This window comes from Acinonyx jubatus, chromosome C2, assembly GCF_027475565.1.
Source record: "Acinonyx jubatus isolate Ajub_Pintada_27869175 chromosome C2, VMU_Ajub_asm_v1.0, whole genome shotgun sequence".
Taxonomy (NCBI): Eukaryota; Metazoa; Chordata; class Mammalia; order Carnivora; family Felidae; genus Acinonyx; species Acinonyx jubatus.
This window is the reverse complement of record NC_069384.1, coordinates 94343846-94488024: the sequence shown is the minus strand read 5'-3', so window position 1 is coordinate 94488024 and position 144179 is coordinate 94343846. Positions and strand designations below refer to the sequence as shown.

The window sequence follows — 144179 nt, the reverse complement described above, 5'->3', positions numbered from 1 at the left end:
GCCTTGTGCTTTTATGACAATTCCTAATTTTACAATACATAATCTAGGTTCACAAATTTGCCCAAAGTCATTAGCTAAAAAAAAAAAAAGAAGAAGAAGGGCTGAAACTCATACTTGGATTGTTGCATTGTCTCATACCAAAACCCATCCTTTTTCGGCTATAATACTCTATATCAGGTAGGGTATCAATCAGGATTTCTTTCTGAGGCTTTTCTTTGGAAGGAATAGTGTATCCATTAGGACTGTATTCAATTGCTTGTAACTATTCAATTGCTTGTAACAAAACCTGACCGAGAGTGCGTAAAACAGGTAAGGGAATTATTCTTCTCATGTCTTAAGTGCTGCTCCTCCTTTTTCTGGTGTGTTGCTCTGTGGCCACAAAACGGCTGCACCCCCTCCAACTTCACAACCACCTCACAGCCGGAGGGAAACAGGAGGAATGCTGTGACAACTGCGCAACGGCCTTAAACAGTAAACTCCTCAGGCCTCGCTAGGAGACTTCCTCCTACATCTCATTGGCCAGAGTTGAGCCACGTGACTGCTCCGCAAGGCCCTCTGGGAAGATGAGCACTTTTCGCTCCACTTACTGCCTCCCTGACCGAACTCTGCGTGCTCTTAGGAAAGTAGGAGAAATGGGTATTAAGAAGGCAGTGAGCAATGACTGCCCCATGAAGAATATCGGACAGAACAAGGATGTTGGGGGAGGAACAGCGACCTCAGAAGTGCTGCTGGATCTAGTGGATTCCAGGGGCTCTGGGCAACTCTGTTGACGAGTTTTCGTGCAAGAGAGGCAAGGAAATGTTCTGAGCAGCCTTGGGCTCAGCTTCAATTCTGTTATTACGGAAGGAGAGAATAGATATTGGGGAGGAACCAAGGGCTCTGCCTCAGTCCCGCCACAGGCCCCTGAGCCAGGGTTCCCCTTGGGAAGGGATCTGATGTGCACAGTCGTGTGCTCCGGAATCATTTCTAGACAGGAGGGGTCTGGGGCAGTTAACTCAGGCTTTGGGGGATGGAGGGAGAGCAGTAGGCACTCGAGGATACTTGGGGATGCTGGGAGCGTCTGAAGACAAATTCGGTCTCCTGGATTGGCTGGAAAGTGCCAATAAGAGTGCGGCTAGCCCCTCAAAGTCACCTCTTCCCAGCCCTGTCACTAGCAAGTCTTCATTTTCCTCTTGGATGAATAATAACCCTACCTTGTAGGGTTGGTGCGAGCTTAGTTTGACGTGATGCTTGTCCACCTCCTGTTTTATATACACTCCATAGACGGCGGCTGTTATTTTTGAGAGGAACATAATCTGGCCCCCTCACGCTCGCTGCTCGACCTCAGCTCACATCCTCTCCTTCTCAGCTATGCTGAGTCACATGCCTTTTCTCTATCAGAACGTGCACACCCTGCCCAGCTTTCTGCTTCTGGCTTTGCTCACGGTGACATCTCGGCTGAAACACTTCACATCCTGGAGAATCCTATGGTCCTTTACTACACCAGCTCACCTCCAGGAATTCTCTGGGGAAGTCCTCAGTTCCAGTAGCTTCGCACACTTAAACTTCTGCCAAGGCTCGGTTCTTATTGCACCCTCTGGCGGGCGTTTACTAGATTCCTCGTAGAGCCAGTCCAGGCTTTCTGAGGGGTTAAAAAAAAAGGCCCAGGCCACTCCCCTTGTTCAAGGTTCTGCATGAAAAGGAGGAGGAAATTGTGCCACATTTTAAATGTTTAGACGACTGGGAACTTGTAGGTGTTCAACAAATACTTGTTGAATAAATACAATATTTTAGCACCGTTGATAAAAAAAAAGACAATGCAATGTAATTGTGCTATTTGCAAATGTGCTATTTGCAGTTTATATAAAACTGTGAATTCATAGTGCACTGCAGGCTTTGCTTAGTGGCATGCATATTTCAGGTTCTGTCACCGTGCGTGTACCTTCATTTGGAGACAACTGCCAATGGCCCTGCCCACCCTACTGGGGACGTAGATTCTCTTTGGGTTGGGGCTGGGGCTGGGGCTGGGGCTTCAACGCCTGGTACACGGCAGGGGGTGTCACTAAGCGGCGAGTGGCTGCAGCTCTCCCCTTTCTCTACCCCTCTCCCAAGGATCCGGGGTGGCGGCTTCCATCTTTTGTCGCCGCCCCACCGGCAGGGGGCGCCCCATCCGGCCAGCCTCCCGGCGGGGTCGCGACGGGGCGTGCATGTTCAAAGTCGGGCCCCCGCGGACGCCCGCGCTTCCTGGCGCCAGGCGGCTAGCCGGCCGCAGCTGGGGCTTCGGGGCCGGACTCGCAGCCCCCGCCCTCCTCCTTTGAGCGCTCGGGGCGGAGCCGGGCGGGCGCGCGGGGCTCCCGCCCCTCTCTCGGCGGTCACCTGGGGCCGGGCGCAGCAGGTGTCTGGTCTGGCACCCAGCGCCGGGAACGCGGAGCGCACGCCGGAAACCGCTGCACTTCGGGTGAGTGCGGGGGCCGGCGCCCGGCGGTTCGCACCTGCTTGCTCGCCCCGGGGTCCAGAATGGTCAGCGGCGCCCGCGTTTTCTCCGGCGCGCGTTGTGCGCGTCGAGGAAGGAGACGAATTTCTCTTACAGGGATTCAGAAGCTGGGGTTTACTACTTAAGAGATCCTGGAGTGGGGCGGAGGGCCCTTGGCGGAAAGCTGCAGACGCCCGAGCCTGACCGCTTCGGATTGGGGGTTACCGCGTAGCCTTCGCGCCGGCGGTCTGTAGTGGGTTTCTGGTCCGGGGTCCGTGGCTTGAGTTGGCCAGACATTCGCACCCTGTTTCCAGTGGAGATAGCTTTTCAACATACACAGGTGATGTAGAAATGGTCTATGTAATTTTCCTCCCCTGGCACCCAGGGGTGGATGTAATCAGTCACGTACACAGACGCACGTGTGTTCGTTGGGGCGGACTCCGCGTCCCCTCTCTTGGCCCTTCGGCGTTGGGGACCGTGCCCCCGCTCGCGCCGGCACAGAGATTAAGCCCCAAGATTTTTCAGGGCTGTTTGTTCTACGAGACCGTGGTACCCTGGTTCGTTCCTCTATCCTGGCTGGCTCAGAATTCCTTCTAGATAACCTGGGGCTGCTTTCCGGAACTCGTCAGCTGAAGCTCCTTTTTCTCACCTGGGCAGGTGGCCCTGGGAGGCGGCAGCTGGGTCCAACCCCGGAATTCCGGAGGCGACCGCCGGGACCTAGCCCGCGGAGGAAGGTCCTGCGAGGAAACCGGCTCGCTCCGCCCCACCTTTTGCAAAAGACTCGGGTAAGGCTGGGATATGCTCTAACCTCATAAATAAACCCACACGGATCAGAATTGCAAAGGACGCGTGCTTGAGTGGCCCTGAGGATTGCTAATCGCTTCAGGTCAAATCGTTTCGCTTGTACTTCTCAGATTTTTTTTTTTTCTAAACGTATTTAATTACAAAAATGACTGCTTAATAAACGTGTCTGACGTTTTTTAAGCAAGCCTTTAAGGCCGGAGTCTCTTTGTGGTATCCCCAGAGTTGAATCATTGGGAATTTGCCACTAGGGATCAGCGCGGCTGCCGTGACAATCACGGGGAAGGGGGAACCTGCGGTTTAAACACTGTTGAAGAGACGTGACACAGCAGTGCAGTCCGTCTGCGAACGTTGGTTGGATCCTGATTCGAAGGGGAGAAGTTCATGAAACATTGAGCCAATAAAAGAAATGTGTACTGGTCAGTTGATCGTACAAGTAAATATTAGTTTTGTTTAGTTATTTTTGGTAATGGTGTTAGGATTGTGGTTGTTAAAAAAAAAAAACCCTTAAAAATACATACTGAAGTTGAAATATAGATGGAGGGTTTGCTTCAAAATAAACCACTTTGGGGCAACACTGCTAGTGGAAAAGTGAGGGGGGAGCTCCAAAGGAGATTAGCTGTGAGTTGTTAATAGTTGAAGCGGGATGAAGGGTGGGGTATGGAATTCCTTACACTATTGTCTCTACTTTCCTATGTTTGGCATTTTCCTTTAAAAGTAACCACCACCATTGCCAGCGGAGCTTTTGTTTGTTTGTTTGTTTTCCTGACGGTAGTTTGGAAGGCACCACCAGTGAGTGTTTCTAGAAGAGATTCAAGGCCTTCCACAGACCCTCACTCTTTGTAAATCGGGTGTAAAACCTGCCTCTTCAGACGCAGACTCTTTCTCCCTCGTGGGGTGCTGCTTTATTTTGCTCAGAAGGCATAGGGTGTTTGCTGAGTGCGACAGAGCTGAGGGGATCAAGTTGATGCAGGTGGATGCTGGGTCAGCCCTTTTGATACAAAGGGTATTAGCAAGCCTAGGGGTTGAGTTGTGTCCAGACAGACAGGTTGTGTAAAATGTGGTAGCAGTTTTTCTGAGCTGCCCAAATCCTTTCCCCAAGTTATGCACATCAAGAAACAGCTCAGAGTAGTAAACACAGTACTTATCCATTTAAGATTCGTGTATACTTTTGGAAGCATGGTATATACGTCAGTAAAGAGTGTACATTATAAAAACAAATCACTAGGTAAGTGGAGGTCTACTTATTGCCTGAAAGAGATCTTAACCTATTTGTATTGCCATTTTCACCTTGTTTGCCCCAGGCATTATGACTTGAAAGTGTTTAGCAAAGAAGCGACCCCTAAAACATTCTGTGGTGTTCTTTTTCCTTTACCAGAACCTTGCTTTGAAGAAGGGGCTGGGTGGGAGGAGTCATATCTGTATATTCATCCAACTTGCTCATTTTTTTTCCTCTAGATTTATTATACAATTCCTGCTCATTCTGTCATGCTTGATTGGTGATTTGGAAACATGGCGATTGCATGAGGGAGCTTTTAAAGTTTGGGGTGGGGAGAGGCATACTCCTGAAAGGTAAAAATCCTTAGTAGCTTCAGCGGAACTGATTTTAATGCCTCTTTGTTTTTAAGAGAAAACCTGTCCGTAATAGTTGAAAGTTGAAGTGTTGGTGCTCCTGGGTGGCTTAGTCGGTTGGGCATCTGATTTCTGCTCAGGTCATGATCCCACAGTTCGTGGGTTCGAGCCCCCCATTGGGTTCTATGCTGACAGCTCAGAGCCTGGACCCTGCTTCGGATTCTGTGTCTCCCTGTCTCTCTGTCCCTTTCCCCTTCACGCTCTGTCTCTCTCTCAGAAGTAAATAAACATTAAAAAAAAAAGTTGAAATGTTAGATCAGGCCCCTCAGCCTAGACCTTGCTGGTGTAGTCCCATTCGTGTAAAAGAAGTTGTAAAGATGCTTTAAGTCAGTCAGTTGAGGAAATGCCAAAGCATGTCCCACTTTTGTCAAAGGGTGTGGAAAATAAGGGAATTGACAAAAATCCCCGTGCGTTTGGAAAATGTCATAGTGATGGTACTTCAATGAATGTGTTTGGCCTGCGGCTCAGTTTTCTTTGTGTGAGGAAAAGAAACATTGCAGCTGTTAAGTGACTTGACTTTCTTCCTCGGTTGTCTAAAACAAGGCGTGGAGAGAGAAAGCAGACTTGCTGGGCCCTTAAGTGACCAGGCAGTGACCTAATGTTTCCTCACCTCTGTGTAAGGATGGTGGGATTGGACCCTGGGGAGTTGATTGCTAATAGCTGTTTTAAAGATTGCTAATCGCTGTTTAATGATTGCTAATCGCTGTGACTCCATCTTCTCCCCACATCACCTTACGGAAGGGGATAAACACATTTAGGAAAGCAGATTGCTGCTTTGTTGGCCTCGAAATGAGAGGAAAGGGTGTTGGCAATCAAGCCAATCATACTTTTCTAAGTTGTAAGCACCCTGCTTTTATCTGCACCACTTCATCCCATCCTGTGAGGTAGAGCCCCAGTGCTGGGTGATTATTCTAGTTTCTAACAGATGAAAACCATGACATCTGAAGAAGCTAAGATTAGGCTAAATCGTTTCTTTAGAGTTACGGGGGAAGGAAATTTGACATTTATGAAGAGTTCATGGTAGTCTTCACACACACGTTTTTAATTCTCACAAATCTCCCATCAGCCCATTTTGCAGATGGCATGGTAGCTAAGTAAGGTTAATGGTGGACTTGGAGTCTTGCAGCTAATAAAAGCAGAGCCAGGATTCAAACTCAAATCTGTTGGGTCTTCGCATGGATTCTCCAGCCCCTCTGCTGTCCATACTGCTTTTTGCAGACAGCTAAGCTACACACCCAAGAGTTGGTTAGTCAGTCTAGGCGAACTGTCTTTTGACTACATTCAACTGCCTTGGTTACAGACGGGGCCAGGAGAAAGTCAAAACAAAACACAACAAAAAATAACAACCAAAAAAACCACTGAATCAGTGTTGAAAATTGGGAGATTTCACATGTGCTGCCCCCAGGAATTCCCAAAGGCAGTCCTAGAGCAGAGTCGTGCCCCCCTGTTCCCCTGGCCTCCGCTACTCCCTGAAGTGTCCTCAGCTTTGAGACGGGGCTCCGTCACACTCACAATGTTGTTTCTACAGTGAGCAGTCTTTTTATGCATCTGTCCAAAAGGGGATAACAAAAATAGGTTGAGAAGCTCTTGTCCCAAGAAAAATGGGATAAGCGCATATTCACCTGAGGGAATGAAGAGTCTTGTTTCCTCTGCAGTGTTTCTATGTCAGAAAGATACAGGCTGTGTCATCATTTCCCCCACACCCTGCCTGCTGTGCTTATTACACAGAACTCGAGAGTTTCCTACCCCTGCTATACAACCCAGATGGAGTGATGTGTGGGCAAGACACAGAGGAAAGGGGTGCCCCCAATACCCAAACCACTAACTCTCTGTGAGTGGGAATATGGGTCTTGTGCACCAGGGTGTTCCGTGGTGAGGACGCCAGCAAGCCCTCCCTCTTTAAGCAGCCTGACACTGGGACCCATGTGGATCCTCCAGCTTGTGCGTTGGCTCTCCATAGCCGCTCTGAGGGTTCCCAGGACTTGCAGGGGCGCTCCCCACTCTCCCATCACTGCCCACCGGTCTGCAGCCAGTGACAGGTCCGCTCCTACCCACTGCTTAGGCATAGCCCCATCTGAAGCCTCTGCAGGAATGAGGAAGTGAGGTGCCCACAGCCCAGCCTTTGAGAGATTCCTGTGAGGCAAGTTGAAGGATGGCCTGATTTCCTCATCTTGAAACTTTCAGTTAAGGGTCATGGAACAGATGTTCTCACCTCTGTCCATATCTGGAGTTTTATTACAGTTGAAGCTTCCTTTCTGATCTTTGTTTCCTTCCCCTGAATTCTGAATGTTCATAGATCTGGGGTGTGGGCAGGGGGCGGGTAGAAAAGAGAAAAATACCCTAAATGAAACCCTGTTGGAGTGGTTTTGAGGAAATGTCAGGTGATGTTTTGAGGCCTTTGTTACTAGAACTGTCAATGTAGGCATGTACTTACCCTAGCATGATAAGAAAGAAGAATGGAGGGCTGCAAGTAGAATGTCTTGTTTAGTTGAAAGTAAGTTGAGAGACTGAGCTGTGTGGGAAATGCTAGAACAGCTGGTTGATTGGATCTTTTCCGGAGAACTCGGATCCAGGTTTGTGGGTGCCTGCTCCCTCAGATAGGTGATACCTAAGGCCCTTGCCAACTGACAGATGGCATGGGAAAGTGGGTTGATTGCTTATTGGCCAGACCAAACAGAGGTGAGGCCGTGCGATCCTGAGTGTGGACTATCACGAGATCACTGTATTATTTCCGGTTCTTCTGCTACCTAGCTATGTGTCCTTGACCTACTTTTTTCAAACCACTCTGAGCCCCAGTGTTGTCCTGTGTAAAATAATAATACCCATCTTGTAGGGCTGTGTGTATTCCACGGCCCATCAGATGTTATGGAATAAGGATTCACCATGGGTCAGCTCTTAGTGTTGTTGGTAGAGCTTGCCTCCTTCAATTTTGCTTTTATTTGTAGGACTTTCCCCCATAGTTTTAGAAGGCAGGCTATAGGGTAGAGATGGTTCCCAGCTCTGATCTCCCTGTTTTCAGAGTGAGCCGAGAGCTGCCCCTCTGAGCAGCCTCATGGCCTTAGAGAAATGTTCTACAGGACAAACCCTAACAGGGTGTTTGGTGTAGCCACAGCTTTGCAATTGATGAAGAGAGCTAGGCCTGAGCCCATGGCTGTGAACCCTGAGCTTTGGCTCTGTTGTTGGGGGATTAAAATCTGCACAGACTCTGGAAAAGAGACGGACTCTCCTGGCATTCCGTGTGGGTGCAGACCTGTCCTGTTGTGGAAGAACAGGCTGATGTCAGCGTGGAATAGGGAGACGCAGGAGTCCCAGCCCCACCTCTGCCACTGCTTTGTGGGGGGGCTCGTGGCAGACAGAGCACTCTGCGGCCAGTGCCTCGCTGTCAGCTGGGGATGTGCGTTCCTCGCAGGAGTGTTGTGAGAGGCTAACAAAAATTTTGTGAAATCCTGACACAGGTACAGTGACATACTGTGTCCCACTTGCCCCATGTTAGCAGTGAGATCATAGAGCAGGTAGACCAGCAGGTTTACCTTTTAACCTGGAGAAGTAATAAAGAGGCTATTAATTTTTACATAGCATTTTGTAGTTTTAAAAAAAGAGCTAATTTGATCATCGACCAGTGATGCAGGTTTATGTATTTGTATTTGTTTCTGTTGCCTTTTGTTGCCTATCAGGAGAGGGACACAAGTGAAGTGAGGTTCAGGCCAGAAACGAACCCAGAAATGGGAACAAGGCAAAGGGCTATTCATTTTGCTTTATTAGAGAAGGTAAACGTGAGTTTGTATTCCTTATGCCCTTAAGGAATCCTGAGGAGCCTGATATCCTGGGGAGGGAAAGGGAGAGATTGATAATTGGGGTGTTCCTGAGAAGCAGAAAACATCCATTCTGTACAGGGAGGCTGAATGGAGGGGTGGCCAGCACCCCCCAATCAGCCAAGACAGAGGTTGCTCCTGTTGACAGCTTCTGCCCAGACCTGTTCGTGGAAGTGCTAGCTGGGGGTCGGGGAGAAAGGTAGTGGGCGGTTGGTCTCCTTCCTCCTGCCCCTTGTCCAGACTTGTCGGCTCTGCACTCCAGCCTGCGCTCGTTAACCCATTGCCTTTCTCCTTATTTCTCTTATTCCACTCCCAGCCTGGTGGTCCAGTGAGCCCTCTTACGGCCTCGCGCTCCCACCCCATCCCCAACTAATAGGCTCCCAAGCCTGCTCCCTGTGATGAGGTTTTTGGGGTGACCGTGGGGTTCGTGGGGTCCAGAGCGATGACCAAGAAAGAATTCTTGAAGACATCTTTGCAAAAAGGTGATTTTATTGAAGCACCGGAACAGGACCAGAGGGCAGGAAGAGCTGCCCTGGGGCCATGAGGAGAGACTGGTTACATACTACCGTGTTGGGGGAGACAAAGTTCTGGGGAAGTTTCCAGTGAGATTTTCATATGCTAAAGAAGACTCCCAGGATACTGGAGGCCTTGGCTAGTGTCAAGCTAAGGTTATTTTTCCCTCTACAAAGCATTAGCATTAAGACAGTAGGGACTTCCTGGAGGAACTTGTTACTCTGCTAGCCTCAGGTATTTGTCAATGGGCTGCAGGTTATAAGGAAATTTAGTTCGATCTGCCATTTCCTTATGCCTTTGTTTCCCACATCACCATGGAGGGGTGATGGAGACTTGGGTCCTGCGGGACTATGATCTCTATCAGTTAACCATTTGTTTTCCACCTTCCCTTTGTTCTTGGGCCACCAGGAGTGCCCGAGGAATACCACACATACTCCACCTGGTTGGGGGGAGGGGGGGCAGTGTTTGTGGCCTGTTAGCTTGCCTTATGCTCCCTCATCACCTGTAACCAGCCCTTGAATGGGTTTCTCTCTGCTGCCACCTCCATTTTCCATTGGTACCCTTGCATCCATGATCGTAATCACATGCAAGCTCCTTCCTGTCAATTTGCTTTTATTCTGGAAAGGAGAAAGGAAAAAAAATCCTCTATTACCCCACTATTCAAGGACCCAAAGACATGAACGTTTTGGTGTATTTCTTGCCAGTTTTGTTGCATTTTACTATTTACTTTTTAAAAAAATAATTTTAACATTTTATAAACATTTAATTCATTTTATGTTAGCATTTAAACAAAGTTCTCATACTGTGATTAAAATTTATCATTCCATTTTTCATGTGTTTATAAATATTATAAATATTATTTGTAATAATTGCGTGCTATTTCAGGCTTTTTTTTTTTTAAGCCATCCTCTTAATATTAGAGAACTAGGTGGTTGCTTATTTTTTGGTATTGTAAATCATTCCAAGTTGCATTACATAAACCTGTGATTCTGTGATATAATAAGAAATAAATATATTTGGCCTTCATCCAAGGTTCTGGTACCAAGCTCCTGGTGAGGGGAGTGTCTTTTGTTATTCAGAATAAGTACCTTTCCATTACACTCAAATTTATGCTAATGAGGCAACTCTAAGGGCTGGTTGCCAGGGGAGCCAACCATGTGATTAGAGGGGTGGGACTTTCAGCACCGTCCCCACCCCCTTCCCCTCAGCACCACCCCCCCCCAGGGGGCTGGAGATCATCTTAATAACTAATGGCCAGCTATTTAATCAGTCATGCCTATGTAATGGAGGTTGTTGATCCATCAAGATGCTGGGAGGATGATGTGCCCAGAGTGGGCACAGAAGCTCTGCACCCTTTCCCTGTACCTTGCTCTGTGTATCTCTTCCAATTGGCTGTTCCTGAATTGTATCCCTTATAATAAACCAGTAATAGTAAAGTGTTGGTCTCAGTTCCAAGAGCTGTTAACAAGCCCGAGGAGGGGGATGTAGGCACCCCCAATTTTTAACTTGGTAGACGTGTAGGTGACAGCCTGGCCTTGTGGCTGGCTGGCATCTGAAGTGGGAAGCAGCCTTCTTGTGGGGCTGAGCCCTCACCCTGTGTGGCCTCCGCTAACTCTGGGTGGTGTCAGATCTGTTTGGTGTGGAAAACCTCACAAGTTTGGTGGTAAGATGTGTTATGTGTGGGGACAGTGCTTTTTACCTTCTGATTCCATTTCACATTATTTGGAATGGACTCCTGTAAGAATAATTACCGAGTCCCAGGTTTTGAATAGTGAGTTTTCTTTCTGATTACAAAAGCAATGAATTTTCATTGCGAAGGATCCAGTGAGTGTAGGGGGTGTAAAAAGTAAATGCGCCCATCCCGTGACCAACCAGAAAGTCACTGTTGGTATAGCTTCTCTGTCCTGCAGGATGTGTGCATCCACAGCTTTGCTTGTCCACGTGTGGCCCATGGACAGCAGCCTGGACATCGCCTGGCAACTTGTTAGGAATGCAGAATCTCTGGCCCATGCCAGACATTGAATCAGGATCCATTTTTTAACAAGACCCACATTCAAGTTTGAGAAGTGTTGGTTTACAAGGCCGTGATCCTACCAATCACAGGGTTCTGGCATTGATTAACTCTGATCTGTGTATATACACACGTTTTTCCTATTCACCCAGTATTGAGATGGTACTCTCTACCACTGGTTTTCAGCCTCCCAACCCCTCTGCCCTAAGACCATCTGAGGACAAGAGCTCACTCCCCTCAGTAACACGGATTCCAGGATCAGCAGAATCTCTGGGAAGCAGGGGGAATACCACGATGCTCCCGTGAGAAGCCCTGATATATACAGCTTTTAGCTTGCTTCTATCATTGAACATCATATTGTCAGCATTTTCTAATACTCTTTCCTGCAAAGCTTGTCTTTCATGTCTGCAGATAGTGTGACTATCATAATTCATCTGACTACTTCCCTGCTTTAGGCATTTAAGTTTTTTTGATTCTTTTGAGGGAGGAGAGTGTTCTGTAGGCTATTATAAGTATGCTCTAGTGAGCTGCTCGTACAGTACTTCCTTCCTTCAACTCTGATTATTTCCTTATGATAAATCCCTGGAGTGGAGATAACTGGGTCAAAAGCCACGAACATTTTAAACACTCTTTAAAAAATCTACCAGGAGTGTAGGAAGTACCCCGACACCGAACCGTTCTGCGCAGTGGTTAGTGTGGTCTGTAGACAGACTCTCTGGGGAGCAGAGGTCATGGCTCATTCAGCATCACCCCTCCAGGCCTGGCTTAGACCAGACTCTAGGTTATGACTCTAAGGGGGGTTGGGAGAGTGGAAGGGAAGTTACTGGAAGGGTGGTGGCTTCCTGTGGTGGTGGCCTTCCCTTCCTCCTAGCCTGAGGCTTGAGTTGTAAGAGATGCCACAGCTGTGGCATCCAGAGATGCCTGGATCTGGCCACAGCTCCAGGTCCATCTTACAGTGGTGAGGGGCAGGGTGGGGGGGTGGGCTGTGTGTTTATGTGTGTGTGTGTGTACATACATACGTACCTGTAGTTGAGGCCTGACTCTGTTGGACTTGACTGGCCCTTGACTTGGTTTTGCTTCCTAAGTCTCAGACTATTAGGCTGTCTAACACTTTTTCTTCCCATGACTAGACCAAGAGACTCACATTAAGCAAACATTCTGAGAGGTACACTAGGATTCTGACATAAAGAAAAAGTGAAATATCAGCATTGTAATTGAGTTGCAATTTGGACTTGGATGCCTGGAAAATATTTTTGGCCCTCCATAAATATTTTTGAAGTGAATGAATGAATGAATGTACAAAGAATAAATGAGTCTGATTCTGTTTCCATAACATGCAGAAGTTGAATATATATGTGTGTATTATATGACATAATTAAAGCATTTAAAAATGAGTATTGAATCATTAGCCACTCATTTTTATTAACTATTTGACATGTTATGATTTCCAAATAGACACACATATAACCATACCTTCTGGAAATAAGTGTGATTGATTGATTCAGAGTTTGTCTAATAGTAAAGTTTTTATAGAGTTTTGGGAGGAATTTTTAATCATTTAAAAGTTTATTGAGGTACATACAGTAAAATTCACAGATCTTAAGTGTTGTGTTTTGATCAGTGTATGCACCCACATAAACATCCCAGTCAAGATCCAGAACATTTTCATGCTCCAGAAAGTTCTCTCATGCCCCTTTGCAGTCAATCTCCCTACCCTAGAGGCAACTGCTGTCCTGATTTCTAGTGCCATACATGAGCATTGCCTGTTCTTTTTTCTTTTTTTAAGTTTTTTAAAATTTATTTTTGAGAAAGAGACAGTGTGAGTGGGAGAGGGGCAAAGTGAGAGACACAGAATCTGAAGCAGGCTCTTGGCTCTGAGCTGTTAGCACAGAGCCTGATGTGGGGCTAGAACTTGTGAACCATGAGATGGTGACCTGAGCTAAAGTTGGACGCTTAACCGACTAAGCCACCCAGGCGCCCCAACTTTGCCTGTTCTTGAACTTCGCATTTATGAAACATAATTTACATTATATATAAATATAATATTTGTAAATGGAATAGTACATTAGAACAAAACTGCCTTTTGTCAACAGGTTTTTGAGATTCATGCATATCTTGTGTTTCAGTAATTTGTTTTTTATTAATAACTAATACTCTTTTTTTCAATATACCACAATTTTTCCATTCTCCTTGGAAGAGCGTTTGGGTTGCTTCCAGTTTGAGGCCATTATGATGAATAAAGCTGCTATGAACAATCTTGTACAAATTTTTAAAACAAACTGTTTTAGGGGGGTATAATTTACATGCCATAACATCCATCCATCATAAGTGTACAGTTCTATTATCCTTATAGACTTTTACACCCATTACCTCATTCTAATTTTAGAACATTTCTGTCACTCCCAAGGTTTCTTCATGCCAGTTTACAGTCAGTCCTCTCCTCTAAGCCAGGACAGCCATTACTCTTTCTGTCTCTCGCCTTTTTTGGATATTTCCTAAAAATAGAATCCTAGAATATGTAGTTTTTTTGTGGCTTCTTCCACTTAGCATTGTAGTCTTGAGGTTCGTCCATGTTGCCACATCTGTTAATAGCTTGTCCCTTTGCATTGTTGATAGTATTCAGTTTCATAGATATACCATATTTTGTTTATCCATTTACCAGTTGTTGGACATCTTAATTGTTTCCAGTTTGGGCCATTATAAATCATGTACAGGTGTTTGTGTGGACTTATGTTATTTTTCTTGGGTAGATTCTTAGGAGTGTAATTACTGGATCATATGGTAAGTTTAACCTCTTAAGAAACTGCCAAACTTTTCCCAGAAGTGGCTGTTACAATGTTAGAGTCTCACCATCAATGTATGAGGGTTTTGATTTCTCTACATTCTCACCAACACTCAGTATTGTTAGTGGTTTTGACTATAGCCATTCTAATGGATGTGTGGTGATAATATCATTGCAGTTTTTTTTTTTAATGTTTATTTATCTTAGAGACAGAGCATGAGTAGAGGAGGTACGGAGAGAGAGGGAGACACAGAATCTGAAGCAGGCTCCAGGCTCTGAGTTGTCAGCATAGAGCCTGACATGGGGCTTGAACTCATGGACTGTGAGATCAGGACCTGAGCTGAAGTCAGATGCTTAACTGAATGAACCACCCAGGCAACCCTCTCATTGCAGTTTTTAATGTACGTTTCCCTAATGACTAATGATGTTGAGCACCTTTCCATGTGCTTGTTAGTCACTCATGTTATCTTCTTTGGTGAAATGTTTAGTTAAATCTTTTGCTCATTTTCGGGCACGTGGGTGGCTCAGTTGGTTAAGTGACTCTTGGTTTCAGCTCAGGTCATGATCCCAGGGTCATGGGGTCAGCCCCATGTCAGGCTCATTGCTGAGTGTGGAGCCTGCTTAAGATTCTCTTTCTCTCTTTCTCTCTCTCTCTGCCCCTCTCCCCTGCTCTCACACTCTCTTAAAAAAATCTTCTGCTCATTTTTAAAATTGGGTTGTCACTGTTATCTTAGTTTCAAAAAACTTTAAATATTTAAAATATTTAATAAAAATTCAGTTTAAAGTCTTAAAAAGTCTTTTATCAGATATATGATTTGCAAATGTTTTCTCTGAATCCATGACTAAGCTTTTTATTTTCTTAATGGTGCCTTTTAAATAAAAAAACTTAAATTTTGATGAAGTCTGTTACCTGTTTTTTTTTTCTTTTATGGTTTGTGCTTTTAATTAGGTATCTAAGAAATATTAACTAACCTCTTACAAGCCTTTTTTTTTTTAGTAGACTTAATCTTTTACAGCAATTTTAGATTTATAGCAAACTTGAGCAGAAGGTACAATTGCCAAAGATTCCCAGTATACCCCCATATACCCATATACCTCCACACATGCATAGCCTCCCTGGTTATCAGCATTCCTGTATCAGAGTGGTACATTTGTTGCCATTGTTGAACCTACATTGACACATCTATAATTGCCCCCAATCCACAGTTTACATTACAGTTCACTCTTGGTGGTATATATTCTGCGAGTGTTGACAAACCCATAAAGACATGTATTTACAGTTATAGTATTATACAGACTGATAGTAAAAATGCTCCGTGTTCTACCTGTTCCTTGCTCCCTCCTCTCTGTCTCCTGGCAACCACTGATCTCCATAGTTATGCCTGTTCCAGAATATCATGCACTTGGAATCATATAGTATGTAGCCTTTTTAGACCGACTTCTTTCACTTAACAATATGCAGTTTTTCTCCATGTCTTTTCATGACTTGATAGTTTTGCTTTGTTTTTTAAGCCCTGAATAATAAAGGTTTATCCAAGGACATTTTGGTTGCTTCCAAATTTTGGCAATTTGAGCAGTCTTTTGTGTGGACATAAGTTTTCTTAAAAAAATTTTTTTTAATGTTTTATTTATTTTTGAGAGAGAGAGCGAGAGCGAGCCTGTGTGTCCATGAGTGGGGGAAGGGCAGAGAGAGAGAGGGAGACATGGAATCTGAAGCAGGCTCCAGGCTCCAGGCTCCAAGCTGTCATCACAGAATCCAACGCAGGACCTAAAGTAACAAACAGTGAGATCATGACCTGTTGATTAACACATATTTTGTATGTTATATGTATTATATACTGCATTCGTGCAGTAAAATAAGCTAGAGAAAAGAAAATGTTAAGAAAATCATGAAAGAAAATACATTTACAGTACTGTACTCTATTGATAAACATAAGTTCCTGTTGCATACAAGATGAATCATCTGTGTGTCAGTACCTCCATCAGTATTGTCTTATATGGTAAAAACACTCTAGCTATTGTACGTATTACTAACACTAGATGTCAAAAATGAAAGGTAATGTGAAAAAGAAATTGTGTTTATTTACAGGTATAACGACTCATGCATTGATAACACAAAGAAGCAACAATATGATTGCTTTATGGTAGCTAGCCTATACACTAATGAATGAAGCGTTATAAAATTTTTTTGGCATACAGTATTATAGTCCTATTTGTATGACAGTGTTGAAAACATTGTTACATTTTTTTTTAAACCGCTTACCTGTAATGATAGGCTGATACATAATTTCTCCAATCAGGAGAGAAAGGGGCATATTGTATGGTAGAGTTATTCTTTGAAAACAAAGTTTAGAACAATAAGAAAAATAACACATTATTAATTTTATATTATCACTCAGCTTATGCCTCTGTAGAAGAGGCTGTCTACAGCCTCGCCTTTCATACAAGTCTTGTACGCGATGTTTTACGTGATGAATACTTGGGTGGTGATGACGAGGATATAAAAATGTGTGATACAGTTCTTGCCATATAGTTATTAGATTTTTCACACGAAGACACTTTTTTCCCAAATACATACAACATAAGCTTATTAACTGGATGTCATGATGATTATTTACTGTTCATTAAGTGGAAGTAGACCATGATAAAGGTCTTCATCCTATCATTGTCACATTGAGTAGGACGAGGAGCAAGAGGAAGGATTGGTCTTTCCTGTCTCGGGTGGCGGAGGTGGAAGAAATGGAAGGGGAATCGGGAGACGCAGGCACACTTGGTGTAGCTTTATGGAAGTACATCGTATTTTCTGTCTGATATTTTTTGCTTTTTCATTTCTCTATAGATGTTTCTATATGGTACCAATCCTCCTACCACCAATTTGCTTTAGCTTCAGTTCTCGTATCATAGAAGAGTCCACATCATAAAAGTAGATAGCAGTCTTGAATAATCAGAACACTTCTGCCAGATTGTCTACTGTCCATTTATTTTCTGGCACTGCTTCTTTTTCTTCCTCGTTGACATTGGTTCGGAAGCACTCCAGTCATTATCTTGAAACTCTTTAGCCCCACCTTTTTTTTTTTTTTGCCATATCTGTAGTTTCTGTCTTTGGCTTTGTTGTAAATCCTGTGCAGACATGCTCAAACTGCATCTGGATGAAGTTTTCTCCAGCAGGAATTTGTTTCAGGCTTGATGGCATTTTCATGGGTTTTTCTTTAACAATGATGGCATTTTCAATAGTGTAATCCTTCCAGACTTTCATGACGTTCTCTCCATCAGAGTTCTCTTCCATAGAGTACCATGTGTAATGAGCTCTAAAGGTCCTTATGATCCCCTGATCTAGAGGCCGAATTAGACACGTTGTGTTTGGGGGCAAATAAGGGACACTTTGATCCCTTGGTGTTGAACTCCTAGGGTTGTAAGTGACCGTGGGCACTGGCCAATATCAAAGGAACTTTAAAAGGGAATCCTTTATTGGCAAGGTACTTCCTGACTTCAGGGACAAAACATTAATGGAACTGATCCAGAAAAAGGGCTTTTGTTGCCCAGGCCTTCTTATTGCACAACCAAAAGACTGGCAGCCGGTGTTCATCTTTTCCCTCCAAGGCTTAGGGGTTAACAGCTTCATAGATATGGGCAGTCTTTATCATCTACCTGACTGCATCTACACAAAAAGTAGCGCTAGCCCATTGCTTCCCGCCTTAAATCCTGGTTCCCACTTCTCTTCCTTGCTAGTAAATGTCCTTTGTAGCATGTTTTTTTTTTTTTTTTTTTTTTTTTTTTTCCAGAATAAGACACTTTTGTCTTCATTAAAAGCTTGTTCAGGGGCTGCCTTGGGTGGCTCAGTCAGTTAAGTGGTCCACTCTTCATTTCAGCTCAGGTCATGATCTCATGGTTGGTGAGTTTGAGCCCCACATCTGGCTCCACGCTGACATCCTGGAACCTGCTTGGGATTTTCCCTCTCTCTGCCCCTCCCAGGCTTGCACTGTCTCTGTCTCTCTCAAAGTAAATAAATAAACTTAAAAAAAAAAAAAAAACTTGTTTAGGCAGATGTCCTTTCTCCCCAACATTTTTCTTTATGGTGTCGGGGAACTCATCTGCTAGCCATTGATTGGTCTGCAGAGGCTACTTCTCCTTTTATCTTGACATTTTTTTAAAGCCAAACCTCTTTCTAAAATTATCAGACCATCCTTTGCTGGCATTAAACTCTCCAACTTGAGATCCCTTTACCTTCCTTTTGCTTTCAGTTGTCATATATTTTTTTTCTTGAATCTTTTTAGAGTCTGTACGTAAGCCTTTTTTATAGCAATGCTCTACCCACATGAAAGCTGCATTTTCAATACAAGATAAAAAGGCATTTTGCAAACAGTGTAAGATTTTGAACCTGCTGATGTGACTTCACAAACTTCCCTCCCCTCCCTTCCCCTCCCCACCTTCCCTTCCCCTTCCCTTCCCTCCCCTCTCCCTCCCCCTTCCCTCCCCCTTCCCCTTCCCTCCCCCTTCCCCTTCCCTCCCCTCCCCCTTCCCTCCCCTTCCCCCTCCCCTCTCCCCTCTCCCTTCTCTCCCTCCCCTCTCCCCTCCTGCCTTCCCTCCCCTCCCCTCTCCTCCCCTCTCCCTTCCCTCCCCTCCCCTCCCCACCCCACCTTCCCCTCCCCTCCCCTCCCCTCCCCTCTCCCTTCCCTCCCTCTCCCCTCCCCACCCCATTTTCCCCTCCCCTCCCCCTTCCCCTTCCCTCCCCCCTTCCCTCCCCTTTCCCCTCCCCCCTTCCCCTTCCCTCCCCACCTTTCCCTCCCCTTCCTCCTTCCCCTCCCCTCCCTCTTCCCTCCCCTCTCCTCCCCTCCCCTCCCCTCTCCTTTCCTCCCGTCTCCTTTCCTCCTGAATTCAGCCATCTTGACACGGGGCAGCCGCAGCTGCAGACCTCAGTCTCCAGTATGTATCAAGCAAGCCAGCTCATTCTTGCAATATCGTGACTTCTCTCTGCTTCTTGGGAGCACTCCCAGCATCGCCGGTGCGCTTCGTACGCGTCCCGTGGTGTTATTGAAGATTTACGGTATTGCGCTAAACACGAAAAATACGTGAGAACTGTGAGAAATCACTTTTTACTGCGACGTGCATTTCATTTCACTGGAGAGGCACGCTGCTCACGCGGAGATGGTCAGCGTCACGGGGCGTCTTAAGGGGATACTTGCAATCCTTGAGCCAACCGCAGGCGGGATGGCTGTGAGGTGATGACATCGTGCAGTACGTACTACAGGTGGTTTTACGCAGTTCCGATTCCATGCCGCATCTTTGTGCTTGTTTACGTTTCTCTCGACAGCAAATGGTGCCATGTTAAGTGGCGGTTAAGTTGAACTTGTTACAACAAATTTGTGGATGTTTTATGGTAGCAAATGATAAAACTGACGAGTATGATACATTTTCATATATTTTATGCATTTATGACATACCTGACTTTCTCTTGATTTTTTCCGATATTTCTAGCCTACACAGTTTGTGTCTGAGTTTTTTCAAATCGTTGCAGACCTCCAAAAAATTTTCTTGTATGTTTATTGAAAAAAAACCCTGCATGTAAGTGGGCCTGCGCAGTTTTAAACCCTTATTGTTCAAGGTCCACTGTATATAAACACGATCTACCATGCGGCGCCTGGGTGGCTCCGTCGGTTAAGCGTCCAGCTTCGGCTCAGGTCATGATCTTGCGGTCCGTGAGTTTCAGCCCTGCCTTGGGCTCTGTTCTGGCAGCTTGGAGCCTGGAGCCTGCTTGGGATTCGGGCTCGCTCTCTCTCTGCCCTTCCCCCCACTCACACTCTGTCTCTATGTCTCCTTCAAAAAAAGAAAAAAATTAAGAAAACAATATTTAAACATGATCCAGAAATAGTTTTACTTTCCCTTTCTAATCTCTGTTCGTTCCCCCCGCCCTTGCCTCACTGAACTGACCAGAACATCCTAAAATGTTGGATAGAAATGATCAGAGAAGATATTCTTGCCTTTTTCCCAATTTTCAGGGGAAAGTGGTCAGTCTTTCACAATTAAGTATGATGATAGATCATCATTTCTCAAGTTCTTGAGGAAATTTCCAACAATTCTTACTTTGCTGAGAGGTTTTTGTCATGAATGGGTGTTGAATTTTGTCAGAAGCTTTTTGGGCACCTCTCAAGATTATCCTATGATTTGTTTTCCTTTATTCTGTTAATGTGAATATTGTCTCTTATATAGGGCACCTTTTCCTCAAATTAATGAAAAAGTATTAGGGAAAAAACTATTACTCAATTTTAACACATGAACATTTTGGCATCATTCATGGAATATATGTTCAGGAGCATGATTTAGACACTTTGAATCACATAATCTCCATAAAATACTTTATAAACTAAAAAGCACCATGTATGTTTAGGTAGAATTATTTTACTTAAGGGATCTGCCTGCTCCCCAAAACTTGTCTTAATCTCCGAAACTTCTACCATTAGTGTTATGCTTTTAAAAAAAAATCAGTCTGAGGAGATGTGTATGTTGTATTTTCTGAATCCCAAGGGAATGGAAACAAAGCAGGCAAGTGTTTATGGTAGTAGAATAAGCTGGCGCAGAACTCAGGTGCTGTTGTGGTTGGCCAGGCTATCCCAGGTTGTGTGAGGTCGAGAAAAGGCTGTCCCTTGGGCAACTGGCTTGGTTCGTATTTTCAGCAATGACAAATGGAGCCATGGTTTTAGAAGCCGTGGACGATGGAACTTAAGGAGTGTCATCTTCTCTGGTTGTTGAGTCATCCCAGGAGCTGCGTTCAGTAGCTTGGGACTTCCGAGTAAGGTCTCAGGAACTACAGAGCATATATTTCTGATTAGTATTTCCCAGGTCATTAAGAGCAAAACTAAAGTTGATGACAGTCACTGAGAAGTAGGAAGCCGTCTCTAGTTCCTTAGTCCTGTGATGACTTAACCACTTTTATGAGCATGTTTGCTCAGCAGTTATCTCATCTGTATTTGGACATTTCTGGTGGTGGTGTAAACACTAGTTCCCAAATGAACATATCCTTCTTTCGAACAACTCCCGTTCTTAGGACGCTTTCCCTGTTGCTATTATGAGTCCCTGTCCTATATTTAATTTCTTTAGGTATATTGATATCTTAAAGTTTGGTACCAAAAAATGAATAACTAATACAAGGTATAGAAGTCCTTTTTCCATAATTCTGAGATTTATACTTGTATTAATTCTCTGTTCCCACCAAAATGATGAAGAGCTGAATATATGTGTAGAATCTTCAGTAAATAAGACACAGTCACATTGTGAGGAAAAGATACATTAAAATATACATCACCAGAATGTTAATTTACTATATTTAAGCAAATGTAGGACATTGGGTAAAAATTAATGTGGAAAACTGAATCATATCAGTATAACCTAATTTTTTTAAGAATGTTGGAAGGATCTGGAGGAAGCAGGGCACATATGTTTTGACTTTCTCATACTGTTGATTTAATTATGAAAAATGTAATCATGAGCAACCCAGGGAAATGTAGTTTAGGTCAGATGATACCACGATTAGATGGTGGGAAGGTCATACAGAAACATTATTAAGGATATGGTGCTGGTGTGGATAGCTTTGATCAGTTATAACCGTTTACAGGTCAGGTTGCGACCAAGTTCTGTTTAATTAGTTTTAATCCATAACTAGTGATGTACTGTGTACATATTTGTAGGCCAGAAATACTGGAAACAAGTAAAGATAACCTGGATAAATTGGGTACTTACAAATTGGACAGAGCGAAATGAAGGCTAATGAATTTTATAAGTAGGAAGTTCACATTGGTAAATAATTGCCTTTGTGCCTATTCCTGGCAGAAAAAAGCCCCTGGGCCATGGTGAATCACAAGGTAGTGGAGCCATCAATAATTATAATACAAGTACATGCAGAATACCACATTTCATAAGTCAGTGCTCTGGTTAAGAATATTTATATGAGGCTAAGAGCAGGCACAAGATACAGTGAAGGCTTATAGTGAATAAAAAATTTGAAATAGAAGTAGGAACATATGCAGCAAGAGGGGAAAGATATGAAAAAGAACCAATTAGAAATAGTTTGTATTGGGGCAGCTGGGTGACCCAGTTGGTTAAACGTCTGACTCTTGATTTCGGCTCAGGTCATGATCTCACGGTTTTTGAGTTTGAGCCCCATGTCAGGCTGTGCACTGACAGTGTGGAGCCTTCTTGGGATTCTCTCTCTGTCTCTTCCCCTCTCTCCGTCTCTTTCTCTCTTTCCCTCTCCTTTTCTCTCCCTCCCTCCCTCTGTCTCTCCTCTCTCCCTCCTTCTCTCTCCCTTCCTCTCTCCCTCTCTCTGTACCCCTCTACCACTCACACTGTCTCTCCCAAAATAAATGAACTTAAAATTAAAAAAAAAAAAGAAGTATTTTATATTAAGTAGGATGGGCTAAAATGCTGTAAAAATAAACCAAAATTTAATGGCTCAAATCTAGTACAAGTTTCTTTCTTTCATGTCACAGTCCTGGGTGGGTATTTCAGGTCATTGGGTGGCTCTGTGCACTCAGGGACCCAGCTGATGGTAGTTGTGCTGCCTTCACCATGTGTTCTTCAGAGTTGCTCTGGTTGTCCAGGAAGGGGGAATGAGCTCAGCCCAGGAGTGGTGAATATCACACATGCTCACATTCCTTTGGCTAGATATCAGTTACATGTCCGTACCGAACGGCAAGGGAGTTTCCTGGATAAATATAGGTGCTTCAGAAAAGGAAGGGGACATATATTTTGAGAGTTGCTAACAGTGTCTGCCATACCTCTGAGAAACAACAGCTAAATTGACAGCAGGTTTCTCATCAACAGTAGAATTTAGAACATAGGAGACCATTATTTCAACTTAGAATTCAGTACTAGTTAAGCCATCATTCAAGAATGAGGGTCAGAAAGGGGAAAGATGGCAGAATTAAAGACTCCTGAGCTCACCGCGTCCCACAAACACACTGAGGCAATAATTACATCTACGCAAGTAACTCTGAAAACAACATGAAGATTGGCAGAACAGATCTGCTAGTTGTAGACAGAAGGCCGTATGGAAAAGGGTTAGATGGGTGGAATTGCAGTCTGCAGCCAAACTCCCTGGCCTGACTAACTGTAAACGGGAGGGACATCATAAGCATGGAAGACTGAGGGAATCCGACCCCACACTGGGCACCTTGTCCCTGGGGGCCCTCACTGAGAAGACAAGTCCCTTTAACATGGCTTTGAAAATTAGCCTTGGCTTAACTCTGGAAGAGCCAGTGGGTGACAGGAAACCAAGCCCTTGCTCTTAAAGAGCCAGCATGCTAAATAGCTTGCCCAGAGACCCAGCACAGAAGCGCAGTTTGAAAAGCACCTGGGGTGTGCATGAAGCAGATTCATTGACTAATTTTATAACATGGGCTGTGGGGGCAGAAATCTGCAGGAGATTTCTCCTGGAACAAAAGTGCTGGTGGGCACCATTTTTTCTTGCCTTCCCTTAGCCTAGATAGCTAGACACTTGTAGGAGCCACTCCCCACCCCCCCCCACCCCCCCGCCCCCAAGATCTGGGCTGCTTTCTTTTCTTTTCTTTTCTTTTCTTTTCTTTTCTTTTCAATATACAATTTATTGTCAAATTAGCTAACATACAGTGTATACAGTATGCTCTTGGTTTGGGGGGTATATTCCCGTGATTCATCACTTACATACAACACCCACTGCTCATCCCAACAAGTGCCCTCCTCAATGCCCATCACCCATTTTCCCCTCCCCCTCTCCCCCATAACCCTTAGTTCTCTGTATTTAAGAGTCTCTTATGGTTTGCCTCCCTCTCCGTTTGAAACTATTTTCCCCCTTCCCTTCCTCCATGGTCTTCTGTTAACTTTCTCAAGTTCCACATATGAGTGACAATATATGATATCTGTCCTTCTCTGACTTATTTCTTTTAGTGTAATGCCTTCCAGTTCCATCCACATTGTTGCAAATGGCATGATTTCATTCTTTCTCTTGCCAAGTAGTGTTCTATTGTATATATAAACCACATCTTTTTAAAAAACTTTTTAAATGTTTTATTTATTTTTGAGAGAGAGACAGGGTGAGTGGGGGAGGGGCAGAGAGAGAGAAACATAGAATCAGAAGCAGGCTCCAGGCTCTGAGCTATCAGCACAGAGCCCGATGCGGGGCTTGAACTCACGGACCGGCAAGATCATGACCTGAGCTGAAGTTGGACACTTAACCAACTGAGCCACCCAGGTGCCCAAAAAAAACATTTGGGCTCTTTCTATAATTTGGCTATTATTGAAAGCACTGCTATAAACATTGGGGTACATGTGCCCCTATGCATCAGCACTCCTGTATCCTTTGGATAAATTCCTAGTAGTGCTATTGCTGGGTTGTAGGGTAGTTCTATTCTTAATTTTTTGAAGAACCCCACACTGTTTTCCAGAGCAGTGCAGGAGCCACTTCCAACACTTTCCATCTGTCTTGCTGGCACTGTGTGCTCTGGCCCAGAGATCCCCCCACAGACCAACCCCACCCAACCCACGCACCTTTGCAGGCAGCACTGCAAAGTGACTCATACCCTAGGGAGACAGAGGAAATAACTCCACATACTTGCATACCCTCAGTTCCTGCAGCCAAGTCTCTTAGGTAGCTGAGCAGGGAGCAAACTCTGCCTTTCATCGTGCCTGCAGCTCTGGCAGAGGTTAATTACAGATACCTGGGCTGAGTGTGGGCTCTAGCCATCAGTGAGCCTACCATAGCTGCAGTTGGTCCTTTCAACAGCATGGGGAGTAAACTGTGCCCAGTGCACTCATAGCAGGTGAAGCAGGTCATTGCAGCCAGCTGGGCTGAAGGCTAGCCCCATCCACCAGCATGCCCACAGCAATCGTGGTACAGTCAGAACGGGAAGGTTGATGCAGCCCACAAAGGGGATACCCCTGGAGAACTGGTATGGTGATTAGCGGGGATCATGCTATGGGGAACCACAGGACCTTTCTACACAAGGCCATTCCTTTCAAGACTAGGAACTGACCTAGCTCACACACAGAGTTAGATAGTAGTCAGAGAGTTAGGCAAAATGAGAGTTAGACAAAGAGTTAGACAAAGAGTAGACAGAGAGTTACACAAAACATATTCCTCTGTCCCAAATGAAAGACAAGACTAAATCATAGAAAAAAAGCTAAATGAAATGGAGGTAAACAATATGCCTGATAAAGAGTTCAAAGTAATGGTCATGAAGATATTCACTGGACTTGGGAAAAGAATGGATGAATGAACTCAGAACTTCAACAGAAAGATAGAAAATATAAACAAGAACCAGTCAGAGTGGAAGAATGCAATAACTGAAATGAAAAATACACATGAAGGAATCCATAGCAGATTAGAAAATATAAAAGAAAGGGTTAGCAATCTGAAAGAAAGGGTAACGGAAAGCAGCCAAGCTGAACAGCCAAAAGAAAAAAATAAAAAATGAGAAAATATTAAGAGAACTTTGTGACATCATACTGCATAATAACATTCACATTATAGGGATCCCAGAAAACAAAAGGGGGCAGAAGATCATTTGAAGAAATATTAGTTGAAAATCTCTCTAATCTGGGGAAGGAAACAGACATCCAGATTCAAGAAGCACAGAAATACCCTAATAAGATGAACCCAAGGAGGGCCACACCAAAACACACAATAATAAAAATGGCAAAAATTAATGGTAAAGAGCATCTTAAAAACAGGAAAGGGGTGCCTGGGTGGCTCAGTCAGTTAAGCATCTGACTCTTGATTTCGGCTCAGGTCATGATCCCAGGATCATGGAATCAAGCCCCGTATCAGGCTTCAAACTGAGTGTGGAGCCTGCTTAAGATTCTCTCCCTGTCTCCCTCTCCCCTTCTCGTGAGTACATTCTCTTCTCTCTCAAGAGGAAAAAAAAACAAAAACAAAAAAACCCAAAGAGCAAATGGTTATACATAGGGAAGTCCCATAAGACTATCAGCTCAGTTTTCAGCAGATACTTTTCAGGCTAGAAGGGAGGCATGATGTACTCAAAGTACTGAAAGGAAAAAACTACAACCAAGAATACTCTCCACTAAGATTATCATTCAGAATTGAAGGACAGATAATTTCCTAGATAAACAAAAGATAAAGAGTTTATCACCAGTAAACCAGCCTTATAAGACCTGTTAAAGGAATTTTTAAGTGAAAGGAAAAGGCTGTAAATAGAGGAAAATTATGAAAGGAAAAAATTCACAGGTGAAAGCAGACCTATAGTAAAGGTAGATTTACCACCAACAAAGCCAGGTATGGAGATTAAAACACTATAGTAGTAAAATCAATTCTATCTAAAATAAATTAGTCAACGGGTACACAAAATAAAAAGATGTAAAATATGGCAACATATACGTACAATGTGGAGGAGGGAGTAGAAGTTTAGTGCTTTTAGAATGTGTTTGAATTTAAGTGGCCATTAATTTAATATAGACTTTTATACACATAGAATGTTATATATGAACCCAATGGCAACCACAGATCAAGAACCTATAATAGATACATAAAAAAAAAAAAAATGGAATCCAAGCATAACACTAAAGAAAGCTATCAATCCACAAGAGAAGAGAGCAAGAGAAGAAAGGAACAGAGAAGAACTAGAAAAATAACCAGAAAACAATGAACAAGATGAAATAAGTATATACCTGTCAATAATTACTTTAAGTTTAAATACACTAAATGTTCCCATCAAAAAACATAAGGTAACTGAACAGATAAACATCTATATGCTGCCTGCAGGAGACTCACGTAAGACCTAAAGACACACACAGACTGACAGTGGAGAGATGGAAGAAGATACTCTCCATGGAAGAAAAAACTGAGGTAGCAACTTAAATCAGAGAAAATGGACTTTAAAATAAAGACTGTTAGAGACGAGGGCATTACATAATCATAAAGGTATCAATCCAAGAGGATATAATGATTGTAAATATCTATGCACTCAACATAGGAGCACCTAAATACATGAAACAAATATTAATATAAAGAAAGAAATTGAGAGTAATAAGATAATAGTAGGGGACTTTAACACCCCACTTACATCAATGAAAAGATCATTCAGACAAAATCAACAAGGAAACAATGGCTTTGAATGATACATACAGACCAGATGGAATTAACAGATCTATAAAGAACATTTTGTTGGGGCACCTGGGTGGCTCAGTCAGTTAAGCATCTGACCTCGGCTCAGGTCATGATCTCACGGTTCATGGGTTCAAGCCCCACATTGGGCTCTGCTGACAGCTCAGAGCCTGGACCCTCCTTCGGATTCTGTGTCTCCCTCTCTCTCTGTCCCTCCCCCACTCACGCTCTGTCTCCCTCTGTCTCAAAAATAAATAACATTAAAAAAAGAACATTTTGTCCAAACCAAATACACATTCAAGTGCACATGGAACATTCTCCAGCATAGATTACATGTTTTAGATCACAAAACAAGTCTCAATAAGTTTAAGAAGATGGAAATCAGGGATGCCTGGCTGGCTCAGTTGGTAGAGCATGCAACTCTTGATCTCAAAGTCAAGAGTTTGAGCCCCACATTGGGGATAGAGGCAAAAAAAGATAATAAAATACACTTAATAAGATTGAAATCATATCAAATATCTTTTCTGACCACAATGGTATGAACCTAGAAATCAATTATAAGAAAAAAACTAGAAAAACACACACAAAAAACTAAAACATGATACTGAACAACCAATAGGGTCAACAAAGAAATCAAAGAAGTTAAAAAATAAATGGAGACAACTGGAAATGAAACATAATGGTCCAAAATGTTTAGGACACAACAAAACCAGTTCCTAAAAGGGAAGTTTATACCAATACAGGCTTATCTCAAGAAACAAGAAAAATCTCAAATAACCAATCTAACCTTGTACCTAAAGGAACTAGAGAAAAAAGAACAAATAACACCACAAAGTTAGTAGAAGAAAGAAAATAAAATTAGAATGAAAACAATGAACTAGAGACTAAAAAAAAAAAGAAACAAATAAAATATTGGTGAAACCAAGAACTGGTTGTTTGACAAAGATATACAAAGTTGATAGACCTTTAACCAGATTCACCAAGAAAAAAAAGTAGAGAACTTAAATAAAATCAGATATGAGAAGAAGAAATAAAACCAACACCACAGAAATGCAAGTGGTTATAAGAGAATGCTGTGAAAAATTATATGCCAACAAATTGGGCAACCTAGAAGAAATGGATAAATCCCTGGAAACAGACACTCTTCCAAAACTGAATCAAGAAATAGAAAATTTGAGCAGACTGATTACTAGTAACAAAAGTGAATTGGTTACAGGGGCACCTGGGTGGCTTAGTCAGTTGAGTGTCCCAACTCTTAATTTTGTCTCAGGCCATGATCTCACAGTTTGTGGGTTCGAGCACTGCATCAGGCTCTGCACTAATGGCGCAGAGCCTGCTTGGGATTCTCTGGCGCTCTCTCTCTCTCTCTCTGCCCCTCACCACCTCCCCCACCCCTTTCAAAATAAAATAAACATTTAAAAAAAATGAATTGGTCATCAAAAAAACTCCCAAGAAACAAAAGTCCAGGATCAGGTAGCTTCACAGTTGAATTCCACCAAACACTTAAAGAAGAGTTAATACAACTATTCATCTTAAACTATTCCAAAAAATAAAAGAGGGAGAAAAATTTCCACATTTCATTCTACGAGGTCAGCATTAGCCTGATACCAAAACTAGTCAAAGACCCTACAAACAAAACAAAACTATAGGCCAATATCCCTGATAGACATAGATGTAAAACTCAATGAAATAATAGCAAAGATAATTGTAATACATTAAAAAGATCACTCACCACAATGAAGTGGGATTTGTTCCAGGTGTGAGGGTGTTTCAATATTTGCAAGTCAATCATTGTAATGCATCACATTAACAAGAATAAGAATTGAAAAAAACATATTTCAATAGATGCAGACAAAGCATTTGACAAAGTACAACATTCATTGGTGATAAAAACCCTCAACAAAATAGGTGTAGAGAGAACATACCTCAACATCATAAAGACCATATATGAAAAATTCACAGCTAACATCATACTTAATGGGGGAAAACTGGGGGCTTTTCCTGTAAGAGCAGGAATGAGACAAGGATGTCTACTCTCACCATCTTTTTTCAACATAGAACTTGAAGTCCTAGCCACAGCAGTCAGACAAGAAAAAGAAATTAAAGGCATCCAAATTGGTGAGGAAGAAGTAAAACAGTCATTATTTGCAGATGACATGATACTCTGTATTAGAAGCCCTAAAGATGCCACCAAAAACTATTAAACGAAATCAGTAACGTTGAAGGATACAAAATTAATATACAGAAATGTTTTGTATTTCTATATACTAATAATGAAGTTGTAGAAATAAATTAAGAAAATCACATTTGCAGCTGCACCAAAAAGAGTAAAATACCTAGGAGTAAATTTAACCAAGGAGACGAAAGACCTATACTCTGAAAAGTATAAGACATTGACAAGAGAAATTAAAGACAGCACCTGAACAGACATTTTTCCAAAGAAAACATACAGAGGGCCAACAGACACATAAAAAGATGCTCAGTATCCCTTATGATCAGGGAAATGCAACTCAAAACCACAGATATCACCTTCCAGCAATCAGGATGGCTAAAAGCAAACCCATGGGAAACAACAAATATTGGTGAGGATGTGGAGAAAGGGGAGCCCATGTGTGCTGTTGGTGCAAGTGCAAACTAGTGCAGCCACTGTGGAAGACCATACAGAAGTTTTCTGAAAAAAAGTAAAATTAGAAATGTCATCTGATCCAGTAGTTCCAATACTGGGTATTTACCCAAAGAAAATGAAAACTAATTCAAAATGTATGAACCCTTATGTTTATTGCAGCATTATTTACAATAGCCAAGATATGGAAGCAACTTAGTGTCCAAAGATAGAGGAATGAGTAAAGAAGGTATATGTATACATACATATACACACACAATGAAAATATTACTCAGCCGTAGAGATCTTTCCATTTGTGACAACATGGATGGACCTAGAGGGTATTTGAAATAAGTCAGACAAAGAAAGACACATACCATGTGATTTCACTTCTATGTGGAATCTAAAACACAAAACAAAAAACAGACCCTTAAATACAGAGAACAAACTGGTTGTTGCCAGATGGGAGATGGGTGGTGCAATGGGCAAAATTGGTAAAGAGGATTAAGAGAACAAACTTCCAGTTACAAAGTAATGTGTATATTTAATAATAGAGTGACAGTGTCCTATAGTAACAAATGATGAGTTATTGTGGTGAGAAAAAAAAAAGAATGGACGTCAGCAGTCACTATGGAGAATTTGGTGATAGCTAACAAAAATATATGAACATTTCCCCTTTGACCTAACAGTTGCACTTCTAGTAATTTTTCCAGAGGAAATACCTCCACAGGTCATTTTTGTAGAAGATGCTTAGGAACTATAAACCAGAAATAGGTTGTAAGTGGGTGGTGGGCATGGTTGAAGGAGGATAAGGATGGAAATAGGACTTTTCTGAGTATCCCTTTGTACGTAGTTTTGACTTTGAGCCATGTAAATATTTTACATATTCAATTACATAAAATTAAGTGTAATGAAAACAAAGCAAATCTTGTAATTGAATATACAAAGAGCAACTGATAATCAAAAACAAATTGATTATATAAACACAAAGTTTAAAAAAAAATTGGGGGTGCCTGGGTGGCTCAATCTGTTAAATGTCTGACTCTTGATTTTGGCGCAGGTCATGATGTCCTGGTTCATGAAATTGAGCCCACATTGGGCTTTGAGCTGACAGTGAGGAGTCTGCCGGGGATTCTGTCTCCCTCTCTCTGACTTTCCTCTGCCGCGCACACGCTCTGTCTCTTTCACTCGCACTTTCTCTCAAAATATATAAATTAAAAAAAAAAAACAACAACAGGAAGTCAGGTAACTTTCAACACAGTTCTCTGACTACACCATAATGGGATATGGTCTAGAGACAAAAAGTGGGAAAGAAATGTTGCCCTTTATTTCTGTTGGCAGTGGTGTCAGTGTAGTAAATCAGAAACTCAAAAGTTCGTGAGTTTGAGCCCCGGGTTGGGCTCTGTGTTGACAGCTCAGAGCCTGGAGCCTGCTTCAGATTCTGTGTCTCCCTCTTCTCTCTGCCCCATCCCCACTCATGCTCTGTCTCTGTCTTAAAAATAAATAAAACATTTAAAAATTAAAAGAAAAAGATTTACAGTTAGAGCCGTATCCAGTGTTAACATTTATAGAACTGTGCGAAAACCACCCACAGCTAACCAATGTCATATGTATGATTACAGTTGCATATCCTTTCCTGAACAACTTTTTTGTTTTCCTTTCATCTTTTTTTCTTCTGTATTTCTTAATATTTATCACTAATTCAATCATAAACTCTTCCCTATTCTGTAAATCTCTTCAAGTACATTCAAAAGTATTTGGAATTTTCATTTTCTCCTAGAAATTGCTCCCATAGCCATATGCTCTACTCTGATTTAGATGGTGTGTTCTATAACTGGTGTATAAATACACCTTTCTCCCCAGCTAAGGATCCTTCTTCGAATGCATTCTCTGTTTCCTGAATTGTATATCTTTCTCTTTTTTAGTTTAGTCTCTTGTTTTGAAGGGGTATGCCTTCTCTTGGCTTCCTAAGAACTTCAAGTGATGCAAACATTTTGAGACCTCACGTACCTAAAAATGGCTTTGCTTTATGTCTATACTTAATTGACCATTAAGCTTGGTATAGAATTCTACGTTGGAAATTAACGATTTCATTAAAGACTTAAAAGCTTTTTAAGCTAGTACTTAAACCATGTGTATAGTTGAAAGTTTTACCAATTTGTAAATAACTTAGTTTTTCCTTATTTAGTATATTTAATTTTTTGAATACGTAATACATTCATGTGGTTAGGAAAACTTTTGTAGTAGGGAAAACGTATATATTGGGAGTCTCCATCTCATCCATGACCCCATCTGCCAAGTTCCTAACCTACACGAACCTCTGTAACTGTTTCTAACTTCTGACATAGTTTCGTTACACATCCATGGAATATATATGTATATGTAAATGTTTTTATTTATTTTTGAGAGAGAGAGAGAGAGACAGAGCGTGAGTAGGGGAAAGGCAGAGAGAGAGGGAGACACAGAATCTGAAGCAGGCTCCAAGCTCTGAGCTGTCAGCACAGAGCCCTGTGCAGGACTCATCCTGAACTGCAGGATATTACCTAAGCTGAAGTTGGATGCTTAACTGAATGAGCCACCCAGGTGCCCCATGGAATATATTTTTTCCTGTATATCCTTTTTCTCTCCCCTTTTACACAAATGATGATATGTTTTATATACTGTTCTGTGTCTTGCTTTTTCCTTAATAGTGTGTGTATCTTGGAGACTTGCCCATATCAGTGTGTGGAGAGTTTCCTCATTTTTGAAAGACGGCTGCATAGTATTGGATTGGTTAGGTGTATAGTTTATTTAACGGTTTTCTTATTGATAGACATTTAGATTGTTTCCATTCCTTTCTTCTTATGAACAGTACTTCTGTGCATAAATCTTATACACTAATTTTTCATTCACACAAGTAAATTTATAAGATGAGTCCTTTAGGAGTGGAATTTTTGGGTCGAAGAACGTTGGTGTGTTTTGTAATTTTGATGTATAAAGCCAAATTCTACCTACCAGTTACATTCCAACAGCCTCCCAGATACTCTGTTGATGAATTGGAGGCAAAACAGTATAGTTTTTAAGAGGCAAACAGCATAGTTTAAATTGTTGTTTTTCTTTTTTGTAAGTAACACTGACCATCTTTTCATATGTTTAACAGCCCATTTTATTTGTGTGTGTGAATTGTCTCTTCAGAGCAGATCCCTGCTAGTTTTACAATTTCACTACTGGCCTTAGATTTCTTTTTTGATTTCCAAGAGTTCTTTATATAGGGAGATTAATATTTTACAATGTTTGGGTTTTTTCCCCCAGTTTGTTCTCTGCTTTAGGTTTTGCCTGTGGTTTTTAGGCCCAGAAGGTTTTTGGGTTTTGGGTTTTTTTTTATTTTTGGATGAACTTATCCCTTAGAGTTAAAGGTATCTCTGGCTTCCAGTGTTGCTGAGGGGCCCGATTCCATTATCATTCTTTTGTTTTACATTTCTTTTTTTAAAAAAAGGGGCACCTGGGTGGCTCAGTCAGTTAAGTGGCTGACTTCGGCTCAGGTCATGATTTCATGGTTCACAAGTTCGAGCCCCACATCGGGCTCTGTGCTGACAGCTCGGAGCCTGGAGCCTGCTTCGGATTCTGTGCCTCCTCTCTCTCTACCCCTCCCCCGCTCATGCTCATGCTCTGTCTCTGTCTCTCTCTCTCAAAAATAAATAAAAACATTTTAAAAAAATAATAAAAAAATAAAAAATAAAATAAATAAAGTACAGATACAGAAAGCCATACACAAAAATGTAGAGCTTACGGAATTATACAGCAAACTCCCTTGTAACCAGCGGTCAGAACGAGGCCTCTGCCCTGTACAGCCCTTCTTTGTGACCTCTCCCATTCCTGGCCCCCTTCCCCCAAAGTAACAGCTCCTAGAACAGTCACTTTCTTGCATCTCTAAAAGATCATGTTATCACCCCAAGTGTATCCCTGGAGAATTTGATTTAGTCTTATTTACTCTTTTTAAAAAATTGTTTGAGTTTTTTTGGTTTTTTTTGTTTTTTTTTTGAGAGACAAAGGGAGACAGGGCGTGAGCAAGGGAGGGGCAGAGAGAGAAGGAGACACAGAAGGCTCCAGGCTCTGCTGTCAGCACAGAGCCCGACATAGGGCTCAAACTCACAGACCTTGAGATCATGCATGACCTGAGCCGAAGTCAAAAATTATTTGAGACCTTAAGTCTCTTTTTTACTCTATAGACTTCTTCTCCATTCCTTGTTTCCTTTGTTCTTATACTGAAGAACTGAACCATTTGAGCTTCAGAGTTTTCCAGTGTGATTTTGCTGATTACACACTCACAGTACAGCTGCCCTCAGTGTTTCCTTCCTTTTTTAAAAACAGCTTTATTGAAGGGCAGTTGACATACAATAAACGGCACATACTTAATGTGTACAATGTGATGCCTTTTGCCATATGTCTGTACCCATGAAAAGATCACCAGCATCAGGATATTAAACACAACTATCACTCCCAAAAGTTCTCTGCGTCCCTTTGTAATTTTTTCCTCCTGCCTCTCCCTGTCTCCTCTGCAACTAATGATCTGCTTTCTCTTAGTATAGACAAGTTTGTATTTTCTAAGATTTTCTACATGGAATCAGGCAGTGTGTACTTTTTTTTTCCTTTGGCCTGGCCTCTTTCATTCATCTTAATTATTTTGAGATTCATCTGTGTTGTTGCAAGTTTGATACTTTATCATCATCATCATCATCATCATCATTATTATTATTATTATTATTGCTGAGTAATATTCCACTGTGTGAGTACACCGCTTTTTATCCATTCAGTTGTTGATGTTTGTGTTGCTTTTGTGTCCTCTGTATTTTTTGCAAATTGGCAGCTGATCTAGAGATTTTATCAGACTCCGTTTCAGTCTGTAGGAGGTACAGAATGTCTAGTTTTCTCCTGTTGTGACGATGATGGCAATAAGTGCTTAATGCTCACACCTGTTAACTCATGGGTGGGAGGTTGGGAAGAGCTGGTGGCAAAATGATGGAATTCTAAGTCTCCAGTTTTTCATTTTGCAAGTTGAAACCCCCTTTAAGGGATACTTCTCATCTACTACTTGGTTCCCCAGTGGTACATCTCACATGGGGCAGAGTAAATGTCTTATTCTTTCCCTAAATTTACCTGTTTTCAAGAGATCCATTCCATCTCTCATTTCTTTATGTGAAACCTGTTTTTTTGTTTTGTTTTGTTTTTCTGTTGGAAAGCTAGTAATTGCTTTGTGGCCACTGTTTTGAAATTTCCAATGATGTGTCTCAGTGTGGGTCTGTTTTCTCCCAGCAAGGTGGGCACTGATGGACTCTCATTCTAGAAAATGTTAGTCTTTTCTTTGATTTCTTACCCTCCAGTTCATTTTCTTTCTGTGACCCCATTATTGAGATTTTGCACCTACTGGATTGGTTCTCTAATTTTCTTGGCCTTTATCTTCTTCTAAGTTTTGGGGGAATTTCCTGAATTTTCTAGCTCTTGTTCAGCTTATCATTTCTGCCATGATTATGTTTTTTATTTTTTTATTATTTACTTTTTAAAACATTTAAATCCAAATCAACAGTGTAATAATAATTTCAGGGATAGAAGTTAGTGATTCATCACTTATATATAACACCCAGTGGTCATCCCAACAAATTTCCTCCTTAATGCCCGTCACCCATTTAGCCCATTCCCCCACCCACAACCCCTCCAGCAAACCTCAGTTTGTTCTCTGTATTTAAGAGTCTCTTATGGTTTTTGTCTCTCTCTCTGTTCTTATATTATTTTTGCTTCCCTTCCCTTAGGGTCATCTGTTTTGTATCTTAAATTCCACATCTAAGTGAAATCATATGGTATTTGTCTTTCTCTGACTGACTTATTTCGCTTAGCATATAATATGCTCTCATTCCATCCATGTTGTTGCAAATGGCAAGATTTCATTATTTTTGATCGCTGAGTAATAATCCATTGTGTATATACCACATCTTTATCCATTCATCTGTCGATGGACACTTGGGCTCTTTCCACACTTTGGCTATCGTCAGTGCTGCTGCTATAAACATTGGGATGCATGTGCCCCTTCGAATCAGCACTCCTGTACCCTTTGGATAAATACCTAGTGGTGCAATTGCAGGGTCATAGGGTAGTTCTGTTTTTAATTTTTTTGAGGAACTTCCATACTGTTTCCCACAGTGGCTGTACCAGTTTACATTCCCACCAGCAGTGCAAAAGGGTTCCTCTGTCCCCACATCCTCGCCAACATCTGTTGTTGCCTGAGTTGTTCATGTGAGCCATTCTGACAGGTGTGAGGTGTTATCTCATTGTGGTTTTGATTTGTATTTCCCTGATGATGAGTGATGTTGAGCATTTTCTCATGTGTCTATTAGCCAGTCTTCTTTGGATGTCTTCTTTGGAAAAGCGTCTTCATGTCTTTTGCCCGTTTCTTCACTGGATTATTTGGGTTTTTTTGGGTGTTGAGTTTGATAAATTCTTTATTGACTTTGGATACTAACCCTTTATCTAATGTGTCCTTTGCACATATCTTCTCCCGTTCCATCCGTTGCCTTTTAGTTTTGCTAATTGTTTCCTTTGCTGTGCAGAAGCTTTTTATCTTGATGAGGTCCTAATAGTTCCTTTTGCTTTTGTTTCCCTTGCCTCTGTAGACGTGTCAAGTAAGAAGTTCCTGCAGCTGAGGTCAAAGAGCTTGTTGCCTGTTTTCTTGTCTAGTATTTTGATGGCTTCCTGTCTTACGTTTAGATCTTTCATCCATTTTAAGTTTATTTTTGTGTATGGTGTAAGAAAGTGGTCCACATTCATTCTGCATGTCGCTGTCCAGTTTCCCCAGCACCATTTGCTGAAGAGACTGGTTTTTCTTCCATTGGATATTCTTTCCTGCTTTGTCGAAGATTAGTTGACCATACATTTGTGGGTCCATTTCTGGGTTCTCTATTCTGATCATATTGATCTATGTGTCCTTGTGCCAGCACCGTACCGTCTTGATGATTACAGCTTTGTTATACATCTTGAAGTCCAGGATTGTGATGCCTCCTGTTTTGGTTTTCTTTTTCAGGATTGCTTTGGCTCTTTGGGGTCTTTTCTGCTTCCATACAAATTTTAGGATTGTTTGTTCTAGTTCTATGAAGAATGCTGGTGTTACTTTGATAAGGATTTTATTGAATATGTAGATTGCTTTGGGTAGTATTGACATTTTAACTATATTTGTTCTTCCAGCCCATCAGCATGGAATGTTTTTCCATTTTTTGGTGTGTCTTCTTCAATTTCTTTCATAAGCTTTCTATAGTTTTCAGTGTATAGATTTTCCCCCTCTTTGGTTAGGTTTATTCCTAAGCATTTTACGGGTTTTGGTGCAATTGTAAATGGGATCAATTCCTTGATTTCTCTTTCTGCTGCTTCATTATTGGTGAATGGAAATGCAACCGATTTCTGTACATTCATTTTTATATCCCGTGATTCTGCTGAATTTGTGTATCAGTTCTAGCAGTTTTTTGGTGTAGTCTTTTGGATTTTCCACAGAGTATTCTGTCATCTGTGAAGAGGGCAAGTTCAACTTTCTCCGTGCCAGTTTGGATGCCTTTTATTTCTTTGTGTTGTCTGATTGCTGAGGCTAGGACTTTCAACACTATATTGAAGAACAGTGGTGAGAGTAGACATCCTTGTCATGTTCCTGATCTTAGGGAGAATGCTCTCAGTTTCTCCCTGTTGAGGATGATATTAGTGGTGGGTCTTTCATATATGACCTTTATGATCATGAGGTATGATCCTTATATCTCTGCTTTCTTGAGGGTTTTTATCAGGAAAGGATGCTGTATTTTGTTAAATGCTTTCTTTGCATCCATTGAGAGCATCATGCGGTTCTTATCCTTTCTTTCATTGATGTGGTGTATCACATTGATTAGCAGATGTTGAACCAGCCCTGCATCCCAGGTATAAATACCACTTAATCATGGTGAATAATTCTTTTAATGTATTGGTGGATCTGGTTTGCTAGTAAGTTGAGAATTTTTGCATCCAAGTTCGTCAGAGAAATTGGTCTGTAGTTCTCTTTTTTAGTCAGGTCTTTGTCTAGTTTTGAAATCAAGTAATGCTGGCCTCATAGAATAAGTTTGGAAGTTTTCCTTCCATTTCTATTTTTTAGAACAGTTTCAAAATAATATATCTTAACTCTTCTGTAAATGTTTGGTAGAATTCCCCTGGAAAGCCATTCTGGACTCTGGTTTGTTGGGAGATTTTTGATTACTGATTCAATGTCTTTACTGGTTATGGGTCTGTTCAGATTTTCTATTTCTTCCTGTTTCAGTTTTGGTAGTGTATATGTTTCTAGGAATTTGTCCTTTTCTTCCAGATTGCCCAATTTGTTGGCATATAATTGCTTGTAATATTATCTTCTGTGGTGTTGGTTGAGATCTCTCCTCTTTTGTGATTTTATATATTTGGGTCCTTTCCTTTTCCTTTTGAACAGTCTGGCTAGTGGTTTATCAATTTTGTTAATTTTTTCAAAGAACCAGCTCCTGGTTTCATTGATCTGATTTTTTTTGGTTTTTGGTTTTTGTTTTTACTTTGATATCATTGATTTCTGCTCTAATCTTTCTTATTTCCCTTCTTCTGCTGGTTTTGGGCTTTATTTGCTGTTCTTTTTCCAGCTCTTTTAAGTGTAAGGTTAGGTTGTGTATTTGAGACTTTTCTTTAGGAAGGCCTGGATTACTATATACTTCCCTCTTAAGATCACCTTTGCTGCATCCCAGAAGTTTTGGGCTGTCGTGTTTTCATTTCCACTGGCTTCCATGTACTTTTTAGTTTCCTCTTTGATTTCTTGGCTAACCCATTCATTCTTTGGGAGGATGTTCTTTAATCTACAAGTATCATGGTCTTTCCGGATTTTTTCTTGTGGTTGATTTCAAGTTTCATAACACTGTGGTCTGAAAATACACAAGATATAGTCTTTTTTTTTTATTTGTTGGGGGCTGATTTGTGACCTAGTATGTGATCTGTTCTGGAGAATGTTCCTGTGCACTAGAGAAGAATGTGTATTCTGCTGCTTCAGGATGAAATATTCTGAATATATCTGTTTAGTCCATTTGTTCCATTGTGTCATCCAGAGCCATTATTTCCTTGTTGATTTTCTGCTCAGATGATCTATCCTTTCCTGTAAATAGGGTGTTGAAGCCCCCTACTGTTATGGTATTATCAATGGGTTTCTTTATGTTTGTGATTAATTGATATATGTATTTGGGTGCCTCCATGTTGTGGGCATAAATATTTATAATTGTTAGATCTTCTTGGTGGATAGAGCTCATAATTCTTATATAATGTCTTTCTTCGTCTCTTGTTACAGTCTTTATTTTAAATCTAGTTTGTCTGATATAAGTATGGCACTCCAGCTTTCTTTTGATGACCATTAGCATGATAGATGGTTCTCTATCCCCTTACTTTCAATCTGAAGGTGTCTTTAGGTCTAAAATGGGTCTCTTGTATGGGAATGCAAGCTGGTGCATCCACTCTAGAAAACAGTATGGAGGTTCCTCAAAAGAACTAAAAGTAGAACTACCCTATGACCCATCAATTACACTACTAGGAATTTATCCACAGGATACAGGTGTGCTATTTTGAAGAGACACATGCACCCCATGTCTATAGCAGCACTATCAACAGTAGCCAAAGTATGGAAACAGCCCAAATGTCCATCGATGGATGAATGGATAAAGAAGATGTGGTATGTATGTGTGTGTGTCATACAGTGGAGTATGACTCGGCAATCAAAAAGAATGAAATCTTGCCATTTGCAACTACATGGATGGAACTGGAGGGTATTATGTTAAGTGAAATTAGTCAGAGAAAGATGAAAATCATATGACTTCACTCATATGAGGACTTTAAGAGAAAACAGATGAAGAGAAGGGAAGGGAAACAAAAATAATATAAAAACAGGGAGGGGGACAAAACAGAAGAGACTCATAAATATGGAGAACAAACTGAGGGTTACTGCAGGGTTTGTGGGAGGGGGTGGATGGGCTACATGGGTAAGGTGCACAGAAGAATCTACTCCTGAAATCATTGTTGCACTATATGCTAACTAATTTGGATATAAATTTTAAAAAATAATAAATAAAATTTAAAAAATAAATAAAATGAGTGTCTTGTACACATATAGATGAGTCCTGTTTTCTTATCCATTCTGATACCATATGTCTTTTGTTTGGAGCATTTAGTCTATTGACATTTAGAGTGAGTACTGAAAGATACGAACTTAGTGCCATTGTGTTTCCTGTTACTGTTTCTGGTGATGTCTCTGATTCTTTCTAGTCTTTGTTACTTTTGGTCTTGTTTTGTTTTGTCTTTTCTCCACTCAAAGGGTCCACCTTAAAATTTCTTGCAGGGCTGGTTTAGTGATCACAAACTCCTTTAGTTTTTGTTTGGGAAACTCTTCATCTCTCCTACTTTGAATGACAGCCTTGCTGGATAAAGAATTCTTGGCTGCATATTTTTCTGATTCAGCACATTGAATATATCCTGCTACTCCTTTCTATCCTGCCAACTTTCCATGGATAGGTCTGCTGCAGACCTGATCTGTCTTCCCTTACAGTTTAAGGACTTTTTTCCCTTGCTCCTTTCATAATTCTTTTCTTGTCTATTTTGTGAATTTGACTATGACGTGCCTTGGTGATAGTCGGTTTTTATTGACTGTAATGGAAGTTCTCTGTGCTTCTTGGATTTTGATATCTGTGTCCTTACCCAGATTAGGAAAGTTTTCCACTGTAATTTACTCAAACAAACTTTCTCCCCCTTGTTCTCTCTCTTTATCTTTTGGGACTCCTATAATTCAGATGTTATTCCTTAATAAGTCACTGAATTCTCTAAATCTTATATCATGATCTTTTGCCTTTGTTTCCCTCTTTTTCTCTGCTTCATTATCTAAATTGATGATTTGCTGCTCTACTTAGTCCATCCTTGCGGTCGTGGCATTCATTGAGATTGCATCTCAGTGACAACATTTTTAATTTCGTCCTGACTAGATTTTATTTCTTTTATCTCCTCAGAAAGGAATTCTATGCTTTTTTCAACCCCAGCTAGTATTCTTGATATCATGATTCTCCACATTCTAGTTCAGACATCTTGCTTATATCTGTGTTGATTAAGCCCCTGGCTGTCATTTCTTCCTGTTCTTTCTTTTGGGGTGAATTCCTTCATTTTGTCATTTTGGAGGAAGAAAAAAATTAATAAAATAAAATTAAAATTAAAAACAAAAATAAAGGAAGCTAGATCCTCGGTGTGTTTTGGTCTGCTTGTCAAAATCTTTTTTTTTTTTTTAGTGTTTGTTTATTTTTAAGAGAGAGGGAGAGACAGAGAATGAGCAGGGGAGGGACAGAGAGAGAGGGAGACACAGAATCCAAAGCAGGCTCCGGGCTGTGAGCTGTCAGCACAGAGCCTGATGCAGGGCTTGAACTCACAAACCACGAGATCATGACCTGAGCTGAAATCTGACACCCAACCAACTGAGCCACCCAGGTGCCCCTTCTTGTTGAAGAATCTTAATAGAACAGAGAAAAAAGGGAAAGAAAAAAAAAGAAAAATTTAAAAACTAAATTATAAAATAGAATAAAGGAAAATGAAATAGAACAAGAAATTTTAAAAATAATAAAAAAGGAAGTAAATAATAAAAAGATAAACATTCCTTTCTGTATCCAAGAATGAGGAAAGGAAAACAAAATTTAAGCAAAAAACAGAAGCTAAGAAAATGAGTAAATGAACCATCAAACAAAATGAAACCCTAATGAAATTACATCCAGTTTCCCCTAGAACTGAAACTATGCCTTCTCTAGTCCTATAGTTTGTACCCTAAGCAGGTGGAGTGACTTGTGCTGTTCTTCTAGGGGATGTGCTTGGAAGGCACAATTGGACAGGGCTTGGTGTAACGGCTCCATTCTCCACTAGGTGGTGCTGCTTGGCTTACTGGGGTGGATCAGTGTGGTGTGCATGTGTGCATGTGTGCATGCACATGCCTGGGAGAGGTGGAAATGGCTTCCCCCAGCTCCCTAGTCTCTGGCCTACCCGTGATCAAGCACCCCTCTTTTGTCTCAGGCCTCCATCCCTGCCTCTACCCTGTCCATTTCTAAGCCATCCACCCGCCAGGTGGCACCTCCCTCCAGAGTTTTATCTCACTTGGGATTGTATTTCAAAACCCCACACTTCAGAGACCCCTGTGGCTTGGACCCACGCCAACTTTCTGGGAGAGGGTCTCACTGAGCAATGGCTGGATGCCAGCTTTCCCCAGAAAACGTTCGTGTGATCGCATAGCAGCAGAGTTTCAGGGATTACAGCAATCCAAAATCACAGCTAGCTCCAGGTTTTATCACACTCTGGGATCTTTGTGGGGAGGCTTTATGGCCTCCACCAAATGCACTCCAAGTAGGGGAACCACTTCTCCCTGTGTGGTACATGTACCCCTCAGACCTTGCTGCCTGCTCCTGGAGATTCGCCCTACCTCCTCACCAGAGCGCTGCCAGGCACTGAGCTCCAAAACTTCAGACTCAGCGCTCCACTGTTTATAGAATTCTGGTGGAATTGAAACCCTCTCCTTTCTCCCCATCAGTGGTTTTGGGGAACAGATTTCTTGTTCAGTCCCCTGTGAGTGTTTTCACTCTTTCTCTCTAGCTGCTTTTGAGGGAGTGCTTTTCTTTTTTCTTTTTTAACTTTTTAATTTATTTTTGAGAGAGACAGATACAGAGTACAAGGGAGGGGGTGGGGAGAGAGGAAGACACAGAATCTGAAGCAGATTCCAGGCTCTGAGTGTCAGCACAGAGACAGATGTGGGGTTCAAGCTCACAAACCGCAAGCTCTTGACCTGAGACGCAGTCAAACGCCCAACTGACCGAGCCCCCCAGGCACCCCTTGGGGGAGTGCTTTTCTTGCACAGTCCCGATGCAACGCACTCCCTCCTTTTCCCTTTCACTGTCTTCTCCACAAAAACAGCTCCCTACCCTCAGAGGCTTTTCTCTCCCCCGGTTGACCTCTCTGCATCCTGTACCTGTCATGTTCTGTAGCTCACGTTATGCAGATTGTTGTGTTAATCCTCAGATAAATTTCGTAGGTATTCAAAATGCTTTGGTGCTGATCTGGCTGTGTTTCAGGGATGAGAAAAGCTGAGGATATCCATGCTGCTCTGCCATCTTAACTCCTCTCTGCCTTGATCATATTTTTATTTTCCAAAAGCACTTTTTTGTTTTCTTGTTGTTTTAAAAGCCTGTCTTTTTGTTTTAATGGACGCAGTATTTTCTCCCTGAAAACAATGAGTTTCTAAATAAAGTTTTCTTCTAACATTGATTGTGTCTGTTTCCTCCAAGTTGTCTTTTTTTCTCCTTGTGGGTTGACTTCTCATTAATAGAGATTTTCCTTGAATGTCTGGGGATCTTTGGATGTCTAGTCATATTTATTGATAGGGCATTATCTAGGATGTTTCCCTAGGGAAGATTCAAGGTCAGTATCGTTAGATATTTTTTGTGATAGTAGTATTCCTAAAATCCAAGTGGGGAATAGAAGGCTAGAGAGGTCTCAACTTTTTTTTTTTGTTTTTAATTTTTTTTAATGTTTTTACTTATTTTTGAGACAGAGACAGAGCATGAGCGGGGAAGGGGCAGAGAGGGAGACACAGAATCTGAAGCAGGCTCCAGGCTCTGAGCTGTCAGCACAGGGCCCGACGCGGGGCTTGAACTCACGGACTGCGAGATCGTGACCTGAGCTGAAGTCAGACGCTTAACCGACTGAGCCACCCAGGCGCCCCTGCTTTTTTTTTTTGATGTTTATTTATTAAAAAAATTTTTAATGTTTTATTATTTATTTTTGAGAAACAGAGCATGAAAAGGGAGGGGCAGAGACACACACACACACACACACACACACACACACAGAATCTGAAGCAGCTCCAGGCTCCAAGCTGTCAGCACACAGCCCAATGTGGGGCTTGAACTCACGAACCGCGAGATCATGACCTGAGCTGAAGTCAGACACTCAACTGACTGAGCCACCCAGGTGCCCCATGTTTGTTGATTTTTGAGAGACAGAGACAGACCACCAGTGGGGAAGGAGCAGAGAGAGAGGGAGACACAGAATCTGAAGCAGTCTCCAAGCTCTGAGCTGTCAGCACAGAGCCTAATGCGGGGCTTGAACTCAAGAACAATGAGATCATGACCTGAGCCGAAGTCTGCGCTTAACCAGCTGAGCCACCCAGGCACCCCGAGGTCTCAAACTTTTAATGTGTGTATTTTTCCTTGATCTCTTGTGTTTTTAACATGGTATCCCTCTATTCTCAACTCCTTCCAGACTCCAGAGACCATGGAGACAGTCATCTGTTGCACTGAGTCCGTGAAGGGATCTGGGATCCAATTGTTTCTTTCATTTGTAAATAGTCCTCTAGTTTTTAACCCCGTCTTTACATCCCTTTGCAAAGTTACCTGAGCCAACAGTTCCTGAGTCTTTTGAGGGGCCCTGAGGTGTCAGTTAGGTTGCCACTGTGCCTGCACCACTGCTAGCTGTCCTCAGTCTGTTTTCAGTATCTGTGGTTCATTTGAGGATTTTATTAAAAATGCAGCTTAGGGCGCCTGGGTGGTTCAGTCGATTGAGCATCCGACTTCAGCTCAGGTCATGATCTCATGGTTCATGAGTTCGAGCCGGCGGGGGGGCTCTGTGCTGGCAGCTCGGAGCCCAGAGCCTGCTTTGGATTTTGTGTCTCCCTCTCTCTGCCCCTGCCCCACTCACACTCTTTCTCTGTCTCTCAAAAATAATGAATAAATGTTAAAAAAAATAATAAAAATAAAATAAAGATTCAGCTTGATTCAGCAGGTCCAAGTTGGAGCCTGAGATTTTGTATTTATAACAAGGTCCTAGGTGATGCTTATTACACCTCTCCTCCTCAGACCTTACTTTGTATGTCGCAAGATGCTAAGTCATTTACCATTCAGCCGTTCATTTTCCAGTGTCTGGGCTTCCCCCCCACGCCACCCCCATGTCTACTATCAAATACCTTTGTCCTTGGAGGTTTTGGTCTTTTAAAAAAATTCATGAAAGGGGTACTTGGGTGGCTCAGTTAGTTAAGTGTCCAACTTCGGCTGAGGTCATGACCTCATGGTTCATGAGTTTGAGCCCCACATTGGGCTCTGTGCTGATGGCTCAAAGCCTGGAACGTGCTTCTGAGTCTGTGTCTCCCTCTCTCTCCTCCCCTCCCCTGCTCGTGCTCTGTCTCTCAAAAATGAATGAACGTGAAAAAAATATTTTTTTAATTCATGAAACATTTCAAAGATACATACAAGTAAATAATCATTAATTTGTGGTCAATCCTGCCCCATCTACACTCCCATCAGCCCTCACTCCAGCCAAACACATAGTGTTATGTTTAGCAAATTACAGAGAACATATTTCATCTGTAAATATTTTAGGATATATTTTTATTCAAAAATTAAAAGAACATTTAACGTTTATTTCTGAGAGAGAGAGTGCGAGCAGGGGAGGTGCAGGGAGGGGGGACAGAATCTGAAGCAGGCTTCAGGCTCTGAGCTGTCAGCCCAGACTGAACCACCCAGTTGCCCCAAATGTTCATTTATTTTTGAAAGAGAGAGTGCGGGCGGAAAGGACAGAGAGAGCGGAGGGACAGAGGATCTGAATCCCAGAGCCCAATGTGGGGCTCAAACTCATGAACCATTAGAATTATGACCTGAGCCAAAATAGAACGGTTAACTGACCGAGCCATCCAGATGCCCCAGGATATATTTTTATTTTTTTAATTACCATATTAAGTTGTTTAGGGCTGCCCTAACGACGTATTAGAAACTGGCTTAGGGGCACCTAGGTGGCTCAGTCGGTTAAGCATCTGACTTTGGTTCAAGTCATGATCTCGCAGTTTGTGATTTCAAGCCCCGCGTTGGTCTCTGTGCTGACAGCTCAGAGCCTGGAGCCTGTTTTGGTTTATGTGTCTCCTGCCCCTCCCCTGCTCATGCTTTTGTTCCTCTCTCAATAATAAACGTTAAAAAAAAAAAAAAACTGGCCAAGATCAGGGTCTCAACAGATTTGGTTTCTCCTGGGGCCTGTCTTCTTGGCTTATAGATAGCCACCTTCTTGGCATGTCCTTGCATGGCCTTTGCTCAATGTGCATCCAGTCCAGGTGTCTCTTGTGTGTGTCCAAATCTCTCCTTATAAAGATACCAGTCAGATTGGATTAAAGATGAATAATTTAAGATAGTTTAATAAGTTAAGATAATTTCAAGATTATCTCTTTAAAGGCCTCATATCCAAATACAGTCACATTCTCAGGTACTGAAGTTAGGGGCTTCAACCTAAGAATTTTGAACACAGGGGGGAACACATTTTAGCCATCACAAAATATTGTTACGATACCAGAAATTAGTAAGTCATTAATACCTTCAAATTTCTCAGCAGTGGTCTCATTTCCAGTTGTCCTATAAGTGTAATTCTTTGTTTCACTGAATTCAGGTAAGTTCTACACGTTGATACATCCGAAGTCTCCTTTAATCTTTTGTTATTGATACATTGCATTGAACATACAAGTTGTTTGTCTTATAGAGCTTACCACCGCCTGGATTTTGCTTATTGCATCTCATGGGGTTATTCAACGTGTTCTTTTGTCCTGGTTTTTGTTTTTAATTTTTTTTTTTTTTTTTTTGTAAATAAGTAGTTGAATCTGCAGGCTTGGTCAGGTCCTAAGTTTTTAGCAAGTCTACTTCTTAGGTAGTGGTACATCCTTCCATCTCTCCCTTTGGGTGTTAATAGTCACTGATGATCATTGGATGCCTCCATTTAATACGTCCGGAATTACAGAATGGTGATTTTCAAATTTTATTATTCCGTATTCACTCATTAGAGTGCTTCTCTAAAAGTAAACACCCCATCACTATTCTTTCACCAAGTATAGAAAAGGTAGAAAAAAAAATGCTTGATTCTTTCCTGTTTTTACCAGTTTAAACACAGTGACTCGGTTTCTGGTGTACTCACGTATGACAAAATGACGTTTGCTTGTTCATTTTATTTTTCTTAATGTTTATTTTTTGTTTTGAGAGAGAGCACGCGAGCAGGGAAGGGACAGGGGTAGAGGGAAAGAGAATCCCAAGCAGGCTCCACGCTGTCAGCACAGAGCCCGGCGTGGGGTTTGATCTCATGAACCTTGAGATCACGACGTGACCTGAGCTGACATCAAGTGTCAAGCGCTTAACCGACTGAGTCACCCCGGGCGCCCCTGCTTATTCATTTTAGAATCAAGTACAAATTAAATTTGTTAGTTTAGTGGTATTATGAGAGTGAGTATAGGTAATCTCATTTATTCAAAATGCCATCTTTCATTGGAAGTTGTATCATAATTTATGTAGCCCATTTCTTATTGTTGGATATATAACTTAACAGTAGGCTTTCACTTGTATATCCAGTAATGTGAGATGAACATCCTTAAACATAAATAAAATACTCTCATATTCAGTGTAGAGTTTGAATCTTGGAAAATGTATTCTCTTGTTGAGCCAGCACCCCAATCCAAATAAAGGACATTTCTATCTCCACAGAAAGTTCCCTGGTGCCCCTCTGCCCCAGCCTGGCCCCAGATTTCCACTGACGGTCTGTCTGGCCTTACGGATTTGTTTTGCCGTTCTGGAATTCCGCATGATTGGGAACATGCCGTCCGTACTCTTTCCTGTCGGGTTCTTTCCATTCAGCGTGTTTCTGAGATTTCTTTCTGTGTCAATCAGTACTGCATTCCTTTTTATTGCTGAGACGTGCGCTGTATGGATATGCTACAATTTGTTTATCCATTCTCCTGTTGATGTTCATATGGAACATTTCCAGTGTGGACCCTTGGTGAATAAAGCTGCTGCACACATTTGTGGCCACGTTTTGTGGACATAGGTCTTTGTTTCTCTTGGGTAGATAGCTAGGAGTCGGATTAGTGGATGAAATGGTGATTGAATGCTTAACATTGTAAGAAAGCTCCAAATGGATTGAGCAGTGTTTGAGAGATTCCTTGCCAACACCTGTACTCAGTCTTTTAAACTTTGCCATTCTAGTGGGTGTGCAGTGGTGTCTCCTTGTGGTTTTCACTTCCATTGGTATCTAATGTGTCCGTTCAGATCTTTTGCCCATATCTCTAAAGGGCTAATTGTCCTGAGTTGTAGGAGTCCTTTTACATTCTGGATTCAAGTCGTCAGTCACATATTTATTATGAATATTTCAATTTCACTTCCACAGTCTTTTGTTTCCAAGTTTTTATTTAAATTCCAGCTAGTTAACATTACAGTGTAATATTAGTTTCAGGTGTTTAAGCGATTCAACACTTACATACCTCACCCAGTTCTCATCACAAGTGTACTCCTTAATCCCTACCACCTGTTTAACCTATCTCCCTACCCACAGTTAGTCTTATGATCCATTTTGAGTTTATTTTTATGTCTGGTGTGGTGTAAGGGTTAAGTTTTCCCATATGGATATCCACTTTCCAGCACCAATTTTAGAAGAGGCTGTCCTTTCCCCCCATTAAATTACCTGGCACTTTTTTTGAAAATCAATTGACCATAAATGTGTGGTCTGTTCCTGGAGCCTCTTCTGTTTCATTGATTGATCGAACTATCCTTATGCTGATACTATTCCTCTTCCCTCTTTATGTACCTTTATAACAAGTCTTAAAATCAGGTAGTAAAGTCCCCCAACTTTGCTGTTCTTAAGGATTATTTTGGCTCTGCTCAGTCCTTTACATTTCCCTACAAATTGTAGAATCAGCTTGCCAGGGGTGCCTGGGTGGCTCAGTTGGTTAAGCATCTGACTTTGGCTCAGGTTTCTGGGTTGGTTAAGCATCTGACTTCATGATCTCACGGTTTGAGTTCAAGCCCCATCGGGCTGTGTGCGGACAGCTTGGAGCCTGGAGGCTGCTTTGGACTCTAAGTCTCCTTCTCTGTCTCTGCCCTTCCCCTACTCACGTTCTGTCTCAGTCTCAAAAACAAACATTAAAAAAAATTCTTTTTAATAAAATCACATATACTTAAAAAAAAAAAAAAGAATCACCTTGCCAGTTTCAACAGCAAAAAAAATAACTGAGTCTTTCAACTCATGGTAAATGTCTTCACTGATTTAGATCTTTGTTTCTGTATTGTTTAAAATTTTCAGAATACTGTACCAGCATGTGCTTTGTCAAATTTATCCTAAGTGTTTCATATTTGTAATGCTATTAGTGTTTTTATTTCATTTTCAATGGTTTATCACTAATATATAGAAATAGGATTTTTTTTAAGTTTACTTATTTATTTTGAGAGAGACAGAGTGAGTGGGGTGGGGGCAGAGACAGAGGGAGACAGAGAATCCCAAGCAGGCTCTGCACTATCAGCATGGAGCAGGGCTCGAATTCACGAAACCATGAGATCATGACCCAAGCTGAAAACCAAGAGTCTGATGCTTAACCAACTGAGCCACCCAAGTGCCCTTGATTTTCTAATGCTAAACCGGGCTTGCACTGGCTATGATATTAGGGTATATTAAAGTTTGGTATTTCTTCCCTAAATGTTTGGTAGAATTCATCAGTGTAGACATCTGAGCCTAGTAGGTTTTCTTTCTGGAAAGGTTTTTAAGTGCAAAATCAGTTTCTTTAATAGAGATTGTTAGGGATCTTTTTGAATGAGATTTGGTAATGTCCTTCCAGAAATTTGTTTCATGACAGTTGCCTCATTTATGAAAATTATTTGTAACGGTCCCTTATTATCCTTTTTTTTTTTTAATTTTTTTTAAATGTTTATTTATTTTTAAGACAGAGAGAGACAGAGCATGAGAACAGGGGAGGGGCAGAGAGAGAGAGGGAGACACAGAATCTGAAACGGGCTCCAGGCTCTGAGCAGTCAGCACAGAGCCCGATGCAGGGCTTGAACTCACAGACCGTGAGATCATGACCTGAGCCGAAGTCGGATGCTTAACTGACTGAGCCACCCAGGCGCCCCCCCTTATTATCCTTTTAATGTTTGTAGGATCTGTAGTGAGGTTATTTCTTTCCCAAGTTTGGTAGGTTCTTGCTCAGTTTGGCTGAAGTTTTATCAATTTTATTGTTGTGGTTTTTCCAAAGAACCAGCTTTTGGTTCATCAGTTGTTCTGTTTGTTTTATTATAAACGCCATTGTTTTCTGCTCTCTATAGACTTCCATTGCTTACTTTGGGTTTAATTCACCTTTTTTTTTTTTTTTTTAAGTTTATTTATTTATTCTGAGAGGGAGAGAGGGCAAGAATCCCAAGCAGGTGCCACATGATCAGTGCAGAGCCAGTGCAGGGCTCGAACTCATGAGTCACGAGATCACGACCTGGGCTGAAATCAGAAGACGCTTGGCAGACTAAGCCACCCAGGCACCCCACACCCTTTTTTTAAGGTAGAAACTTAGGTCACTGAGACCCTCTTTTCCAAATATAAGAAATATGTATAGACAAACATAAGAAAATTGGGAAAAAACAGTGCAAAAGCAATTAACGTATTGGAAATTAAAACTGAATTTTTACTTACCAATTTTCTGACATTTGCACTGTTGCTTTTCACAGTTGTTTTCTACTATAGTTTTTTTTTAAATTCTGATAATACAAATAATACATGCTGTTAAATTTCAAATTATGTGGAATTGCGTTTGTTAGGATAAGGCATAGCAAATGATCACAAAATCCTTGCAGCTTAACACAACAGACTTTTATTTCTTGCCTGCACCATACATTCACCATGGGTCATCAGCGGCTTTGCTCCACACGGTCACTCAAGGACCCATGTCGACAGAGGCTTCACCATCTTGAGCTATTACCATCTGGAACACACGGCCTTTATATTCCCTATGGCAGAAGAGAACACTGAAGGGGGTTCTATGCAATTAAATGCTTTGGCCTCATAGCCCTTTAGCCAGAAATAGCCACTTCACAGGCTAATCCTAACAAAGAAGTGAAATCTTTCTGTGGGCCTAGAAGCCGAGAAGTAGGTAGGAGTGAATACTGTAAATCTATACTCCAGGAAAAAATAGAGATTACTTCTCATTCTGCTGTGAGATAATCCCTACCTACTTCCTGTATTCCTGCCTGGCCTTTCTGACCTTCTTCATGGCCAATCTTATGTTTGGGGTTGGTGGGAATTACTCCTGTGATCTGATTCATATGTGATTCATATTTTGTTCTACCTTTGCAGCTCTAACATTTTATAAGTATGTGAATGAGACGTGTGAAAGGGCAAATCAAGAATCCTTTGCTACATGAAAATTTCACATTTTTAAAACCTTGCTTTAGAGTATCTCTGAAAGATACATAAGTAACTGGTAACCATGGTATTATCTAGGGAGGGAACTGTACTGGACAGTGATTAGTTGGGGGTAAGGGTGGGCAGGATGAATAATTTTTACAGCAGACACTTCTGTTGAGTTTTATACCGTGTAAATTACATTACCTATTTAAAAAAAAAACACGGAAAATCTTATTTTCTGCATTGTCTTTCTATATTGAATTATACCATGTAAATGAATAAAAACATCGGTTTCTTCAAAAGTTGTCAGAGTCAAATGACATTTTGTTTTTTTCACTGAATTTTGACATATCAAGTAAGGACCGTATCTTGAAAAGTTTATTTACTTTTCAGAAGAATAAAATTACATTATCCAAGTAGATCAGTTAGTTACGGTCCTTTGGGTACCAGTAATCAACACAGTCACTTTTACTTGGATGTCACCTTTTCAGAAAGCTTTTTCATGTACATAGATTGGGTCCCTTTTTACATTTCCAGTTGTGAGTTGAGCCATAATGAGCTTACTGTCCGCTCCCACCTTTATCAGTCATCCAGCCAGAAAATGTGCTTATTAACACCTGAGCCTCTTTCCTCATGGGGAAAAATCTATACCTTCCGTGATTATTGTAAGGGGAAGGCGGAAGGTATATAAACCCCTGGACAAGGCTCAATACATTCGTTATTTAGCCACAGGCTTGCCTCCGTTCATTGGTTTCAGCAAATCTAACTACAGTGCCAGTTCCAATTTCTGTATGAGAGTAGACCGGAATGTCAATCCTGCTCCCCTTTGCATACCGCTGTTTAATGCAAATCGTTCTGTCAAGCTTTTCTGAGATTGCATGGTGCAACTATTTGATTATAATATTACGTATACACCTTTTTTATTTTACTCTCAAACTCTCATGTATGTACACAGGACTTTGTAAAAGCTACATGATGTACGATATTGCAACTGATTAAATGTAGATAATTGAGCAGCCTGCTATTGAGCTAGACACCAGAGCAGTCTGTGAAATGTGAAAAAAAAATGCCACTCGGCTCCCTAAATCTTTTTTGTTTGGTAAAACACAGTAGTCTTTCATTAAAAAAAAAAAAATGTTCCTTATGTTAATATGCAACAAGTGTCAAAAGGTCCTGAAACCAAACAGTTGGAGAACTTCTGGTTTGGACTCTGAAGCCCGGGAGCGAACACTGCAAACAAGGTTTTATCAAATAGGTGCCATGTTACGTCTACACATATCTCAGGGTCTTTGGGAGACTTCAACCTAAATGTATCCCCTTTCTTCCTTTTCCTGGAAAAAAAAGAATATAAGCAGTTAATTAATGCCACAGAAAGTTATAGTTTTTCTAGGCAGAGAACTAGAGCCAGTAGATGACACTGAACTCCCATTAAGATGGCTATAAATGATGGTTATTTTTGTTTTCTATCTTTCACACAGAGCTTGTTCACACTGGTATGCCAGGTACCAAGAGTAAGATCACTGAAGGCAGTAAAATTGAAATTGGAAGACTGTCAGCCAAGAAAGACCTACTAGAGGAAGCAGAGTGAGTATGTCAAGTGTTGTGTAGTGTTAAGAATTAACTGGGTTTTAAATAGGAAACCAGAGACCGGATCAGTGAAAAGAAATCATGGTTTGTTTCCCTCCGGCCCTGCTAATTCTTCCAAACTAGCCAGGTTGCAGTGCAAACCCAAAGATGCCTTAAAAAGGACTTCCACATTAACTATATATATTATATATATGAAGCGTATGAATTAATTCATAAATAGTTTATAAAGTTCATAATAGTTTAAAAAGTCATTCAGGAAAAGAGCCGTATCTTACAAATCTCTGGATCCCTGCAGTTCATGTGGACATTTTTTCAAGGGAAAATTCAGGACAGGTAGCCTATCAGAGGATTTGTCTTGCTTGGGAGGTTTAAAGAACAAAATACTGCAATTTTGAATACCTTTTTAGTGGTTTGTGGGGGAAGTGGGACACAAAATTGGTATGAGAAAGTTTTTATTCGTTTCCACAATCACTATATTCAGGGACCATCATAAAATGACTAAAACCCTGTGTTCCGATAGACTTCTTTCAGCTGCTTTTTATTGCTTCAAGTTGCGTATCTAACCAGGGCCTTTTCCCCCCTCCTCTCTAGTTTCTTTCAGCTTCATGATTCTCTTACACACCCAACTTGTCTTCGTTCTTCCAGTCCTCTTGTGAAGAGGTTCATGGCTAGTACCTTGGTGGCTACAACTGATCTTTATCCTCATCATCCCTTCTTCCTTTCTTCCTCCAGAGACTAGCCTGCTTCTCTGTCCTTCCAGTTGGCCCCTCTCTGAGAGCCAGTGATGAAATGGACCTCAGGAAACATCCCTTGGATGTTGACCACTTAAACATGGATTCTTTAATCTGTTTAATTTTGGATGAGTTATAAAGGTTAAAACTACTTTATACAAGTAATTCTTTTACCCTAAAAATATTTTTTTTAGACGGGTCTAAATATGAACCTACTCTATTTACCTTTTTCACACCCATTTTAAACCAACACCGCCTATGTTTTTCTCATGTTTATTTAACTTTGACAGAGAGCACACACGGGTGAGCAGGGGAGGGGCAGAAGGAGAGGGAGAGGGAATCTTAAGCAGGTTCCATGCTTAGCACAGAGCCCAACTCAGAGCTCAGTCTAATGAACCATGAGATTATAACCTGAGCCAAAATCAAGACTTGGATGCTTAACCAACTGAGCCAGCCAGGCACCCCAACACTGGCTATTTAAAAACAATTTTTTTTCGGGGCGCCTGGGTGGCACAGTCGGTTAAGCGTCCGACTTCAGCCAGGTCACGATCTCGCGGTCCGTGAGTTCGAGCCCCCCGCGTCAGGCTCTGGGCTGATGGCTCGGAGCCTGGAGCCTGTTTCCGATTCTGTGTCTCCCTCTCTCTCTGCCCCTCCCCCGTTCATGCTCTGTCTCTCTCTGTCCCAAAAATAAATTAAAAAACGTTGAAAAAAACGGGGGAGGGGCAGAGAGAGAGAGGGAGACACAGAGTCGGAAACAGGCTCCTGGCTCCGAGCCATCAGCCCAGAGCCTGACGCGGGGCTCGAACTCACGGACCGCGAGATCGTGACCTGGCTGAAGCCGGACGCTTAACCGACTGTGCCACCCAGGCGCCCCAACACTGGCTATTTTAAAACAGCCTTATTTTCTCTTGTCACAAGAACGACTACATATATTCTTATCGTTCCACCCGGGTTTCCTTATCCAAGCAACACCACTTTTAAGGCCGGTGGCCTTTGTCAAGGTGGTAGTTATGATTCTCTGCCTTTGTACATCAAATCTGAATGGAACTTTTTTGGCAGAGGGTCAAGTTAAAACTGTATAGATTTAAACTGTATATATTTGAGTATAGAAAACAATCGAGCATACAAAAGAATTTGTTTCATTGGTTCTTTTCTACCTATGTTTATAAAAATAGGTATAACTGATTTTTTATAATTGTCTATATATTTGTGGGGGGGGGTAAATACCTAATTTGTGTATCTTAGTAAGTCATCTTATAACATGGTAGATTTATAGCCATGACACTATGTTCAAGAAAAAGTAATTTATGACCCTTGTTAAAGAATGTTAAGGCAGACTCTACTCAGGACCTTTGCACTAGGTGCAGGGACCACTACAATGGGATTTTGCAGTGGGGTAGCGATTGGGCTCAACTCTGAATGCAACAAGGAATAGTAGAAATTTATAGCCAGCGAGCAAGGTGGAGGTTAGTAGAGGAGTATTATTGAGGAAACATCAGGGATAAGGAGGGATTCTTGCTAAGGCAGGCCAGAGTGATGGATCATCACTGGGGGATGGTGCGGGATGAGGAACTTCATCAGATATTGAAGGTCAGATTCTGGCAAACCAGACTCAGCAGGATTCTTGCTAAAGTTGGGACAATGAAAAGACGAACACGGAAGCTCAAGAAGTCACTGGAACTCTCTACTCAAATGTGGAAAGACTCAAGTTAGGGTTCAATCTGTCCAAAGAACTGATCGCCTTCTCTCACACGGGATTTTTTTCTTTACCCTCAGATAATATCCTCAACTACTCCCTTGAAATTATTTAATCATCATTTAACTGGTTTTAGGCAAATTGAGTTTTTTGTTTTTTATTTTTCAGGCTTGGTGTTCCCTTACTATTTTCCTTGAAGTTTGAGAAATTCAGAGAAACCTATAACACTATAAATACTCGATGTGTACTCTTTTAGTCATTTTCTGTATATGTATAATGTCTTAACAATTAGATGATATGTTGCTGCATAATTTTGTAAACTGCAATTCACTTAAACATCCTGTAGAAATTTATTTTTAACATGTAACAAATTCATAAGGTTAACATTTAACAAGTTATAGAAGAGGAAGAGTCAAAACTTCCTCCTATCCCGAGAAGCAGTTTTAATAACTGCATAATAGTACATTATTAGGATGTGCCACGTATCATTTTTTTAAATTTTGTTTTAATGTTTATTTATTTTTGAGAGACAGACAGAGCGTAAGTGGGGGAGGGGCAGAGAGAGGAGACACAGAATCCGAAGCAGGCTCCAGGATCTGAGCTGTCAGCACAGAGCCCAACGTGAGGCTTGAACTCCCGAACTGCAAGATAATGACCTGAGCCGAAGTTGGACGCTTAACCGACTGAGCCACCTAGGTGCCCTGTGCCATGCATCATTTTTAACCCATCTCCAATTGTTGGCATTTATGTGTGGGTTTGTTAGTGTTTTTGTTTTGTTGTTTATATAAACATTGTGGTGGAAAAGTCTTAGAGAAACTTTTGGTTGTGTTTTTTTATGATAAATTCCTCGAATTTCCTTCCATTTTATTTTTATTTCATTTCATTTGGAGTGATTTCTACACCCAACGTAGGGCTCGAACTCACAACTCCAGGATCGAGTTGCATGCCCCATGAGCTGAGCCATCCAGATGCCCCTCCTTCCATTCTTCCCCTCTGACCTTTCTTTTTCATCTTCTCTTTTTCCTGCCACCAAATGCCTTAATCACTCAAGCCTGAACTCCTGTTCCTTTTTGCCTTTACCTAGCATTTCTTAATGTTCTCAGCCCCTGTTCCTTCCCCGGATTCTTTGTCTTGTCTGTCCAAGTGCCATAACATGATCTTTGTCATGTCCAAAGATAAATCTTTTATCATTCTTCCCTTTATCTGTGTCATTATTTTCAGCTTTACTGTTTTCTATCTTTGAGTGTCAGAATGATGATCCTACAGCCAAAAAGCTTTGAAAATTGCTATCCTAAATTTTACTAACAAAAAGACAAAAAGTTGAGTGGGGGTAATGTTCATTGTCTGGAGTCAGAGTGAGACTGGGTTAACGGCCATCAATGATTGTTCTTACTATCAGGTTGCTGTTTTAAGCCTGTTTTTTGGCTCTGGTAGATTCGTTTTCTACTTCTCTCTGCAAGTAACTAAAACCTGTACTTTTCTAGAAGTTGAGTAATTTTTATATAACATTTTGGTTAGAGATCTTAAAGTTCTGGACCATCCTGGTCTCAAAAAAAAAAAAAAAGAACAAAGTATACACATTAATTCTTCTTGATCATATTCTGTATTATGAGAAATTTAAATTCCTATTTATATATTTACAGTTGACCCTTGAACAACACAGATTTGATGTGCAGAGGTACATTTACGTGTTGATTTTTTTCAATAGATATAGTGCAGTACTGTAAATGTATTTTATGATTTTCCTAACCTTTTCACTAGCTTTACTCTAAGAATATAGTATAGGATATATATAAAACCTACAAAATACATGTTCACTGACTTGTCAGTAAGGCTTCCAGTCAGCAGTAGGCTATTAGGAGTGAAGTTCTGGTGGAGCTGAAAGTTACACACAGATTTTTCACTGTACCGGGGATCAACACCCCTACCCCCCTTCTTGTTCAAGGGTCACCTGTAATTTATTTGGGAAAATGACTGGATTAAATATGTTGAGACTAGAGGTGCTTGCTTTGAAAGGCTTAAATTAGACATAGCATCAAGGTTTTCTTTCCATTTTTCTTTACAGGGATGGAAAATAAAGTGAAGCAGTGTTTTGTGGTGTGTATTTCAGCAGGCCTTCTGCAGTTCAACTAAAAACATGACTGCTCTTTCTTCCGGGAACTGCTCTTTTCAGTACCAGTTACGTCAAGCAAATCGGTCCCTAGATGGTAACTGTCTGCTATTCTTGATAATACTTGGGAAAGTATTACTAAATACCCTCACACTAGGAATGAGAAGAAAAAACACCTGTCACAATTTTATGGAGTATTTTTGCTTTTCACTAGCATTCATTGATTTTTTACTTCTAGTAAACATTTCCATTATATACTACTACAGAGATTTTGTACTTTTAGGTGTTAGGTTTACTAAATACCACATCTGCCTATTTACTCAAATTATTTCATTTACTTACGGTTTTTTGCATTATCCGGTTTTCCTGATAGCTTGTATAGATTATTACCTGAATTTCTCTAAAACTCCAAAGCTTGCATTGAAATGCAAAAAAAAATTTTATTTCTTTACAGTAATTTTAATTTGGATTTCAGTCCTTGCTTATGTTTTGAGGGATCCAGGTATCTATCAAAGCCTGAAGGCACAGAGTGTTTATGCTTATCAATGTCCTTTCTACATTAGCATTCAGAGTTACTGGCTGTCATTTTCCATGGTGATGATTTTATTTATGGCTTTTATAACCTCTTGGTCAGAAGTGATTGCCTTGGTGCAGGCTGTTAGGATGACTTCCTATATGAATGAGACTATTCTGTATTTTCCCTTTTCTTCCCATTCTAGTTATACTCTGAGCTCTAAGAAAGCACTCTTGCCCAAGTTCATTATCTGTTTTCTCGGTACCTGGCTACCATTTGTACTACTTCAAGTAATTATCCTTCTACTTAAAGTACAGATTCCAGCATATATTGAGATGAACATTCCGTGGTTGTACTTTGTCAATAGTTTTCTCATTGCCACAGTTTACTGGTTTAATTCTCACAAGCTTAATTTGAGAGATGTTGCATTACCTGCGGATCCTTTCGTCAACTGGAAATGCTGCTTCATTCCACTTACAATTCATAATCTTGAGCAAATTGAAAAGCCTATATCAATAATAATTTGTTAATGTTGCCATGTGAAAACTAATTCAAACTGACAACTACAATAAGAATCGTAACTTTACAAATGGGAAAGAATGATGACTCAGGACATACAAAGATTGAACTGAAACCGCCCCCGACCCACCCCATGCCTCCAGCCCCAACTTTCATACCTTTTCACAATGTGTCTTTTGGGACTATGGTATTAAAAACAAAATAATTCCAAGAAAAATGTTTATGCCTGTTCTGGAACACTGCATGTTGCAAATACTAATTTAGCAAAGAAGTGAAACGAGTTAATATTTGGCCAGTAATACTGATCTGTGTTACCCAAAAAATTACTGGATGCAAACTGTTATGTAAATCTGAGATTCACTGCCAGTAACATACAAATGTAACTAAACACTTTTATTAAATTCAGAGCAAGAAAATCAAGATCATTTTCTGAAAATTATTTGATATAAATATTCTTTAACATAAGGGGAAGAGAGAGTAGCTCAATTTAAATTTACGTAATTGAAAAAAAAAATGATCTCTGTTCTTAATGCAGATAATCCTGGAAGAAAAGTTTTAGTTGCTCACCTTACAGAATTGGGAGTAGTGACTAGGTCTCTTTCCATGACATACCAGATTCATTTTCATTTATAACTTGTATGTCACATACTTGCATGTCAAATCATAATCACATTGGCAGTGTATCACACTGTAAAAGTAAAGGAGGGCTTCTTATCCTCAGCACTAGTCACATTTTGGGTCGGATAACTTTTTGTTGGAGACTGCCCTGTGCATCGTAGGATATTTAGCAGCACCCCTTCCCTTTGCCCACTAGATGCCAATCAAAATGTCTCCAGACACTGCCAAACTTACCTTGGTCGGCAGAATTGCCCCCCTCTTGAGAACTGCTAGAGTAAATCAATCCAAACGGCAAAATCATCTGAAGTCACTTTGTTACAGATTTTGTTTAATCTGTCACAGTTTCTGAATTTGGTCCCTTCTCTGTGTTACTAAGTGTACCACTTTCTAATTCGCCATTACATAGGACTGAGATACTTTTTTTAAATAAAGTTTTTTAACTATATTTATTTTTTGAGAGAGAGAAATAGAGAGCAAGTGGGGGAGGGGCAGGGAGAGGGAGACAATCCTAAGCAGGTTCTGCACTGTCAGCAGAGACCCCGATGCAGGGCTTGAGCTCGTGAACTGGGAGATCATGACCTGAGCTGAAATGAAGAGTCAGATGCTTAACCGACTGAGCCACCCAGGAGCGCCCCAGGACTGAGATACTTTAAAATATATTGTACTTCGTTAGTAAAGATTTACACTCTGCAGATTTCAAATAGGCAAATTTGTAACTATTTCAAAGCCCTCATAAACTTAAAAAAAGAAATTATTCAATAGACCAGCCAAATGGAAGAGGCTTTTATTTGTAAAGAAATGAACTTACAACTGGTCTACAATATATTATTGTAATATAAACAATATAAATAAATGATCCTGTAGGCCCACTAACCTTCCATCCAGACCCACATGAGGCAATGTTAACAACAATATTCTATGTGAAAATGTGCAGGTAACAAAGGTGCAATTACAAGCAAGTTTAAGCAGCAGAGTATAAGGTGCTTTAATTTAACAGTTAATGTTGCCATCAACAAACATTTGAATGTTCAATTTTACTTCACTGAATACAGACACAACAAATATGAAAATCTAAAATTCATACACATGCTACTTGTTAATATGAAAGTGCTTTCTCTTTTAAAAAAATACACCAAATGGACAGTCTTTTTACATAGATCATGGTGTGCTCTTATTAATGCAAAATTAACTTCATTTTCAGGTTATACATTTTAAAATGGTAGCTATAGACACCAATCTAGGAATGCTAATGCTAAGAGTGCTAAACTATTTCATTTCCTGTAAGGAGGACTGTAATACAATATCCAATGTAAAGAATACATGTATATATAATCTTAACATTTGTTTCTGTAAAAGTAAAAAAGGTTTCCTTTCCCCTTGGTGACGCTCTGCTCAACCTGGATGGATCAGCTTTTGAGGTTAATATGAAAGTCCTATGTTAGGATAATGGGAGGAACCAAAAGGAATTAAAAATCAGTTAACATGTGCTTGAAGCATCAAAAAAAATCACAATTTGCCTTTGTGAAATCAAAAGACTTTTTTTTAACAAGCAAGACAAAAACAGTAATTTAACAGAGGCTTGGCATGCCTGCCTCTCCTCTGTCAGTGCCCCTCCTGCACACTGTCTACAAGTCCAGTCTGCACCACAGCTCACTCCTGACTCTGAGGACCGTTTTTAGAACTCACTTTGACTTTTTCCTATGGAAAAAAACAAGACCAAGCTTTTGAATGAAGTGATTGGGAATCTAGTTAAATGTCTTGGAAATGAAACATCTAAAATTATATCATCTTTGCCCAGCCCGTTCATTTTTTAAAATTTAAAAATACATATACAAAAGTATGCAGTAGATATTTTAATAGCATAAAATATTTGAAAAATTAGGTAAATTAAAATATTTTAAAAGTACACTTTAACCAATACCATGGCAAATTTTTTTAAACCCAGACTATCTGGTTACTTGGATGTCTGTGTTCTATTTTCAATCAGTTTTAGATTCTAATCTATCATGTATCTGGACGTTTTCCTGCTTTAAAAAGCTGTGACTATGATGAATAAAAGATGTTTTTAAATATTAGGTATTTTCATTTTGTATCTTTATGGAGAATGTTAGCATCAAGTGATGTTAATCTGTTTCGCTGGGCCAACAGGAATGACAACATAATTTCACAGGATCCCCAAGTGGTAAGGAAACGTCACCCAATTAATGCCATTCAACGTTTACTCCCCAAATAGTTGTCAATTCAAGCATGGAAGGGTTTTATGTTTACCAGTTAAAGGAAACCCTTTTCCTATGTAATACATGTGTGCTCTCTAAAAAGTAAGTATTTGTAATAATAAAATTTTGTGTAATTTCTTGCTTTAAAAGCAAAAGAGAATAAAAAACCTGTTCAGCGATCTTTTCAGTTGCAGAAAGTTACTTCACTGTCAATAGTGGGTGTAAAGCTTTTGTAGTTAAAAATGTATAGTAAGTCAGCATCGGCTTCTATCTTTGTATTGTTCTGTCACACACCCTGTATAGCAACACTTCTGGAATAGATTCAAAGTGTCAAAATAATTCTGAGAAATACGGGCTGTCACAAAAGTCTCAGAATGTAGATCCTTATTAGGTGCCCTTGATTTTATAACCTAATCAGGTTTATTATTGGCTGATTTGTATGTGAAATGTGTTTTAGGAATTGTGCTGTGATTCACCAGACCACCCCCTACCCCCACCGCCCCGATGTCATCTAGCTAAATACTTCACCCAGTGCATAAAAGTTTCCCTCTCAGTTCGATACAGTAAGTAAATAATGTCCATGTTTGTTTTAAGCCACAATTAGAATTTTGTTTTGGAAGATTTTGTTCACTTATTACTAGTTCCTGTCATATATACCACACATTTCACATAAGTGTTCAAATGGCTTGCATTTTAAACGAATGGAAAAATGCATGAATGACAATGTTCCTATGTGTTCACAGGTTCAGTGGTTAACTAGCAAGAAGCATTTAGAAAAATGTCCTCATTTGCTTGTCTGTGTAATTTTTCTTCTCTACATAAATCCTTAAGAGAACAAAGACTGTATATATAGGTGAACCAGGAAATGGATGCTTAACAATTCTCTTTTAGCAAAAGCTCTTAAGTATGAAATGAACCATTAAAAAGGGAAAGAGAATTAAGTAGAAGCATTTAAAAGCATTTAAGTAGAAGTATTTAAAAATACGTAGAATCATAGTTCTAGATCTGGGAGGTACCTTAAAGATGACTTAAACACAAATCAGCATTTTGAGTAGTATAGGCTCCATACTGTATATTCAGAAGAGGAAACAGATTAAAAGCTAAGTAATTGCCTGAGGTGTCACACACCAGCTAATTCACCAACTGGAAGTAGAATTCCCAGCCCCCCAGCCAGCCTTTATCTTCATTCATCATATTCATCTATTATTTATTACTGAAGTAGATTATTTGGTACTACCTAAAGCAAAAAGACTTTAACACACAGCACTCTAAACAGATTTTAAGCAGTGGACACTTCTGGTTTGCTTGAGGCAAAACTAAAAATTCCTTCTTTCTAAAATAGATCGATGTTTATTTCACTACCAGCCCCACCAGTATCTTATGAACACCAACTTCTTCACCTCCATTAATTAAAGCTCCACAAAACATGGATTTAACACTGATAATATATATTCCTTGAAGTTTAACTTTTAAGCCAATAAATGATGGCTACGATCAATCCTTAAGAAGATTACTGGAGTCAATTTAAATAGGTGGTCTAAAAGGACTTACTAAATTACTGTTATATTTAACACTATGCCATGTTAGCAATATTTTATATTCAGTTTTTTCCAAATTAAAATTCATCACTTCTTTTCAACAATACATTTTAAAACCTTTGTACAGGTTTTCTTTCTATGGACTCATACTGATGCCATCAATATCACTAAAAGCAATTATACTATTCAAAAGCAGGGAAAAAATACTTCTCTAATGTACCTTCTTCTCCAATATCTGAGAGTTTTAAAATCATCATCTTTAAATAAAATTAAATGTTCACAAGCTATAAAAAAAAGAAAAAAACATTCTTGGAAAACACTTCCCAAAAGGTCCCATAAACATGGCACTTAAGAGGTGTGTGTTCATGGGTTCAAGTAGAACAGGGGATTTTCATTAGAGAAGCGAGGCCTCAGATCTGAGAAGTAGGGAGGCCACTCCCTTTTAATGTCTGTGAAATAAGTTCAAAAAAAGCCAAACACTGTGCTCTGGAAAATGATGCTGATTTGTATTAGTGCTTTTTAACTTTCAAAAAAAAAAAGAAAAAAATGCCTTCTCATAGTATTATTTTAAAATAGATTAAATAAGCTCTAAAAAATAACATGTAAAACTTTAAATTCTTAAAAATTTAGGAAACTTTTTCCAAAGAAGATAATATAATTTTCAACATTTTTTTTCTTTATTGAAGAAATGGCTTGTATTGTTGCTATGAAGGAAACTATATAGTGTACATATTATGGACTAACAAAAGAGGAATATCTTTCCAAAGAGTATTTTTTTTTTAAAGATGTACAGCTTATAATAGATTGAAATTAAATTTCAGTAAGATTGCATATTTATTTTTCCTAATACTGTATTTGTGCTTATCTAAATTAAATTACAATCTTTAAGATGAAATCAAATGCTTTTAAAGAGACTCATAAAATACCAATGCTAATGAATGTGAATTAAACAGTTCATTTTATGATCCACACTACTGTGCATCAAAGAAATAGAGGTAGGCTTCCGCTGAAATCCACACTGATAAAGAGAAAGATAGCTCTTTAGTCATCCAATTCTTAGATACAATCTAACAAAATACTATCTTAAAATGCCTTTATAACAATCTACAAGGGTGATTCAACTGTGGTATCTGAAAGTGGATACTCCCTTCTATAGGTCCAATAACTCAATTATAAATAATTAACCTTTGAGTTTTTGACAAATATTCTCCAAGTACAATAGTTGTCACCTTTTTTTTTGAAGTCAAAAACACTAGCTTCTGTATCATTGGAACTACTGATATGCTCCTAGGGGCAGAATCACTTGACAGAGAGTGAAAGAATGAGTATGGTTACAGGCGAATTTTATTGCTATAACTGGGATCAAACCATTACAATGTATTATTTTGAACTATTGAAGGTCCTATCTATACTACACAACCTCACTCCATTAACTGTATTATTACCCTCTTGGGTCTAGAATGTTTTCCTCCTATTTGTCACTTCCTCCATTTCCCTATCCTTCACCCTGAAAAACCTTCCTTAAGGCCCAGCTACATATATGGTGCACAGGAAACAGAGTGAACAAACACTGCATAGTTGGGCCAGTGTCCACTGCCCAAAGGTTTCACTGACACATGACTGTTAGGTGTTAGAAAGTCCTGCCCCAATTACCTTCCTAAAATTAACGCCACTACAAAATCCTCTCTAAGGATTTTCAGGCAAAAGTGTCAAGTTTTCACTCAGTTCCCTTAGGGCTGGAATAGGCTTTAGGAGAGGAAAGCAGGAAGCGAGGCCCTTTCATGCTATCAGGCAATGCCCAGTGTCAGCTGCACACGAGGCAGCATGTGCTCCTGCCATTCATTAAGGGTGAGGCTCTTCAAGCCACAAAATATAATCAGTCTGTTCTAGCTGAAAATGTCTTTAAAACATTTTAACAGTGTGTCCAGCCAGGGATTTCATCTACTCAATATGGCTGTGAGGGCAGCATCATTCACGTATGTCTACAATAGTTTATTCTTTCTCAAACTGTTTACACCCATATAAACACAACCGAAGACTATACAATCTATATATTGCCTTCCCACCATACTTGTGCCATGACAGTACCAGAACCTTGCAAATTCAAATGGGACTTTATAACATTTAATTGAACAAGTCAGTGATAGGGGATGCTGTGACAGATTTCAGCCTAGGACCGGTATTTGAATAAATGTCTATAATTTCACACAAAAATTATTCAAAGGTATGGGCACAGCAATACTTCAGACAGTTCTAAGGAAGTGTTTCAACACACTAGGAAACAAACAATGGGCTATCTAAAAAAAAATCATTTCTACTTAAGGTAAATCATGAATATTAACGTCAAAAGTGCAGAAATTTGTTCAGTGTTGAAGTGGGACAAGCAAAGTGGCAGGTCTCTTGTCTGCCTCTTTCCCATTCTCACGCCTCTTCACTAACATGTCTTCCCCTCATTCTACCTTCTCTACTCCTACATGACAGCCCTTAAGCTGAGACTAAGGAAAATGTCTGTTTAGCGATGCCACAGCAAATCAAAAGTACCATCCTGGAAAGTTATATGCCACTCAAAAAGTGACAGGTTTTGGGACAGTACTCTGCCTTATATGACAATGATTACATCAAAGGTGCAGAGCCTGTCAGACACATGCCTACTACACTAGGCTTGATGAGAATCCATGTCATGCAAAAACATCTACAAACCAACTCTCTCACTTTTTCTTAGGAACACATGGCTTAAAGTAAATAAAATTTGAAACTTGTACGTTTTTTTTACTTCCCTCAAAGGGAAAAGAGTGCATCAGTTTAAAGTCAGAAAATGTACACTTAGCAAAAACAGGAAGAACTTCCCATGTTCTCTGTCATTCCTTCTCATCAATGAAAATCCTAAAACAATTTAGTAGCATGATGGAAACAGAAAATAATACTCTCCCCACCTGTATCATACCAGAACTGTGCTTAGAACTTAGAAGAGAAATGGACATCCAGTGTTATCATCTATATTCATATTTAACTGAAGCTTTGATTTTTAAGATTAAATCCTCTAGAAAAAAAAAAAAAAAACAGTTGCATCAATAGGGAAAACTACCAGTTGAAAGCAAATAGGCCATTTCTAAACAAAATAGCTCAGCTGAAAGAAGCAAGTATATTTCCTGGGTATGTTTTGAGTGAGGTCAAGAGATCTGGACTACTGTTAAGATTACAAGATTTAAGATTATAAGGTGCTCTCAATGGAAATCCCCCTTCTGGTAAGCTTTCTTGGATATTAACATGGTGCTACGCACAAGGGCTTTCAATCAGTATATAATGACTGATACTAAAAGAGACAGTAAAGAAAAGGAGAACCTGTAACATAGTTCTAATACCTTAAAGGCTATACAGATAATTTAGTTATGGGAGGTACCCATTATTGCTAAGGGAGTCTACCCCGAAATCAGTTGCTTGTGGATCATCTATGATAAAGTTTTAATTCCACGGGAGACTTCCCTGTGTGCTCTTCACCCACCCCGCACACAGTGGACCATCCTATTAATGCTTAGCCTATTCCTGTGTTCTGAAACGGCAAGATGAGGGGGAAAAGCCAAGGATATGACAACTGTCATAATGATTAACTGCTAATAAATGAAAACTGACTATAGAGTTCCTACCTTTCCTTGAAACTTTAATCCAATAATTAACAATGTGATATAAAGAAATATGTAACATAGACTACAAGCTATTGTAGGTCTGGAACTTGAGCCTTACACTATATTACACATTCTAATCCTACACATAACTATCAGTAAACATCTTTTTTTTTTTTTTAAACATTACTACACAAAAGAATCCCACAAAGCATACATTCAAACAAGAGGCATCTAAAGATTAAAAAAATTACCCGCTGTATTTTTGTATAAAAATAATCAACATTCTCTAATGTACACAAAGCCAAAAGATAAATATCTGTGATGTCCTTAATGACATCTTTAGTCTTCTACTAGCTCAACACAATCTTTTTGAAAAGAGCAGTGACAATGACTGAAACCCATGGACTCTTCCCCACTTACTGAACGTCTGCCAAATATCTGTGTATGTTCCTTCTATTTTAAAACATTTCCATCGTGTGGTAGAGATAAAAAGGATTAAAACAAATTTTTTATTTCCCGACAATAAGGCTCTCAGGGCTCCCACAACAATTTTGTTTTAATGTCATAATTCTGATAGAACACTAACTGTTCAGTGAAAAATTTTGTTTTAAAATGTTTTTTCTGTAAAACATGTACATACAAAATTATATGTGATAATCCAAGAGATACTAGTTGGTGGGAACTTTGTAGGAAGCATGCAAAGGTTTAGTCAAGGAAAAAGGAATGTGCATTCTAGCTAGACCCAGCATGTTCAACATTAGAAAAAATCCAAAGACCAAACACATATCCACTACAAACTACTGTCTTGCCAGCAAAGGCTATGCACTGGTTCATAAGGTATAATGATATTATGCCTTCATCAGTGCAGAGCAGCTCTCTGCTGCTCTATGAAAGAGAATATGAATTCGTACTTTCTGAGACTCAAATTATTTGTATGCTAGTCCTTACTTTACAGGTCAATTTAGTGGATTTTAGTTTTATAGGTCAATTTAGTGGATTTTCCCTTTTTCTAGTATGCATAAAACTGGGCAAAATACTTCTGCAGAACATTAATGCTGTCTGAAATACTTCCATTGTATAATGTATTCCTTATTATGTCTCATCTTTTCAAACTAACCCTCTGGGTAAAAAAGAGCAACATTTATTACTCCTATATCAGGGTTTCTGAACCCTGACACTACTTGACATTTTGGACTTGATGAATCTTTGTTTTGGAGGACTGTCTTGTGCACTGTGGGATATTTAGCAACATCCCTGTCCTCCATGACCCAGATGCCAATAACAACCCTCCCCAACCCCTCCAAGCTATGACAACCAAAATGTCCCTAGGCATTGTCAAATATCCCCTGGGAGCAAAACTGACCTCTGTTGAGAACCACTGCTCTAAATGTACAAAAACTAAGAAGAAAACTAACTTTCTCAGCCACATCAAATTCTTGGGCAAGTTTGGAATAGAAACCAACTCTTCTGACTTCCAGATTAGTATTATTCATGCTAGAATGCAATCCTTTTTATAGACAAAGCAATTGTCTGACAGACATGTTTCTTAAAATGTACAACTGATATCTCGTTGCATACAATTCCAGTCACTGGACTCCTACTAAACTATTCCTAAATTACTCCTAAATTATATCTCTCATGACAACCTATAGAAAACTTACAGGGTAGAAAAATGTGTAAGAAAACCGAATCAAAAGAGGAAAAATGTAAATCATTAAATTACTTTTAAAAGGATTCTTTATATTAACGATAAACATCACCTTTAAAAAATTATCTAGTATAACACGTTTCTTTGAAAAATATCATGGCCCTCTATATCAAGTCTTTCAATGTTGCATGTAACCTGTAAAATTAATTTTACCAATGTTGGCTAATTAAGAAAATGTATGATGAATTACTGTATCTGTAGAAGAAATATCAGCTTTTGATGTGGAGATCCCAATGTGCTTGGCTATCCACCACAATATATGATAACATTCTAGGCCAGCTTGAGGCTTTACCTTACAAGTTTGTTTAAGAAGAGTAAAACTGCTGTTTTCTTACAGCTTCATGATCCTGTTAAGATTCCTTCAGAGAGTTGATGCGTGCACAGATCTTTAGGGCCGGGCCTAGTTTGATATTCATTGCACTCATAAGATGGTCTTCTTTTAGCAAAAGAAGGGCCTGTCCATCAATCTCCTGTGCTCTGAATTCATCTGCAATATCTTGGCAGCCTGGAATTTGATCAGAGGACGGAAGTTAGCATTATTATGTAACAACCAGGTGTTACTTTAACAGTGACAGTTATTCTCTCAGTAGGTTTGAGTATCTGAAATACAGGCTGGGAAACAAATGAAATTTATTTAGGGTAGTCTTGGGTTCACTCCTGAAGAAGAGAGTGTTTCTTGGCATTCTGAAAGTAAGAATTAATTTGATATCCAGGTAAAGCAATTTACTTGGAATTCTTGTTCTAAAAATAATAATATAGAAATAATTAGTAAAAGTCAGGAAAAATGTAGATTCATCGGTCCAGATACAACCTACCTTGACAAAAAGGATAATGTATTACCTCAAAGCATGCCACACATATAACAAGATTGGATTAACTAGTTATTACACGTCATGAACTTATCTTTGTATAAGAAACCTTCACATATATGTATGAAGGAATAAAATGTAATGTTCTGCCATGTGAGTAACAATTTAGAAATGTTTTCTCAAATACCAGAATACCCTTTTCGGCATCATTTGTACCTTATTCGAATTTCCAACCTTCAATTGCCAAGCACATTTAGAACATTTTTATTTTTCACTCAGGAAAGAACCAAACCATCAAGATTGTAGTATCAATCTACTGTAATGCTGCTCAAATATATTACACTGCTTGACTTGTATTCCAACTTCATATCTTAGCATCACTGGACTCATCTCCATTTTTGGTAAGAAAACATAAATCCCCATTGAAATCATAAGCTTGCCCGCCTAATCTCTTACCAAACAATATTTTATCTCTCAATGTAAACCAGGTGCTTCAGCAGGTAACAATGCTAACATCTACTTGAACCTCAAACGTTTTTATTATCTACCAAAGTCTGCACAGCCAGGTTACTCAGTAAACTTCCCCACGAAGGGTAAGGAAACAACCAGGGAATGTAATGAGTTAAGGAACCAAGAAAGGAGAGAATGCAGTAATGTGGAAGCTTCCTTATAAGAGTGAAATTATAAAAAATGAATTTAAGAATAAAAACAGCTTAAAATCAGTTTTATTCAAATCAACATTCTAAGAGAAAACACAAAGATAATGAAAACTAGAAATGGTTATATTACACCCCTGGATAGCACAACTCTGCTGAAATGATTATCCTTTCTATTGCAAATGTGTCATCCTCTTGTTTATAGAAGATAATGATGTCATCCCTAGAACCCCAGCACCATGCTCAAAGCATTGTTAGGGGCTAAATACATACTTTCTTGTATAAGTGAAGGACTGGATGAGTGAATAAACAAACAATGAACAAAAACAGAATCTGGCACAGAGGAGCTATTTGTAATAGTAATAATACACTTCTTTCTGTATTTAGCTGTATGGCCTTCTCTTGGTTATTTCTTTTCCCATCTTCTCTGTTAGTACTGTTTCTTTCCTGTTTCATATATAGCAGTCAGTTTTTTAACTTCTCTATTTTAATTTCTCAGACTTAAAAACTGACCTTTCAAAAGTACCCTATGCAGACTGTTACAGCTTTGCCATTTACCATATAAAAGAAATTATACAGTTAAAATCGGATTACTCACCATAGAAAGCTCCCTTTCTTTTCCCAGAGGTAGCTCTCAAAACTGGGCAGACAAAACTGACTAATCTTGCATCTAGTTGTGACTTCATCGTTCTTTTTATGAAAGAACTAATGTTCTTCTCTCTTCAGTCTTACTTACAAGAACACAGGAAAAGAAAAGAGAGAGAAAGATAGGGCAGGACTTACTTAGAGTCAGAAAACAGGAGCAATGAGAAGTAATGAGGACTGTAAGAGCTACGTTTGGGAATAGAAACAAGGAGTTTTCCATGAGGAAATGTATAGCATGTTTTTGTTCCTCTGTATTGTGAGATCCCTCTTCAAATGTCTTCTGGTACTAAGTAAATGTATTAGCAAAATAATAAAGAACAAAAAATGTTTTGGGAAACCACATGATTGAGTAGGAATGCATTATCTTCAGAATTTTGGATCGATAACTCTCTTAAGCCAACCACAACTAAGGGTAGTTATACTATACATTAGTATAGAAATGAAAAAATAAAATTACTTTAAAAAGAAAAAGTGGGGGTGGGGAGGCAGAAGCAAATACTCTTCCAGAAACTCATTAAAGAAAAGTGAATTTTCAAAAAATTTTTAGACGCTCAAGGTATTGAGTTTCTGACACTAGAATCTACTTCTATAAAATGGCTGGTGCCCCAGGGACTCCTACCAAACATATCCTACCTGCAGCAACCAGTCACCTTGTTGGGTTTATGTCACCAGAAGCAGCTATCAAGATGGGCATCTCGGCCTCTACAAACGGACATGAGTCACAACTATACTTTGCAACGTCCACTTTTTCAGCTAAACCCAAAATGAAAGCACTCTACACAAAATTTCAGGCTGGTGAAATAGATCACTTGCCACAATGTAAACAAGTCCCAATATTAGTATTATGAAAACCAATAATCATATATTTTTAGATAATTCCTACTTTATATGCCTACAGAAAAAGTGAATCTAGTACAAATTCACAAATCGATAAATACCAAATAAACTGATGTTTGCATTGTAACAAGAGTTAAGAGAACTGCAGTTAGTTGAAAACAAGAATCGTTCCTCTAGAGAACTTCTGAATACACAAAACTTGAGAAGAAAATAATTTTTCACTGTGGTAACAGCTCTGAGATTGGGTATAAAGCATACCAGCTCTAACATGGTCTCACCAGGATGGTTCACAAGATGATATTACACAAAGAGAAGAGCAAACTCTAGGAGTAAATATAAGTGCCCTGAATAAAGAGGGAAGTCTATCTCAACTGGAAAGAATGAAAATATAAGAGATTACAAAATTTATAAGCTCGTTCCTTCTATGAGAAAAGTTTGAAAGTAGACTTCTTGGTGGGGGGTGGAACACAGTCCTGAATGAGCTTGAAAGAGGCTTCAAACAAGTTTACAAAGGCCAAAGGAGTACACAGAAATGAAGACAAAAGCATTTTCTGATAGAAGATTTTCTTTAAGTCACAGACATTAATTACTCAGAGAAACTTTGTGAAAGAAGATAGAACTGATCACACAGATAATCTTGTTATTTAGCCTGTCAAAGCAGTTTGGAAATAGTCCCATTTAATCAGTAAAAGGAAAGCAGAGTTACATTAAGCAGACTTACACAATACCAAGCAATTCTAAATTATAAAGCAGTTTCCCTTTAATGATATGTAATATTCTTTGAATAACTGGCAAAATTGTGTCTCAATGAACTCAGTAAGACAAGCATCTCAAGCTATAAGCAATATTTTTTTTCAACTGAAGAAGCAAGAATGAGACAAGAATTTAGCCTTTGTTCTAAAAAAAAAAAAAAGCATATGAAATGCTAGAAGAATCAGATATCTATTAATTGTTCATTATTTGACCAACTACTTTCCTCAGGTTATGAACAAACCCTCCTTTCCCAAAGGAAATAGTTTCCCCCAAATGAGAAATCAGGCTAACAGTTCACACGCCCCATGTGGAAACTACTTCTGAAGAGGACAGAATCAAAGTCAAGCCCCAGGGGATCAGTAAAGATTCCAGTGTTAATTCTCATGATATCTAGACTGGCCTAAAAACTAAAATTTATTTCAGTCCTCATATATTAAAACCACAACCAGTGAAAACTCACCATCCTCTAACATACCAGTTTTTAAAGCAGATTCAAAACCTCTATGGTCAGCGCTTAACTCACACCTAAGTTTTCTTAGGTGTGTGCTTCAAAATCTTCTATGAAAAATGTATCCTCTCTTTAAAACAATTGCAATCTTTCTTTAAAAGTGACTATAACTTGTTTAATTAAAAAAAGACTTATTTAGCATTTCTAAAACAAGGCACTGAAAAATAATAAAATGGGGCGCCTGGATGGCTCAAGTCAATTAAGCAACCGGGTCTTGCTTTTGGCTCAGGTCACGATCTCATGGTTTGAGTTCAAGCCCCACACTGGGCTCTGTGCTGACAATGTAGAGCCTGCTTGGGATTCTCTTTCCCTCTCTCCCTGCCCCACACCCCACTCTCTCTCCATCAAAATAAATGCATAAACCTTAAAGAAAAAACAATAAAATGTCATAGAATTCTGTATATAAGGTAAAATGACAGGTTTTTTTAAAGTAGTACTAGTTCTGAATATACTTTCTTCACTCAGCACATTAACTGTAGGTTTGCTTCTGAGATAGTGGTTACCTTCATAGATTAATCAGCAAAAGTAGCTGGATTAATTTTACTAAGTCTGTAGACAAGTTCAAAGGGAATATACTTTTCTGGAAAGCTTGTGTCAAGAGAAACAGTATGATTCACAATAAAATCAAAATGGAGCAAACATTTAAAAAATCTCCTTGCTTTCCATATTCATAATGGAATGAATAAGATTTGCTGATTTTAAAAAAATATACTCTTAATATATATAATCAGTGTGGGTCTCATCATAAGCAATGCTGCAATTATCTTTAGTAACCAGCCCCTTGGAGAAAGTAGATATAAAAGACTGTTGCATTAAAAAAAGATAAAGAACATAAAGAATTAAGCTGATGGAAAGAGTACCAAAATGAGAGAGCAGAAAAAACATAAATAAGAAAGTTACCCTCAATACTGGAATGGAATATCATAAATGAATTTTAGTTGTCTACTTAAAAAATCAAATTCCAGAAGTGTTCTTGATGTCTACTTATTGAAAAGAATCAAGGAATGCAGCTTCCTTTAAAAGAACCAGCTTGATTTTTTAAAAAGAAACCAAAATGTTATCATATTCTAAAAGGTCTTGATTAGCTTTCAAAAATGCAAAAAGAAAAAAATATATATATAGTCTCTCTTATTTTATTTAAAAAAGGTTAAATTAGGAAATAAAGAGGAAATGGAATAGAAAAATAGAAGAGAAGGGAAGAAGTGTCTGACTCAATCTCTCTACTGACCTCTCGAGAGAAATCAGACTGAAGAGAAGAGAGCACCTTTAATATCTTCACCGGCTGAGGTGTCACAGCAGAAGCAGGACTAGTCAGTTTTTATCGACTTGGGGGGTATGAGAAAATACCCAGTTGTGCTGAGGGAATAAGCAAGAGGAAACAAATCACATTTCAATAGCAAATGCCATTTAATTAACACATATACATAGTACTTCTCTAGCCCTTTAGTGCAATAGGTGTGGATGGATCTAACATCATTCCTGTGTGTGAATGCACAAGAAAAATATTAAGGCCAAAGTGGTGAATTACATACCAGGCAAAGAATGGATGAAGGCCCAGACATCATCAACTGTCCATATAGATGGCTCTGTTTGTGCAACTGGTAGCAAATCACTGTTCTCAGGCATTTTCCTAATTCTCACATCCCGGAGCTCACGTTCTCTTTCCCGCTCACTCTGCCTGCGCAGGCGTGTTGTCATAGCAGATGGAACAGAATCTTCATGAGAAGCCAAGTCTTCTTCTGCAGATGGATAAGTAATTGGAAGCTGGAAAATGTAGTACAAGTAAAATACAGCATTGCACTTTCCTTACATTTCTGAAAAGGGTATTGTACATTGAAGCAAGGTTTCTACAGACCTGCCTAAGGATATGTTCTCTTGCTGCCCCATCAGGGCCACTTGGACGACGGCCACGATGCCCAAGACTCTGATTATCAGGCTTACGATTCCAACGACTAAGTGCAAATTTTTTAGAACAGCTAACATTGTACCTAAGAAATTCAAGTAAGAAAAAATATTAAATGATATATGGAACACTCCATTTAGTATTTAATTATGACTTTAAAGTGCACTTGTGAATCAGTAAGTGCCAGATACTTCATTAAAGACTGTGATACCTCAGAAAGTAAACCATAGTAGTGTTCAATGGATTTACTTATGGTGACAGTCAAAAAATGGTCTCTGTATATATCATAATATAGCTCTCAATACATTATTGGATACCAATAGGTGTTGATATTTTCTCCTAATAACAGCATGATATAGAGGATAACCTATTTACTGCAAAATAATTCAAGGCTCCAGGAAAAAAGAAGTTTGAATTAATTGTGTAGATGTTGAAACTATTTTCCTAAGTAATCGTTTCTGAAGAGAGATTAATAAGAAAGGTTAGTATAGTAGAGAGAGGGAAATCTCAAATGGCTAGTAAAAGATTTTTCAAATAATACTGAAATCAAAGAGTGAAAACGTAAAGTTGAGATTTTGAAGTTGCACAAATTCATCATAGTTCTATTTAGGAAATTCAAATACACATAATTCTTTAAAACTGGCTGGAAGATTATTTTCATTTTATCAAAATAGACTAATGTTTTTTTAATGTAAGACATGATGACAGTTTAAAAAAAGTCCTGTGAGTGTTTATTGGGCTTCAAGGCCCTAGAACAGGGCTGGTAAACTTTTTCTACAAAGGACCAGACGGTAAATATTTTTGGCTTTGTAGACAATACAAGACTGTCACAACTACTTAACACTGTAACTGTAACATGAAAGCAGCCATCAGCCATGAACAATAAATGAGCATGGCTGTGTTCCAATAAGATTTTATTTAGAGTAAAATTTGAGTTTCACATAGTTTTCATGTGTCGTGAAATATTATTTTTATCTTTTTTCCAACCCCCTAAAAATTGAAAAACAATCCTTAGTTCAGGGGCCATCCAAAAACAGGATACACAGATGACTTGGCCTGGGTACAGTTTGCCAACCCCTTCCCTAGAAAGAAGAGCAAGGGATGCCCAGGGTGGCTCAGTCAGTTAAGCATCCAACTCTTGAGATTGGCTCAGGTCATGATCTCACAGTTTGTGAGATGGAGCCCCACACTGGGCTCTGTGCTGACAGTGAAGAGCCTGCTTGGGATTATCTCTCTTCTCTCTGCCCCTCCACTCTCTCACGTTCTCACTCTCTCAAAATAAATAAACTTAAAAAAAAAAAAAAGCAGAAGAGATAATCTAAGAAACAAATTTCTGAAAAGCTAAAGAAAGGCTAAGAAAAATACATACAGTTCCTCTTTTTTTATACATCCAAAACTGCTACTGTAGGGGCACCTGAGTGGCTCAGTTGGTTAAGCATCTGACTTCAGCCCACGTCATGATCTCACGGTTCATGAGTTCATACTCTACATCGGGCTCTTTGCTGTCTGCACAGAGCCTGCCTCGGATCCTCTGTCCCTGCCACCTCACGGTCTTAAAAATATTTTTAAAAAGAACTGCACTGTAACTTCATATTGTCAAGACTCTTCCTCTAAGATTTCTCAGGAAAATGACAAGAATAAATCCCAATTAACTTTGCTATTGATAACTATCCTAGGACCAATATACAGATACCAAAGTGTATTTTCCTCACCTATGTTTTATGAAGATATCAGGAGGTGGAAGGAGTACCATGAAAATGAATAAGCTATTTTTTCCCTAAAAATATATATATATTTAAAAATGTGTTCACAGGGCACCTGGGTGGCTCATTTGGTTAAGTGTCTGACTCTTGATTTCAGCTCAGGTCATGATCTCAGGGTCCCTGGGATCAAGCCCAGGGCAGAGTCTGCTTGGGATTTTCTCTCTTCCTCTCTCTCTCTGACCCTCCCCAACTCACACATTCACTGTCTCCTAAATAAACTTAAAATTAACAAAAAGTGTCCTGATGGCCACTTCATGTTACCCTAAAACAATTCAACAAGCTCAGCTGTGTTCATTATGCTGATCTGTGGGCTCAGCGCTGTAGGTTTCTGATTTCCATTCATAGCAATTTCCATTCACAAACCTTCCTTCCTCCAAGACTAGAGAGAAGAGAGACTAACCTTACACTCGCTGTTTAGGCCCTAAATATTTAAATCTCCAAGGCAGACATGTAAATAGCAGCATTTCTTCCCTGACCTAATTTATCCTCTCTTTTTTGCTCTGTATTTCTCTTATGTTAAGATCCCTAACCTTCTAAAGAAATTCATCTACGTAGAATAACTTGACAACTCAGTAATCATCTCTGGGAGGAGTGATGGTAGCATTAAATGTTCTGAAATAACTTCTAAATAATCAAGACCTTTAAAATATTATGAAAGGCTGCCCTTTCTCCTCAGAGTTGTTAATCACTTAGAACCAGAGAGCCACTAGTCTTTTTATGGAAAACTCCCAAGTTTAAACAGGAGTTATAGAACTTGCTTAGGGCTATCAATAACGTGAGATAATATGTGAATAAAAAATTGACATGAGAAACCAAATGAAGCCATTTTTGGTGGAAAATACTTCTATTACTTACTTAAGTTTTACTAAGTATATTTAAGTGGCACCATACTAAATAGTATGTTCAAGCAAGAAAATCCCTAGATGTAAACAATTAAGATCTTATATTTTTTGAGAGAATCATCACTTCCTGGAACAGAGAACAAATTTCAAAATAATCTGTACATACACCTCACCTCTAGTGGTGAATACTTATATTAGGATTTATTATCAGCATCAGGTTTTTTTTTTTTTAATGTAAACTAAATCTGTGACAAGAGTAACGAAGACCCTAAACATTTCTTTTGTTATTAGTACTGTTTACCTATAATATTACTATTGAAAATAGAGATTTAGAAAAGACATATTTTGTTCTCTGATAATGTAACAATGTGGAGAAATTGTGCTACAGCTGTCCCACTTAAAAAGCTAAAATAAATAGGATGTAATTAAAACAAATTAAAACATTTTAAAACAAAAGTAAATCCTGAGGTGCCTGGGTGGCTCAGTGGGTCGAGTGTATGACTCCTGATTTTGGCTCAAGTCACAATCCCAGGGTCGTGGGATTGAGCCCCACATTGGGCTGTGCACTAAGAGTGGAGCCTGCTTGAGATTCTCTCTCTCCCTCTGCCTCTCTCCCCTCCCCAGGCTCTCTAATAAAATTAAAATTCAATTAATAAAATAAACAAAAAACAAAGTAAATCTTGGTATTTTAATACTGACCAACAACCAGGTGATAAAAGAAATACTGTTTTGATACCTTAAGGATTAGTAGTCTGTCTGTTCACAGGAGAGATTCTCCTAAGCATATTTTTAACATGAGATTGCTACTTCAGTATCAGAATATGCTGTAAAACTCACTGTAAATGTTATGAATATGTAATTTTCACAGAACAAAATTTAATAACTAAATATCAAAGTAGCTCCAGATAATGCCTATTTGATATTCTTCCTCTATATTACAATATCTAGTTTTGGCCACCGGTAAACTCTACAAGTTTTTTGGTTTTGTTACAGTAGTTGTTGGTTTATGCTTGAGGAAAGTCAAGAGAATAGAAATACCTTTTGGCACAGGACATAGTACAGAATCGTTTTGACCGAAGAAATTCATTAGCATATCCCATCTTCCCACAGAATTCACACTTGAGCAACTCACTGTCCATTTCTTCTAATGTCTCTAAAAAAGAAGGAAACAAAGGAAAAAAACTTCCAAAAATTTAATTGTGGCAAATTTTAAGCCTCTACTTTGGTTGGATGCAGCTAGTTCAGTCCCTCCAGAAAACTTAAAGGAATGGTCTTTTAACTTTTCAATCCACAATCACTTTGGCAAGGAAGATACTACAAAAGCAACTGCATCCATCAATTCCCTCTTGCTCCTCTATAAAAACTTTATGGAATTTTCTCTATATAAGTAAGCAATGCATTTTTAAAGGTTCATTCTGCTAAGAATCCAACATACCTAAAATGTGCAAATAACTTTATTGAGCAGTGTTACAAGAAGTGAAGATGAGTAAGTAACCTTCAGGAGGAACACTTTCAAAAAGCACTGTATAGGCTATGAATTTTGGTTCCCTGTGCTATGAAGATATATAGCAGAGAACACTTCATTGTAACTGGAGACGAGGATGCCTTCAAAGAGGAGCTAAAATTTTAATATGCTTGATGTCAGAGGAGCATATAAGATAATTAACCTTTTCAAAGATCTGCAATATATAACAGAAAATATAAAGATACAGATACCTAATTATAAAATAGTCCCTTTTATATGTATCGTATAAAAATAAAAATAATTTATATTAATCTTAAAAATCACAAATAATTTTGTCATTTCTAACCTCTGCTCCCTCTTGTCAGAGCACTATTAAGTTAGAATATCCTTCCCTCCCCCCCCATATCCATAGTTTTCTTCAAGCCATAGCACTAGACCCAAGGAAACCTCCTACCTAAATCCTCCAGTATTCAGCAGCAAGCAATTTAATTTTCATCGCCCACAGCTTTCTCATCTATAAAATGGGGTTTATAATACCTTTCCCAAAGAACTGCAATGACGACAGTAGGCATAAAAAAGAGGCAGTTCCATTTCCTATTTACCACATAAGAATTAAGAGTACCAAGACCTGTAATAAGTACTTAAGAACTAAAAACCGTTAACATTCTTAAACCCCACCATATTCTACCATGTTCTTGCGTCACCATAATTCCTAGGCCACGTTATGTAAAATACACGAAACACACTTTACTAATTAAAGCTTTTAGCCATGAGTTCCATGTGTGCTTTTCCATGTTACTCATTTAACCAAAGGCTTATTAAGATAAAGAGACTCCAGGGGCGCCCGGGTGGCTCAGTTGGTTAAGCATCCGGCTTGGGCTCAGGTCATGATCTCACGGTCCGTGAGTTCGAGCCCCGCGTCGGGCTCTGTGCTGACAGCTAGGAGCCTGGAGCCTGCTTCAGATTCTGTGTCTCCCTCTCTCTCTGACCCTCCCCTGTTCATGCTCTGTCTCTCTCTGTCTCAAAAATAAACGGTAAAAAAAAAAAAAAAAAAAAATTAAAAAAAAAAGAAAAAAAAGATAAAGAGACTCTGAAATGTACGCATGGATGACATGTTCTCAGGAAGTTTAAGCAGTCTATCCTAGTGTTATTAGAGAAGCAATGGCAAAGTGCTAAAGCAACATAAGACGGCTACAGCTACTAAAAACATACTCTGAAATATCTGAAGTTCCAGGGGACATCCAAATACATCATCATGACTGATCAAATCATGAACTAGCAAGAGGTCATTTTAAAAAATTTTTCAGGACTATCTTCATAAGTAAAACTCATCTGCTGAGTAGCAATGAAGAAGAAATGGTCTCAAAAGAAGTAAAACTAAAATTACTCCTTCCAATGACCTAAAAATGCCTTTTACACAACTGTGGCTCAACAACACATTCCTGGGACCTGATGTCACAACTTCCAGTATTGTTTTCACTTTGTCATGCTTGAAACCTGAACTGACTTTGAAAAGCCTATACAGGAGACCGAACCTCTCAGTCACCTACCACTGACACCAATCTGGCCCTAAAGAGTCTGGACATCAAGTTGTTCCACTTCCAGACTACACTGAAAGCTTTGTTTAAAAAGTTTCTATTAATTAATGTCGCAATATACAACATGTGATAATAGGCTAGAATACCTTATAAAGAAGAAGAAATGTTTTGGGTCCAAACAGGTATGGTCTAAGGGCTAACAACCTAACAAAAAATGAACATCAGCTTTATTTCTCATAATGAAGAGAGGAACATTAACAGATTCAAAAATCTGTTCCTCGGGGCACCTGGGTGGCTCAGTCGGTTGAGCGTGCGACTTCGGCTCAGGTCATGATCTCACAGTCCATGAGTTCAAGCCCCGCATCGGGCTCTGTGCTGACAGCTCAGAGCCTGGAGCCTGCTTCGGTTTCTGGGTCTCCCTCTCTCTCTGCTCCTCCCCTGCTCATGCTCTGTCTCTCTCTGTCTCAAAATAAATAAAAACATTAAAAAAAAAAATCTGTTCCAATGTTTGTCAGAATTTTAACAAATTTGGTAATGTTAACAAGTCTACTTTTCTACATTGGTGAATAAAAAATTACAGAGCCAAAAGAGTTCAAAAACTGTTGCTTCAGCTAATAAAGATAGGAGTCTATGGCACAGACAGCTGGTAATTCTCCCCCTTCCATTCTTCACTTTTCTCCTACAGCAACAAATCCTAATTTGTAACAAGACATAGGGTCTCTGAAAACAAAAACTACAGTTTCTGCCCAAGGTGTGGCCATTCATGACGTGTGATGCCCCTTCCCCCAACTCACTCTTTAGAATGTGAAAATGAAGATTAACTATCTTAGAAATGAAAGCAACATTCTAGGGATGACAAAGCCCTAACACACTGGCAGCTTAGATGCCAGAATAATCCTTACACTAAGTTTTATTCTACTGAATTAAATTGTATATACTACTAAAAGCCACTAAATAAATGACCTCACCATATCACCCTATAGTACTTCCCATAAACAGTGAAGTACACAGTAATAGAAACACTTTATAAAATTACCTTGGGAAATTAAATGAAATATTTAAAAATTTGGCATATTCTATGTAAATATCTCTACTGTGAAACAGATTCGTCTTTTTCATGGACTACATTTACCTTATAACACTGTGCAAATTTAAATGTACAATGTGTTCCATTTATATATGATGATTGCTATTGTAGCAATATTTAGCACCTCCATCACCCTGTTATCCTTCCTGTTTAGTGGTTGGAATACTTCAGTTTTAGTCTCCAAGCAATTATATTATGCATTAGATCTCTATGGTTTATTTACTACTTACTCCTTGCTCAGATTAATCATCTTTAAATCTTTCTTTGCGTTACTCTGGTAACTTACCCTGTTAAACTACCCTTTGCCTATCCTCCATAAATCCTTTCCTTTCTCTTCTCAACATAACTACAAGTATCAATTACATGCCAAACCTACATTCATCCTCAGATGACCAGCAGTTTCCAAAAACCCTCTTTTCATGTTACCTGCCTAAAAATCTTCAGTAACCATCCTCTTGAAAAGATAACTCCTAACTACTTGGTCAAATATCCAAGATGCTCTACAATCTGATTCTGCCAGTCTTACTTCTCATTACTTCTCTAACCTAACAGTCTACTTTTTGCTGCCCCCTTATGAAGTTACTACACATCCTTTGTACATTTATTCATGGTTCCAACTTAAAAGGTTCTTCCTGTTCATTAACTTAAATCTGTGTTTTATCATCCCAGGTCAAATCCCATCTTTACAGAAAACTTACCAAACTGGCAATAATCTCCACCAGGTTTGTTGTTGCTGTTTTCCATCAGCATAATCCTTAATCCCATCACCTAGTTCCCCCACTTCCCCTCTGGTAACCATCAGTTTGTTCTTGATAGTTAAGACTCTGTTTCTTGGTTTGTCTCCTTTTTCCTTTGCTCATTTGTTTTGTTTCTTAAATTCCACATGTAAGTGAGATCTTATGTTATCTTTGTCTAACTGATTTATTTCACTTAGCGTGATAGTCTCTAGCTCTATCCATGTTGCAAATGGCAAAATTTCATTCTTTTTTATGGCTGGATAATATTCCATTGTGTGTAAATATCACATTTTCTTTATATATTCATCTATCACTAGACACTTGGGCTGCTTCCAGTGCTGGTTATTATAAATAATGCTGCAGTAAACATAGGTGTGCATGTATCCCTTTGGATTAGCGTTTTTGTATTTTGGGGGGAAATACCCAATACTGCAATTATTGGAATGGAGAGTAGTTCTATTTTTAATTTTTTGAGGAACCTCCATAGTGTTTTCCACAGTGGCTGTACCAGTTTGCATTCTTTTCAAGTGTTCTATAGAAACAACCATAAAACAAGTAACAAAGTGTCAATAAACACATATCAGTAATTACTTTGAATGTAAATAGACTAAATGCTCCAATCAAAAGACACAGGGTGACAGGGTGGATAAAAAAGCAAGACCCATCTATATGCTGCCCATAAGCGACTCATTTCAGACCAAAAGACAACTGTAGATTGAAAAGGAGGGGACGGAGAAACATTTATCATGCAAATGGATGTCAAAGGAAATCTAGGATAGCAATACTTACATCAGACAAAATAGACTTTAAAACAGACTGTAAGAAGAGACAAAGGACACTATATAATAATAAAAGGGACAATCCAACAAGAGGGTATAACAGAGGATATAACAATTGTAAATATTTATGCACCCAATGTCAAAGCACCCAAATACGTAAAATGGTTAATAACAAATACAAAGGATATCATCGACAGTAACAATAGTAGCAGACTTTAACACCCCATTTACATGGATGAACAGATCATCCAAACAGAAAATGAACAAGGAAACAATGACTTTGAATGACACACTGTACCAGATGGATTTAACAGACATATTCAGAACATTCCATCAACCAGATTTTTTTTTAATTGAAGTATAATTGACAAATTAGTTTCAGGTACACAAGAGTCATTCAGCAATTATATGCATTATGAAATACTTGCTACAAATGTGTAACAATACTACTATATTCCCTATACTGTACTTTCCAGCCACGTGACTTAATTATTTTATGGCTGGAAGTCTGTACCTTTTAATCTCCTGCACTAATTTCACCCATCCTCCCATCCTCTCTCCTTTGGCAACCACCAGTTTGTTCTCCATATTTATAAGTCTATTTCTTTCTGTGGTTATTTTTTTATTTTTATTTTTTTAGAGAGAAAGAGAGCAGGGAGAGGAGGGAGGGGAGAGAGAGAGAGACAGAGTGAGCGAGCATACGAATCTTAAGCAGGCTCCATGCTTAGCACAGAGCCTGATGTGGAGCCTGATCCCACAACCACCCTGGGATCATGACCTAAGCTGAGGTCAAGAGTCAGACGCTCAACCAACTGAGCCACACAGGCTCCCCTGCTTGTTTTATCTTTTAGAATTCACATATAAGCAAAATCAGATTGTCTGGTTTATTTCATTTAGCGTAACACCCTATAGGTCCATCCATGTTGTCACAAATAGCAAAATTCCATTCTTTTTTATGGCTGAGTAATATTCCATTGTGATATATACTACATATTTATTCATTCACCTATTGATGGACACAGGTTGCTTCCACATCTTGGGTACTATAAATAATGATGCAGTAAATACAGGGGTGCATATATCTTTTTAAATTAATGTTTTCATTTTCTTTGGGTAAATACCCAAAAGTGGAATTACTAAATCATATGCTATGTCTTTTTTTAGTTTTCTGAGGAACCATCATACTATTCTCCATAGTGATCGCATCAACTTACATTCCCACCAACCATACATGAGGGTTCCCTTTTCTCTACATCCTCACCAACACTTCTTATCTTTTTGATACTAGCCATTCTGACTTGTGTGAGATGATACCTCATTGTGGTTATAAAAGCACAATGTGGTTTATCTCAACTAGTTTTAAAACTTATTTTAAAGTCCCAAGTTCATACTGTCTATATACTTCATTTAAAACTTACTATATGTTACTCCTTAGCTATCTTACATTCATCAGTTCCTACTAGGTCAAAAGCTCCTCTCAGGTTCTAGCACAGTCTAACATATGCTGTATGTCTATTATATTATAAGCCATGAATATATGGCATATGCTGTGAAGCTTCCTAAACAGTTTTCCACTTTTCTCCAATGTATACACACAAGACAGCACATTATATGTGCTTTTAAGTTTAGAATGTTCATATATACACTTATTGTAGCTATAGGCCAAAAAAAAAAAAAAAAAAAAAAAATCCCTGTACATTCATCTTTACTATTCTTCAGCTCAAATGAAACATTTTCTCAGAATAGTATGTATAACTAAAGTATTCAGGAATTAAGTGAAATTAAATTCATAACAAAAGGTAAAATGCAGACATTGTTGGATTCTGATTTGAAAAATAACTATAAAAGGATATTTATACAATTTATATAATTGAGGAAATCTCAACATGAACCAGGTACTAGATGACCTCAAAGAATTACTATTAATATTGTTTCATGTGACACAGCATTATAGTTATTATATGAGAAAACGTATGCATTTTTATTTATTTAAAATTTTTTTTTAAACTTAGTGGGTTTTTCCTTAATGTTTGTTTTTGAGAGGGGGGAGGGGCAGACAGAGGGAGACAGAGGAGCTGAAGCAGGCTCTATGCTGACAGCAGGGAGCCCAACACAGGGCTCAAATTCACGAACTGCAAACTGCGAGATCATCACCTGATTGACATCAGACACTTAACTGCCTGAGCCACCCAGATGCCCCGTATATATTTTTAGAAATGCACAATGAGGACTTTTTTTTTTAACAGAAAGGAGGAGGGAATTAAAGAAGAGAAAGAGAAAAGTGACAGGAAGAAGGGGGAAACGGAGGGAGGAAAACAAAAGAGATGGATGAAACTAGCATGGCAAAAATAATGTTTGAAATCGGGTAACAGTGTTGAGTCTGGGTGAGGATTCATTATACAATTCTGATTTGTGTAGGTTTGAAATTTCTCATTGTTAACATTTTTTTAAGTAAAAGAAACCAAACTGATCTCAACATAAGTTAGCAGTAAAACCAAATTTGATACTATCATACTCTTCCCTGTTCAAATAAAAAATAAACCAGGGATGAATATATTGCAACAGTTTATAAGGTAGTAACAATGACACAGGTGCCTTCCTTTTAATAATCAGGCAAACTGTGGGCAAAGACAATTATATATTTTGTTTACCAGCATGCTATTTTGTTTAATTTAGCAAAGTACAGGCACACAGTACATGCTCAATAAACATGTGAAAATTAATTTCAGATGAAATACACTAAGATACTGAGGACAACTACTTTGACACAGATGTTTATAAAACCACTACTGTGCAGCCCTGGCTACACTGAATGTTATTTGATTCAACTGTGTTGCAAGGACAGGACCATGATCAGAATCAATAAAAGGTATCAGTTCTGAATGTATTTGTGTTCATTCTGGAATATTCACTATTAGACTAAAGTCTTTAAAAGAGGAGTCTCTAACAATAAGAAGATTTAGTGATATTTTCCTCTTTGAACAAATTTAATTACTTCTTGATTGACAGGTACATCCTTAATACAACTGTAATTCCCACCTGACATCAAACATCAGAATATGGAAAGCCTAAAACCAAACAACCCAGGAGTTTTAAAATTTTAAGCAAACTCAGTCTGCTTAGAAAAAGAGAACTGGTTGTTTTGATGCTAAAATTCTGAACTACTTTCATATATAGGGGAACTTTTCCCTCCCACACTCCTTCAAAGGTCAATCTGACATTATGCAAATTAAACATCTTGCTATTTGAATTATTTAGCCATTAAAGGTCTGATTAGCTTTCCATTTACTTTTGCCTTCCCAGTGTGAAAATATGTGTAGAATAAAAATCCATATTGTGTTTCAAGCAGTAAAAGTCAAAGTTAATTTAAACAGTATCTTAAGTAAAATCCACAAACCTTCAGCAATCATGTCTTCCATTTCTGTGTCAGATGAATTATCTCCATGCTTTGTATTATTCTGTAGCTCTGGCTGAACACACACTGAGTTTATCACCTGATTATCCAAAAGAGGCCTTTTTTTCACAGGCTGTTCTATTAGCAAAGACGAACGGCTCACCTTTAAATGAGACAGAGAATAAAACAATCTTTTAAAAGGTTTTTCAGAAATAACTTGGTTAAGGGGCCCCTGGCTGGCTCAGCCGGTTAAGCATCCAACTCTTGATTTCAGCTCAGGTCATGATCTCATGGTTCATGAGACTGAGTCCCATGTCTGGCTCTGCACTGACAGCGCAGAGCCTGCTTGGGACTGACTCTCTCTCTCTCTCTCAAAACAAATAAAAAAAAAAAAAAATCTTAAAAAAAAAAACTTAGTTAAAAAAACCCTCTTGAAATGAATAGTATCTGTGATAATTTACTTGTTCAGCCAATCAGGTCCATCATTAAGAAAATTTTAGGCAATCTAGACATCAACAGTTTGTATTTCAAGTCATCACCAATATGGATGCTTCAAAATCTGTCAAATAGAACCTAGTGTTCTAGTTTAGGCAAATAGTTTAAAAATGTCTTTGGGGCACCTTGGGGGGCTCAGTCGGCTAAGCATCTGACGACTTTGGCTCAGGTCATGATCTCACAGTTCGTGAGTTCGAGCCCCACACTGGACTCTGGCACAGAGCCTGCTTCAGATCCTGTCTCCCTCTCTCTCTCTGCCCCTCCCCAGCTCAAACACTATGTCTCAAAAACAAACATTAAAAAAAATTACATATTTTCATGTTTTGAAAAATATGTAATAAATTTTGATTAGCCAGTACCCTCAACTTATTTTTTTCTGCAACAACTTTTAAGATTTATTTTTCACATACAAAACTTTTTACTTAAAGAGTTACCGCCTTAGGATAGATCATTATTGCATGTATTTTTTTTTTTCAATGTTTATTTATTTTTGGGACAGAGAGAGACAGAGCATGAACGGGGGAGGGGCAGAGAGAGAGGGAGACACAGAATCGGAAACAGGCTCCAGGCTCTGAGCCATCAGCCCAGAGCCCGACGCGGGGCTCGAACTCACGGACCGCGAGATCGTGACCTGGCTGAAGTCGGATGCTTAACCGACTGCGCCACCCAGGCGCCCCTGTATGTATTTTAAAAATAAGAGAACTATAGGGCACCTGGGGAGCTCAGTTGGTTAAGCATCAGACTCTTGATTTTGGCTCAGGTCATGATCTCATGGTTTGTGAGATCGAGCCCTGCATTGGGCTCCATTCAAAGCACAGAGCCTGCTTGAGATTCTTTCTCTCCACCTCTCACTCTCCCTCTCTCTGCCCCACCCCTGCTCGCATATGCGTGCGTTCTCTCTCTCTCAAATATTTTTTTAAAAAAGCAAGAGAACTAATGTTCAAAGTGTTTAGGTGATTTCTTTACAGAAGCAGAATCAGGCCTAGAACTCAAGTCTCCTGACTCCTAATTCAGCAGCCTAATCCAATATAATCACAAAAAGAATTGAAAAATCCTCAAACATTAACATTAAAATCAACAACAAAATATTCACTTGTGTTCAGTATACTTGGTTAAGTCATGAATACTTATTTCAGAAATATTTTCAGCAAAAACAACCCAAAAAAAACCATTTACTGATTTGCTAGTGAACTTTCAGCTAATCTGAAATAGAACCTCCTATTTCTATTTAAGAATGCTGGTTAAGTCTCCAGTATCTGCCACAGATGGTAAATGATGCTTACTGTAAATTCTACATTTAACTTCAGAGAATAATCACCCGTGAACTTTTAAATTTTGTTCATTTCAGTTAGTATATACATTATGCCTCAAGTAAAATTTACAAAAAGGTATTACTAAAGAAACTGTAATATGCAGTGCTACTAAGAGTTTACACTTCTGCTGTGTGAATATATTTAAATAATCTTTCCAGAAAACAATTTAGCAATATATATACCATGAGTCTTATGAATACATATGTAATGTGATCCAGTATCTGTACTTCTAGGAATTCATCCTAAAGAAATTATTACTATTTATCTTTTATTTATTTTGAGAGAGCACATGCACAAGCAGGGGAGGGGCAGAGAGAGTGAGACAGAGAATCCCTAGCAGGCTCTGCACTGTCAGTGTAGAGCCTGGCCTGGGGCTCGATCTCATGAACTGTGAGACCATGACCTGAGGCAAAATCAAGAGTCGAATGCTTAATTGACTGAGCCACCCAGACACCCCATTATGGCTATAGAAATTATTAAATAATAGAAACCTAAAACGCCCAACAATAATGGAAGAATTACATAAATTATAGTTGTTCATAAAGCAGAGTATTATGTAACCTTTCAAAATATTCCCAAAGTACTATTTATCATATGAGAAAACAAATGCTCTAAATATACTATGTGACAGATGCAGAACTGTATATATAATAGTCTTGATAATATGAAATATATGTATATAAAACAATACACATTGTGGTATTACTGAGGATTATTTGTTCTGTCCATTTCCCATATCTTCCATTTAAAATAATGTCATTACTTTTGTAATCAGGAAAAAAAAGTTATAGTTGACACTAATAATTATTAATAATAGCAGCTATGGATATTAAGCGCCAGGCACTGCACAAAACAATTTACGCACATTTAATCCTCACAACAACCCTAAGAGCAAAGTATAATCTCCATTTGCCATATGAGCAAAAATGAAGATCAAAAAGGTTGAGTGACTTAACAAAGGTTACAGTATGCAGCACTGCCAGAATCCAAACCCTGAGGAACAGGGAAAAAAGACTGTTGTTCCACTATCAGAATTCCTATAGGAGATCCACATTTAATACACGCAGTTAACTGAAAAGAAAGGCAAATGATGAGGCAACCCACTATCACAATGTAAGATCTTCACCACCCATAAATCTAAAAACCCAGATGATTCAAAGGCCTTTGAAGGGAATTATTTTGTTTCCTTGTCTTATTTGGCTTTGACTTTGGCCACCTGTCTTTGATTTATTTTCTAAGGAAAAATGTTCTTCTCTAGGTATTAGCATATAAATTATATACAACTAGTCTCAAATCATAAGACTCTCAGTGACAGAAACAGCACCTCCATTTTGATGTGAAGATTTTAAAACATTTTTAAACATTTTTAAACCATTTTAAAAATCTGACTGAAGGCAGAGATTTAAGAATGAGAAAATCTATTTGCTAATTTAAACCATCAACTGGATAACTTCAGAAATACTAGGTCACTAGGAAGTTATGATTTCATGCACTTAAGTTAAAAGTTCACAAAGTAATCACACTATATAAGAAACACCATTTTAGGGGTGCCTGCATGGCTCAGTTAAGCATCTGACTCTTGATCTTGGCTCAGGTCATGATCTCATGGTTTGTGGGACTGAGCCCCAGGTGGGGCTCTGTGCCAACACTGCAGAGCCTGCTTGGGATTCTCTCCCTCTTTTTCTCTGCCCCTCGCCCACTTGCTCTCTCGTTCTCTCTTGAAAGAAATTTAAGAGAAAAAAAAAAGAATAAAAAACAAAAAAGAGAAAGAAATACCATCTTAGAAACATAAGGCACTTTTGTGTAATTTCAGTCCCCTTAAAAAAAATTTAAAAATTTATTTCACTGGAATAAACTTCCAACTATCTTTCTCTAAAAATTATAAACATCGACATCCTTAATATCCTGAAATTTTTCTTAGTTTATATATAGCTAGTATAAAAATTCTAGAAATGTATTTGGAAATATATAAAGAATATATAGAGAGAGAAATTCCAGGCAAGAGATTGACTTTTTTTTTTTTAATGTTTAGTATTGTGTGTGTGTGTGTGTGTGTGTGTGTGTGACAGAGAGAGAGAGAGAGAGAGAGAGAGCGAGAGAGAGAGAGAGAGAGAGAGAGAGCGCGAGCGCGCGTATGCACACACAAGTGGGGGAGGGGCAGAGAGAGAGGGAGACATAGAATCTGAAGCAGGCTCCAGACTCCAAACTGTCAGCACAGAGTCTGATGCAGCAGCTCGAACTCACAGTCTACGAGATCATGACCTGAACCAAAGTTGGATGCTCAACCGACGGGAGCCACCCTGGCACCCCGACAACTTTTTTGAAATAAAATTACAAGCAGTTTATTGAAGAACAATACACTACATTTAAAAATAATACTACATGAATAATTTTTAAAAATACAAATTTGCTTACTACTTACAGGAAATGGCTCCAATCCCTCCTGAATCACAAAGCCTTCAATAACATGCGTTAAAATCTGTGGTTTAACAATAGCCTGTGGAGGTTTGTTTTCTATACTGGGAATGCTGCTGGGTACAGAAGTACTATTACTCCTTGTGGTAGCAGCTGGAAGTAAGAGTGGAGGTGGAGGAACAGAAACATGTGAAGGATCTGATGGAGATTTAATTACTGAAGCACTGACTGATGCCACAGCAGGTAATTCCACTTGCTCTGAAAAAGAAAAGTCAGTTTTTATCTTTATCATTCTGTGCAGGCAAATATGAAAAAAATTCAAGAATAAACATTAACAGCAACAATAGTTAAGATCTAGTGCTTTAAAACACCATCCTAAGAACTTTATATTTAATCTCATTTAATTTTATGAGATAGAAGCCACTATTATCCCCACTTTACAGAAGGGGATAACTTGCTAAAAGTTATCATTCCAACCTTGGTTACAGGTTACATTCCAACCTTGCCCCATAAGACACAAAAATATTTTAGAATATCAACTTAGGAATATGAAAATTGTTGCTTTTTAAAAATTTTTTAAGCTAAACAGATATTAAATTCCCTGTGTTCCTGTTTATATATTCCAGATGGCATGGCGGGGGGGGGGGGGGGGGGGTTGGTGGGGAATACTCTGAAAGCACACTTAAATAAAAAAGGATCATAAAATCCATAAAGTAGAGATTTTTAAAGGATTACACAGCATTCATCACCTTTATTTCAAGCAGTAAGGCTAATCCAATCCATGTACATTTTTTTAATACCTCTTCAGTGGCAATGTGTATGTCAGTTTGGAGAAACACTTTAGTACCAGGCAATTGCAAAACATTGGGCTGGATCACTGTGATTCCTCCCCTTCAAACTCTGATGACCACATTAAGATAGACCCCACAGCCTATGATAGAGACTTTACCTAGCCGTACAATAGCACCAAACTGTATGAAAGCCGTACAATAGCACCAAACTTTACTGACTGTATGAAATAGAAAGAACCGGCTGAAAACTAAAAATATCAGTGACTAGAGATGTCTGAGAAAAATAACAAAAAAAAAAGAGCACATGTGTAAAGATAATAGTATGATTTACTGAGCACTTACATGCCAGGTACTGTGCAAATGCCTCACAGGTTGTAACTCAATTAATCCTCAAAACTAGCCCAAGGGAAACAGGAAGATAAAGAAACTTGGTCAAGGACACACAACTAATTAAGTAATGGAGCTGGTGGGATACTAACCTAGGGAATCAGTTCTTGAGACAATGCTCTTATAATTGCTGTGGTAACTCCTCCATCATCAGTATGAAAAGGGTTGACACCACTATCAAAAATGCTCAAAATATAGCCCAGTTAGGTAGAGAAGAAATAGGAATCCCTAAAGAATAAAATTTTCAGCTAACAATACAGTGTAGCGATCATGTGTATAATCTCAGAAATGGAAAAGCTAACAATTCACACTCAAGAACACGAATGTGATTAACATCATATATCTGATCACAGCACTGTTATTATAAGCCACTTATTAACCTAGTTCCACCAAATAATCCACCAAGATAAACTGTACTGGAAAACCTGTTAAAAATTACACAATCCTTGGGGCGCCCGGGTGGCTCTGTCAGTTAGGTGTCTGATTTCATCTCACGGTCCATGAGTTTGAGCCCTGCATCAGGCTCTGTGCTGACAGCTCAGAGCCTGGAGCCTGCCTCCAGACTGCGTCTCCCCTTCTCTCTGCCCCTCTCCCACTCTCGCTCAGTCTCTCAAAAATAAATTTTATAAAGATTTAAAGAAATTTTTAAATTACACAATCCTTTATTAAAAACTAAACAAGAAAGTCAACAGAAAAATGCTAGTTTATTGATTTCACGGAACACATGCAGTGTTACTGTATGCATGCATTACGAAACTGAGGAACTCCAGAAAAATTCTATCCCACATTACCAAATCTTCACATTTACTCATAGAGTAAAAGGAAATTAAATTATAAAATTATAAAGTGGGATTGAAAGCCATGTTTTATGTTTGAAAGAAAATATAAATCTATGGGGGTACTGAAAAATAAAATATTAATGTCCCTTACAGATTTATAGATATTTTGTTACTTTAGAAATATAAAGCTGCATTAAGTGTAATTTGGCTTATTCAGAAAATATTGCTTGGTGTATGTTCCAACTGATTTTTAGATCATACATACAAATGTGCCAATCTTACACAGAGTCCTAAATGTTGTTAAAAATAGAGCTGTAAGGGGCGCCTGGGTGGCGCAGTCGGTTAAGCGTCCGACTTCAGCCAGGTCACGATCTTGCGGTCCGTGAGTTTGAGCCCCGCGTCAGGCTCTGGGCTGATGGCTCAGAGCCTGGAGCCTGTTTCCGATTCTGTGTCTCCCTCTCTCTCTGCCCCTCCCCCGTTCATGCTCTGTCTCTCTCTGTCCCAAAAATAAATAAAAACGTTGAAAAAAAAATTTTTTTTTAAAAAATAGAGCTGTAAGTTACTGACTTTTTGAAGAGGCTAATAGCTATTACTTGCCAGTATATATAATCAGCTGTTAAAAATAAAAACAGGTGAGAAACACTGATGTTATGAAAGTAGAAAAATTATTACATTCTCTAGATTTAAGATAACTACAAGAGAAAACACAAGTAATAGGACTTTGCCACAAGGTACTCTACTTATTCAAAGTCTCGTTTTCTGAACAAGATCTGTGAGCTTTTTTAAAAATTTTTTTTAATCTTTATTTATTTTTGACAGAGAGAGACAAAAACAGAGTGCCAGCAGGGGACGAACAGAGAGAGAGGAAGACACAGAATCCGAAGCAGGCTCCTGTCTCTGAGCTGTCAGCACAGAGCCTGACGTGGGGCTTGAACTCACGAACTGAGAGATCATGACCTGAGCTGAAGTCGGACGCTTAACCGACTGAGCCACCCAGGAACCGCCATGAGCTTTTTTTTAACAGATGCTTTTTACTTGTATGGAATTTTTAGAGATTTACAAAAACTAAATACTGGATGGGAACAAATCCCTCTGTTTTTGCAGGTTTGCTTATTTTATGATTTGCTGAGAGCTATTCTAAAAAATCAACTTGTGCTTGCTCTGCCCCTTCATAGACACTACAGAAGAGTAGTAGGTATGAAGTAAATGAGAAGAAGATTCTCTACACTGTACCTAGACAATTTAGCCTGAGAGATACACGTGACAGAATCCTGAACTGTGTTCCTGAGGGAAAAAATGTGAAGCTGTGTTTGTGTTCCAGTATTTCAAGTACTTAAACTTTCTTTGTGTTGCCATGAGTAATGCTTTTAAGGTAATTCAGTCACAGTCACAATGCAAGGTTAGTATCCAATTAAACTTTTATTTCTGTCTTTAAATCAAACTCCAGGAAATCTGCAGCAAAATTAAATCCATTTTCAGTGTACAGAAACTACAAAGATTTAATACTATAGTTAGATTTTCCTAAATCTAGTTTTTGTGGTATTACTTTGAGTAAACAAAGGCAATTTTAAACTTGTCTTAAATATTTTATCTAATTTTACTGACTAAACATTTTCTGTTTTTCAGGAGGGAGAAAATGTTGGAAGAAAACTGATTTCTCCCTTTTTGTGCCTTCCAGAGATTCTCACGGATAGCAAGGGAATAAGGAGTAGAGTTGTGGCACAACTGAAACAAAGGGATGGCGAGAGTAGCTTTGGTAGCAAAGTCAGTGTCCTGTTACAATCTGTGTCTGTACCTGTGACAGGGGTTCTTATTTACTGTAAATAATCACGAGAGTCATAAGATATTCAAGAGGACTGAATACTTACAAGGAAGACTGAATCAAGATGACTATTATCTGGATCAAGCTTTCTGTAAAGAACCATATGGGCTCTACAACTACTCCTCTTTGCCACAAGAATACGAAAGTAAACATAGACAATATTTTAATAAATGAACGTAGCTGTGTTGTATAGAATTTTATTTATGGACAATGAAATTTCAATTCTGCATAATTTCACATAGCATGAAATATTACTCTTCTTTTGATCTTCCTCTACCACTTAGAACTTTTAAAACTATCCTCAGCTCATGGGACATGCAAAAATAGACAGCAGAAAAGATTTAAAGCATGAACTGTAGTTTGCCAACCCTGATCTAAATTAAATATTCATAGTTTTTAAAAATCTAACATGGGGGCACCTGGCTGGCTCAGTGGGCAGAGCATGCAGCTCTTCATTTCAGGGTCATGAGTGTGAGCCCCATGTTGGAAGCAGAGTTTACTTTAAAAATGTTCTTTTAAAAAGAGGGAAAAAAAGAAAAGCTTTTATTAAATAGATACACAGATAAATTAATTAAAATCTAACATGGGATGTATTTTTTAAAGACCTAGACAGAGAGCTATATGAGTTTTATTTTAGTAAATGTTATAGTTTTAGTAAATGTTTTATATAATGTTCTGTAAAATGTTTTAAGTAAAATACCTAGGATTCACAGTCACGTTAATATCGTGAGGAGGAGCATACAGAAGATTTACTTGATTTCATGAGTAGCACTAAAGTAGTGAATAAAAATTTAAATGCTTAAGGACAACGATTTTTTTTAATCCATGTCTCTAGTAAAGAATTAGGGAGGCTTAATTTAAGAACTGTCTGGGAAAGAATATTTTTAAAAATGTACTCAGCCTGGATCACAAGTAATTACGAGGAATGCCAGATATGACTCAGAATGTTTTGTGATTTCTGGAAAACATAAGTGAAATCTTTTTATAGAACTTTGATTTACCCTAATTTTTAAGCTTAGAAATAGCCTGACCAATGAACCTGATTGGGCATATAAAACATATCTGTAAAAACTACTAAAAATTAGAAGGCTAAAGTATGTTTTTCACTTGGGTGGCTCCTCATCAATTGTTTTGTTTCTCATGGAAAAAAACAAAAAGAAAATCTTGAATTCTATTATGTTTTGCTGTAATTAATTACATAAAAAACTAGTTTCATATCATTTCCAGTGGGGGTTCTATACTCACTTTATTACACTTCATTAATTTTACTTTACTCAACTTTATTACTAACATTTACCTAGCAGAAAATTTCCCCAAATTTAGGTATTTCCTCACCTAACAAAGGATGTTCAGAAGTCAAATCTTCTCTCCCCACAGTTATAGCTGCTGGAGACAGTGTGGGTGGTGGTGGCGTTCTGTCCATCCGAACACATTCATCGGACTCTTCTGGCATTTCTTCTTCACACACATCTTCTACTTGATAAACCTACAATGACAAACCACACTGCCTTAAAAGGTTTCTAAAAATATATTTACTAAGGTGTTCCTAACTTAATTGAAAAAAAAAATAAATTCTAAGTGTTTTAAATTTTAAAAAGGCAAAACGACTATGGAAGCAGAGTTGAAACTATTTTAGTTTCTATTTAACAGGTTGAAAAGAAAACTTTGAAACAATTCAAATGAGGTTTTTCATAATGCTCGAAAATATTTCACTGAAAGTAAGTTGCGAATCAGTATCTAGGCTACAAATTACTAAAGTTTCCCAAAAGGTGACAGTCAAGTCAGGACATATTCTTAATTTTGAGAATTAAAAAAAAGTTTGATCTTATACACTCAATAACTAATTGGGGAATTTGCTATTGTTTCTATTAACTTCCAACTGTCATAAATAAAAATAAATGCTAGTACTTTTCACAAGCACACTAAGTAATTCTCCAAAATGACACATAATATATCAGGGACTGCGTAAAGGACTATACCCCAGGTTCTTCTTTATTATATTTATGTGAATTAAAGATTAAATTATGAAAAATAACATCTAAGAACATACAAAAAAGGTATGCAATTACATCTTTAATTCTTTAATCTTCTGACCTACTCAAGAATCTAATGAATTTTTATAAGCTAGTATCAGGTAAACAGAAAATACATGTCCTTGAATTAATACACACCCAAACCCACCACTCCTAAGCCATCTGACACATTATTTTTAGTTCTTCAATATTGTTTCATACTTACAAAGTTTTTAATTTTTTAACTTGACCTTTGTAATCCAATGCTAAAGAGTATACTTAAGAAAACATGGACTCAATCTGAGAAGGTACTGTGTAACTAAAAATAACTAATTTTTCATTAAACTTAAGGCTGTTTTCAAAGTCCACTTCTAGACTATTTTTGTCATCATTATTTAATCATTACTTTTAATTTTTTTTATTTAATGTTTATTTTTGAGAGAGCGTGAGAGACAGAGTGTGAGTCGGGGAAGTGGCAGAGAGAGGGACAGACAGAATCTGAAGCAGGCTCCAGGCTCCAGCAGTCAGCACAGGGCCCGACATGGGGCTCAAACCCACGAACTGTGAGATCATGACCTGAGCCGAAGTTGGAGGCTTAACCAACTAAGCCGCCCGGCAACCCTATTTAATCATTATTTTTGAAAGATGATAGATTACAAAAAACAAAACCACAAAGCAGTTCCTTTTTCTAATATACAAAGCTTATTACTTAAATTTACAAAGGTCGTAAGTTTTTAAGATTACTTAAACTGATTAATAATTATAATAAACGTTAAAACAAAAAACCTTTCAACAACATTCACAAAAAACTTGAGGTGATATCTAATACTATATGTATTTTTTATACTATATTTTAATCAAACTATTGAAAAAGCTTGGTGATTTGAAGTATATCTTGGTCAATATAAAAGTGATCAAGATTTCTAAAACCAACATAAACCAAATGTTATAAAAGGGACTATCAAGTTTCATCTACAAAGGCATAGCTAACAGCAATACAGTTTAAAAAAAAAAATTAAGCGCGTGACCCTTGTTCAGCTCAGGTCATGATCTCATGGTTCATGAGTTCAAGCCTTGTACTATTAGTGCAGAGCCTGCTTGCTTGGGATTCTTCTCTCCCCCCTCTCTGCCCCTCCCCTGCTCATGCTCTCTCTCAAAATAAATAAACCTAAAATAAAATTAAAATTAAAAAAACCAAAAAACACCTAACTTCCAAAGCCTCTAATTGTTTGTTTGTTTTTTTTTCTGAGAGAGAGAGAGAGAGAGACAGAGAGACAGAGAGAGACAGAGAGGGAGGGAGGGAGAGAGAGAGAGGGAGCGAACATAAGTGAGTGACGGGCAGAGATAATCCCATGCTGACAGCATGGAGCCTGAAGTGGGGCTCAAGCTTACCCAATGTGGGGCATGAACTCATAAATGGTGAGATCATGACCTGAGCCAAAGTCAGTTGCTTAACCAACTGACCCACCCAGGAATAAAATATCTTAAAAGAAAAAAAAAAAGAAGATCTTTTCCTTTTAAAAAATTTAAAAATCCTAAAAAAGTAACTTTAATCCTCCTGTTGCTGATAATTTTATACCAAATATGATATCCAGAACTGTGATGTGAATCAACTAAGTAGGCTACATTTTTAAAAATTATTGGGGCACCTGGGTGGCTCAGGGCTCAGTCGGTTAAGCGGCCGACTTCGGCTCAGGTCATGATCTCACGGTCCGTGAGTTCGAGCCCCACGTCGGGCTCTGTGCTGACAGCTCAGAGCCTGGAGCCTGTTTCTGATTCTGTGTCTCCCTCTCTCTCTGCCCCTCCCCTGTTCATGCTCTGTCTCTCTCTGTCTCAAAAATAAATAAATGTTAAAAAAAATTAAAAAAAAAAATTAATAGCTCCCACCCCTGCATCTGGAAACCTGTTTCACCAAGGGAGATTCCTTAACCGTCTGGATCCTCAGAAGTGAAAGCAGTCATTCATTATCGTACAGTACAATAATGAGAGCTGCTAGTATCTGTTCACATGACAATTTTTTTTATATGATGATAATGTCCAACACAGGTAAAGTCATCCAAAAGGAATGTCCTAGGGGTTAAAGGGAAGAAAAAAAATCTTCTAATGAGGGGCATCTGTCATAGTGATTACCTTAATTTGACAGTGGCAGGTATGTTGATCAGAGGTTATTAGAAAAGTATGGTTTTATCAACCAGTTAAGGTACACCTGTGCAGCATTCCTTTATTAGATATTTTCTTAAAATGTTTAAATTCTCTCTTTAATATTCATGCTGCCACAAAGTCTAATCATGCAAAGAACTCTGATTTTTTAAAAATAATGAACAAGTTTGAAAGGATAAAAAGAGTCATTAATAGCATATTCTGAAATAATCTATGAAAGAATATTATAAAATAATTTTCATTCTTTATAGGTAATTCTAACTAAACATACTTTCTTCCAAATCTGCTATGTAAAGGCAAAATAAGTTAATAAAAAAAAGTAGGAAATCTATCTATCACAGACATCTGGCACCATTAAACATAAAAAATCTAAGTGCAACAACTAAAATATTGAATAAGACAAAGAAGTTGATGTTCTACTCACAAGATTAGGAAACTCCACAACACAATTTCTGTTTAGCCCATAACTAAAACTATTCTAAAACTAGCAATGACTGCCAAACTTACCTCAATAAAGTACCTTAGTCCTATCTGTCTACTTTTCCTAAATAAACTGTGGGACATTTATTGGTTCTAAATTATCTACTGTCACACATCATACCCATATATCAATGAAAAATTTTAGTTTCATAAATGTATCTTTTATAATATATATTTTTAAGAACTACACTGATGGGGGCACCTGGGTGGCTCAGTTGGTTGAGCGTCTGACTCTTGATTTCAGCTCAGGTCATGATCCCAGAGTCATGGGATTGAGTCTGACATCGGGCTCTGCACTGGGTGTGGAGCCTGCTTGGGATTCTCTCTATCCCCCTGTCTCTCTTCCCGACACTCTAAAATAAAAATTAAAAAAAAAAAAAAATACCCTGATTTAACTTCGATATTCATACTTATCTTTCAAAATGTTACATCTCTTAAATAAATATATATTCCTATCTTTAAATATCTGAAACAACCAGGAAACTGAAGAAATGTGTAATTCACAAATGTGATTTGATAAAAAAAAATCAGATTTGATCAAAGGTAATAAAAGAAAAATGTAGTTTAATAAATTTATCTTTGAGAAAGATAAAAAATAAGATAACACAGAAACATCTACAGTATGTATGACCACACCAGTGATAGCAAAAAAATGTACTATTTTCATGGGGGAAAAAACCCAAAAAAACTCCAAAATAAGATAATGTACATTTTTTAATTATTATTTTTATATTCATTAAAATAAAATTATTTTTTAAATTTATTTTAATGTTTATTTTTATTTTTGAGAGACACACAGAGAGAGAGAGAGGGAGAGAAAGAGAGTGCACAAGTAGGGGAGGGCAGAGAGAGAGGGAGGCACAGGATCCAAAGCAGGCTCCAGGCTCTGAGCTGTCAGCACAGAGCCGAACGTGGGGCTCGAACTCACAAACCGGGAGATCATGACCTGAGCCGAAGTCAAATGCTCAACCAACTGAGCCACCCAGGTGCCCCAATATTTCTATCCCAAAGTTTCTCCTAACAAAGATAACTAGAAAAATAGTAGGCACAGAAAGAAATTTTACTTTTTACTTGTAATTACTGTCCACTTTGAAGCCTGTGTTTTTTATGTTACAATATCCACTGTAAATTCTTCAGAAATCTAACAGATATGGAGACACGATAACTGAATGACAAACTTATTTCTAGATTCCCATTGCTGTTTCTGTCAAGTTGTTATTATTTTTTTTTTTTAGTACTCTCTACATTCAACATAGGGCTTGAACCCACGACCCCCAAGATTAAGAACTACACGTTCCTCTAAGCCAGTGAGACACTCCTCTGTCAAATTGTTTTTCATAAAAGTAAATCAAAGTGGAATTCAATCTCTCTATGCATATAAACATCAATGGGGATGACAAGAATAAAGAATCTATAAATTTGCATCCTGTGAACCAAAATGTTTCCCATTGAGGAACAGACTTTGAAACTCCTTTCCTTTCTGAATTAGTGGTTATTAATTTTTAAGTGATAAAACTGCTTCAGTGAGGTTTAATACAAAACCTCCTTTGGGAAGACTGTCTTCCTCAGTTATAAACTAATTATGGATTTGATCATTCTGCCTAGACATTTAACAATCTTATTTCAACTTTTATTGTAAATCATTTTATAAATTTAAAGTCTTTTAAAGAATGTTAAAAAAAAATTCTCCAGGATAATTTTCTAGGCAACAAGTACCTTTGCTAAAGGTTTATTCTAAAAATTTCACCACGATCTATCTCAATTATTCAAAACTTTTACTCCTCCCAGTGGATTTTTTCATCTTCAGATTCAATTCATCCACTCAGTTTTTTTAGCTTTTTAAATGAGAAATCTTAAGTACATATTTTCCCTTCATAGAAATTTAAAAATCACAAGTTTAGTAATTCTAAAAGATGGTCTACAGTTAATGTTTTTTGCAAACTTGGATTCTTTCCTAGAATAGATTTATTTTTTTTACAAAACTTAATTACAAAATATAATTGTACCCAAAAATTACATCATACAAGCATACCTCCACCTTGAAACCAAAGCCCCTAAAGGCCCAGGACTTCAGAATGCACACAACCAAAAAGGTCAGGTAGATAAACCATACGTTTAAGAACATACAAGCCAACAGAAGGGATCTATGAAGGATAATCACCTTAAGAGAAAAAACTTTGTGCAGATGACACTGGTTCAAATGCATTCCCTTGGGGAAAAAAAATCAACTCTGTAAAGATAGCAGATGGATTTGTTTAAATAGTAATAAAATTAACGAGGGACTTTAATAACCATCACAAATTATCAAGCATGCAACCATACTACAACAAATGGCATTTTTTTTTTTTTTTTGCCCATATAGCATGTTTGTCAGACACTGACAGATGGAAATTTCAAGCTTTTTAAATTCATAGGCATTTAGATCTAGCAATATAACATAATGTGGGAAAAAAAGTTTTTACTCTCAGTTCAGCAAGAAAGTCAAAGAGCTTCCAAGGGCTTACCACTGGTGGATCAACAGGTGCTGGTGGTTGTACTTGTAGGTTTACCGCAACAGTCTGTGGAGGAGGAAGAGTCTGAAATGGCAACTGGACCAAAGCTTCTGCAGCTGGAAGCTCCTCTTCTGACACCAAAGCATTCTGCACCAAAACCTGGCCCTGGGATAGAATTTCAGGCTGCACTTGTAAAGACTGCATAGACTGCAAGGGCAGTGGTGGAATCTGAGCTGGAGGAGATGTCGACATCTGTGGAGGGGTTGCAATTGGGATTGGAGAGGACTGCAGGGTTGAATATGGCTGGTGTGATGTTGGAGACACAATCTGCTGACCTGGGGACACCAAAGCGGACTGCTGAACTGGGCCAATGTGTACGACAGGGGAAGCTGGAAGTGGAAGATGGGATGGAAGATTCAGCTGTGCTGTAGGTTGCACCTGATTAGCAGTGGACTGCTGCAGGTTTGACCCTGGCTGGAGAGCTGATGACACAAGAGGGTGTGGCTGAATAAGTGCTTGTGGATGAATAATTATAGTAGGAGACTGACTTGGTGAATGAGGCGGTGGAGGAGACACCACTACAGACTGCTGTGCTGACTGTGACTGGCTAGGAGACATTGTTAAAGAAGGGGGATGGTTCTGAATTGGTGAACAATGCTGTGACTGGGCATTAGTAGGTGCTGGAGGAAGGCCATGGTTTTGGAGTGGCATACAGTGCTGGGATGGGGGTGGGTCTTGAGTTGGATTCTGAAGTGTGATTGGCTGAATTTGCTGTTGCTGCTGTTGCAATATCAGCTGATGATGGGAAACCTTGGGAGGTGGTGAATGAAGAGGAATCTGCTGATGTTTTATTAGAGGATGAGGCTGAATTGGAGGATATGAAGCTGTGAGAGAAAAAAATGACAATTAGTATTTTTTCCAGAAATATCATAAACATTTTTAAATAAATCTAAAGGAGGCAAGTTTTCACATCAGAATGTCATAATCTCCAGAAATTTTTTATAAGACTTTCAGACAAGAGTGATTTGAAAATATAATAACAACTTTTCCTCAGAAAACTATAAAGACTTCATAAAATAACCTTACTGTGATAAGGTCAAAAGAAAAACGGCCTAAAGCAATTGATTCATACATCTGAAATACACACATGATTTATTCTTATTAAATTTTAGAAGTCATCAGAATATCTGCAGTAACTTAACAAAGTTTATCCATCTGAATTCCTTCTTTGGGGAGAAGAGAAGAAGTACCACGAACAAATGTAATATGTATATAAGTAACTTCAAAATCATAAATATGCAATATCAAAATTCATAAATGTCTCATCTTTTCTAATCTACGTCTAAATACTCTTCCAACTAATAGTCAATGTAATTATTTATAAAGCTTCCCAAATAACTTTCCAAATTTGAGCCAGGATGAAAAGCTGGTATTATTTGACTCAGAAAATGTTTTGTATAAAAAGTAAATTCAGCTAAGCAAAACACATGTCAATTCTATACCACTGTTCAATAATCACTGTAAAGAAATAAAATCTCAGAGGCCATTCCAAATCTAGGAGAGCATTAGTTCTGCTTGCAGAGAGAATCCATGCTGTCTAAATAAATGATCTTGTTTAACTTCTCTCCCCACCCACCAAAAATAAAAAAACCAACAACAAAACCTACAGTGATCTATCACTGATACTATCAGTTTTCTCCACACAGGAGTCACTCACAACAGGGATAATATATGTAAGAATTAGCAAAATCAAGTAGTAAATATTTGTCCCATCATTATGCTTCTTCTGCATACTAGAGTGTATGTTTACACAGAGGGGGATGCTGGGGAAATCCTGTTTACTTAAAAACGGACACTAGGTTCATTAGAAGATAAATTGAAAAGATTGCTTAATATCATATAAAAGCTATATACACTTAAAATAGGTCTAAAGACTCTGCAACATTTTCTTTAAATCTCAGAATGTTAAGATAAACCTTGCATCTATTTTTGTACTTAACCACATTTGTGGCAAAAAGCCTTATGAAACCTTGTAACAACTTTAACATTCTTGCATTTGGTTGGTTATCATTTAAAATTTGGAGATCCTTTAAGGAAATTAACATCTGATTAACATCTCAAAAGAGAGGGTTCAACAAATATCCACAAATTGTATTAAGAAAAATGGAGATAAGGTCTAAAATTTCATTTAACAAAATAATTCTCACATAACTAGATTAGCACCTCAAATTAAGACTGAAAATTTTACACTAGTACTTTATAAATGTGTTGATAAAGATTATATTATAGAACGTTCAATAAAACCTTGAAATTCTTTTTTTTAAGCTTTTTTTTTTTTTTAATATTTATTTATTTATTTTGAGAGACAGATATGGAGGGCTCATGTGCATGGGGAAGGGGCAGAGAGTCCTCAGCAGGCCTGATGCAGGGCTTGAGCTCCCAAATGGTGAGATCATAACTTGAGCCAAAATCAAGATTCAGATGCTTAACTGACTGAGTCACCCAGGTGCCCCCAAATCTTGGAATTCTAGAGACTGCCTTTTCTCCAAAGGGCTCAAGATACTATTTTTCCTCTTTTAAATATAGGGAAATAGAGTTTTTTCCAGGATAACAGCAAAAGCCCATTTTAGTTCAACTTTTTGAGTTGTAATTAAAATTTACCACTCTTTTAAGTTTCTTTTTAAGTTTATTTATTTGAGAGAGAAAGAGAGCATGAGTGGGGAAGGGGAAGAGAGAGAGAGGGAGAGAGAGAGAATCCCAAGCAGGTTCTGTACGGTCAGCACAGAGCCCGATGCTGGGCTTGAACTCACAAACCGTGAGATGATTACCTGAGCCAAAGTCAAGAGCTGGATGCTTCACCAACTGAGCCACCCAGGAGCCCCAAAATTTACCATATGATTGAAGTACAATGTACATCATATTTATGGGAATAAAAATTCCTTCTCAGCTCTAGCAAATAAGCAATCTTTTTGTATATTCTAGAGCTGATAATTCAATACTCTCTCACCTAAACTAAATTTTTGATGAGACATCAAAGTGAGTCTATATATTTTATATTAGTCCATAATTCCAACTGATAAGCATATACATTACAGAATAATTATGAGAATACCTGAAGCAATACTTCTTTTTACAAGAAAAGCCCTAGTGTTCTGGAGAATATCATGTTTCTTAACTTCTCTGATTTTAATAAGTATTATTAAGATGGGTTTATATTTGGAGAGTTAATGATTATCATACTCCCTCACATATGTAGAATTCTTTATATAATTACTTACAATTAAGTATGTTAATTACACATTATTTTTTTTAATGTTTATTTAATTTTTTGAGAGAGACAGAGAGAGAGTGTGAGCAGGGAGGGGCAGAGAGAGAAGACGACACAGAATCTGAAGCAGACTCCAGGCTCTGAGCTATCATATCAGCACAGAGTCCGATGCGGGGCTCAAACTCATGAACTGTGAGATCATGACCTGAGCTGAAGTCGGATGCTTAACCGACTGAGCCACCCAGGCACCCCAACAATTACACGTTATTGTAAATTATTAAACATATTATTTTATTAAATAGTTATAGCAACCCCATGAGGCAAACAGGGTACTATGATAATCCAATATATTACAGATGAAGAAATTGGGCAGTTAAGTGCACTACCTGAAATCAGCTGGCTATTAAGGGGCAGCACTGGGTCTAAAAGAACCCATAGCCCTAGCTGAGTCTGGGTTCCTCTTATGGACTGAATGTTTTTGTCCCCAAAAATGCATATGTTGAGACCCTAACCCCTAATGTGACTGTATTTGGTAATGGGGCCTCTAAGGAAGTAATTAAAGTTGAATGAGGTCAGAAGGGTAGAATCTTTACAAGAGTATACATCAACATCAGAAAGCTCAATATCCTCTCTCCTGGCACTCAGATGAAAGGCCATGTGAGGACACAGCAAGAAGGCAGTCATCTGCAAGCCAGGAGGAGAGCTCTCACCAAAAACCAAACACTGCCAGACCCTGACCTTGGGTTTTCCAGCCTCCAGAACTGTAAGAAAATAATTTTCTGTTGTTTAAGCCACCTAGTCTATGGTATCCTTTATGGCAGCCTGAGCAGACTAGCATAGGCTTTTCACTACATATTAAATTCATGTCTACAGAAAGTGGTATATATTTTTTCCAACTAAACTGATTTTGTTTAGAAAATTTTGTTTGGAATAAAAGCTCTAGACTAAAAGCTCTAAAAACTGCTATAAAGACTTGAACTCGAATAGAGTTCATGATAATATCCAGATATGTGGTTGTTGTTCACCTTTATTTTATATATTAAAAATACATTAACTATGAAGTGAGAACTACACATTCAAAAAGAAATGATGAGGGGTGCCTGGGTGGCTCAGTCAGTTAAGCGTCTCACTAGATTTCGACTCAGGTCATGATCTCACGGTTTGTGAGTTTGAGCCCCATATCCAGCTCTGTGCTGACAGTACAGAGTCTGCTTGGGATTTTCTCTATCCCTCTCTCTCTCTGCCCTCCCCTACTCACTCTCTGTCTCTCTCTCAAAAATAAACTTAATTTTTTTTTAATTTAAAAAAATGACGGAAAAAATCAAATGATTTTAGCACCCTAGAAATAAATATAAAGAAATAATAACCATGTCCATTATAATAATTATTAGTCTATACTGCATTAGGACACCAGTAGATTTTTCTCATATTTGAAAGCAACTTATAGGGATAAGCATTTTTCTAAGGAAAAAGACAAATTACCAATTCAAGAATCTCAAAAAAGAAAAAAAATCTTCATTTCAGACTAACTTCCCAACAAGTGCAGAAAAACTAAGAGTGGAAAAATACAGTTGTTTCCTAGACAGGAGATATAAATTACTTTGCATAACTGCAGTATAAGGCTTGAATGAATTTATAAGTTTGGCAGCTGCAAAGGTTTTTGTGGCTGAGGGTGTTTCATTGGTTTTGTTTCTAATCAACAACACCATGGGAAACTGGAGTTTGGTTAGTACACATTAAGAGATCTAAATTTGGAATTGAATTGTCCTGAGACTCTGATGGTTTTACCCTACCTGTCTCCTCCATACCCACATAAAATACTGGCTATCAGAGGAAGGCAACTATAGGGATACTATCACACTATCAATGAAAAAAAAGGGGAAGAGTAACTGTCAACTTAGAACCAGGTATTGGGACTCTTGATTTCAGCTCAGGTAATGATCTCAGGGGTTTGTGAGTTCAAGTCCCACATCAGGCTCCACAATGACAGTGCAGAGCCTGCTTGGCATTCATTCTCTCTCTCTCTCTGCCCCTCCCTCCCCTCTCAAAATAAATAAACTTAAAAAAAAAAAAAAAGAACCAGGTATAGGGAGTTCAGTAGGACTGAAAATCTAAAAGTAGATCTCCTTGCTTGAACTCACCCTGAAAGAGGTCCTAGCTTTCTTTGAAGGTAGCATTCTCTTTGGCAGTAAACTAACCCACCCTTCATTATAATCTATCATAACTGTACGAGTCACTAAAAACTGTCCCCTAAGCAGTCATTTCAAGTGCAGTGGGTCACTGCTTGTCCACACTGACTCCTCTATCAACACTGGCCAGAGGCTGGTTTGAGGCTGAAAATACTCTGGACAGTACAATACAAAAATCCTGTTATCAAGCCATACAGAGAACAGTACCTAAGCACACATATGTTTATAAAAAAGAATTCACACCACACTACACTATGAATGGATTTATTAATTTATACATTATAACAAAGCCTGTACTTAATTTCCAAAATTCAAATGGAAAAAAATCAACTATTAATCCAACAAATATTTACTGTCCATCTATTGTAGAAAGTGTTTATAAGGTACAATTTATCGCTGTTAAGATTAAGGGATGAAAAGGTGAATCTGAAAAAGGATTAAAGGAGTTAATAATTGTAAAGTACTTGACATGTAAGTGCTCAATATTATTATCTTACTCTCAAAGAGCTTACTATCTAGGGAAAAGCTAAGTATATCAATAACTATAAAAGAAAAAGGACCATGAAGAAGCATAAAAATGCTATACAAGTTCAAAGTGATGAGAGATTTCTAACTAGGGGAATCAAACAATTACAAGACACTGAGGTTGGGTGCTGCGGATGCTGGCAATATTAACACAGAGGAAAGATGTAAGAGAAATAGGTTTAGGTGGAGAAAAAGGAGACTTCAGTAATATAAAATTAATCTTTAAGAAGTAATGCAGAGTTTTAAAAAGAAAGAAGACGCTTACTTGATGAAGTTGGATCAAAGGAGGGTTTTTTTAAGTTTATTTACTTATTTTGAGAAAGACATTTATTAGAAATACTTTTTTTAAATTTATTTATTTTGAAAGAGAGAGAGAGAGTAGGCATGAGCACACAGGGGAAGGGCAGAGAGAGAGAGTGAAGGAGAATCCCAAGTGGATCCTGAGCTGTCAGCACAGAGCGTGCAAGGGGCTTGAACCCATAAACCATGAGATCATGAACTGAGCCAAAACCGAAAGTCAGACACTCAACTGACTGAGCCACCCAGGTGCCCCAGGAGGATTTTTAATGAAACATATGTGATGTCTAGCCCAGTGAATGACACACACACATACTTTCAATAAACAATAGTTGAAATAGCTATTGAAATAACATATGCAGATATATATAGGAGAAATCTAAGTATGCATGAGAAGCAAAGGAAAGGATCCAGCATGAGGGAAACAAAAGATGCTGTAACAACTACAAGAAAAAGTCAGGTGCTGGTAAAAAAAAAAAAAAAGATGCAAATCAATGACACAATCAGTGTTAACTTTAAAGTAGAAAGCAGATAACTCCTTATCTTATTGTAAGTGAACAAAGCTCAACACTGAGAAATTCTGAGATGAATAGGAGAGATGGTAAGGAAACTCATGCTGGATGGCCCCAACATTTTCAGCATGAGAACCGTGAAACAGTTATCTGTGGACAGCAGAAGGTTTCAAAGGTTGATGAGAATGAAAATGACTTAACTGACTGCCTGACATCTTCCTCTCAGAAATGAAATAAAAGACGGAAAAAAAGCAACATGGTAAGGGAAATAATTACACAAAATCCTTAGTTTTGGAAAGTGGTAAACTCCACTCACTAATGACAACTTTAAACAAAAAATATGTGTGCTTTTTTTTTTAGAGGTTTTAATTTTGTTCCACTAAAGCATATTAAATAAACTATAGGCAAATCTTTTTTTTTTTTTCCTTTAAAGCTAGAAGGTTTTATAATAACAAGCACTGACAGGATGTGGAGAAAAAGGAACCCTCTTGCACTGTTGACAGCAATGCAAACTGGTGCAGCCACTGTGGAAAACACGATGGAGGTTCCTCAAAAAATTAGAAATAGAACTATCCTACAATCCAGTAATTACACCAATGAGTATTTACCCAAAGAATATGAAAACACTAATTCAAAAGGATACATGCACCCCTGTTTTTGCAGCATTATTTACAATAGCCAAATTATGGACGCAGCCCAAGTGTCCATCCATAGATGAATGGATAAAGATGTGTAGATATATACAATGGAATATTACTCAGCCATCAAAAAGAATTAAATCTTGCCATTTGCAACAACATATATAGAGCTAGAGAATTTAATGTTAAGTGAAACAAGAGAAAGACAACTACCATATGAATTCTTCACATGTAGAGTTTAAGAAACAAATGAACAAGGGAAAAAAAACAAAAAAACAGATTCTTAACTACAGTGAACAAAGGGTTTACCAGAAGGGAGTGGATTGGGGGATGAGTGAAATAGATGATGGAGATTAAGAGTATGCTTATCTTGATAAGCAGTAATAAAGAGAATTGTCGAATCACTACACTGTACACCTGAAACTAATATAACACTATACATTAACCATAGAAGAGTTAAAAAAATTTTTTAATCAAATAAATAAAAAATAAAAGCTATTGGTTTTACTAGTATAATGGGAGACCAGCACACAATGAAGATGTTAATCAAATGTTAACTGACCAAAAAAGTTTATTTTATTATTGTAATTTGTTTTAGCTGTTGGGCTCTTTTGGTTTCCCTTTTTTCAAGCTACAATACTGACTTTTCGTAAACTCATGAAATTCACATTTTAAAATGTTTTAAAAGCATTGTTCTTGTTCAAGTAATAGACATCTTTTGTATGAATAATGCAACTACTTTCAACAAGTTTTATCCTACCTGGTGCTATTAACTGGTGAATACTTGATGTCCGAGTGACAGCTGTGCTGCGTGATTCCAGACTTGGACTTTCTCCTTTCTTATTACTTTCTGGAGAAGGATCTCGTTGGCTGATTTTAGAACTGGTCACTGTTGTTTTGTTATGACAAATTGTCAATGACTGAGTTTGACTAGTGCTTTTTGGCGGACCGTTCTGTGAGCTAGATAATACACCCAACTTCTGGCTGCGTAATGTTAAATTCTGAACCTAAGAACCACACAACAAAAAATAAGGATGAAACAGATGGTATTAATTGAGATGTGATAATCATTACCATTATAACAATGACAACAAGTTTACATTACGCTTTTCATACATAAAGTTCCACTTTAAACAACTGATTAATCCTAAAGGAAAGGGGAGTTAGGACTCTAAGTAATCATACCTTAAATTAAGGAAAAAAATTTTTAGAAGACATTAAGGGAATCATTAAGAACAACATGAAAACAGTATGTATATAACAAATGAACTATGAATATGAGGAAATTACTATGCAACATACTGCACTTTGAAGTTACCAGCTCAGAGACAGCCAAAGGGAGGGGAAAGAAGGGTATTCCAGATACGGGAGAAAACCTGAGCAAAGGTGCAGGGCAGAAGAGCCCAGGGTGCATAAGGGAAGAAGGAGCAATTCCTTCAACTTCACTTTCACTTCTCCAGGCCAAGATTGTAAAACACTGAAGGTTACAAGGGCCTCATGTTACATGGGCCTCACTGTTACTACACATACAGTTAGGAGAGTGCACAAAAGATACTGTCATCCTCATATAGATCAGAAAGAGGTACCAAAAGGAAAAAAAAAAAAAACCCATTCTATCGAGATTATATGGAAACAACTCATCTTGTTTTTTTGTTTTTTGGGGTTTTGGGGGAGGGGGCACTCATCTTGTAAATAAGAAAACTAATTCATCAAATCACTTACCCCATTGTGATAATTATGAAAATCATTTCCCATTAACTCCTTTTTAAAATCCTGTTGTTATGGAATACTAACTTGCTTCTGAGAACTAGATCTTGTGAACTAACAAGACTGTGCACAGACTTGAAATGGCTTATGGTCAAGGCTCCTGTCTACACCCAGGGTTACTCTACACATACTGCCAGTCTGGATGGTAGCAAGGATCATCCCAATGACTCTCACCTGAGGTTTATAACATTTCCAAAGAGCAAGGCAGAAAATGCCTCTCCAAGAGCTGCCTAACCTTTCACCTATCTGGAATGAATGCATTAAATACATTTATGCTAGCACACGGCATGAGTAGGAAAATAAAGAGATTCTAAAGTGACAAAGCAAGTGAGATACTGCTGCATTATGAACACTCCTCAGTTTCATGTGTGGTCTGTCTCTAGAACTGTATCATTAACTGATACTCACAGGCGATCCATTCTCTTCACAAGTGCCAAATGCAGTGTTCAGCCAACGACAGACACTAAATAAATGTTTACTTCAGAGCAGTTGAAGCTTAAATCATTCTATTCTGAGCTACTGAAAAAAATTTCTAAGTGAGACTACATGGAGCATCTTCTCTGATTTTTGTCAAATACTCCATAGCAATGTAAGTGGACTAACAACTGCTGTATTATGAAAATTTAATGCAAAAATAAAATGTGCTTAAATCCAGGTTTCTAAGCTTGCCACTGAAAGCCCCCCACAGTCTAGGTCCAAACCACTTCAAGCTCATCTTCCACTACTCCAATCCACAATATTCATTCTAGCCAAACTGTTCTGCTCACCCTTCTCCAAACACATCTTGTACTTCCTTGATGTACTTGTTCATGTACTTGAGCCCTTGACTCAAGTTTCTCTTGCCTAAAATGCCAAATACTTCCTCAAAGCTGTCTCCTGAAGTCCAATCCATTCTTCAAGGCCCAGTAAAAATCACACTGACTCTCCCAAAGAAACCTCTACAAAGTCACTAGTTAGAAATAACGTCTCCTCCGTCTAGAATGCATTTCCCATTGAAATTGGATCATATTGGCCTACAGCACTGACAAATATCTAGCTTATTTTAGAATTACTAATGTCTCTGTCAATGAAATACTGAGACTCTGGCTGGCAGGCTCTCATCTCTGACATGCATTTTTATACTCCCCACAGCTGAGTGCTACAGACATAACAGAAACTCCACAAGTCTGAGATATTCTCCTATTTCTGATTTTAAAATATATGTTAACTGGTTTTATTTATTTTTTTGGTAAGTATTTAGTTCTATCTATGTTTTTTTTTTTTTAGCAAAGATTAAAATCTGTTCATATCTAACCAAAAAAAACCTCAACAAATATCTAGTAGAGGCACATTAAAATCTTTCAGGAAGCAAGGAGAAAGAGCCTAAAATTTAACATCTGCCATAATTGACCTATAAGGTGAACCACATCACAATAATAACCAAAGGCTGAAGTATAATCTAGAAAACTTGAAAGCTTTCTTTCAAATGAAAAGCATATTCACAGTAAATGAGGATTTCACACAATGAACGCTCAACCTGTAGCAGTCCATTTCTGTAGAATCATACACCTTTTCTTCTAATTTTACTTTCTGGAATTCTGAAAGAAAATATATGTGTGTCCTTATTATATATTTTATAAACTATATATTATTTATATGAAGAGATAAATTTTAGAATATGGCTGTAATAGCCATGGTCATCTCGGTTTATATGTTTACAATAAATTTCAAATCTGTTAACTATACTCAAAGTATGTTACTGAGTTAATTTAGCTGTTAATAGAAAGATCGACATGTTCAGATTTCCTTGACAGAGCTTCCCTTTTGAGAAGAACCCAACCTTTCTAGATACAGAATAGTAAGGCACTCTAATGTCCAATTTGCTTTCATCTGAACTTTTCCTATGATCAAATTATGGAAACGTTCTGACTTTTAAAAATGTCTAGGTTTCACATGACTTATTTCTGCTAATTTCACACATTACATTTTTACAGTGGATTCCTCAAATACTCTCACATCAATTATTTAATTTGGTTCTAACAAATACCGCGTGAATTACTATAGCATCCCTTCTTTGCAGATGAGGAAACTAAGATTTAATGTCAGACTGCTAACAGTGGAGTTGAGTTTGTAGTTTTTATTTTAAACTTATTTATTTATTTTGAGAGAGAGAGAGAGAGTGAGAGAGAGCACACCAGGGGGAGGGACAGAGAGAGAGAGAGAGTAGAGAGTCTCTGCACTGTCAGCACTGAACCCTATGCAGGGCTCAAACTCAACAACAGTGAGATCATGACTTAAGCAGAAGTCGGAAGCTTAACCAACAGAGCCACCCAGGCGTTCCTGAGCTTCTAGCTCTTAAATCCAAAGGGCTGTTTTCTTCTCAATTCTAAAAGCATTCCCCCAATAGCATTGGTAAGTAAGATTTGTTGCTTTTAGTCCTGTATCTTTCTGAAAATTGTATTTTTTTTACTTATTTTTATTTTCTTGGTCATGGTAGGGAAAAGGGATGGAGCATTTAAAATAGTAAATAAGGGGGGGGGGCCTGGATGGCTTAGTCGGTTGAGTGTCCGACTCTTGATTTCAGCTCAGGTCATAATTTCAGTTTGTGACTTGGAGCTCCACACTGGGTTCTGCATGGACAGCATGGAGCCTGCTTGGGATGTTCTCTCTCTTCCTTTCTCCACCCTTCCCCGCTTTCATGCACGTGCACTCTCTCTCTCAAAAATAAACATTAAAAATTTTTTTGAATAAGTAATAGTAATCAAAGGTAAGATATTCCAAATTTCTTATTTTTGGATAGTATGCTACAAATAAAATTTTAATACAAAGGAAAAACTAACTGTTATACCAACTTCTGTAAAAGAGTATTAGAATAAAATGTCAACTTTGGTATTTCTCAATTATAAATTCATTGTTTAAAAATTTTCAAATATGGGGCTCCTGGGTGGCTCAACTGGTAAGCATCTGACTTCGGCTTAGGTCATGATCTCACAGTTCATGGGTTCAGGCCCTGCATCTGGCTCTGTGCTGACAGCTCAGAGCCTGAAGCCTGCTTTGGATTCTGTGTCTGCCTCTCCCTCAGCCCCTCCCCAGCTCGTGCTCAGTCTCTCAAAAATAAATAAATGTTTAAAAAATTTTTTTTAATATAATAAAATAAAATTTTCAAATATAAGTTTAAAAATTGTTATAACAAAGTGGAACACAAATATTTCAAAACTGACAGCCCCGAATTTGAGGAAAGAATATTCAAAGTATTAGCATCCCCTACCACTGCCAGTTTCATTCACTGCCATTTCAAACCCACAGTAAAGAAAACACATTTGTAGATAAATTCCTAAAGGTCAATCCATTCCTTTAGTTTCTCAAAGTCTATCCTTGAATTAAGTCAGATCATCACAGAGCCAAATACTTGTATCACATTGACCTGAATCCCAAAGAGTCACTTTTATAAATTATTTTGACTATGTTCACATTTAAAGATACTACTAAAGACACTGTAAGATGTTTTCTCCATGAGAACCCACAACACAACTCTAGAGCACTCTAGAGAGCATGTAGTTGTTTCCTTAACAACCGGTTTATTCTACCTTGGAAACTATGAATCATTTAAATGGTTGTCTTTCTCTCTTCACTATTAGCTACTTGAAACCTAAGAACCAAATTCATGACTCATCTTTAGATACTGTATAACAAAAATGGTGATTAGTGGCATGTGATAGGTGCCAAGCACTATGCTAAGTACTTTATGAGTACTGTCTCATTATTCCTTATAACAACTCTGAGCTATTTTAGTTTACAGTGAAGAAATCGAGGCTCAGGGCACCTGGCTGCCTCAGTCTGTAGAGTGTGTAACTCTTTATTTTTTTTAACGTATGTATGTATGTATGTATTTAGAAAGTGAGAGAGCACAAGTTGGGGAGGGGCAGAGAGACAGAGAATCCCAAGCAGGCTCTGCAATGATAGTGTAGAGCCCGACACAGGACTCGAACCCACGAACCGTGAGATCATGACCTGAGATGAGGTTGGATGCTTAACCAACTGAGCCACCCAGGTGCCCTGGGTGTGCCAACTCTTGATCTCAGGGTTGAGAGTTCAAGCTCCACACTGGGTGGAGAGCTTACTTAAAAAAATAAAATTAAAAAAAAGTGAGGCTCAGCCCAGGTAATAATAACAAAAACATCTACTGAGTGCTACATATCAGATATTGTTCTATTTTTCAACTATTAACATATCTAATCCTCACTACAAAACTTTGAAGTAAGCATTTTATAAATATTTATTTTATACTGTTGAAACTGAGGCAAGAGATCAATGATATACAATGAGAAAGTGGTAGAGCATGTATTCCAATCGGGAGAGTCTGGCTCCAGAGACCAAACTTATAACACTACGCTACACTATGACTTCGTCCAAAATCAATCAACTGTTAAGTGACAAAGCTGGCAGTTGGTGCTGAAGTCAGAATCTGAACCCAGGTCTTTCTATTCTTCCCTTTGCAAAAAAAGTACTGGGTGCCTATAATGTTCTAGACACTAAATACATCTACTATTCATACTTCAACTTACCCTGCAAGTATGTATGACTATTAAACACGTTTGATAACTTGGCTAAAGTTATACAACTAATAAATAACTGAAGTGGGAGATAAAATTAAGTCCATGGAGGACTTCATGCATGTAATTTGATTTGGGAACCTCACTCCTAACTCCATGCCACTTTCCTATTTTAATTTCTGCTTTTTTCATGCATGTTTTCAATTTTTTTTATCTCATTTTATTGTCTGCATCTTGTAAATCAATTAGAATCTTGTTGGAACAATGTCAAGCATTAAAAAAATAAACATATTCTGGAGGTTGATAATGGTCTTCCTTTATTAGGTTTACAAAACCAAAAGAAAACAGGAAGATCATTACTTCAACAAATTCACTCCACAAAGATATATCAAAAAGGCTCATAGTTCAGGTCATGATCTCCTGGTTCATGAGTTCAAGCCCCATATAGGGCTCTGCGCCGCCCCTCTCCCACGTGTGCGCATGCAAATACTCTCTCCCCTCTCTCAAAATAAACTTAAAAAAAAAAAAAAAAGGTTGGAGCTCAAAAAACAAAGTTAACAAAGGTTTCATTTTGTAAATATGGAAACTAAAGTACAACAAAGTTAAGGAATTGTGGAGGGTTCACAGAGCACATTAGGAGAAACCTGACCACCATCTTTATATTCTGATATATGCAAAATGGTCTTTATTATTCAATAAATAATAAAGAGGTTCTACAAAAAGTACCAAAGAATATTACTACTCTCTCATTTTTTACCTTTTACCAAAAAATTGAGATTAAAAATATAAAGCTAAGGATGATTCTAAGATACACCTATTTCTGCCATATGTATCTAAAACATTTTTTATGGAAAAATACCTAAACAGTATCTATCATACAAAGTATTATTCTACACAATTGTTTTAATTTAAAATTTATTCTGGGTGCCTGGCTGGTTCAGTTGGTAGAGCATTTGACTTTTGATCTCAGGTTTGTGAGTTTAAGCCCCATGCTGGGTTGTAGAGATTAGTTAAAAAAATAAAATCTTTAAAAAAACAAATTAAAACTTACTCAATTTAATTCATTTTAATCTTTACTGAGGTGTAACTTACATACAGTAAGATGAATAAACCAGTTCTACTGAATTTTGATATATGTATACACCATGTTACCACCACCCTAATGAAAATACAGGACATTTCCATCATCCTAAAAGTTCACCCATACCCTGCACCAGTCAATCTCCCCCACATTCAGTCCCAGGTACCATCAATCTAATTTTTTCACGATAGATTAGCTGTACTTGTTCTAGGATTTCACATAAATAGAATCACAAGGTAGATACTGTCTGGTGTCTGCATTATTTGCTATTATAATGTTTCTGAGATGCATCAGGAGTTTGTCCTTTTTTATTTCTGAGTAATACTCCATAATTTGTTTATCCATTCACCAGTTTAAAGACATTAGTTGCTTCCAGTTCAGGGCTATTCTGAATAGAGCTGCCACAAACATTCATTTACACATCTTTATATGGCTATGTTTCCACACCTCTCAGAGTGAACACCTATAAACAGAATTGCTGGGTCTTATGTTAAGTATATGTTTAACTTTTTTTTTTTAATTTTGTTTGTATTTATTTATTTTTGAGAGACAGAAAGAGACAGAGCATGAGCAGGGGCGGGGGGGAGGGGGGGAGGGGCAGAGAGAGAGGGAGATACAGAATCCGAAGCAGGCTCCAGGCTCTGAGCTGTCAGCACAGAGCCTGATGTGGGGCTTGAACCCATGAACCGTGAGATCATGACCGGAGCTGAGGTCAGACACTTAACTGACTGAGCCACCCAGGCGCCCCAGTATATGTTTAACTTTATAAAGAACTGACAAACTGTTTTCCAAAATCACTGAACCATTTTACAATCTCACCAGCAATATTATGAAATTGTGGTTGCTCCACATTCTCACCAACATGTGGTATTATGAGTCTCCTTCATTTCAGCCATTCTAGTGTGTAGTGATATTCACTGTGATTTTGATTTTGATTTCTAAAGGGATTAATGATGTTGAACATATTTTTCATGTGCTTATCATGGCCTTTTGTATATCTTCCTTTGCAAAGTGTTAAATCTTTGGCCCATTTTTAACTGAATTGCTCACGATCTTATTGAGTTGTAAGCATAGTTTGTATATTCTGGATACAAGTCTTTTGTCAGATGTATGTACTATGAACATTTTTCCTCAGTCTATGGAGCGCCTCTTCACTTTGGTAACAATGTTTTTTGAAGATTTTAATTTTGATAAATTCCAATTTGTTATTTTCTTTCATGATTAGTACTTTTTGTGTCCTAAGAAAGCTTTGTCTACCCTAGTGTTGTGAAGATAATGCTATGTTTTCCTGTAGAGATTTTGTAGTTTTGGCTTTTACCTTTAAGTCTACATTGTACTTCTAGTTTACTTTTGTGAATGGTGAGGAGAAAATTAAGGTTCGTTTCTCTCATAGTACCAAACAAGATAATACTCTATTCAATTTTTCAAATTAAAAATATCCCCAATTCACTTTTAAACTTAAAATCTATCTTGACTTACGTTATTACACAACTGCTTACAAAATAATCTACACAAAAGAATACAACTCACATAATAAGAGCAATAAATCTACTTTATAATAAAACAAACATATATAACAGCAAAACCTCATTAACTTTCACTAAGGTCAAATAACCTAAATATCTGTGTTTAATGGCAATATAATTTGTTTGTTTTGTTTTGATTGGTTTTGTTTTGTTTTTAATATAATTTGTATAAAACCAAAAAACCTTCTTGAAGTTCTCATGGTATTTTATTAAATTCCAATCTGAAATGTACGACAGAGAGCACTGTAACCATCAGTAACTTAAACACAACGTATGCTTATCTTTAACCTGAAGATCCAGACCTCAAGTACCACATTATGAAGCAGACAAGCTCACCTGAGTAGCTGCAGACTGACAGGAAGATGACGATGACGACGAGACAACAGGAATGTCAGACTGTACAGCAGCCACAGTGGTAGCGGGTGTGAAAATCAGCTGTACAGACAGAAAAACCAAAAAAATACCCTAAGACAAAAGAACGTGTCCCACACACAATGTATAGCAGGCAAGAGAGACTGAAATTTGTGACAGAAAGACAATGCAGTTTAGGATTGTCTCCTAAGCAAAAGGTTTTACGTGACAAAGAAAAGTTTCTAATAGAGAACTAAAAAAAATAAATAAAAATTAAAAAAATAAAAAAACCATAAACAGTTTGAAACAGCTCATGATTCTGATGAGTAGAAAAATAAATCAGTGCTCAAAAAAGAAAATGTATTTTGGTAATATGAAATCCTCATACCAAATTTTGCCCCAAATAAGCTATTATGATGCTTAAACTTTTGCCAGCTTAAAACTATGGCAGGATTCCTAAAATGGAAGTTATTTACAGTGGACAACCATAGTCACTACTCTTGAATACAAATTTCAGTGAGAAACCTGAAAAGAAACACAAAAGTCTTTTCAGTGTTCTTCATCACAAAAGATAACTATGCTACAAACTACACTACAGTATTCCACTCAGCCACATGGGATCTATAGTACAAACCTAGGCTGCCCTTGATTTTAAAACTATTCATAAAGAAATATTCATTCCAAATGTAAATGCCACAACATGTCAAAATACAACAATGAAACACCTGCAAAAAAGCTTCACATCAAATAAAGGAAGACATACTCGATTTATTTATCATTACCATCTCTTCAAATGTTATTTTTTAATATTGAAACAGAATGCCATTAGTTTAAAAAGGCAATACAATCCACTCAGAGATTATCCAATTTAGTAAATTATGAGAGTTATTTCAAACAATGTGTAAATGCTCTATTTCAAAGTTGCATTACAAATTATTCAGTTTCCTATTTAAATTAAAATTACCAGTCAAGAGATCTTTTAAATTTCAGTTCTTTATATGCTAAATTTAAATGAATTAACCAAGTATAACTTTCACAAGAAGGTAATTCCCAGAATAAACAGCTGAAAGCAGGAAACCTCAAGAGAAAATGTTCTATGTAGCTTGAACCATGTGAACCTGCAAGTTTTATAAAGAGGTCAAAGTGGTCATTTCAAATAGTTTAGTCTAATTTTAAAGCACATTATTAATTAAATAAGATCTCCTGGGGAAACAAAATCAGAAATATGGTAATGTCTACTGAATAATCTGTAAATAAAAGGTCGGTCATGTCATGGTTTCCTCTTAGAAATATGATGGAAAACTGTCATTTTAGTGGAAAACTGGTGATTCAGATATATATTCATTCACTGAACAAAAAAAGAATATAAATAAATCTATATTAGGCCAAAGCTCTTGTCTAGCTACCTGTAAAGACACCAAATAAAGTAAATGTCAACAATTTCTACATTCCTTAAAGAAGCTCGATAGTCAAATTAGGAAATCAGCAGGTACTCAAATAAAGAATAGCCAAATTGACATTCCTGTATTAACAAAAGATCAAAGTAAACACAACACAAATACCTCTCAGATTTTGAGATGGGAATAACCAAAGCTAAAAATCATCTGGTAAACTACCAGGAACTCCAATCCAGATTTCAGACGATCCCACAACATAAATTCTAACTTAACAGTTAACCACCAAGTTTTTAACATTTGTAACTACTTCATCAAATTTAGGATGTCAAAGATACACAATGGCTTTCTTATCACTGCAACTCTCAATTATAATACTGTAAGATGCCATCAGTTACAAATGCATCTCAGTTTCAGAGATGTAAAAATGTGAAAAAGGTTTGAAATCAATAAAACTTTATATTAAAAAATCGCTCCATGTTACAGAATCTGTTAGCTTCCCAAAGTTGCTACTATTTGATACACCAAGAAGGCCTACCAATTAAAAGTAGAATTTTTCATGACATATATGTATAAGAGCTAAGCACACATATAAAAAATTTGTTAAACATTTCTTAAATATTAAAAATGCCTCTTATTGCATCAAATCAAGAAACATTTTGATCTCTCTCAAGTCCTTAAACACTGAAAAAATTTGGTAGCTCATATCTTACCATTTGAGCTCGGAGATACATTTGAGCTTGGCTTGCCGTTAGGGTAGGGGAGGTACTCCCTAGTAACATAGTCTGTTGGGTAATACTGCCGCTGGTAGAACTGGAAGCCTGGGAACGGCTTATTAACTGTGCAGGTGTAGGAGAAGTGGAGAGGTTGATCTAAGGAAGAAAACATATTAGGTCATAGGCTTCCATTTTTTGTTTCCGTGCCAGTGAATCTCACCAAGCTGCAGTTAGGCAATCAATGGTATAAACTATGGCTAAGGAACCTAAAAGAGAGGGCTTCATCTTTGACAGAGCCTCCTTCACTTCTCTGGGCAATTATCTGCACATATGCAAACAACACTATGTACTGATTAGTAATTAGGATAATTTTTAAGGATATCCTCAAGGTGTTTTGATAAGATTCCAGTATCTTAAAATATCATTTCCACTACCTCCTAAAAATTAGGGTTAATGTTCCATTATTTTAATATTCCTTATAACACTTGAATCAACAGTTTATACTATTTTGTCAGATTCTGTCACATTTTGAGGGTTTTCTCAAGTGAACAAAAATTAAAACACAGATAATCCATTCACATATATATATATAAACATACACGTAACACATAATTAGTATAACGTTCTCCCTCAAAAGCTCTCAAAGAATACAATTACTACTTGTCAAACGGAAAAATCCTGAATACTGATTACAAAATTAAATTATAAGCACTACCTTAAAGTTAAAACTGCTGTTAAAAAAAAGAAAACTAGTGCACAGTCTATCTCTAGGATACATAAAAAACTGATAAATGGTTATTATCTATAAAGGCAAACTGGGTGAGGCAGGTAGAGAACAAAGGGAAACACATATACCCTTTATATCTTTCCAATTTCACACCACATGCATATATTATCCTTTTTTCATATTTTTTGTGTTTTATTTCTCTATTTTGATTTTTTAATGTTTATGTATTATCCATATTAAAAATAAATATTTTAACAAGAGTAACATAACCTGACCTCCAATACTTTAAAACTAAGAAATAAATTATAAAGCAGTTTATTAGACTTTTGATTCAAGCGACAAGGTAGACTAGACAAATACATCTATGTGCCCAAATACACTCACTGAAATGCCAAATCAACAAGAAAAACTAGAATACAATTGAACTCCTAAAGGGCAAGGATGGGGTGGGGGGGGTAGAATTCCCAGGTTCCAGAAAGGAAGAAACTCAAAGATGTAAGCTCTAGCTGACAGGAAGGCAGTCTCAGGGGATCCTGGTCTAGAGACAGAAGACCTGATTCTGAACCTATTTCAGGCAAGAGCTGGAGGTAAAACCCCTATTTTGAGCCGAGATCTTCAAAAGCGGTGCTCAGTATGTGCAAAGGGACTGGAAATGCTCCACCCATGTGCCCTGAGAAGCGGCAAGGGAGCTTGCCGTCTGCCCTGCCTTCAATGGAAGGAGAGAGGCTCCGATGAGAATCCTAACACCAGGCTTGCACCATGTGGGGGATACAAAATCAAATTTACACCACCTGCAGTTCCATAACCCATCCCAAAACATTAGCATTTAAACCAGTTCAGGACATCTGTTAAAATGAATAAGGTATCTATCTGTTAAACTAGAAGAGTGACTGGAGGAAGCTAAGTGAAGGATATATTGGAGGTTTTGCATAACTTCCTAGGAGTCTATAATGATTTAAAAATAAAACCGTTAAAAAAAAAACAGTATAGTGGGTACACAAGAGTTGGTTAATGAATTCTCTAAACTTATCTGCTATCTTTTGATTTAAAAAAATATATGCACTGGCACACCTCTGTGGCTCAGTTGGTTAAGCATCTGACTCTTGATTTCGGCTGAGATCATGATCTCACAGTTTGTGATTTCAAGCCCCATGTAAGGCTCTGCATTGACAGCTCAGAGCCTGCTTGGGATTCTCTCCCTCTCTGCCCCTCTCCTGCTCTCTTTCTCAAAATAAATAAATAAACATTTAAAAAAATAAAAATACGGGCTCCGTGCTGACAGCTCAGAGCCTGCAGCCTGCTTCAGTTTCTGTGTCTCCCCTTCTCTCTGCCCCTCCCCTGCTTTCACTCTTTCTCTGTCAAAAGAAAACAAACGTTGAATAAAATTTTTTTATAAAAAAAAATACAAATAAAAAATAATATGTGTACTTAAATCTAGAATTCAGTGCATAAAGGCAATGACTATCATACACAGAATTATTCTGCAATATGGTTTTTACTCCTGGCACACCACTAAAATCCCATTAGCAATAATCACCAACGTCTTCCATCTAACAAATTCAGTGGATTCCTTCCAAACCATTCCCTCTCAATCTTCTTTACCAGCTCTTCTTTCTGGCCCACCCCTATAGTGTTCATGTTTTGTTCTCAACACTTTTCTTCATGAATTCCTAGATTATCACATCTACACTACCACAGTCTCAAAAAAAAAAAAAACCTCAAATCTGATGACTCTCAATCCTTGATTATAAATTCATTCAGAGCTCCAGATCCAAATACCTACAGAATACATCTTTCTGGGTATCTCTTATCAACTCAAATTCAGCGTGTTCATACACCAAACTCATTATAATTCCTTCTTAAACCAGCTTCACCTCAAATGGCCACAGGTATCCTCTAAAATCCTGTAAGACAGATTATATGGAAGTCATCCTGAATCTTCCTTCTCCTTTACTAACATACAAAATCGGTCACACCTTACTGTTTATACATCTTTATTTTCATTTTCATTTTTAATCACTTAGTTTGAGAGTTTGGGCCTATGGCAGGCACTTCCAGCTAGATTACTTTAGCAGCTGCAAACTGACCTCCATGCCTGAAATCTTGTTTCCTCCTACTTGCCATATAGTCTTTCCCTGATTTAATTAACCGACCATTTAAAAATCTGGGTAGCTTCAACCTCCCCTGACTACCTCTCTAGCATCAACTCCTTTCACTCCTCCATACACAACTTTCACATTAGCCATATGAAGCTACTTGCAATATCATAATATCCCAGGCCTCTGTGGCCCTAGTAACAATGCTCTGGACTGGTCTGAGCATCCCCTTAGCCCATGCCCCACCCCATCTGCACCTAGGTAGTGAACAACCCTCTTTCAAAAATCATCTGCTCTAATAAGCTTTTTTCAGGCATCCCTACATCCCACAGTAGAACTACTTCCCTTCCTTTTTGCTTGTTATCATCCATATACTTCTAGCATATACTTCTATCTCTTATTTATAAACAATAATTTCTATAAGGTGGGGGATCATGGACTATTTGCCTTAATATATCCAATATATACAAAAGTACCTTCATTCAATAAGTTTACTGAGTTAATGAATGCCATGTTATTTTAAGGCACACTTCATAATTTTAATTAATATATAATCCCAACACAGAGTATCAGTAGATGTGTAAGAGAGAAAAAAAGCCATTTTGGTACAGTTCCTAACAAAGCAGAGTAAAAAGGCAGAGGCAGTGTGGTAATATTAGTTCAACTCTATTTTTGATGTGCTTTATAATAAATTATTAATAGCCCCCTCCCAAAGCTTTTTATTTTCCTGTACCTCTACAAACGGACACTTTGAACAAAGCCTTGCTGCAAAGATTAAATCACTTAGCAGGGTAAAACTGGACTCAGGTTTTCTGACCCATGTGCTTTGGCGTTCAGAGTTGTCTTCTACACCCTGATCACTTGCTAATTTGGGTCATTCTGCAGTAATAGTGCCATGGCACTTTTTTTCGTCAGTGGAAGGAAGAAGGGGAGGGGAGGGGAGGAACTCTAGTAAGAATAGACCACACACTCTTTAAACAGAAACACACAAACAAAGTCTTTATATAAAATGGTTTGCTGGTAGCTAAAATGCCTGAGAGTGCTCTGTAAGGAAGCAGAACACAAAGTACAAACAGAATGCTTTTCTTTTTCTTAAAAAAGAAAAAAAGGAAGTACGAAAACTAAATTGTAACTTCCTCACCACCTGCATTCCATTCTGTGCAGTCTGTAAGATTAAAAAACCAATATCATGTTTATTTTTAAGTTCCACATAGCAAGTGTCTCCTCACAAATGCCTAACCCATGAGGGCAAATGTATCTGTGTGAGAAGTCCATCTCCACAACTCATCTAACTAAAAAAACTTCCTTTCCTTTCCACAACTGATAAGCCTCTCCTCTACTCTCTGCTTTGGTCTGTTGACCTGAACCAGAGCCTTAACTGTTTGCATTATATTCTCTGTTAATTCCATCCCAACATTCCTAATTTCTTATCACTTTAAAGCCTTGGCCAATCCTGTCACCTCATACCCAAAGACCCATACTCCACAAAGGACCCATACTCCTTGAGCCCTTATTACGGAAGCTCTCTTCCCAGTTGGAAGCACTAATTCCAAGAGTCACCAGAGAAAACCATGTATACCAAGAAAAGCCATTTGACTCCCAACCATCTTGGTATCTGCCCAAAAGGAGGTTACATAGGGTGTCCGGCCCAGAATTCTCCCTAAAGCCAAAGCCCATTTGAGAACCACTCCTGTTATATGACTTATCAAAATCAATCAGGTATGTCTACAAAGACATAATAGTTCACAGACATTAAAAGGATAATATATATCTGTAATATTCAATGACAGGAAAATATCTTTAATGACCCACTGAAGAATGAAAAAACTATAGAACATATAGAGTACATTCCTTGCATTCCCACTTACATAATTATGTGAAAATGTCCTCATGCATACATACATGTCACATGTGAAAAACACGTTGAGAGAAAAATGAATGCATAGTATATGCACACAATAATGCACTCATAAAATTGTATGCGATTAAATTTCATATATATATGGATACACACACACGCCCCTCTGGAAGGACAGTCACCAAAATTTAAAGGTGACTAGGGGCGCCTGGGTGGTGCAGTCGGTTAAGCATCCGACTTCAGCTCAGGTCACGATCTTGCGGTCTGTGAGTTCGAGCCCTGCGTCAGGCTCTGGGCTGATGGCTCAGAGCCTGGAGCCTGCTTCCGATGCTGTGTCTCCTTCTCTCTCTGCCCCTCCCCCCTTCATGCTTTGTCTCTCTGTGTCTCAAAAATAAATAAACGTTAAAAAAAAAAAAATTTAAAAAAAAAAAGTGACTAATCCCCATTACGGGTAAAATTTGGGATAATGTGTATTTTCTTTTTTGTCTTTTCTATGTAGGTGTTAACTTTAAAATAGGAAAGGAAATGTTATTTTCCTTTTTTTTTTTTTTTAATGTTTAGTACATTGTTTTGTTTTTACCATTTCAACGCAGTGTATACCTTTTCCTGGCTCATTATTCAGTGGGTATTAGTAGGTAATTCAAGTGTCTAGAAGAATAAAATATTAATATTTCAAATAATATCTACCCATTTAGATAATATCTACCTAATATTTCAAATAATATCTACTTAAAGGATTTCCTTTAAGAGACTGCACGTTTTTAATTTTTTTTAATGTTTATTTTTGACAGAGAGAGAGAGAGAGAGAGAGAGAGAGAGCGAGCGAGCATGAGCGGTGGAGGGGCAGAGAGCGAGGGAGACACAGAATCTGAAGCAGGCTCCAGGCTCTGAGCAGTCAGCACAGAGCCCAACATAGGGCCTGAACTCACAGACCACGAAATCATGACCTGAGCCACAGTCGGACGCTCAACCAACTGAGCCACCCAGGCGCCCCAAGACTGCACACTTTTAATAATACTATGAAATAAAATGTGTATCCTATTTATTATAGAAAACCATTATTTCTACTATCTGAGATTCAAGCTATAAACATAACAGCAAAACAAACAAGAAACCTCATAATCTCCCATTTGCTTTCAGATTTTGACATCTTAGAAAAACTGCAATGCTGAAACAATTAAAATATGGTAAGTAACTTAAAATGTCCAGCAATGGAGATGGTTATATAAGATAAAGTGCATCCATACTGTGCAACACTATGCAATAGCTTAAGTAAGATTGAACTCTGTGTGCTAACACAGAAAGATCTCAAGACACCATGGAGTGTAAAACACAGAATGCACAACACTGCTCCCAGTGCATAAAAATATATGTTAACATACACACACCCATTTCTTTTTTTTTTTTAATGTTTTATTTATATTTTAAAGAGCACAAGCAGGGGAAGAGCAGAGAGAGGGGCACAGAGGATCTGAAGCAGGCTCTGCGCTGACAACAGCCAGCCCAATGTGGGGCTTGAACTCACAAATGAGATCATGACCTGATCCAAAGTCAGACACTCAACCGACTCAGCCACCCAGGTGCTACTACACACATTTCTTTATGCTCTATATGTCCATAATGCATAGGTAAAGATGTGATGGAGGGATATCCAGCACACTGAGGAGTCAGAAGGACTGAAGAGGACTGAAAGAAGGCAGAAGGGGACAGAGGGTTGAAGGGGACTTAACACTTTTTTTTACTTTTGCTGTACTTTTGGAATATTTTACAAGAATGTGGTAAAGCTGCTCATGACCGTACAAATATTCAGGCTACAATTTTATTTTAAGGTGGTTAAGTTTTGGAATAGGTCCAAAACATAAACTCAATCACTTGAGATTTCATTTTTAAAAATCCATGACTAGGGGCACCTGGGTGGCTCAGTCAGTTGAGCATCTAACTTAGGCTCAGGTCACGATCTCACAGTTCATGGGTTTGAGCCCCGTGTTGGGGTCCGTGCTGAACTCTTACTTAGAGCCTGGAGCCTGCTACAGGTTCTGTGTCTCTTTTTCTCTCTGCCCCCACCCCCACCGCCGCCTGTATCTCACTCTGTCCCTCAAAAATAAATGTAGGGGCGCCTGGGTGGCTCAGTCGGTTAAGCGTCCGACTTCACTCAGGTCATGATCTCGCGGTCCGTGAGTTCGAGCCCCGCGTCGGGCCCTGTGCTGACAGCTCGGAGCCTGTAGCCTGTTTCAGATTCTGTGTCTCCCTCTCTCTGCCCCTCCCCCGTTCATGCTCTGTCTCTCTCTGTCTCAAAAATCAATAAACGTTAAAAAAAAAAAAAATTTTAAATAAATGTAAAATAAAAAAAATTTTTCAATTAAAAAAAAATCCTTGATTAAAGTAACTCCTAAAATAGGGGCACCTGGTGACTCAGTTAAGCATCCCACTTCCACTCAGGTCATGGCGGCACAGTTCATGGGTTCAAGCCGCGCACCGGGCTCTCCACTGTCAGTGTGGAGCCCGCTTCATACCCTCTGTCTCCCTCTCTCTCCACTCCTGCCCCACTTACATGTGAATGTGCTCTTTCTCTCTCAAAAATAAATAAACATTTCAAAAAATAAAATAAATAAAGTACCTCTTAAAATAGGTAAGAGGATGAGGACACTAGCAATAGAACACCGAGAATGACTGGTTATAAGCAAATAATTTTCTCTCAGAAAAACTTACAATGGATTCATTTGATACATGATTAATCTGATTTAGACATTTTTAGGGGAAAGTAAACATTTTTAAGATTGATCTAAAAACAATCTCACTGACCCAAAAAGTGTACTCTTAGGAAATTTCTTAAAAGAAAATAACTAGGTATGTCAACAAAGATATATAACAGAATATTCAATGCAGGTTTACTTATAATAGCAAAATTTCCAATACAGTCGCATGGGGGTTAGGGCATCAACAAACGAATTTTGGGTAGATGCACAAGACGTGACTAATCACCAGACCTCAACATGAACTCCAAACTCACAGATCCAATGTCTACTCAACATCTACAAGTGGGTATCTAATATCCACCACAAACTCAGAATGTCCAAAACCAAACTCCTGATTTTCTTCTCCAACACCTGCTTTGGCAGGTCCTTCCAGAGTTTCAGGCCAAAATGCTACAGTTATCCTGGACTCTTCACATTTCCTCACATCTTTTATTCAGTCCATCAGTACATCCTATTAGCTCTACTTTTAAAACATACCCAATTCTCTATAATAAAATATTGGTGAAAAAAAAAGTCTAGAATCTGGCCAACCACATTTCACCACATTTACTATCACCATCACAGTCTAAGCCACTAATCTCTCAGATAACCATTAAAAACCATTTAACTGGTCTCCCTGCTTCTATCTTTGCCCCCTAGAACCTAACACTGTCACTAAGTTAAAACCTGTCTGAGATCATGTGGCTTCCCTACGGAAATAGCTCTTCTCTCCAATAGCTTCGCAATTAAATGTGAGTAAAAGTTTTATCATCTCTTCCCAACTGGATTACAATTACCTCTCAAATGTCATCTCTACATCATACTCCCACTCTCTCATTCCACTCCAGCCACACTACCCTCCTCTCTGCTCCTCGAGCATGTTTGCCTCCTTCACTCTCCTTCAAATACCATTTTTATTAGCAATGCTTTCCCTGACCACCCTGGTTAAAAAAGCAAATTCCCTCTCCCCATTCCCCTTTCTTGCATTATTCTTCTTTATAGCACTTACCAGCTGACATATTACATACCAGCTTACCATCTGTCTAGCTCCACAAGGACAGAGAATTTGTCTGTTGTGTTGCTGTGCTCCCAGCACCTAAAGGGTCTGGCACATATTGAATGCTAATAAATATGTGTCGTATAAGTGAAATGTATGAATGAAAAAGAATCATAGAACTGGGCTTCAAAATCTCATCTTGTTTAGCACCATAACTAGAAAGCTATCACAAAGTTTTCCCTTTTTGACTAAATAGTACAGTGAATGAAAATCAAAACACCCAAGATTAATGTAGATCCCAGGACCAAAAGACAACAAAGAAAAAGAGAATGAGATACAAACAGCTACTGAGTCATTTAGAGACTTATGATTGCAATTTTCAGCTACATAATCCTTTCCAGCTGAAAATGCCCATAAAGGAGAAAGTATATAGAGAATGATGGCACTTCAGTTACATTAAAACAGACAAATAAAATTAACTACATAAGTCTATCTGTTTACATTCATGTATAAAAACACACAGTAATAGGAAAGCCTGACACAAAATTTTTTCAGGGCCAAAGGGACTACTGAATCAGGATGTCCCTTCTACTTTATACAATTGTAGCGTATGTCCCTTAAACAATACGAGTACGTTTGTGTTTTATTTAGGCAATATAAAAATTAACAAAATAAAGCTCTTCAATCTACTTCCTCAGAGATAACCAATGACTAACAATTTGTTGTGTATCACAGATTTTCTTCCTGAATAGTCAGGCAGATATATAGATTTTTTTTTTTTAAGTAAGTTAAATGACAGGAATTCTGTTTCCAGGAAGATAGAGATACTTTTCAGTATCCCTCCCACTAAATAAAACTAAAAACCTTTGATGTTACATATAAAATAAGCATAAGAAGATCCCGAGAGGTGAGAGAAGCAGACTGGCTAAGGACCTCAGAACCCACTTAAACATGTTGTTGTGAGGTCCCTGGGTTTTCTTTTTGTCTTATAGAACCCAAAATTTTAAGCTGAAGTAGTCAGTAACCCAGAAATACAAATGGGTACAAACAAAAAAAGCCCCAAAAGCAGCCTGTTCTTTCCAGCCGAAAGACCAAGAAAGGGGCTACCTACGACATGGAAAACTTTTAGACAACTGTTCTACTCTAGCCAAACACCACAGAAAACACTGTGGCCCCACCCACACCAGCAAAAACTTCCACCTACACCAGGATGTAATGAGGTACCCCAATTCTCCTAATCCTTCCAATGGATATGCTTCAGAGAAAACAAGGTAGAGAGGCAGGATTTTCATCCCAGCCAGGCAGTAACAGATTTACCACCACCAACCCACCCTGTCCCTGCAGTATCAGTGGAGCGGTAACAGGTACTTTTACTCCCCTCGCTCCCTCCAGCCAGGACTCTCACCACCACTCAGCAATTATGAGTGTCAATAGAGATCAAATGGGTAACCTGGACTTTCTACCCTCAGACGACAGTAAGGAGGTGGCACACATTCCCTTTCAGAAGCTAGCCAAAACACAAAGTTTAAATATGATACACTCATAATACTCAAAATATTGAGGTTTCAATCAAAAATCACTCATCAAACTAAGAACCAGAAAGACCTAAGCTGAATACAAAAGACAATAAGTAGATGCCAACATCAAGATGAAAGATAAAATTATCTGGCAGATTTTAAAGCAGTCATCATAAAAATGCTTTCAACAAGCAACGTGAGCCCACTTGAATGGAAAAACTCTCAGCAAATAGAAGATACAAATAAGAATCACATGGAAATTTTAGAACTGAAAGACAGAATAACCTAAATGTAAGTTAATGAGATCATACTATAATTTTTTGCTTTTTTCACTTAATACCTAATGAAAATGTAAGCCTGTCTGTATACACACATATTTTTTAGCTATAGTAGTCCACTGTACGAATTAACTATAATTTGTTTAATCTTTAATTAATGGGCACTTATTTATATTGTTTATAATTTTTCACGATTATAAACCATGCATAGTTGTATAATTATGTCATTTTTGCATGATTATCTATGTCATAATTATCTGTCATTTTTAGTAAATGACATCACTAAAAATAACAGTAAGTAAAAGGGAATGCATAGTTGAAATTTTCATACTCATTGACAAATAATCTTTCAGAAAGGTTGTACCAAATACATTCCCACTTACAGTGTATGAGTATACCTACTTTCTCACATCCTTGCCAATAATAGGTATTGACTCAATGTTGTTCCTTGTTTTCTGATTTAAGAGATGTCCTTGTTTTTACATACACTTCTTTGTTACTAATACAGTAAATACATTTTCATGTATTGAGAAGCCAGAAATTTTTCTTTGAAAATTACTAATACAGGTCTTTTGTGAATTCTCATTGTTTATCTTACAATTATAAATGAATCCTTGTTATTTCACAAATATCAGCTGGTTAATCTACAAGGTACTAATATATTTTTAATCATTCTGTTGGTTTTTAACTTTGTTTTTTTTTTGCAGCAGAGTTTTTAATTGGTTTGGATTTCATTTTGGCAAGTCAAATTTAACTAAATCTAAGTCCCATTCAGTTAAAGTACAAAGGCATCAACTTGAACACTCAGTCCCAACTACTTTTAAAACCAAACAATCAGGGGCGCCTGGGTGGCGCAGTCCGTTAAGCGTCCGACTTCAGCCAGGTCACGATCTCGTGGTCCGTGAGTTCGAGCCCCACGTCAGGCTCTGGGCTGATGGCTCAGAGCCTGGAGCCTGTTTCTGATTCTGTGTCTCCCTCTCTCTCTGCCCCTCCCCCGTTCATGCTCTGTCTCTCTCTGTCCCAAAAATAAATAAATGTTGAAAAAAAAATTTTTTTAAAAATAAAAATAAAAAAATAAAACCAAACAGTCATAAAATCACCACTCTCACTACTGATCAAAGTCTAGAATTAGTCTGTTTTAATGAGGTTTGGAAAGAAGAGGATGCTGGCACCCACTGATTACCTATATATTCAATTAACAAAGCCTTCTCCACAGTTTCAACCCTAAATCACATTGACTGGATTTTGACTCCGTTGTTTAATAATATTCCATTTCTCCATTGGGATCCCACTCCTATTCTAAATCCAAGTCTATGGATCTGGCTGATGACTTGACAACCTACCTTCTAGCCCTTTCTCCTACTGGAGGCTGGACCCTTCCCGGTGGGATTTCACTGTTGATCTGGAATCCTACCTTGAAATAACCAAAAACTGTGAAAAGTTTCTAGACTGCCACCTGACATGGCTCATTAGTATCACTACCTAGAGATTTCTGCTACCACACTCTTCCCCTCTTTTGGAGACTGACCCATACTTACTAAGCTACCTTGGGTATCATAATTTGGATAGCTAGTCCACTCACTTGAGCTACTGCTCAACTGGGATATAAAATAAAACAAATGCAGTGTATTTTTTTTTATTTTCCTGGACATCTGCTCTCCATGCTTACCTCTTTCCCCCCACCAACCAATCACAGGTTCTGGCATGCTTTATCATACATACAAGCCTGCCTGGTTTATGACAAGCAGCACTAATAATGTCATAAAAAAATAAATACAATCACTGGAATCAGAATTTCTGTGAAAGTCACATACATAAATTCATGAGAGAAAAAATAGTTTAAAAGGATACCTTTTAATAATTTGAAAATCTCTCTTTGATATTTATGATATTTCCAGTATTTCAAAGAAAAAAATTTGCCCATAATTTTTTTTAACTAGCTCACAAATGTTTACAGTGCTTGCCTTAACTACCAATGTACTAATTAAAGACACATCCGGCATCAATAACCGTAATTATAGTATTAAGGCTTAGGGCTAGATTACATTGCTTAAATTTTTCTTTTTCAGTCTGTTTTCAAGTCATAAGTAACATCTTTTTTTTTTTAAGTTTATTTATTTATTTTGAGAGAAAGAGGGGAGGGGCCAGAGAGAGAGAGAGAGAGAGAGAGAGAGGGAGAAAGAGAGAGAGAACCCCAAGTAGGTATGCACTGTCAGCACAGAGCCTGATGCAGGGCTTGATCTCACGAAGTGAGATTTAACTAATTTTATTCATGTTCCAGGATACTTCCATGCCAAAAAATAGGATTTTTAAATTAAAAATGTCAGTAGCCATAAAAATAATCATATGCTCCTATATATGTACTTAGTCAGCAAAGACCATACCCCTAGCTAAAGAAATACAGTACAAGTTATCTTCAATTCCTTAGCAATCTACAACTAAACTCTACTGCAGTCGATTTTACAAAGTATCAGAGTATTATCATCTGGGATCAGGAAAAATTAGTTAGAAAGGATATTATTAGGTTAACTCAATGGTTCTCAGCCAGGGGCAGTTTTGCCTTCCAGGAAACATCTGCCAGTGCCTAGAGACATTTTTGGTTGTCACACTGTGGCAAAGAGGAGGGCCTACTAGTATCTAGTGGGTAGAAGCTAGGGATGCTGCTAAGTACCCAAACAGTGCACAGGATAGCCCTCCTACACACACAGCAAAAAGTTATCTGGTCCATAACATCTACAGTGGAGGAGACAGAGCAATCTGGAACTAATGAAATGTGAATATGGACTACACTGTTAAATTTCCTGCATCTGACCATTCTCATGTGGTTTTGTAAAAGAACTTTGTTCATAGGAAATACATATTGAAGTATTTAAGAATAAAGGAACATGTCTCAACTAACCTGCAAATGGTTCAGAAAAAGATGTCTGTCTACACGTATATATGTAGAGAGAAAGAATGAATGATAAAGCAATGAACCAAATGCTAACAATGGTGAATCTGAGTAAAAAGTATATAGCAATTTTCAATATTCTTACAATATGAAATTCTATCAACATAAAAAATTAAGTATTACATGCCTATACATTTCTTTTAACTGGGAAACTGCACAATTTCTATATATGTGCAATATAGCAAATCAGATTTACTCCTTTCTCAAAATAAATTACGTTATCTTAGGGTGCTGGGTGGCTCAGTCATTTAAGCGTCCAACTCTTGATTTTGGCTCAGGTCATGATCTCACAGTTCATGAGATTGAGTCCCGCATCAGGCTCTGTGCTGACAGTGCATGCCTGCTTGGGATTCTCTCTTCCACTCTCTCTGCCCTCTCCCCTGCTTGCGCTCTCTCTCGCTCTCAAAATAAAAATAAACTTCAAAAAAAAATTTTTTTTAAAGTTACGTTATCTTGAATGGATACTTGTAAATTGGCCAAGATAAGTCAAGTAAGCATAAGCTGAAAAGTATTAATTTCTAAAATGTGAAGTGTCCAAAAAAAGCTAGAAACATTTAGATGTCTACCAAGGGTTGACATTCTTTAGTATATCGCAGGGAATACATGGCCTAATACTCCTGCATTGTACCTTTCAGGCTTTCAATACATACTGAAAACTGCCATCATTCTGAATCACATAAGATCTGAGCAAAATCAGCGGGAAAACATATATAAGAAATACAAAAACATTTTTTTTTTAAGACTCAGATTTTCACGGCGCCTGGGTGGCTCAGTCAATTAAGTGTCCTACTTCAGCTCTGGTCATGATCTCACAGTCTGTGAGTTCGACCCCTGTGTCAGGCTCTGTGCTGACAGCTAGGAGCCTGGAGCTTGCTTTGGATTCTGTGTCTCCCTCTCTCTCTCTCTGCTCCTCCCCTGCTCATTCTCTCTCAAAAATAAATAAACATTAAAAAAAATCTTCTTAAAAAAAAAAACTCAGGTTTTCAGAAGCTTAACATTAGCTCTGAATTCTTGAAACTTATCGTTTCTATTTCTAGGCACTTATCACTTAAGTATCAATCAACAAATATACAACAGCAACTTTGTAAATATTAAGTTCACTTTTGGAAAGCAGTAATTAACATTTTTAAATCCAGGAAAAAATTTAGGGCACTTACAGATGTCTGGGACATACTTGACTGTTGTGTGACACTTCCTGTGGGGGATGTAGATGGTCTTCCACTGGACAAACTTGCCTAAAATAATAAGATCTTTATAATATGTCTATAAAAATCTGAAGTTAAAAACTTTCTGGCACCAAGATACCAAAAAATCACAATAAAAGTTAAAACATCTAGGTATGAACCAATGCAAAATTCAATTCACAGTCAACACAGATTAAGCTTTGGCCCAACAGATTAAGAAAAAAAGGAAAAAGCTGAATAATGAAAACGAAGGACCCAAAGGCTAATCTTATTTTAATAGCTGCACTCATTGTCAGTTTCACTCTACAAGTCTCTGTTTTCTTTCAAGTGGAATCACCACTCCAACGTTATGAAAAAGAAAATGGGAGCCACATCAAGTGCCAGTGGGTTTCAGTTTCCTAACTTGTATCATGAACATGAAGTTATTTAAAATCATACTATGAAGAAGATGAAAGAGCTGTGTTCCTAACAGAAATAAACCTTTTTCAGGTTCAATCAACTGAGATCCTCCTCTCATAAGAATATTTAAGATTAAATCTTCACATACAGTCTTATTTAAATAAACAGAATAAGAATGAAAATCTTTTTCAAAGCAAGCATTTAATTATAAAAATATCCCATTATCACTAGGAAGATATGACTGGATATAAGAAAGGTGCATGTATATATATTTTTATACAGAAAATTTCTGGAGGAATATATACTGAACAGCAGCCACCTGTGAAGAATGAAAAACAGTAGTGGGTCTAGAAAATGAACACCTCCACTTTACCTTTTATAAACAATTTGATACTACTTGATTTTTTTAAATGAATGTAAATTACTTATATTAAAATTTTTTTCACTGAAATGTAAATACAATTCCTGTAACCCTAAGTATTCACTGTTGTACCCAGAATTTTATCACCCACAAAACCATGACACTAGCATAGTATTTCTGCAAAGTAGATAAAAAGAAGTGGGACGGAGCTAGCAACCGAGTAACATATAAAACATATCCGTATACTTTTTATTAACTTCTATCTGGCAGCCTATTAATTTAAGAAAAACTAATCACAGGACATCTGAGAATTCCAAAATAATACCCAATATATCTATTTTCAGTAAGTATCTGCAAAAAATGTGAACTTTTGTCAACTTTACCTCATAAAGTCTGAACTCAGTTAAGTCTCACCTGAACTGCAGCAAGGCTCTGAAGCTGGGAGCTGCTTAAGTGCTGCTGCTGGAGGGCTGCGGTGTGTAGCATCAAGTGCTGCTGCTGAGCAGCGTACATCTGCTGAAGGTACTGAGCAGCAGAGCTGGGGGGGCGATGCAATGCCTGCTGAATCACCTGTGACGAGTCAATTGAACCAATGTCAAATCATGATCTTAATGTTAAGCTTAACCACGAAGTATAAAACAAGCGGTGGTTTAAAATTTCACTATGTTAATATTGAGTGTAACGTTTATTAACATAGTTCTCTCCTAGTTACGTACGACTAAGATTCGCTAATCTGTACAAATCAAAGCCACCCAAAAGAAGCAATTCACAAAAGAAAAAAGAGCCAAATAAGCACCTGAAAAAATCTTCACTCTCATTAGTAGTCAAAATTTACAAATTAAAACAAGATACTATTTTCCAACTTTCAGATGAATAACTGACTTATTTTAGTGTATGCGCTGCCAAAGCAAGAACTGAGTAACTGACTTAAAAGAATATTACCACTAAATGGGGAAACAGATAACTCTCATAGTGTCAGTAAGAATGTAAACTGGCATACTGTTTTAGAGAAAACTGGGTAGCACTCAGGGCGTGGGTATAGAGAGGAATATGCATTTACAGCCATTACAAATAATAACATAGACCAATGCTGCTCAATATAGCAGCCACTAGCCACATGTGTCTCCTAAGCACTTACGAATGCAGCTAATGCAACTAAGAAAATGAGTTTTTAATTTTACTATATTTTAATATAAGTAGCCACAAGCACCTAGGAACACAATACACCTGTATTGTACAGCACAGACATATCTACTTTTAGCAACAAAAAAAAATTCCCAAATATATCATTTGGTGAAAAAAGCAGATTACTAAATAGTGTATAGAGTAAGATACCATTTTATATTAAAATATTTAAAAGACTATTCAGGAAAACATTAAAAGACTACCAATAGACAGCTAGATTCGAGGAGATTTTTACCTTCTCATTTGTACTTTCCGTAAATATCTGGAAAAAATCTACAAGCAGGTATTATATAAATAATCATGTAAAACTATAAAGCTACTTCCTGTTTTAAATTATTACTTCTTTTAATGTTTTTAAATGTCAGATTCCTTTCAACATAAAAAAAAAACTATTCTAACTTAAAAAAATTCCTGAAAAAGTGTTAATTACTGTGAATATTAGTAAAATATAAAATCTGAGCCTGAAACTTCACAAATAGATACATGTAGAAAAGTATTCTAAAAAAAGAGAAAAAAATCCTTGATCTGTCCAAACTCACAAGTCAGACTAGACCTCTCCTCTGCATCCACATTCCAAAGTCACACCATGCCCCACAGTGATCTGAAACAGCACAAAACCCTACTCTCAGGATCAAACCACAGTGTTCAGAACAGAGTAATTGAGCCATAATCCTACAGCTTGAGGTCTGAGTCAGGACACCATGAACCACAGAGCAATGAATCTCTTTATCCAAATTCCAAGAAACATATTTCCTTGTTTACTTTCATGTATTCATATCTCATCTCTCCAACTACAGATTGGCTATATCTGCTACAGACTCCTGTCACAATATCAATGTATGCTTTTGACCTCTCAGGAGACGATAGACCAGCATTAAGCAATTTAGAATTACAGCAGTACACCTTTTGGGTCAGGTAAATCTATATATGTTCTTCGAAATCCATAATAAAACCAAAGTCAAACTAAAATAACATAAATATAATCTATTTGACACATTTTTGTCAGTGTAGCCATTTCTTCTATTGTCAACACAGTCTTTCATTATCATTCAATGACACACTGATGGGAGAGAGACTCCTAAAAGGCAAGTTAAAGGTACAACACATTGTTCTTATTTTAATCTTTAAAGAAACAAAAAGGGTAAAGAGAACTCATGGGACTGGAAAAGAATGCTGGACAGTATTAAAGAACTACTTAGGTAATTCAATGAATATTGATTTGACTGTACTTTAGAGGAAGCAATTCTATCACCTCATAAGAACTAGTATAAGTGCTATTTGTGAGAGATACCTATACCTGTCCTTCTCCAGTAACATCTTATTTTTTATTAACACATTCAGCTTAGATAAAAACTAGAGATCAAAATGTCATATTAAAATACCACATCAACTACATGCTCAAACATCGAGATACTCTCTCCTATATCCCTTGCCGCAAAGAAGGTAAAAAACATTAAAAACACATTCCTCATTCCAGTTTGAACTTTTGCTGGACTGACTCAATCTTCAACAGCTCTGATTCTACCCCATGGTAACTTCAGAATTCTAAACAACAAAACAGTTAAAAGCCATCATGCTGGGATATCCAATCTAGAAAAATGGAGTGGAGAGAGGACTATATCGCACCCAGGTTAAGTTATTTTCAGAGTAGAATGAAACATAAAAACTCACGGAGTGATTAAAGGCACAACTCTAAAACCAGACAATCTACTAGCTATGTGAATTTAGGAAAAGTTAATCTATTTAAAACATCAGTTTTCCCATCTGTAAAATGAGAGGTAACAGCATCCACTTTACAGAGGTGTGGTGAGGATTAAAAGAGATAATCCAGGAATGCCCGAGTGGCTCAGTAGGTTAACATCCTTTGACTCTTGACTTTGGATAAGGTCATGATCTCATAGTTTATGAGTTCAAGCCCTGCTTCCAGGCTCTGCACTGGCACTTCAGAGCCTGCTTGGGATTCTTTCTCTCTCTCCCTGTCTCTGCCCCCTCCCCTGCTCATGCATGCACTCTCTCTCTCTCAAAATAAATAAATAAACTTAAAAAAAAAAAAAAAAAAAAGAGGGATCCCTAGGTGGCTCAGTCAGTTGAGTGTCCGACTCTTGATTTTAGCTCAGGTCATGATCTCATGGGTTTGAGCCCACACCAGACTCTGCACTGTCAGCAGGGACCCTGCTTAGAGTTCTCCGTCTTTTCTCTCTCTCTGCCCCTCCCCTGCTAATGCTCTCTCTCAAAAATATGTAAACTTTAAAAAAAAGATAATCCACGTAAAGCATTCATCAAATGCTTGCCACATAGCAATTGTTCAATAAATATTAGCTACTGTTATTGATTGGGAATATATAATGTGCCCCACACCGTTTTAATGCTTCCTTTAATGATCAAAGTAACTAAGGAACTAGATGGTCTCATCTTCATTTTACAATTTCCTGATGGTCAAAGAGATCATGCCTCTCAGCCAAGACACATAGCTACTAAGGATTAAGAAAATGGAATTCAAACAAAGAGCATATCAGACTACAATGCCCATGCCCTTTTTATGAAATACCATATTGCCTCAACCTCATTATAAAAGTTAACCAAGTAAACTTAATTTTGCAACCAAGTGAAGAGACTAAAACTTTTCCTAAACATTCCCTTCCCCCCTCTGCCCCTAAGAACTTTAAATGATTCTTCTGCTTAGGTTCTTAAGCCACTTGAGTTTAAAATGAACCTCTTGGGGCACCTAAGTGGCTCAGTCGGTTGGGCGTCTGACTTTGGCTCAGGTCATGATCTCGCGGCTCGTGGGTTTGAGCCCTGCATCGGGCTCTGTACTGACAGCTCGGATCCTGGAGCCTGCTTCGGATTCTGTGTCTCCTTCTCTCTCTGCCCCTCCCCCACTCGCACTCTGTCTCTCAAAAATAAACATTAAAAAAAATCTTCAAAAAAATAAATAAATAAAATGAAATAAAATAGGGGCACCTGGGTGGCTCAGTCGGTTGAGCATCCGACTTCGGCTCAGGTCATGATCTCACAATTCGTGAGTTCGAGCCCCACGTCGGGCTCTGTGCTGATAGCTCAGAGCCTGGAGCCTGCTTCAGATTCTGTGTCTCCCTCTCTCTCTGCTCTTCCCCTGCTCACATGCTGTCCCTCTCTCAAAAATAAAGATTAAAACATATTAAAAGAAAAAAAAAGAAATAAAATAAACCTCTTAACACATCCACAGACCTGAACAGATCTTCCTAAGTCTATATTTTGGTTTCAAATATAAAAGAACCTAGAAAAGCCTAGATCCATTCTGTATATTTAGGCTGTAGGCTGAGTGTCTCCACACTGTAGCAGCCACCTAGAGCCCTTCCAATTATAATTTTCCTAACATATGGTTTTATAAGCCACATGCTGACAAATGTAAGCCCTTTCAATAGAAGGATTATTAAGTAACTTTTGATTGTTTCAGATATTAACTATTCTAACTGTACTCATTTAGAAAATATCATGTGACTCATTTGAGGACGTAAAACAACAGGTTCACCTGGCTTAAGAGAAAAATAACGGCATCCTAAGTCTTAGCCCACCCGTCATTATAACTGAAATACCTGTACAGCATGTCGGTCTGAGCCACTGTAGACAGAGATCTGTGGCTGCTGCATTCGAGAGGAGGAAGTGGTAATAGTTGTGGTGGTGGTACTACTGGCTGTTGTCGACACAGAAGATGTGCCAGGGTTTGCTTCACTATCCATAGCTGTACTGTGGTCCTTGAATCTGTCAGGTAACACAAAGGGTTTGTGTCGGCAAAAGCATTGTATTGCAGGCTTTAAAGAGTATTTAATTATTTCAAAGAAATAATCAGCAACAATCTAAATTTTTAAGACAACCCTCATAATAGCAGAGATAGCATACAGTCACCATAAACACTTAGAAAGGAAAAGTACTTCACAAATATATAGCATATTTGATAGTTAATACGTTCTAAATTTGAGTTCAAATAATTCAGGATATGCAACTTAAATAAATCCTGGCCTAAAGTTTATCTTTTCATTATTGAAAGATGAATGAAACCGAAACAAGTTTATAAAAGAATACTATACCTAAAAAATAAATACTAAAGCAACATCAGAATTTAAAATATTTCTTTACTTTTTTTTGACCAAAGTCATTCTTATCTTTCTATTAAAATAGGATGCCTAAGCATTTGTGTTCATTAGCTTATTTCTGGTTACCATATACACTCCGCTTTTAAAATATGTTCTCTTACTAATTTTAAAAATAATTTAAGATTTTATTTTTTGGGGCGCCTGGGTGGCTCAGTCAGTTAAGCATCCGACTTCGGCTCAGGTCATGATCTCGCGGTCCGAGAGTTCGAGCCCCGCGTCGGGCTCTGTGCTGACAGCTCAGGGCCTGGAGCCTGCTCCGGATTCTGTGTCTCCCTCTCTCTCTGCCCCTCCCTTGCTCATGCTCTGCCTCTCTCTGTCTCAAAAATAAATAAAAACATTAAAAAAAAAAAAAGATTTGATTTTTTAAGTAATCTCTATACTCGATGTGGGCCTCCAAGGGGCACCAGGCTGGCTCGATGGGTAGAGCATACAACTCTTGATCTCAGGGTTGTGGTGAATTCAAGCTCCACACTGGGCACAGAGCTTACATTTAAAAAAAAAAAAAAAAAAAAGTAGGGGCGCCTGGGTGGCTCCATTGGCTAAGTGTCCGACTTTGCTTCAGGTTCGTGATTTCAAACCCCGCATTGGGCTCTCTGCTGTCAGCACAGAGCCTGCTTCAGATCCTCTTTCTCCCTCCCCACTCATGCTCTCTCTCTCTCAAAAATAAACATTTTTTAAAAAGTAAAAATAGTAAGTTTTTATTAACTCACACCGGCTTTTCCCCTAGTCTACAACACTGTCCACACTACACCTAATAACTCTGGTTATACTTATAAGCAGATTACTCCTGGAAAACAGAGCAGCTGACAACAATTTCCTCACTTCCTTCCAAAAACCTCCTCTCATAAAGAATTGCTCCAAATTTTGAAAAACCGTAATTATGTTACTTTCCTCATGTATGGACAGTAAAGGACATTTTTGTACCAGACTTTCTGATTCCTTCAAACTCACTTCATTGTTGTGGTATAAAATTCCACTTAACACTGAATCTACAACTGAATAAATTCAAACAACGTTTTAAGTCACATCTGAGGGCCTCAATATTGTTAGAAAGTCAAACTTAGAAATGCACCAGAATGGTGAAAAGCACACTTGAGAATATACTGATTTTATCTGTCTTTCTTATCCAATCTTTTCTTCTGAGAAGCAAAATCTGCCACACATCACATCAGCATCATTGACAAGAATGGAGCAAGAACACTTTCTACTTCATGAAAAGACAAAGGAATTTGGCACTAATTGTGCACACACACACTATTCCCATATGGTGTCCCTTTACGTACAAATTTTCTTTGTTCTTTACACCACTTATGCAAATAGTATTTATAGGCTGTCCAAGGAATTAAAAGTAAAAAAACAAAAAACCAAAAAAACCTCAATTTAATAAAAGGAAGTGAAAGGAAAATAGTAGAGGAAAACAACTGACTTCAGTTTTTTGATTAGTAAATGACTCACATCTTTATGCTTCTCTAGGGTTTTTTTTTTTTATACTTTTTCAAACTGCTTTCCAATCATCAAATCATATGTTCAAATCATACAGATTTAGTGGTAGACAAGGTAAACTTTTTGCCAAATTGCTGGCTGTCAAAACTCTTACCCATGTAGCAGTGATATGCAAAAAGCCAGTTTAAATTCTGGTCCTTTCAGACAGCTATTCTGCACAACCACGTCCTCAAACTGAAACCCCATGGTAAGTTCGTTCACTAACAAACCAAAGATGGTCGCAGATAAGCCAAATTCTAGGCCCAAATCTAAACATCAGTGAGCAGGAAGGACCAAACCATTGTATCACATTTGGAGACCTGGCACAAAAAAACAATTTTACTAACTCCACCGTCTGTGCGTAGTACTGTCTGCAAAATACAGCTGGCAATCGTGGTGCACAAGAGGCCTACCCAGGAAACACGAAGTTTGAGTAGCTAACTAAGGACATCATCACACCACACCGCCGCACAAGAACATGGCTCTCTAAGGCAGGCGTCAACACTGCAGCCAAAGACCCAGGGGAAATAAGGTCTTTCTTTCCGGGATGTTTCAGCCTGGCCAGACCCGCAGGAGCCCCCGCCGCGCTAAGGCCCGCGCTAGGACACCTTCTCCACGCCTCCTGGGGGAGGGCGGTGAGCAGCCTCGTCTCAGGTTCTCCCTCCGAGGAGGAGTGGGGTGACGCCGGGGCGGGAAGGGGGGGAGCGCTAAGGAGGCCCGGCAGTGCCCGCCCAACCCTACCCAGCCTCCGCGGGCCCCTGGAGCGGGCATCCGTGACAAGGCTGCCCGCGGGGCCCACTTGCAGGGATGACAGCGCCTGAGGGGCCCGCTGGGGCCCACCTCCCGGAAGACCCCAGCGGTCGGGGTCCCTGGGGTGACTCTGCCTGCAGGGCCCTGCCGATTCGGGATCACACGGCGGAAGGGGCGCTCCCGCCTGGAGGTAACTAGACCCTTACAGTTGGCCTCCGCCCCCCTGTATGGGCCAAGCGGGCTCCTCCAAGCAAGATAAGGAACTCCGAGTCTCCCTTTCCCTGCACTGCCCTCCAAAGAGCCTTGAGCTTTCCCCTCAGGGGACATGTCGCTGCCCCACTCGCCCCCCGGTTACGACATCAGTCACCAGCAAGTCACTCACTCCGCTTCCGCCATCTTCTCTCCTCCATCACTAACACGGGCTGCGCATGCGCCCCCCGGCGGCGAGCGGAGGGGCGGGGTCGACTCAGCCCGGGGGCCCCCCAAGGTCACGTGGCGTTCTCGGCTTCCAATCCCCCCCTCCCACCTGAGGCCTTGTTCGCTCTGGGAAATGACCAGGTTTCTTCAATTTAGCTGCCACTATCTCCCCTCCAATCCCTCCCTTTCTCTTGCCGATGGTCATCTTCTTAAGGAGGGGTCTGTAATCAAGATATAAAAAAGTTCTGCTTGGACAGTTAACTTAAAATTTTTAAGAACATCTAAAATATACCAAAGCCTATGCAAACTGCCATAAGTGAAATGAAAGAAAATACAACCGAGATTGGATGAAGTTTCAGTGGGAAAGGAAATGCCTTGGTGGCTACCGGGCTTGTTACCTAGGGCTTATTGAAGTTGGGGGTACAAACAAGCAGTTCCTCTCTCAGCCTCAAAAATTGTGTTCCAGACGCTGTGAGATTAAGGAATCACCATGATTACCCTATGAATATTATTCACGTCTTCCGCATGAATTTACTGAGCATTTAGTAGGGATTGCAAACTTGAGCACCGGAAAGAATAAGCAGGAATGGCCACCGGTTTGCTAATATGGTTTGCTGTACAGTACATATGCTAACTACACTGAGGCAGGCTGAGACAAATAAATAAAGATGACTTTTAAAAATCTGTGTCTTCCAAGAAATTTTAATATCAAGAGTGGGGTGTTTTTGTAGAGATATCCATTCAATGTAATAAGTATTCTGAAACATCCATTAAGTGCTTTGGAAACCTTAAGTTCATGAAATAATCAATCTTTACTGCCCTTAACAGAAAAAAAAAGTGTACTGATGACAATGTCTTTTGGTATTTCTAGACCTAATTTCAAGACCTGAAAAATGAAGTATTGATATAAATCTATCATAAAGTGTATTGTGGTCTAATGAAAAGTATACTTAATCTTAGAAATCTTGTGCTTTCAGGCTTTCCCTAGAGAAGGAAAAAGAACATTTCCAGTGTAAACTAAATTGTCAGTTTACTTCTTTTCCCCCCTCTGAAAAGATAGGTTTTTGTGTGTTTTTTCCTAAAGATTTTATTCTTGGGGCACCTGGGTGGCTCAGTTGGTTAAGTGTCTCACTCTTGATTTCAGCTCAGGTCATGATAGTGTCAAACCCCACATCAGGCCCAGCTCAGAGCCTGCTTGGGATTGTCTCTCTCTCTCTTTCTTCCCCTTCCCAGCCCATGCATGCATTCTCTCTCTCTCTCTCTCTCTCTCTCTCTCTCACTCCAAATAAATAAACTTAAAAAAAAAAAGATTTTATTCCTAAGTAATCTCCACACCCAAGATAGGGCTCAAACTCACAATCCTGAGATCAAGAGTAGCATGATATTATATTTAATATATATATATTTAAAAAGAATAGCACACTATTCTGACTGAGCCAGCCAGGCACCCTTGAAAATGTGGTTTCTTTACTTCATTTTCCTCTCTGAGGGCAGTGCCTTTCCTACTACTCCTAGGAGAACTCACTGAGAAAGTCCCCTTTGAAAAGTCCCTTTGGATATTTAAAAATATTACTACTTTTTGTTTCATTTCTGACATGCTTATATGATGGCATTGTCATTTGACTCTCAAGAATCAAATTTCCATTGGTATTGCTGAAATTTTTGG

The 144179-nt window shown here is 38.4% G+C and overlaps 3 protein-coding genes across 12 annotated transcripts; 2 read left to right on the top strand and 1 right to left on the bottom strand.

Moving 5' to 3' along the window:
* The first annotated feature begins 1350 nt into the window (after positions 1–1350).
* Positions 1351–5551, top strand: LOC128315389 (uncharacterized). The gene is made up of 4 exons (XM_053221905.1): positions 1351–1601; positions 1873–2437; positions 3110–3237; positions 3505–5551. The coding sequence occupies exons 1-4, from the start codon at positions 1351–1353 to the stop codon at positions 3575–3577; spliced, it is 1017 nt and encodes a 338-aa protein (XP_053077880.1). The 3' UTR covers positions 3578–5551.
* A 43978-nt stretch (positions 5552–49529) lies between these two features.
* Positions 49530–61573, top strand: GPR160 (G protein-coupled receptor 160). Its single transcript, XM_027061463.2, has 2 exons — positions 49530–52510; positions 57006–61573. The coding sequence occupies exon 2, from the start codon at positions 57078–57080 to the stop codon at positions 58092–58094; it is 1017 nt and encodes a 338-aa protein (XP_026917264.1). The 5' UTR covers positions 49530–52510; positions 57006–57077; the 3' UTR covers positions 58095–61573.
* PHC3 (polyhomeotic homolog 3) lies at positions 55469–142543 on the bottom strand. Of its 10 annotated transcripts, XR_008297828.1 has the most exons (18): positions 142479–142543; positions 139307–139472; positions 134961–135116; positions 133760–133837; positions 119442–119600; positions 117320–117418; positions 108838–109084; positions 100661–101532; positions 100318–100365; positions 94840–94990; positions 89733–89983; positions 85506–85665; positions 77541–77655; positions 73850–73982; positions 73527–73758; positions 73223–73350; positions 69850–69978; positions 68155–68291 (listed from the first exon to the last, which is right to left on the bottom strand). XR_008297828.1 is itself a non-coding variant. In XM_053221216.1 (16 exons), the coding sequence occupies exons 1-16, from the start codon at positions 142490–142492 to the stop codon at positions 68137–68139; spliced, it is 3036 nt and encodes a 1011-aa protein (XP_053077191.1). In that variant the 5' UTR covers positions 142493–142543; the 3' UTR covers positions 65614–68136. The 10 variants fall into 10 exon arrangements, 7 of the variants coding, with proteins under 7 accessions (XP_053077191.1, XP_053077192.1, XP_053077193.1 ...); XR_008297826.1 differs by lacking the exons at positions 69850–69978; positions 73223–73350 and adding an exon at positions 55469–58071 and having other exon boundaries at positions 68079–68291; XR_008297827.1 differs by lacking the exon at positions 69850–69978 and having other exon boundaries at positions 68152–68291.
* Between the last annotated feature and the right edge of the window lie 1636 nt (positions 142544–144179).

What these genes read in the sequence shown, in the direction of transcription:
- GPR160 (XM_027061463.2), top strand. Translation starts at nt 57,078, where the DNA reads ATGACTGCTCTTTCTTCCGGGAACTGCTCTTTTCAGTACCAGTTACGT.
- PHC3 (XM_053221216.1), bottom strand. An exon ending in TTCTGAACATCCTTTGTTAG is followed by an intron (nt 89,984 to 94,839) that starts GTGAGGAAATAC and finishes TTTCTTTTTCAG; the next exon opens with AGCAAGTGGAATTACCTGCT. An exon ending in ACTATGTCCTGTGCCAAAAG is followed by an intron (nt 73,983 to 77,540) that starts GTATTTCTATTC and finishes TGAATTTCTTAG; the next exon opens with GTACAATGTTAGCTGTTCTA.
- LOC128315389 (XM_053221905.1), top strand. Translation starts at nt 1,351, where the DNA reads ATGCTGAGTCACATGCCTTTTCTCTATCAGAACGTGCACACCCTGCCC. An exon ending in CGGAAACCGCTGCACTTCGG is followed by an intron (nt 2,438 to 3,109) that starts GTGAGTGCGGGG and finishes TCACCTGGGCAG; the next exon opens with GTGGCCCTGGGAGGCGGCAG. An exon ending in ACCTTTTGCAAAAGACTCGG is followed by an intron (nt 3,238 to 3,504) that starts GTAAGGCTGGGA and finishes ATTTGCCACTAG; the next exon opens with GGATCAGCGCGGCTGCCGTG.